Raw genomic sequence first — 144,179 nt, 5'->3', positions numbered from 1 at the left:
AGGTGTTTTCTACAGATAATTTCTGTGTTTCCTTTTCCAAACTCTCCTGCAAACTTCTCATTTCCTTTCCCCATTTTTCTTCTAACTATTTTAAGATTCTATTTAAGATGGAGACTAACTCATATCACCCTTTGAGATTTTATTTGGAGACATTTTGCCCTTAGTGTCCTCAGGATTGAGAGAGCTTGCAGAATACCTGTCTCACGCTCTGAAATCCCTGGGGACAGAAATACCTCGTACCTCTTTTTGTATTCCCAATACCTGCTAGATAGTACAGTGGATAGAGTGCTGGACCTGAAATCAGGAAGACTCTTCTTCCTGAATTCAAATTTCACCTCAGACACTTACTAGACCCTGGCAAATCAGTTAGCATTATTTGCCTTACTTTCCTTTTTTATAAAATGAACTGGAGAAGAAAAAATGGCACACAACTCTAGTATCTTTGCAAAGAGAACTCCAGAAGAAGTCCTGCTTTGATTCTATACTGTTGTATGAAAGTGACCTCATATTTTTGAAGGCCTTCCAGAGCTCTGATAGGTCCTACTCCAAACTGGAAAGCCTTGAAACATAGGTTCAGTGGCCTATATTTTTGTCTGGCTTAGAACTAGTATAGTTAACTGAAAAGAAATTCTTCACCAGAAGATTGGATACCTGATGAAAAATGTTTTTGTCCAAGTTAATTCATGAGAATAGTATGCCAAGACATTTTTTAAAAATACAATTTACATGTGGAGAAGGAGTACCCATAGGGATAAAGTAATATTTGAGATTTTAAAATATAATTTTAAAAAAGCTTCTTTCCCTCTAAAGCCAAATTACCTTAAAGCTAACCTCAGACTAAGAATGAATGCAAATGGGATGAACTCACCCATAAAATAGAGGCTGGCATAATGGATTAGAAAACAAAATTAATCAAATAATTCACAATAATTAATTAGAATGAGCTATTCTTGATAACAGTTTTGGATTAGTGAGAAAAGTACTGAATCATTCCATTAATTTCATTTTCTTCTCAAGTTTGCTCTATACTTATTTTCATTAAACCTAATACTGTATGATATTGCTTGTTTAGCTACTTTAATAATTAGGAGAAGTGGAGATCCCCCTTGGACTTTGAATGACCACAGCTACATATTAAAGGAGTTGGAAGTTGGACAGGCAAGTGTAGGAGCTGTCTAAACATGGCTTTTTCTCTATCTCTTATCTAAATGGAATAATGGAAGTGACAGTATTTAAACACTAGGGTATCATGAACCCTAGAGCTCTTGGTTGTTATTATGGAAATAGTTATTCCCTTGTTTATAGTATAGCCTTCAGTTTTTAAAAATTGAGCTGTTTTACCAAATGCTCACAAAAACTAGAGCAAGTTTACTAAGAATCCTAGTCTCAGGATTAAGAGGAAGAGTTCCAATGAAAGATTAATTCTGAAGGCATTAGTTGGATTGTAGGATCTTATTTTTTGTTTTAAAATATTTTATATTTGTTAGTGGGTCAATAAGTATTTACCAAGTACTTCCTATGATCCAGAAAGGTTTGGACTGTATTAAGTATTGGAGGGTAGAAAAAAGAGGGCAAAAAAGGTTCCTGTTAGTTATAAATCCTAAATAAAGGAAAGGGAAAACAGTCTTAGAAGAGAAGGCATTAGCAGCTAAAACTAAGGTAATGTGAAAGGTCTTCTGCAGAAGGTAATATTTGAGCAGAGTATTGGAGGAAGCCTAGGAAAGAGGAAGAGTTGAGGAGGGTGGGAGGACAGAGTATTCTAGGTACTGATGACAGCCAATATGAAGATACAGAAATAATATAACATGAAAGTTGGCCAGCAGTTACTAGATCATACAATGCATAGAAAGGAGTAAGGAGTAAAGTGCTAGAAGACCAGAAACAAAGAAAGGTTATAAAAAGTTACAAATGTAAGAGGATTTCATATTTTATCATGGAGATAAAAGGAATCCACTGGAAGTCACTGAGCTGAAGGGAGAGAACCAACACTCTTGAAAAATTATTTTGGTGGGTGAATTGAATATGGTTTGGAGTAAAAAGAAAGAATTAATGTAGAGAGACCAGTTGGAAGGTAAGATGGAAAGAGATGAAGGGTTGTTAGAACTAGAGTTGTAACTAGATGAATGTAAAAAAGAGAGGAGATTTTGTGAAGGTAGAAACAGCATCATTTGTCAACAAATTGGATATGTAGGGTGAAAGATAATGAGGAGTTGAGGATACATGAAGATCGTAAGCCTTGCTGACTAGAAAAATACAGTACCCTTGAGAGTATAAGGATGATAGAAGGAGAAGAAGGTTTTTGAGTGAAAAAAATGAATTCTATGCTGAGATCTTGGGTATAAGACAAGAGAGCCCTTTTTGTTCCTCCCAGGGCAAAGGTTTTCTACATTTCCCCAAAGATTTAGGAGAGGAAAATCTAACAACTTGTATTAGCTGTTAGCATGGCAGAATCTATTCTTTCCTTGGAAAGAAGAAACCAAAAATTTCAGCTGAACCACAAGTTTGAATGAACCACTAGACATTTAAGGAAGAGTAGATGTGACAGTTAGGTAGTGTTAGCAGATAGAGTATAGGTCTGGAGTCAGGAAAATCTGAGTTAAATCCTGCCTCAGACACTTATTAACTAAATATCCCTGAGCAAGTTACTGAATTTCTCATTATCTCAGTTTTCTCATCTGTAAAATGAGGATAATAATAGCATCTACCTTACAGAGCTATTATAAATAAAATAAAAGTTATAACATTTAATTTTTAAAATTAGATTTATTTTCACAGTGCTTGGCAGATGGTAAATGCTATATAAAATTTAGATATTATTGTTGTTGTTGTCATTAGACTATGTATGTAACAGCAACATACAATGAAGATATGAGTAGAAAATAATTCAAAACCAGTAAGAAACAGGCCAAAGCAGTAGTGACATCACTAGTATATACTGGCAACCATTTTTAAAGAATTCTGATTGAAGCAATAATCAATCATGATCCCAGAAGAAAATGATGATATATTCACCCTACTTCCTTAGAAAAGTACTGGACTAAAAATGTAGAATGTGATGAACATTTCCAGGCATGGGCAATGTGGGGATTTGTTTTGCTTAAATATGTGTATTTCCTAAAAGATTTTTGTTGTTTTTTTCTTTCTTCCAAGAGGATGAAGGTAGAAAGGAGAGGGAAAAAATGTTTTATAATTGAAAAAAAATTAGTTTAAGAAATAGTTATATATATATATATATATCTGAGGCAATTGGGGTTAACTGACTTGTCCAGGGTGTCACATAGTCACATAGCTGGAAAGTGTTAAGTTGCTAAGTGTCTGAGGCCAGATTTGAACTCAGATCTTCTTGAGTTCAGGGCTGGTGCCCTATCTACCACACCACCTAGCCGCCCCAGAAATAGTTATATCTTAAAAGCTGGATTTGAGAAACTAAAAACATGTTAAACTACTATAATTAAGGCCTAGATGGAATCCTACTAGGTTTAAAGAAATGGGGGGGGGGTAATCTCAGAAAATTGGAGGTTTATATATACCACATCCCTCTAGCAAAATAATATATTTGTTTTCTGGTTTATTTTCTAAAAAAAAAAAAAGAAAGAAAGAAAGAAAAGAAAAAAATGGTCTTTTTTCCATCTTCCTACAAAGTTTGACAATTTGTTATTTTTGCTCTGCTAACCAATTAACTAAGTAAAATATTCCAGAAATAATTTGTATAGCATTTTAAGAAATCAATCTGAACCAAAACATGACTTTTAAATAAGTTGTAAATGAAAGGGGCCAAGTCTTGAAGAAATCAGTTTTTACTACTACCACATACCACAGCCCATCCCCCAAAAAAATCAGATGAAGCCAGCCTGAGAAAATCAAAAGGACATCATTGCTTTTATTCTCATGCTTACTGAACCTTCTGCAAGTGAAGACCTGCCCTTCAACTCCTGCACTGATTGCTTTCCTTAATTAACTAATTTGTGGAGCACTTTGGCCCTGAATATGTGTGCACGCATGTATGTGTCAGCCTGCACATACCAACCTGAGACTCACTTAAACTGACCTTCTCTTTATCCTATTTTTTCCTCCTAACGAAATAACTTAGTTTAAAATAATTTTTGCAGAACCAGAAATCATCTAGAGACTATTCTCAGTGATTTTGTAATGGAGATCCTTATATTTGATAAATTCAAGGAGATCTTGGTAGCTCAAAATGCTAAAAGAAAATTTCTTGATTGTTTAAATAAGTCTTTTCCAAAACTTTTTTTCTTTTCTTACAAGTTCATTAGTTGCCCAGAGAGAGAATCTATACAAATGAATCTTCTAAATTAAAAAAAAAAAAAAAAAAAAAAAGGCAATTGCTTCTTTGGAAAATATGGATAGGGGCAAATGCAGCAGCTAATGTAGAACTGGGAGTCAGGAAGATTTCAGTTCAAATCTTGCCTCCAAAACAAACTGTGTGACAAGTCACTAATCCTGTTTGCCTTAGTTTCTTTATCTGTACATTATGGGTAATAATAGTACCTACCTCCTAGGGCTGCTGTGAAGATGAAATGAGATAATATTTATAAAGTGCTTTGCAAATCTGAAAGTTCTATATAAGTGCTAGCTATAATAAATATTATTCATTATAATTTTGCCTTTGAAGGAAGAATTTCACTTTACCTCCTTCCTCTTAATCATTTCTTCCTTTTAAGAGGAAGGGGAAAAAGAAACTCACTAAGTTTTCAAAAGTTATTCAGGTATTGTAATAGATCAAATTAACTTAGTTCAGTCTTTTCTCAAGGCACAGATTTAAATCCTATGTATATGTACAGATTATAAGGCCATTGGACTGGGTATGGGGTTGTACTAGTAAATATTTAACATCTGACTGTATGGGGGCGGGGGGAAATGTACTATGACATACTTTTTAAGTTGAATCTACTATACAAAGATTTTTTCATCATTTTCTTAAGTCTAGGTAATCAACAAAACAATTAATCAAGCCTTAATTGGTAGTGTTTGTTGATTTCCAAAGCCTAATTGCTCAAACTAAAAATTCAAAAATTGGCAGAATATGAGAAAAATTCAGCACACCACTGACTGGGTACCAAGAGACAACAAAAATTCACATTTATATAGCACTTCAAGGTTTATGTAGCAGCCCTCTAAGTCATATTCAGCATTATTCTAAGGTAGTATTCAGTGTTATTTTAAAGATGAAATAGGTTCATAGTCACACAGTTACTAAGAGTCAGAGGTCAGATTCCAAGTCAGGACTACTAATTCCAAATCCTATGCTCCTTCCACCATATGATACTTCCTATAAAACTCAGTCTGAAAGTTAGGTCTGTGACTAATTAATCATGATCTTAAGCAAATAAGTACTTTCTCTGAACTCCAGCTTCCTCATCTGTAAAACGAACTAGATAAACTTAGTGCAATGAAAAGAATATGATATTTGAAGTAAGAAAATCCAGGTTCAATTCTTCCCTCTAACATTTGCTACCTGAGTGACACTAGACAAGTTATATATGTTCCAGAGACCATTGTCTTAATATATAAAATGACTAAAATTTAAAACAAAAACTAGATAATACTTAAGGTCACTCCTAACTCTCCATCTATGATCCGATGATCTTTCAAGTCCTTTCCAACTCTAAAACTCTGATTTTGCCAATAAACACATTGACAACCTATGAAAAAAAGTTTCTCAGTTAAACAAGTTCTCAAAGAACTATGATTGAAAGCTGTAATTTATTCATCAGTTGAGATAAACCCATGTTGATATAAGGCAAAATTAATTGATCTATGCTAAAAAAAAAAAAAAAGCCATTTCAGGAATAGAACTATTAATAACAATTTAAATACCTGGGCAATAGATCTGAAAAGAAACCTCCTCAGTACACAAAGCCCCACTGGGAAAATACAGAGAAACTGAGATATTAAGAACTGTTTCATGAACACACATGAACAGCATAGACTGCAAACCCACTGAAGCCAGGACATAGAGTTCAGTCTTCAGTTCAATTGTTCCAAGGAAGTGATGGCCTGAAACACTAGACCTTTCAAGACAGAGGGGAAAGGGAAGACTGGAATAGGCAGAAAGATAGTGAAGGGCACTTGCCACCTTGTGACAGCACAAAAACTCCCTGAGACCTGGTAGATATAATCATGGTAAAGGGTCAGTAGTTAACCAGTATTTTTTCTAATAAAAGAAAGCTTTAAAGTGACTCAAATATCAGAATGTGGAAGTCCTGAAAACTGGAAAGGTTTCTGTTGAAGTCTGTCAGGAGATGATATTTGGTTCAGACTTCCTACTTTTCTGCATATTTCAACAAATACTCTTCTTTCAACCATTTTTCCTTTTGCATTTATTCAAAAATGGTATTAATAACTAGGAAGACTGGTTTGTACAGCTTAATCTACAATGAGAAGAGGCTAATTTTTCCAGTTCTGTTGATGGCTTATTAAACTTCTCTGAATTTCAGTTTCCTCATCTATAAGATAAGGATATTAACATTTTATTAATATTTTCAGTTCCCAGTTTATTGCAACATTTAAGGAAAGTTCCAACTAATCCTCAAAATATTATCTAATTAATTGTTTGTTGTTCTGCTGACTCCTGAAAAATAAGGAAAAATAAGTTTTAGTTTCTAAAATTTAGTAGATAGGCATGTGAAATCTGCATATTTCCCCTATTATACCTCTGACACATGACTCTAAACAAAGATTGTAGGTTTGTGCAGATTAGGTTCCATATGGGTAGATTATTTACAAATACTTTCACTTTAATTTATGACCTATCCTCATCCCAAGTTTCCCTCTATAAACATTAGAATTTACCTTGTGACTTAGTTCTCTAAAGAAAAGGTAAATGATATTTAGCTTGTGAAAGTTCTCTAAAGAAAAGATAAAATGATCCTCAAATCCCATGTAAGTACTCAGGTTGACATTATATGAAACACAACACTATTTTTTTTTCCTTTTAATTTTATATTAGTATAATTTCCAGATTACTTCATCTTTATGAGAAATCTCTTTTAACAAAGTAAAATAGTTAAATAAAGCTAATAAAACAATAGCCTCATCTTAAAGTACATATATTTCATATCCACCTTTATTTTTTAAATAAACAAAAAATCTATTTTCTCTCCCCTCTGCTCACCACCCCATTGGGAAAAAAAAGAAAAGAAAAAAATATTTTGTAATAACTAGGCACAATTAAGCAAAAGTAAATTCCACTAATGGTTGTATACAAATAGATATAGATACAGACGCATATATACATATACATGTATGTGTATTTATAGATATTTTGTGCATAATAACACAATGTAAGGTATTTTTGTATATACACTATACCTTTCATTATGAACATTTTATCCATCAATTCTCTGTAACAAATAGCATGTTTCCTCATCAGTCCTCTGGAATCATGAATGACCATGAATTATAGCTTGTATAGCTTTAATAGGTATTTATTACTCCAGTGCTGTCAATGTATAAATTGTTTTATATTCCTAATAAGTGCTAATAAAACTGAGTAAAAGGGAAACAATTAAGTGGGGAAAAATCTTTGCAACAAATTTCTCTGATAAAAGTCTTATTTCCAAGATGCATAAGAAATTAATTTATAAAAAAGAAGCCATTCACCAGTTGACAGACTTAAGAATATGGACAGTTCTCTATGAAAGAAACTCAGGTTATCTATATGTAGCCATGTGGAAAAAAATGTTCCAAATACTACTAACTAGAAGAATACAAATTAAAGAAATTCTGAAATTCTACCTCATACCCATCAAGGTAACAAAGATGACAAAAGAAAAAATGACATTGATATATTGTTGGTAGACCTAAGAATGGGCACAACCACTCCATTTTTTGAAATTATGAATAAGAAGTAAGTAAACAGTATGTGTCCTTTAATCCAGCTATACTACTACTAGACCTATACCTAAAGGTTATCAAAAAAAAAAAAAAAGAGGAAAAGATTCTTTGTGCATAAAAATATTTATATAAACTATTATTGATGTAGCAAAAAAAACTGGAAACTAAAACATGTGCAATAATTTAGAAATAACTAAAAAAGCTATAATATATGAAGGTGATATAGTACTATTGTATTGTAATAAATTAGAAAATAGATTTTTTTTCCCAAAAAGACACAGGAAGGTTTATATAAAGTGAAAGGAAAGTGAGTAGAACCTGAAGGATAATTTATATTATTATTAAAATATTATAAAAAGCACAATTTTAAGGACTTTTGATAAATAAATGAAGAATGAAATAAGCAGAACCAGAGCAATCTATGTCAAATTATTGGGTTTTTAGATCAACAAAAAATGAAAAAGAAAAAGAATTTATACCAGAAGCCATAAATTGTCAATACCACTCTTCCTTCCAGTATCTCAATAGTAATCTCCAGACATAATATTAGCCTGGTTTACAACTGTCTTTCTTCTCACCACAAAAGAGAAAAGCTCTTAGAATTACTAGGGAGTTAAACTCTTTTCCATAGGAAAATGTGTAGTCATCTAGACATGTTACTACTGACTTCAGATTGCGGTTGATCCAAAAGAATGAGGTTGATAGGAAGTCATCTTCCTCTGAACCTCAATGAGGTGAACCTATTCTCTCTTCATTAAATTTGCTTAGAGCACTTTTTTCTTTTTATTTTATGACCCATCACAGCTATTATACTTATTTGACTATATGAACATACTTATCTTACTATATGAACAATTCCCTTTCCCACTCAACATTTCAACTCAGCCCTAATAAAATATGAGCTTTTTGAAAGCAAAGGTTGCACTTTAAAAAAAAAAATTCTTTGTGTAGCACCTTGGACAACACTTTTCATAGATGGATACCTAGAGAGCCTACCCCAAGTTTGATCCACTTTATAACACAGCACCCATCCAGAAATTTGGCTCACAAACCTCTGTTGATATGTTTCCTTTTATCAGGTAACCAAAATCACATTAGTTTAAACAAAAGACATTTAATTAAATAACAGAACAAATAAAGTAGTGATAAAAAATATCCCTCACATATGCATGGAACATATTTTCCTATGGATTATCCCAGACATAATCATAGGAAACTCATACAGCCAAGGAAGATTCATGAAGAACAACATACCAAAAACTTACAAGTTTTAAGGATACAAATAAGGAACACCAGTGAACAGAATTCATTCACATCTCAATCACTACCAGGTTGCCATTATTCTCTGGTATTCTGATATTCTTTGGTTGTTGTCCTTTATACTGAAAAAGAACCAAAATATCATCATCACATTATAGTTGAGTTATAATGTGTCTGACTTTGGCTGATCAAATCAATACAAACTCAGAGTGCTCTGCCAGAGGTAGGATACAAATAATTTATATGAACATTTAGGGTAGCTTCTCTAATTTTGTACATCTTGCATTTTGGGAGGGGGGGCAATTCAATTCTACTTTGCTCATAGAGCACAGCACCTACCCTGATGAGAATATTGGGTGGTCCCATGTCATACAATTGTGTCTCCCATGTCATACAATTGATTCTAAAGTTCTTAAAGAGATAGACTAAGAGTGTCCTTGTGTCACTTTTTTTTTACTATCCTGTGAGTTCTTGCCCTTTGTGAGTTCTCCATAAAATAATTTTTTGGCAAGCTATATTTGGCATTTGAACAATGTGGTCAATGGAGTTGTTCCTCTGCAGAAAAGTTTGAATGCTTGGCTGTTCAGTTCAACAAAGGACCTCAGTGTCTGGTATCTTATCCTGCCAAGTGATCCTCAGAATCCTCCTAAGACAATTCAAATGTCTGATCCAAGTGGTAGAATTCTTGCCAGGGAGAGATGAGAGTATGATTCCTGAAGAATGTACTGATGTAATTAAAGGAATGGTGTCATTACACTATTTTCTGCAGGAATTGAGATCTCTGCTCTACATTGGAAACTACATTGTCCCTTCTGGGTGTTTCTGCTTTTCTCATGGACATCAGTTTTCTTTTTGCTATCATCTTTGGGACTCTTCTTCAGGGCCATCTACTGGAGATCTTATTTGCTCAAGTGCAGCTACTAGAAAGCCACTCCAGCTCTTTACTAATAGCTGAGACTTTGAGCCATCACATTCTGCTAAGGGCAGCCTGGTAAAAGTAAGGCAGAGCACCCCCAGGTTAAAATTAAGTATATTCTTTCACCTATGAGGCTTAATAAAGTCCATTGTCTCATACAACTATCTGACTTAGGGTCAGAATTTTCTTACTATCCCAACTGTATCCCTTATGAGAATCTTCTAACTCTAAAATTCTGGAGCTATCCAAGCCTATATTGTTCTCAAGATCTTTTTCCAGATTGTCATGCAAATGCATCTAAACAAGAGTAAAAGCAGAAGAAAAAGGAAAAGTCATTTTCCTTTGCCCTGCTGATACATATTATACATACCTATTATTCACACACACGTAGGGTTTTTTTCCTCAACCCTAGTTTTATGCTATATTTTGGTCACCAGAAATATTCACTGTTATCTGTCACTTATATTCCCAGTGTCAAGCCCAGTGCTATAGTAGACACCTAAGAAAGGATTGTTACATTATTCAATTGTAATTCAAATAAATCAAATCCTCAAGGGACCTCGGTTAAGAGCATTAAAGTCCTTCTGGCATTTGTGACAATGACTCTAACATTTCTGTAATTCTATAGTTGATGAACCAAGTTCTACTGAATTTGCATGTAAGAACAGCTCCCATTCTTACATCACACTTTACATAGTACTTTCCTTATAAATAACCCTTCAAGGTAGGAGGTACAAGTAGCATTCATTATCTACCTTTTCCACAAAGAAATTGAGGCTAAATAGGGTGAAAAGACTTGCCCAACGTCACATAGCTATTGAGTGGCAGTGCAGGGACTCAAAAACCTTCATCTTTCCAGCATTTTTTCCACCATACCACACTGTGCAGAAATTGTTCTGCGGGGTTTAATTCCTGCAAAGGAATACATAATCCAACCTTCTGCTACAAACACGGCTACAATTTCATTCCTGTGCCAGACAGCAGGGAGTGAAATCAGTTGTCCCCTAGTGTATGAGTCTATATGTCCCAGTTTTCTAACACTACACACTTCTCAGACAATGGACTGAATCTTAACTCTTTCTTACCAAGAAAGCATCATATGAAGCTGACTGAAATTCACTTCACTTTTCAACCCTTTATTTGGAAAGAAATTCACCCCCTCCTCTAAAATCCAAGTTAAAACAAGCAGCAGTTAGCAGCAAGAAGTCAAGCTCAACCATCAAAAACATATTAGCATACAAAATGTTTGGGAGGAGGGAAGGAGAGACCTGTCAATTGCAGGCACTGCTACCTTGCCTTTAAATACTGCTGTTCCCTATCAGAGCAGTATACCTGGTGCCTCTACTTTGAGATAATACATGTTGAGATTGTTGTAACCTTTTATAGTGATTGTGGGGTCTGTGTAGGAAGGAAATGCTGAAACTACACTCACATTAGATTACAAAAAAGGGGAGAGGAAATGAGCCTTTTAGACAGAAATCAAGACAAATTGGGGAAAACAGCTAATTACTGTACACTTTGCAAGAACTGTTAGTTTAAGCAAGGCTCACCATGGTTAAAGGGTGAATTCCAATACAATCCCTACTGTGATGATCTCCAGAAAGCACAGCAGAGCTGAGGAACACAAATAAAAGGAGAAATGTCTTAATTTTTAAAATATAGCACATTTGCCAAAGCTTCCCACAAAGTGATCAGTGAAACAGGCAAATGAACAGTTAAAAAAAGGCTCCACTGAACCACAATCCCCAACTGTTATCCTTAAATGGCTTCTCTTGAAATAAAGGGGGCTCTTCAGTAACCATAGATCTAATTTCTGTTAATTTTATATAACTCTAACGCAGTCATTAATGTTCTTGGAACCCACTGTACATGCTGCCTGTTCCCTCCTCAATGCTCCTCCTCACTCCTACCAGCCCATCTCTTGAAAATTTAATTTTTATCCATAGAATTCCTGCACTAACTAAAGGCTCTTGCAATCAAATCAATAGTTGATGATAGAGTGGTCTGACTCTATCGTGTGAAATGGACCCAGGCTCCTACCCTTGACATTTTCACATCTTTAGTTTGAGTACATGGTCTATTTTCTGATGATCCAAGTAGAGGCCTTCACAAGAACATCAGTCTTTGGAAGTAAAAATACTTGAGTGTTATCCAAAGGTGGTTATTATATATTTATAAGGGCTTCCCTATATGCCTCTTTCTGGAATTATTAAGTGCTCTGAGAAGCTGTTTAGATTATACCAAATACTGCAGGCTAGTCTGAGAAAGGAAGATAGACTACATCAATGCAGGTAAGGAAAATCTCTTAGGCATAGGACCTACTACAAAGAGTCAAACCATATTATTTTTTATTTGAAGGGGGGAAAAAACATTTATCTCCACTCCTCCTTTTTTCCCTTCACTTACTACCATTCCCCCACCCCCTGCTATTCTGATATAATGGAAGATCCCAAATGCTGGATCTGTTTCTCAGTGGGTTTTTTTTTTTTCCTTTCTGAAGAATCTACAGCACAAAGTAACGTCTCTTTGGGGAGAAAGAGGTGCTTGGGATATTGGTATGTCCTTTCCTGCTATTGGTGGGATGGGCTTTGGTGCTTTAATTAGAGTGGGATTGTTATACCAGTCATGGGTTTGTGACAGGGAGCCTTTTATTGAGGTTAGGTATAATGCTTCCCATGGCATTTCACAATGTTCCCCCTATAGGAGCATTTAAAGCACATACACAATTTCAGGCACAAAATGAGACATATATCTATACACATATGTATACATATATATGAATAGATTCTATTATGATTCCACATTTGTCCAGCAGTATGGTCTAAAGGAAACGCCAGACATGTACTTATTGTTTATTATTTTATTTAGACAAAGCTGGTTGATGGAGTAGATAGAGCACTAGACCTGGAGATAAGAAAATACCAGTTCAAATCTAGTCTCAGACACTTAATAGCTTTAATCCTGGGAAAGACACAACCTCTGTTTGCCTCAGTTTCCTCAAATGTAAAACAGGGATGGTAATAACCTCCCAGGGTTGTTGTGAGGATTAAATGAGAAATTTATAAAGAGCTTAGCATAGTGACAGTTGCATATAAAGTGCTATCTGTACATACATACATACACAGATATCTATATCTATATCTATATAAATAGATATAGATATAGATATAGATATATATATCAATTATCCTCCACACCCCCCCAATAGAAGCAGCATGATATAGTGAAAAGAGCTGTGAAGACCCAAACACCTCCAATCAGGAGGATGAGGGCTCAAATCCTGTCTTAAACAGTGAATAACCCAGATAAGCCAGTTTTAGCTTCCTCATCTGTGTCACTGAGATAATTGGCTGGGTGTTCAAAAAGCATTGGCCACTATTAGTCTTCAAAGAAAGGAAATTTACCATTTCTCTCTTCCTTCTGTCCAAAATTTAGGGACTATTGGAGTTCTCCCTCAGACTGGGAATAATAATAGCATCTATTTTACAGAGTAGTTGTGAGGATCAAATGAAACAATGGAAGTAAAGGGCTCAAAACTTTCCATAGTTATATAAAAATAAGCTCATGACTGAGTGCAGATCCAGAAAGAGCAGTGATTATAAGGTAGCTTTTAGGACTAAGATCTAGTTCTTAATCCCAAAGGTAGTAAGAGCAATGATATAAGTGGTATCTAAAAAGCTAGTTCTGTCAAATTATTTTGAACATTATACATGATTAAACACACGCATCTTTAAAATCAGAAGTCACAACTGAACAAACAATGGTTTATATTTTTTTTCCTAATCAAATGCACTGTTAAATCCTAAGGCACCAGCAAAAAGTTTACATTTTAATTTTTTCACTGCCCAGTAAGACAAAACCTTCTACTCTGACTATCCCCGCTAAACAGCACATTAGTTTTTCCACTGCTTTTCACTTGCCAAGTGGTCACAGAACAGTGACATTCTGACATGGTGGAAACATCCACAAGAGCTTAAGATCAAAAGAAATCTCATTTCCAATGGAACAACTGTTGGCACAGCCTTATGGAAAGTGCCATCCATAAACACTTTTCTATTGTGATTGGCCAAAGGGCTCTGCTTTGGCAGCCAGAGTTTCATTCTGTTGAATATTATACTCATAGAATCTCATGGATATTTTTGTGTCATTAAAAACATATTTCCAAAGGTTGGTTTACCCTCACTTGTGATGCACTGAGCATAATCCAGAAAGCAGGGTTTTGTGGTTTATTGAAGGTTTCACAAGTTCTTTCAACTGTTTAATTGTATTGGCTTCTACTTTACATAAAACCATACCTTTCTCATATGTGAGTTTGTCACCTGATAAGAACTTCTCACTTTCCTCCAGTCAACCACATATATTTTATCATCATAGCTATAAATATTCCTGAGGTCTTTAATTTAATCAACATTATATAAATAAACATGGTAAATCTAATTCTTATTGAAAGAAAAAATGGGTAAATACTGCAGTGATATGTTAGACTACAGACAATTTTGAGTTTGATTCTGAACCAAGCAAGATGACTATCTAGTAACATTCTAGAAGTCATTAAAAAAGGAAATGATACATTCACATTTTTATAAAATAATATAAAATAAAATTTTATAAAATCAAATGGTTGTGGATAGGAATTGCAACCCACCTTCCCCAATCAGTGTGCGTCAAAGAAATGTGAAAAGGAGCTACTCATCATCTTCCTTATGAGCATTTCTGTTGTGTTGTCTTCATTTAAAGTGCCTTCTATTTTTCCATCATATTCAATTCAAAAGGAAAGGTGATGCATCAAAAATATTAATAATGAAGCAGGAACAAGAAATAAAAGAAACAATTCTTTTTTCTATGTCCAAACTTGAGTAATGTCTAATTACAGAAGCTGAGTCAAAATAAAGATTTCCCAAGCCACAAAAGAAAACATTTTTTTTTTGTTATTTAAAGGCACTAAGTGCCCAGTCCAGCCAAGAAATATAAATACATTCACTCCCAAAAGGAAAAAATAATTAATATATTTTCAGGACCTATTAAAAGACCATTCACAAAAACTACCAGTGGATATTAACCTATGAAGGAGAGGATTAATTCTAAACTTATCACCTAAAAATACTACTACTAGGCATAAATCCTAAAAGAGATTTTTTTTTCAAAGGAAAATAACCTATATGTACAAAAATATTTACAGCAACTCTTTTCTCAGAGCAAAGAATTGGAAATTGAGAGGATGCCCATTCAATTGGGGAATAGCTGAATAAATTGTGGTATGTGATTATAATGGAATATTATTGTTCTATAAGAAATGATGAACAGAATGCTCTCAGGAAAACCTGGAAAGTTCTCCGGGAGCTCAAGCAAAATGAAATGTACTGTGTACAAAGTAATAACAATGTTGTGGGATGATCAGCTGTGAATGACTTTGCTATTCTCAGCAATACAATGATCTAAGACTACTCTGAAAGACTTATGATGAAAAATGCTATCTATACCCAGAAAAAGAACTGATTGTGTCTCAATACAAATTGAAGCATACATTTTTTACTTTATTTTTCTTAAGGTTTCTTTTTTTTTTCTTTTTCAACATGACTTTTTATGGAAATGGTTTGTATAATTTCACATGTGCCTTCTCAATGTGGGGAGGTGGGGAAGAAAAGGGAAGATAAACTAGAACTCAATGTTTTGGAAATGAATGTAAAAAAATTGTTTTACGTGTAACTGGGAAAATAAAAATATTTAAACATACACACACAAAATCTAAATTTATCTTTCAAATATATGCTACTTCTATTTCTATGTATTTGTTATGTTGTATTTAGGATTAATTCTCAGGACATAGTACAGCTATCCTTTATATTTTATTATCTAGAAGCAAACATTTATTCATTTTTGTTCTTCATGTTCAAAAAGGATCAAAATAACATCATGATGTCAGGGTCAATATTCAATGTTTCCAACTGTGGCTGATCAGACCAACACAAGTTCCAAAGGCTCTTCCATGGATCAGGAACATTTAGTCTATATAACCATTTGGGTGGGAAATGTCTCTAAATTTGTGCATTTCATCTTTCTTTTGAGCTACTACAATTCTGCTTTGTTCCTAGCCCACAAAGAAACAGGCATTCATGGTATCCCAAAAGACTTAGTGTAGTTATGAGGTATTAAAGTTAAAACTCCACTAAGACTTTTGGGACATCTCGTATTAGTAGACTAAGCTCAACTGCACACGTCAGTATAGATTGAGTAGGTTGACATATTCAAAATCAGACACCAAGGGCTCGTCTTGAATTTTCACTATACCAATCCTTTTTGTATTTACTGAATCTCCCACTTTTCCTGGACTAATGACTTTGGATAATGTGTTGAAATTGGATCTTGTTCTATTCTTTCTAACCACTCCTCCCTTACTTCCTTCACCCCAGATAGTGTATAATAAGTCTGTAAGTAGTTAGGTTAAAATAACAATTGTAGGAAGTAAGAATGTAAAGGAGAACATGGAAGTCACTTACAAACTGTCTCATAAATTAAGGGAGTATATAAGTTACTTGCAAACTGTCTCATAAATTAGGGGAGCATAAGAGCCACTGACAACTGTCTCATAAATTAACTGAAGCCACATCCTGAGACTAAATTAGGGAAAGCCAGCTAAGTCCCAATGTACCAGATCTTTAGTGGTTAAGTTCCCTCAAATCTGTAATATTCTGATCAATTCTAGCCTTATATAGTTAAAGAAGCAAGGTATTAAGAAAATGAACTAAACCTAAGATGGTATTGATAACTTTGATATGATGTTGATATGTTAATGAACTAAACTCAAGGTGACTAGATAAAAATTAGCTTGCCTCTCCTTCCTCACAAATTCCTATAAACTGTGTCTCCCAAACTCTTGTCCTGTAAGCTACAGGTCCATGCCTGAGCACTCCCAACTCAGAACTTTGGTTCTGTTCCCCTCTTCCTTCCCCTCCTCTTTTCCATCTATCCAATCCCTTATACCCATGCTGAGTGCTTGTTCTCTTTGTGTGTGTTAAAGTGTGATTCAAGTATTACTCCTAGTTTGTTGCCATTGTGGTCTTTCTCTATGAGTATTCAAAAGATCAGGAATGCTTGCCCCAACCCAATGGAATCCCCTTGTACTTCACTTTGATTAGCTCATAAGCCAGAAGCACCAGGACTGAAATTTATTCTGTCCCATAGGTACAATCATCATAGATGAGTATGGTGTTATAAATTCACTAGTTGAAAACTAGAGTAAAAGGACAACTCGATAGTAGAGTGGATAAAGCACCAACCCTGAAATTAGGAAGACCTGAGTTCAACTCTGACCTCACCCAGCTCTATGATCATGGGCAAGTCACTTAACCCCAATTACCTCCAGAAAAAGAAAGTAAAACAAGAGTAGACAAATGACTTTTGTGCCCCCTTTTGGAAGAGACCTCCTTCACTGTTAAGTCATCAATTAACAATTCAAATAATTTCATGGAAACAGCCTCATTATTATTAGCCCACACTGGTTTACTGATTAAAGATTCTGGATGCTACTTTGTTGCTAAACCTAATTATTACCTCCCTATTAAGGCAATATCTAAGAAATTACAATTATCTGGCATTTACATTGTACTTAAAGATTTCCAAAGCACTTTATATCAAATAAGAACAATGTATTATATTTATATCCATTCATTTATTCACTCATTCATCCATCCTGCAAAAATTAATTAAGCCCCTATCACCACAAAAAGCATTATTCTAAGTGGCAAGAATATAAAGATAAATACAACTCAAATTTTGCATTTAAGGACTTTACAAGCTATAAATAGGATGAGACAAAAACATACAAATAACTGAAGCCACATTCAATTTATCTGCCCAGGCTTTTTTCATATTATTCCCTTTTACACACAACTTATTCAAATCAAACTAAATAAAAAGTCAGCCGTTCAGGGGCAGCTAGATGGTGCAGTGGATAGAGCACCAGCCCTAAAGTCAGGAGGACCTGAGTTCAAATCTGGCCTCAGACACTTACTACTTCCTAGCTTGTGTGACCCTGGGCAAGTCACTTGACCCCAATTGTCTCAGCAAAAATAATAATAATAATAATAATATAATAAAAAAAAAGTCAGCTGTTCTTCTAAACCCTGCATTCTATCTTTGCTCTCCAAGCATTTCCTTCCTCATTTTTTGCTTATGAGTCATAATTTTCCTTCAAAGCTTGCCTTTAGCTTAGCTCAAGATTCTACCCTGGGACCTGCTCATTGATGGAGGAGTGCCTGAGAGGAACAATGATTCTGCTAACTCTTTACTTCTAGCTTATTCTACTTGCTTCACCTCCAAACCAGCTGCCTGGTCACCTGGGATAACTTTACCTTGAGGCCAACTCAATGATTGGTAAGTCCCTGTCTGAAATCATCATAGCTAATGTTCATAAATACCTAGTATGTGGAAGAGAACCTTCCACTCTAAACTAAATGTAAGAGAGAGGTAAAAGAAAAATATACTGAGAAATTTAAGAATGTGCTTTTAGCTGGGGATGGAGAAGGGCTTAAGACAGACTGCAGCTGTAATAGTTGAGTTGCCTAGATAATTGGCCAATGCCAATGAATTCGACATCAAAGGAAAACGAAAATCAATAGATTTGGAGTTGGATGTGAGAGATGAAAAGTCTATTCAGAATATGGACAAAATTAGCAAATCTCACAAAACAAAAGAGGACAGAGACAGAATAAGAAATAAAGAATAGACTGGTTAAGTTGGAATGTCCGCTGTGTAAAGTACTGTAGTATGAAATAAGGCTAGAAAGGCAGGTTGGAACCACATTGTAGAGGACTGTAATGGGCTGAGGCTTGAATTGATGCACTGAGGTCTCTTGGACCATACTCTATTAATATATATGCTTGGAGAAAGAATGGCCCCCCACCCACTCTTTGTGCAAGTCCTGATGTGTTGTATAGGAAATGATGATTTTGGTGGGTCGAGGCAGAGGGGCTGAGAGAGAAGCTGAAAGAGACTGCTGGGTGGGGTCTTGTTGCAGCTGCTCATATTGCTAATCCCCCTTCACCTCATAAAGAATAAAGATTGAAGATTTTCCCTTAACCTGAATTTTTGACTCCGGCTGATTTTAAAATATGCAGTCATCATAACTGAAGATGATAGCAGAATAGATAAAGAATAAGTTCAATGCATTAGGAAGATTAATTGGGCAGCAGTATGAAAACGGATTAAAGATAGAATAGATTGAAGAAAGGAAAAGTGGGAAGCTATCATGATTCCCAAGCAACAAGAGAAGGGGCCTGAACTTGGGTGATTGCAGTGAGAATTTGAAGGAGGAAATGATTTTTGAAATAGAGAATTAAAAGGATTTGGAATTGTTTAGATATAGAGGATGTAAAAGGAAGAGAAGTCAGAACTGACACCAAAGTGATAAGTCTAAGTGACTGAGAGGAATTTTATCCTATCAACAGAAATAAAGGCACAAAATATAGGGGAGAATAAGTCCAATTTGGGACAAATTGAGTTTGAGAAGCAAGGAGAACAGTCAAATCAACTCATAGGTAGTTTACAATCAAGAACTGGGCTCTGCAGCGATATTGGAGTCAGTGATAAAGATTTGTGAATCATCTGTATTGGGGTAATTATTAAACACATAAGAGGTTTGAAATCACCAAGGGGAAAAGGATAGAGGACAAGGAAAAGTGGGTCAACTACCAACCCTTAGAGAAGACCCACATATAAAGATAGGAGACTGGGAAGAGAGAGACAAGAGAAGGGAGACAGTTTAGTGACATGGTGGTGAACGAGATGAGGTGAGATCTTTCAAGACAGTTGTGAAAATTGAGTAAGGCTTCATCTATTTCAGAGTTGGAGTAGGCCTGAAGGACTTTAAGCATCAAGTCAAGGGCATACTTAAGTTCCCTCCCTGCTATCCCCTAAGGGGATACTTAAGTCCCCTTGTTATCCTCCAATGATATCAGTGTCTTTCTGTTTAGGTCAAATATGGGCAACTATGTACTTATTGGTCAAGTTCAATTTCTTAGGTAGTTCCTGAGTTAGAATGTAAGATCCTCAGCCAATAAGGATGAGGGTCAGTGGATATTTGCGTTAGGGATAAAAAGTGTTGACCCTGCCCCCTACGGCATCTCCTCCCTTCGATTGTCTGCTTCATGGGTGGGACGCCCAATTCTCTCGAGATCGTATAATAAACTTTGCTTTGCTTCTAGATATTTCTCCAGCTTTTTTTTATTAAATGCTGTCAGAACCACACAGTGGAAATAGAGAAAAAGGAGAATCTATCATGTCAGATGCCACAGAAAGGTCCAGAAGTCAGTTGAATTCAGGAATAAGGGGATTATTAGTAAGTTTGGAGAAAACTTTGTTATTAGGGTTCAGATTGGGTAATAAGGACATAGAAGCAGGGAATGTAGATTACTAGAAATTTGATAATGAATGGTAGAATAGAGAACCTAAGTTTAGAGTCTAGTGCTTTAGTCTAAAGATGAGGACTCTGAAACCCAGAGTAATGACTTGTTCAAGGTCACATAAGCAGCAAATAGAAGAGCTAGAATTTTAACCCCAGTTCTGAGTCTAATGTCAATTTTTTGTCTTTTGTAGTTAAGTAGATTAATTTTAGGAAGATCATTGATTTACACAGAAAGTGACTCTCTTAGTCACACAATACATATACATTAAAGGCAGACTTTGAATTCAAATATCCTTATTTACATATAGAAGACAACTAGTGAAAAGATACAGGAGTTAGGAGATGAAGACTAATTTATAGAACATAGGAAGGAGTGCAAGCAAGAAGTTTGTGTTATTAGAGGGTGTGATGGCCGCGTTTAGCACCCAGAGAATATTGGAATCAACCGGAGTCAGAATAAGGGGAAATGCTTAATCTTTATTCTTTGTGGAGGTGAAGGGGAAATGGCGATACAAAGTGAGAGCGATTGCAACACAAATCCGGCCAGCAGTGCCTCTGCCTCTCTCACTCCACCCACCAAAACATCTACACAATCTCCTATACAACACACCAAACTTGCACAGAGAGTGGGTGGGGCCATTCTTTCTCCATGCATATATTAATAGAGTATTGTCCAATTGCTAATTAGCCTCAAGTGCTAAAAGGGACTTCAGTGCACGGAGAACTTCAAGAGCTTCAGCCCATTACAGGACTGTATTCTTGGATTCTGGATAGCAAATAGTTAAGTGAAAGTCAAAATGTAGACTGGAAGGCCCACAGAGAAGAAAAGAAGACTATGTTATAAAAGAGAACTGGAAATTCCTATATTTCTTCCAGTCAAGCTAGCTGCATGCAAAGTCTAAGAAAAGAAACAATCACTTTTCATTTTCATGGTTTATAATCTTTCATTCTAGTCCTCCTTCAAGCATTATAGGAAACTGGAAAAAATATCTTCATTGTAGCCAAGACTAAGAAGACATTTGATGCTATGAAGAGAAGATAACTGGTTTAAACTTACACTTCCATACTGATTTTTGAATCACTGTGGGAAGAGAGATTTAGCCTGTACTTCTACTTTGGCTACCAACTCTTTTGATATTCTCTTAATGATCTCTTTTTCTGCAGATAAAATACCCATATTCTAACAGGGAAAAAGCCACCATTTTCTTCACTTTCTAGATAATGCCCTGCTTCTACACTATAGACAACATAGATTTAGGCAGGCAAATAAGCATGTCTGCTTTGGTTTACCAGGTAAATTTTAAAATCAAGCAGAGCAGAAATAGTTTTTAAATGGTATTTATGTTGGATACATTATTTCAGAAAAAAAAAAAAAAAGAATCCATTGGTCCCTGTAGGTGGCAGCTATTAACAACTAAAGTATATAATAGTATTTTATTATTGAAGATACAAAGTATATAAACACACCTCTTCATACACACAGAGAACATATTTCCCACCTGACATTCAAGATCCAAATAGGATATCTGAGATGTTGTCTGAAAAGGACTCAGCCTCAAGAAGAATGAATAGAAACACTGATCCATAAACATTGTTTTTTCATGTGCAACAGAGATAAGTCAGAGATAAGTAAAATGAGGAGTGCTATCTGTGTTAACTGTTTCAGATCACCATCTGTAAAAAGCATACAACAGAATGGAAATTGCTTTTACAAAGTATTCAATAGGATTTAAACATCTCATGATACGCAATGTGGCATGCAATGTGGCACTCAGATGTGCCAGACACTATTAAATGCAGCATGCTCTATGGGAAAATCATGCAAAATATATTTACCAATTGAATTATATTGCTGGACATAAAGAGCTGAATATAGGAATCTGCCCCATTACCTTGGTCTATGAGTATTTTTCCTTGTAACTGTCAGAAATAGGCCATGAAAAATGGGAACAAATAGAATGGCTTTTATTTCCTAGTCAACAATATGCTTTCTAAGCACCCCACAGCTATAGCCTAATCTATACTGTAGTGTGTACCCATTTCTCATTCAATGGGAATTAGATTTACTGTTCTTGATTATACTATTTCAGTTGAATAAAAACCTCAGGAATCCCATTTTAAACAAAGCAAGCACAGGAAAATTACCTAGTAGCTAAAAAGAAATATAAGGGCACACATATGTTACTAAAAATCTCATGATTTAACTTATTTAGGAAACATAAGTAGCTAGAGCTTTGTGTGTGCATGTGTGTATACACGCATGTACATGTGTATGCGTATGTACACACCCAGATATTTATATACAGATACATAAATACATATGCTTAGAGATACATTGATATACTTTAATATTGTGATTAGGAAATGGACTTGTGCTTCCATAGATGTAGAAAGCTCCTGGTGAAGTAGCTTCTACCATTGCTGATCCCTGCAATTTAGTCTTAGTTGCCTCAATCAGAGCACTAAGAGGTTAAATCACATTCCCAGGATCAAATACGAAGCATATGTCATAGGCAGGATCTGAACCCACAGTGTTCCTAGGGTCCAAGTGCAGTTTTCTTTCTACTTTGCCAAGTTGTCGCTCAGTATTCTTGAATACTGAGTAAAGTATACTGCATATGTATGTGTATTATGTGTATATATGTAAATACTTTGTATTAGCATATGTATGTATGTCATATGTATATAAATACTTTTTGCATGCATACATGTATATATTTTGTATAGACACATGTTGTGTAATAATCTGTGTGCATGCATATGTGCATGCATAACACATATGTTCATGTGTATCTATGCACATATCCACATAGATAGAGATAGATATCTCACATAGAAATACTTTGCTGGATCTGAGATTGTGTTAAAATGAGTACTCTTTGTACCCACTGATATACTAATAAATGTTTAACAATGGTGGGGAGGGTGGCAAGGGAAGGAGGATTATAAATATCCCCCACTTTTAAATTTAATCTATATTATTCTTTTTTTTTTTAAATTTAATAGCCTTTTATTTACAGGATATATACATGGGTAACTTTACAGCATTAACAATTGCCAAACCTCTTGTTCCAATTTTTCACCTCTCTTACCCCCACCCCTCCCTAGATGGCAGGATGACCAGTAGATGTTAAATATATTAAAATATAAATTAGATACACAATAAGTATACATGACCAAAACGTTATTTTGCTGTACAAAAAGAATCAGACTCTGAAATATTGTACAATTAGCTTGTGAAGGAAATCAAAATGCAGGTGTGCATAAAATAGGGATTGGGAATTCAATGTAATGGTTTTAGTCATCTCCCAGAGTTCTTTTTCTGGGCATAGCTGGTTCAGTTCATTACTGCTCCATTAGAAATGATTTGGTTGATCTCGTTGCTGAGGATGGCCTGGTCCATCAGAACTGGTCATCATATATTATTGTTGTTGAAGTATATAATGATCTCCTGGTCCTGCATTTCACTCAGCATCAGTTAGTAAGTCTCTCAGGCCTTTCTGAAATTATCCTGTTGGTCATTTCTTACAGAACAGTAATATTCCATAATATTCATATACCACAATTTATTCAGCCATTCTCCAACTGATGGACATCCATTCAGTTTCCAGTTTTAGCCACTACAAAAAGGGCTGCCACAAACATTCGTGCACATACAGGTCCCTTTCCCTTCTTTATAATCTCTTTGGGATATAATCCCAGTAGTAACACTGCTGGATCAAAGGGTATGCACAGTTTGATAACTTTTGAGCATAGTTCCAAACTACTCTCCAAAATGGTTGGATTCGTTCACAACTCCACCAACAATGCATCAATGTCCCAGTTTTCCGCATTCCCTCCAACAATCATCATTATTTTTCCTGTCATCTTAGCCAATCTGACAGGTGTGTAGTGGTATCTTAGAGTTGTCTTAATTTGCATTTCTCTGATTAATAATGACTTGGAGCATCTTTTCATATGACTAGAAATAGTTTCAATTTCTTCATCTGAGAATTGTCTGTTCATATCCTTTGACCATTTTTCAATTGGAGAATGGCTTGTTAATCTATATTATTAACATTTTCTCCATCATTTTCTTAAGTCTAACCAATCAGCAAAACCATTAATCAAATCTTGATTGGTTTGCAAATTTCCAGGGTGTAAATACTAATACTGAAAATTTAATGATCAACTTTTACTAGCCAGTTAAAACTGGTTCCAGCACATCATGCCCCCAGTATTGCAAATCACAAGTTAATACAGTATCTAATCCTGTTAACTCTTATTCTTGTCCTCTTGAAATCTTCCTTTCTAACTAATATTTTGGTGAAAGGGACCAATTTCTAGTTCTGCTGAGATTGTGTAGAAATAATTGCTAGCCATTGGTTATCCCTCACTCTGGCCTTATTATTATTGTTGTTGTTGTTGTTATTTTGCCATGTTTGTCCATTTTTTTCTAATTATATTCTGCTCCTTTACATAAGTCTTGGTTGATACCTTATATGTTCCATATATACTATATATGTGTTTTTTGTATTCTCCATTAGAAAATAAGCATCTTTAGGGCAGGGACTATTTTACTTTCGTCTCTGTAGCACCAGCACTTAGGCCATAACTCAACATAATAAGTACTTAATAAATATTTGTTGATCAGTTATTATCATGCTTGTTGTCTGCTTATACACATACATGCTTATGCACATGAATATACATTTACATATATTATATATTACACAAACATTACTTGAGGAGAAGATACACAGCATCCATCCTGGAAATACAAGATACAAGAGTCATATCCAGAACAAGAAGGATTGTGAGAGGAGTCAAGTTAGGCTTTCAAAGAGGAATTGGACCAGAAATGGAATGTGAGGGTATTAGGATTTCATGAACTATCATCTTACTGAAAGTGTTGGATTTATGCTGCCCTCCTACAGGTTATCCATTCAGATGTGGTAAGATCAAAGGTACAGATATATCTTACCAAGTCAACCCATAAATACTGAGCACCTAGCTATCTATCATTTTATTTGCATATTTATTAACTTGGCCCTTAGTGAATCAAATCAAATTCATTTGTTTCAAGTAGGCTTATAAATTGATCCACTTGACTGTTTAAATATTTTCATGGAGAAAAGTATTAGAATTGAATCCAATTTTAAAATTATCCCATTTTGGCCAATTCCTGGTCAGATTTCTGAGCTCGTCCTCTATCACACCTAGCTTCAAAAAGTGGAGAAATAAGCATTTAGCCAATGTGATTTTTTTAAATTTCTTCTTTATGAAAATATTTTATTTATTTATTCATCCAATAGTCATTAAGCACTTGTTCAGTCTTCTCTGACTCTACATGACTGCATGAAATATTTCTCCATGAAATTTTCTTGGTAAAGATACTGGAATAGTTTGCCATTTTCTTCCTCAGTGTGTCCCCATTTTACAACGGAGGAACTGAGGCAAACAGGGACTAAGTGACTACCCAGTGTCACAGAGATAGTAAGTGTCTCAAGTCAGATTTGAATTGAACTCAACTCGCTGATATCAAGCCTCATGCTCTATACCACTTAATTGACCCTTGAGCATTTATTCCAGGCAAACACTGGGCCAGATATTCTGGATGATAGTAAGATGAATAAAACATGGTCTCTGTCCTCAAAAAATGTATTGTCTAAGAGAAGAAATAAAATGGGAATATAAGTATCTATATTGTGAGTACCCAAAATAAGGAGACAGTTTGGTCCTACAGGAGTTAAATGTTAAGACAGAGCCCTTGTAGTTGAAGCATCAAGAATGAATTCACGAAAGAGAATGGGAAGGACTGAACTGGTGGAGACTAGAAGAAAGATATGTTGATGAAAGGAATGGCATCTAGTAATCCCAGAGGCATAAAAGTGAAGGCTTTTTTTCAGTGATTAGTCACATTAAGGAAGAAGATTAAAATAAATAAATACAAATATATACATATATATTTACATATATTTGTACATATGTACATATACATGTATTTGTATTTATTTATCTGAATATGTAGTTTACTGCTTCTCTAGCAGAATGAAAGTTCTTTGAAGATTTGTATTTATATTTAATAAAAGATATGAAGTTTGGGTTTTATTTGGTGCAGATTTTTATACCCTTATCTGAGTATGTTTCCCTCTGGGATTAACCATGTTTTGTCTTTCTATCCCCAGAGACCTACCATAATACTGGATGCACAATAGGAATTTAATAAAACTAGTTTAATTGAATTATATTGGCAGCAATAGAGAACCATTTTGAACAGGAGAGAGATTAACCTTGTGGTCATGTGTATTGAAAGGAGACACTAGAATTGGGAAATTTATCATCCAAGTTAAAATTGAGGAGATGCCCATCAACTGGGGAAGGGCTGAATAAATTGTGGTATACAATTATGATGGAATACTGAAATGGACAAAAGATTGGCCTCCTCTTCCCTCCCTCAGTCTTAGGTCAAAGGGCCTTGGGCTCACAGAGAAATGTTTGCTCAACTAGATTATAATCTATGTCAAACATCTGCCATTATATTCCAATAATCTATGTCAAACATCTGCCATTGTGTATTCATTCTCCTTACATCCTATAAGCCCCCTATTTTTCCCCCTGTAAGCAGAAAGTTGAGTCACAATTTAACATCAAATGTAACCACAAAGCTGAACAAGAATACTTATAAACCTGTCTCTACTTCTGTTTGGCTGTCCTGAATTTTATTGCCCTGGCCTATTTCATTTGGAGGTCCCACTGAGATAAGCCTTTGGCCCAGTCTGACAGCCAGTCCCTCTCCCTGGAGGGCAAAAGAGGTAACGGATGCTAGGGGGTGGCCACTGAGAGACGTTCCTCGGCCCCAGTATCCAGTAATCTCTTTCTGTGGACCAGGAGACTGAGACCAAATTCGGTTCAGAATTGGCACAAAGAGTCTTAAAAGCCAGTTCTGGTTAATAAGATTTTGAAGGGCCCCTGCAGCTGCCAGGTCATTTTTGCATCTGCCTGTCTGGTCTGGTCAGTACTCCTGTATCTGTAGCAAGTGGCTAAGCTGGACACAGCACCAAACGCCCTTGCTGACCTCCACGGGACACCGCGTGCCGGTCCTGTAAGCACCTTTTGAGGGGCATTTTTCTCATAATATGTGTTCAGTGTTCTGTCTTTGTGTGATTAGTCCTTCTATTCTGTTGGTTGCCGTCTGTGTTCTGGGTGATTTGTCTGTCTGTTCTGTTGGTTGTGGTCCTTGCCCTGTGTGTCCTGTGTGATTGTCTGTTGGTTGAAGACCTCTGTTAAAGATTTAAGATAAAATCACCTGTTTTTAACCTGTTGCACTAATTCATAAGTAAAAGCAACAAGATAAATGGGTCAAAAGACTTTTCCCTGAGAAATCAGGGGATTGTCAAAGTTCTCAAACCCTCCTAGTAGAATTAAAGGAAAAAGGTAACAAGAACCTACCTGATTTAGCTTCAGCAGATAAGACTTCGGTTGGCTGCCATCACGGGGAAGGGATAGAAGGCAGGAGGAGAAAAATTGGAACAAAAGGTTTGGCAATTGTCAATGCTGTAAAATTACCCATGCATATAACCTGTAAATAAAAAGCTATAATTAAAAAAAAAAAAAAAGACTTTGGTTGGGCAGACACCCTTACTAACAACCCTCATGGGACACTGGGAGACGATCTTGACTGTTTCTTTCCGGTGGTACATTGCCACCCTTATCTTGTGTTTGTGCCTTGTTGGTCTATGTTTCATCTTTGTCCTTTCTGCTCTAATGGGTCAAGGAGCCTCTAAGACCTCGACTCCCCTCCAAGAGGTTCTTGCAAATTTTTAACAATTTCATGCCATAGCACAGGGATATGGTTTGAAGGTCAGTTCTGGTCAACTACAGATACTTTGCCATCTGGAATGGCCCACCTTTGCAGTAGGATGACCCCCTGAGGGAACATTCAACTTGTCAGTCGGATGGCGTTAAAACAGATCATCTTTGGGGAACTGGGTCATCCTGATAAAATCCCATATATATTGGCTTGGTTGGAGTTCAGACCCCCTTCTGGCAGAGTCCAGATACAAGTTCTGGACCGTCCTAGTACTGGGGACAAAGAAAACCACTACAAAATCTGAGAATCTGGGTGGTATGGACACCCTAACCCCGCAAAACACTCTGTATCCCATCTTGCCTTCCCCTTCAGAGACCCTAGACCTGGTGGATCCTCTTTCTCTGTCCCCTCTTGATTCCTCTCCTTTGGCTGCTGTTTCTTCTCCCCCCACCCCCATCCCCACCCCTTATGCGCTGGCCGTAGTCTCCTCTTCTGCTTCTGTGTTTTCTGTTATCCCCTCTCCATACTAGGGGAGGCTCCACCTATGGAGTGTTGGAAGCCACGGATTCTATATCCACTCACCCCTCCACTTATTCCACTCTCACACCCTCTGCAGGTCTGTCCCACACCACAATTTTTCCCTTGTGACAGATTCCTCCTAGTGGGGAATGTCCCAGCCCTTTTATGATATATTCTCCACCAGTGATCTGTATAATTGGAAGCAGCAAAACCCTCCTTTCTCTGAGAAGCTGCAATCCCTCATTTCCTTATTGGAAACTGTCTTTTATACCCCCAACCCACTTGGGAAGATTGCCAGCAACTCCTCCGTGTTCTCTTCACAACCGAAGAGAGGGAAAGAATTCTGGGGGAGGTTTGAAAACGGGTCCTCGACCCAGACAACCACCCCACAACAGATTTAGCTTGCGCCTCCTGCCCAAATCCCATCCTGATTGGGCCCCCAACATCAACCAAGGTTAGGAGGCTCTTGACAGGTATTGCCAGCTTCTGTTAAAAGGATTGCGGGCAGCATCTAGGAAATGGACTAACATGTCTAAAGTTCGTGAAATTAGACAGGGCAAGGATGAGTCCCCTGAAGGGTATTCAGAATACCTCATGGAAATCTCCCGAACCTACACCCCTATTGAGCCAGAGGATCCCAACAATCGGCGGGTGATTGTTATAGATTTCATGTCTAATTTGGCTCCTGATATCCATAAGAAAATCCAGAAGTTGGATGGGTTCAAGGGAAAGACACTGGCCAAACTCTTAGAAGTGGCCAAGAAAGTCTTTGACAATAGGAAAGACAGCTCTGATAAACAAACCAAGACTGTCCCAAGATGATGATTATCACGTTGGCTGAAACTCAAGCCCAGACCCCCAGTCCCAGAGGACCCTGAGGAAATGGGAGTTCCAGATTCACCCAGAAGCAAGGGGGTACAACTAGGTTACACCTGAGTTGTGACCAATGTGCAAATTGTTTGCAATATTGGAAGAATGAATGCCCAAACCATCAGCCCTGTAAACAACTACTTTCCCTGGATCCCCTATAAGGAGGCCCTGGCTCCACAATGGCAATGCCTTTAAACCTCCAGGAGCCGCGGGTATTGCTAGATGTCCGGGGGCATCCTGTTTCCTTTCTGGTTGATTCCAGGGCAGCTGCCTCAGTTCTTCAGCCTCATGGATCTTTAAGTTCTCCTTCTATCTAAATTCAGGGAGCCACAGGAAAGTCCCAGATGGTGCCATTCACTACCTCCCAAACCATAAACCTTGGAAATCATGCAGGACTGTCCCTATCCCCTCCTCGGGAGAGACCTCCTGCACAAGCTACATGCTACTATCTCCTTTGAGGGGCCTCTCTCTTCAGTAACCCTGAACCTCCCACAGTTGACAGTGACTTGCCCTTTAGCTGAAGAATCTCACTTACACTTACCCGGTAGGGAAGCATTCTATGCTTCTCGCTGAATTTCAACAATTTCTTCTCTATTCCCCAGACTATTGTGAATTAGGTGGAAGCTCCACTGTGCTTACAGACCCCAGAGTTCGGGGTAGGTAGAAAGGATGAACAGGACTTTCAAGGAATACATTACTAAACTTAAGCTAGAAACTGGCGAGTCCTGGGTGAGCCTCCTTCCCTTTGCCCTACTCCAGGTCCAGTGTACTCCTAATCTATCTACACTCTCTCTCTCCTTTTGAAATTGTTTGGGGCACCTCCTCCCATTGTTCCCTGTGTCAGAGAACAACCCCTCTCAATTTCACTAATAAATCTTGGCTTAAATCCTTACAGGCCCTGTTGGAAGTCCAGAGTGCTCTAAAGGACTTGTGCCGTGCTGCAGCCAAGCCTGCGTCTCCTGTGTCTCCTGTGTCTCCTGAGTCTCTGACAAATCAGGACATCAAACCGGGAGACTGGGTCCTCACCAGGAAGCTGCCCAGAGGATCTTCCCTGGAAACCAGGTGGATGGGACCTTACCAAGTGATACTTAGTAACTCTTAGGCTATGAAAGTAGCAGGACAAAAAGCCTGAATTCACCAGTCGCATATCAAGAAAATGGAAGCCCCAGATATCTGGACATCCACTCACACTGGAAACCTGAAACTGCACCTAATTAAGCAATAATGTTTTTAGTATCTTTTGTCTTGTTACCCCTAGCTTTAGGGAATAAGGTAAGGGTTAACCCTTATCTCCCTACTCGATATAACTGGACATTGACTCGAACCAATGATGGGACAGTAATTGCCTTCAATGCCACATATGGCCAGCCAATCCTATATTTTGATTTATGCTCCTTGCTAGGCCCCGATTGGAATATAGCAAATGATTGGGGGAGCAAGAATACAATGACTTGGTCTGATGATGAAGGGAAATGGAATGCCGACCCAGGGTGTGGAGTTGGGGTGCCAGCACCTGATGAGCATGAGCAGGCCCTCCAGGATCATAGTTTCTATGTATGTCCCTCAGATGGGCCCCCAAAATGTCAGGGAAAAGATCAATTCCATTGCGGAACCTGGGATTGTGAGACCATTGCCAGTTGGCTGGACAGGGAGGGCAAGGATCCAAATATCAATCTGATACGAGTGAGCCCTAAAAATCCAACCTGTAAAGTAGGCTCTTGTAATCCAATGACCCTTCATATCAAAACTTGGACCGCCGACTATTGGCGGACGGGAAAGTCATGGGGACTCCGAGTTTATTCAAAAGGATATGATAATGGGGGCTATTTCACCTTGCAGAAGACCATCCTACTGACTCCCTCCCTTTCCATCAGGCCTAATCCTGTGCTTAAGGACCGCATCCTTGAAAGAAAATGGGCCTCCCCCTCACCTCTACCTGTATCCCATAGCCACAATGAGGTGTCTGGTAACAATGGGTCTAAGAAGAAAGACAATCCACAAGCCATACGCCCTGGCAGCCTAGACTCCTTCCCTTTGCTGGGCACCCTGGATTCTGTCTTTGCTTTCTTAAATCAGACTAGCCCTAACTTAACCTCCTCTTGTTGGCTATGTCTTAGCCCAGCACCACCATTCTTTGTAGGGCTAGGGACCACAGCGGTCTTGGGCAACACCACCAGGTCCATCCGAATGCAAAGTCTATCAGACACATATACAGGCCCCGACCCACGTTGTAGAGGAAACCAACATCAGCCTATCCTGACCCTAGAAGACATAGAAGGTAGTGCTACTTGTCTAGCATCCCCAAATTTTCAGTGGTCCCAATCCCCTTACAAGGAACTGTGTCAGTTTAGGTTGCAGGTTTCTCCTGCTCATCATTCCCCCAATTGGCTTTTTGCCCCCGTTGCCACATGGTTTGCCTGTACCGCAGGATTAACCCCTTGCATCTCGGAGCTCAAGTTCAGTCAGAGTACTGAACTTTGCATCCTGGTACGTGTATTGCCCCAAGTGTTTCTTTATTCTGAAGAGGGAGCCGAGGAACATTTTGAATTGATTCGTTCAAAACGAGCGGTGCCCATATTGATTCCGCTGCTAGTAGCGATAGGCTCAGCGGCAGTGGGAACAACAGCTCTGATTAAGGGGAATGCAGATTTCAACCTCTTGAGCTCTCAGGTAGATACAGATATCAGAACACTGGAAAGTCTCATCACTCATTTAGAAAAATCAGTGGATTCCCTAGCAGAGGTTGTGTTACAGAACCGCCGTGGGTTAGATTTGTTATTCATGAAGCAAGGGGGACTGTGTATGGCACTGGGAGAATCTTGTTGCTTCTACGCAAATAGGTCGGGTGTAATTAGGAAATCACTGGCCTCCTTGCGTAAGCGTTTGGATGACCGGGAGGACAGTCGTAAGACTTCAATGTTCTGGTATACATTACACGATAATAACTGGTTCCCTTGGCTGATCAGCCTCCTTTCAGGGAGCCCATTCTTCTTGATCCTCCTCTTCCTCTTCATAGTTCTCTGCATAAGAAAGTGTTGCATCCCTTGTTTCAGGGTCATATAAGACCTGAAACTTTTCACACTCAAGATGACTTATTCCCTGTTGCCCTCAGATGAGTTACAACTATGAACATAAAAAGGGGGGAGTGAAATGGACAAAAGATTGGCCTCCTCTTCCCTCCCTCAGTCTTAGGTCAAAGGGCCTCGGGCTCACAGAGAAATGTTTGCTCAGCTAGATTAAGGGAAATGTTTTGCCCTTCAGAGTGCTTGCTCAACTATGCTCCGAGTAGTGTTTATTCTATAAGATGCTTGCCTAACAATGTTTGATAACCCTGACCTATTCCAATAATCTATATCAAACATCTGCCATTGTGTATTCTCCTTATATCCTGTAAGTCCCCTATTTTCCCCCCTGTAAGTGGAAAGTCAAGTCACTGTTTAACGTCAAATGTAACCACAAAGCTGAACAAGAATGCTTATAAACTTGTCTCTACTTCTGTTTGGGACAGAACTCTACTGAGAGGTATGTCCTGGCCAGTAATAAACACTTTCCAAAATTACAAACACCTTGGCTGTCCTGAATTTTATTGCCTGGCCTATTTCAATACTATTGTGGTAAGAAATGATGAGCAGGATGTTCTCAGAAAAAACCTGGAAAGACATCCATGAGCTGATCCAAAGTGAAATCTACTGGTGTATAGAGTAATAGCAATGTTGTAAGATGATCAGCTATGGATGACATAACTATTCTCAGCAATACAATGATCTAAGACAACTCTGAAAAACATGATGAAAATACTATACATACATAGGGAATCATCCAGGCGAAAGATAATGGGGGCTTCATCTAGGGTCATAACAATGGAAATGGTTTTCAGAAACACTATATTGGAAAGGTGAATTGAAGTCATAGGATCCAAGTGTTAGTCATAATGAAGGACCCAGTTAGAATGAATACAGAGAATCTTGAATTTAACTAAAGGCATGAGTATATAAGATTAGCATGTGAAAAAGTCATTTGGGGCATCTGCCATCAAAAAGACAAGACTCACTGAATTTTTCTATAATTGTTCTCCCCCCACCAACACCACCCCATCTCACAAGTTCAGCATAAGAGTTAAAACCAAAAGAAAAAAGGAAAAGGAAAAGATTTAAACAAGGAGGGAAATCCCTCTATTCTTTGTCATTCAATACACATTTGTGTAAATTAAGTAGAATCAGATAAAAGGCTAGGTGAAAAGCCAACTGACAGTGCTCAAATCCCTGAAGAACTAGGAAAAAAACAATTAAAAGCAGGACTATGCTTTTAGGATAAAATACAGAAAGACAAGAACAGTATGATGAAGTAGCTGCTTTGCATATAACAAAAGAGAAAGAATTTCAAAGATTGAGATTATTTTAGACTCTCCAAGCATACATTGGTCCACAAGCATGGGAATTCTCTTGAGTTCATTTCCCTTACTTTTCTAGGCAAAATAGGAACCTCCATATCTTTCTATCTAGAAGAAAGGTCTGCTTCCCTGGGGAAACAATATTAGTGTGAAAATATGGTAAGAGGAAGCTAACACAGAAGAGCCATTACTGTTTCTCCCACTAGTGACAATGAAGAGAAAGCAGAGCTGCTCAGCATGAGCAATTTTGTTGTTGTTGTTTTCTTTGCTAAGTAGAATAATCATTGCACTTGAAAAACAATGGAGGAAGCTAATAGAGTTGAAAACCAAAATAACTAGAAAGGGAAGAAAATAATCTTTCTATGAATGATAAATTCATTATCAACTGTCCTAGATGAACTACATCATCAAGTCTTGAAAAACAAATTGGCAGATAAGTTTGCTGGGTCTTTGCAAATAATATCTGAAAGATCATTAAAGAATTTTATTAAAGAAAAGGCATTTACCGTTTGTTTTGCTTCCTAAGGATTATGAGACCTTTCTATCTAACTTGGTAACTAAAACTTTCTAAATGTGTTGTCTCCCCCCTTTAGAATGTGAGCTCCTTCAGAGAAGAGATCATTATTTTCCTATTCTTTTTTCTTTAAGTTCCAAACTCTGATTACATTTTATCTCCATTATTTTTTTGTTTCCTTGTTCCAAATTAGCTTCCATTTCTCAGGTTTCAATTTCATTTTTCTGATTTAAGTTTCATAACTCTGTGGAAATTAATCCCTCATCCAATTCTCACACTTTCACTCATGCTGCCCTCTTCTCCTAAAATACCTATTGAGTCATTCAGTTATGGGTTATATCCAACTTTTCATTACTCTGTATGGGGTTTTGGCATTTCTTTCTCCAGTTTTCTATGGAATCAAATCTTAAGCATCCTTCAAGTCTCAGCCTAAGCCCAACTTCACCAAGAAGTTTTCTTCTCACATTAATCTTCTCTGAACTTCTATTGTATTTATATTCCATATCACACAGTTGAACAGTTAATGCTGTCCAAGTATCTTTATATGCAGGATGTTTCAAAAATTTTAGTGCAGAGTCTACACTGAGCCTATAAACCTTTCTTCATCCCCCTATTGGTCTATTTTTATTACTGTAGTGTTATAATCAAGGCGCATATTAAGCTTATGCTATTCTATAATTCCCACTTCATATACCATAGTATCTAACACATTGTGATTATTCAATAATTGCTTAATGAGAAAGCAAAATATCTACAGGACATGTGAATTTATTTTCCAATCTACAGATACAAAAACAGTTATGAAATTACAGAACGAAATATTTTTACTCATCATAATACAGCTTTCCAACCTGGTGATTAGAAATTTATGATTAATTATCATAAATTATCTAATATCTAAATATAATGAGCATGGAAAGATCCCTAACTCTGAAGTCCAAGGACCTGAAATCAGCTTCTTCTTTTGATACTACCTGTGCGATCTTATATAAATCATTTTATTTTCTAAGGTCTGAGTTTCCTTATCTATAAAATGAATTTTCTATAATCCCTTATAGCTCTAGGCCTAGGATCATGTGATCTTAGCTTAATAATACTTCAAAAGAAGAAATCCTGAACCCAACAAAGTGAACCCAACAATGGCCCAGCAAACTTATCTGCCAATTTGTTTTTCAAGACTTGATGATGTAGTTCATCTAGGACAGTTGATAATGAATTTATCATTGACAGAAAGATTATTTTCTTCGCTTTCTAGTTATTTTGGTTTTCAACTCTATTAGCTTCCTCCATTGTTTTTCAAGTGCAATGATTATTCTCCTTAGCAAAGAAAACAACAACAACAAAATTGCTCATGCTGAGCAGCTCTGCTTTCTCTTCATTGTCACTAGTGGGAGAAACAGTAATGACTCTTCTGTGCTAGCTTCCTCTCACCATATTTTCACACTAATATTGTTTCCCCAGGGAAGAACTGGATGTTGGGAGAGGACCCCAAAAGGTTGGGTGTCATGAGGTGTCTCAAAAGAATTTGAAGGTTTGAAACCATATCCAAAGTCAAGGGGTGAAGTTTATTGTAATTGTAATGCCAATTGAAGTGGGCTAAATTCCAAAAAAATTTATCAAAGGACCCAAGAGAAATGAGATAAATTTATAAGACAAAATTGATCAGAGATTCATATTACTTATTTGCTAATTTTATGGCTTATGAATAGGTTTGAGGGGTGGGCCATTCATGATTGTCTCAGACACTTGCTTATCACTGAGCAATAGATTAACTATGTAACAGTCAGTAATGTTTGTAGGACTATTCTAAGTCCAGAAGACTGAAATCATTAATAGACAGAATATTAGAACTATAGCATTCTAAGGTCAGAGGGCCTCAGGATCACTAATATATCTTCCCTAAAAACTAAGAGAAAAAATATTATTATATATCTAGGCCAGAGGACTTTTACAATCATTGAAAGAGAGATTGCCAGAAAAATAGCACTCTAAGGTTGAGGGAGGGGACCTCGGAGTCACAGATTCCAAAGCCAGAAGACTTTAGACTTACTGACAGATTGTTAGAACAGAAGCACCCTAAGGTCAGTGTGACTTCTCTAGTGCTGTCTCCCCTAGAAGTTATATTCCATCAGCCTGAACATACATGTTTATAATTTCAGTGAATACATGCATGTCATATCTAAAATTATTTTACTTCACTATATTCAGAAGCCCACTTACAGCTCAGTTAAATACAACAGAGAAAGAGTTCAGATTTAAATAGTCCATGAAATGGGGATAATAAGAAAAAATAATGGTCCATTTTAGTTGAGATTTTATTAAAAGATATGATTTTCATTAACCACTTTTTCTATGAACTTTACAAGAGTCTGAATCATTTCTACCCACAATAGAAAAGGTGCAGACTATGTTTAACTGGAATGTTATACCAATATAACAGTATTTTCCCTAAAACAACTCTTTTATACTCAGCTTTCTTTAAATATAATTTACTATAGAGACAATATTGGTACCAAACAGTTAAAGTTAAAGCATATATCTTGCCTTTTTTATTAAGAACTGGTAGGCATCCTAATCACTTTTAGGCAGTTTTGCTTAATTGTTTTGGAATAATATACAATATAGGGACATTGTTTGGATGTTGGGGACAATCTATTGTGCCAAAATAAAGTTGTCAATAGACAAATCATTTATTACTCCCTTTCTACCAGTGTTTATTTATCAAGTATTTCTAAAACTAAATAGTGGGAATGTGTTTTGTTCTTCCTGGCATTACTTACCCTTTTTTTAAGTGTCTTATTTCATTTGGTTTCAAAGCCTCAGTGTATAGAATAGTATTTGCACCCAAGAACTTCCAGATATTGCTTTAATAGGGAGGGATTGAGAAGCATTGAAGGAGGAAGGGGTTATAGAAGTTTCCTAAGTATGGGTTCCAGTCAAGGTCTGAGCAAGGAGAGAAACTTCCTCTTTTCAAAGGTCATTACAAATAAAAGGCACCTGAATGAAATGCAAACTACACTCTTGGGGTTGCTCCTTTCATACAGCATTGATTGTATTCATTGTGATCTGCCCCTGAGACAATTCCTGCTTTGTTGCTCTCATTTGTAACCAAACTTGACATAATTTGAGGACAATTCCAGAAAAGTATGAGAATAGCTTTCTGTAATTTGTAAGCCTCATTAGCATTGAATTTCAAAATGCCACTCTCTTTTGGTGCTTTGGCTGATAAAAAATGCATCATGGTACATTAACACCACCTGTGATCCACATTGGATAGTGGGATATATGCAAACTGGAATTCAGTCAAATATTTATCACACAAAAATATATTAGCTTATTTTTTAACAGAACTGTTAAATGTGAGATCAGGTCAAAGAATATTTAAGGTTTACACTCATTTATTCACTAAAAATATATTTTATTTTTCTTATACCTAATAGATATAGGACACTATCCTAGGGGTCGAAGGAGATTCAGGAGTTAGATAAAACATCCCCTGATCTCATGGAGCTTATGGTATGGATTAGCCTTAACCTAACTTCATTCTATCTAAATATAACTAAAATATTCCTTTTCTCATCTGATATATGGGGAGGAAAACTAGAAGCACAGAAGACAGAAGCAGTAAGAGGAAAGACAGGTAATAGTAAGTACAGAGGGCAGCCCAATGCAGATGTAATTGCAGAAGCAGAGGGAGTTGTCAGTTCCACCAAAGGATCAATCAATCAGTCAAATATTTAGTAAACATTCATGCCAACTACCATGCAAGGTGGTTGGGACACAAGAACAAAAGATGGAATTGAAGTGGTAAAAAATAAATACCAGAACTAATACATTGTTGGTGCAATTGTGAATACATCCAGCCATTCTGGAGAGCAATTTGGAACTATGCTCAAAAAGTTTTCAAACTGTGCATACCCTTTGATCTAACAGTGTTTCTACTGGACTTATATCCCAAAGAGATAAAAGAAGGGAAAGGGACCTGTATGTGCCAAAATGTTTTTGGCAGCCCTCTTTGTAGTGGCTAGAAACTGGAAAATGAAAGGATACCCATCAATTGTAGAATGGTTAGGTAAACTGTGTATATGAATGTTATGGAATATTATTGTTCTGTAAGAAATGACTAACAGGATGAACACAGAGAGGTTTGGAGAGACTTACATGAACTGATGCTGTATGAAATGAGCAGAACCAAGAGATCATTATATTCCTCAACAACGATACTGTATGACAATGTATTCTGATGGAAGTGGATTTCTTCGACAAAGAGAAGATCTAACTCAGTTTCAATTGCTCAAGGATGGATAGAAGCAGCTACACCCAAAGAAAGAACACTGGGAAATGAATGTAAAGTGTTTGCATTTTTGTTTTTCTTCCCAGCTTATTTTTTACCTTCTGAATCCAATTCTTCCTGTGTAACAAGAGAACTGTTCGGTTCTGCACACATATATTGTATCTAGGCTATACGGTGACATATTCAACATGTATAGGACTGCTTGCCATCTGGGGGAATAAGTGAAGGGAGAGAGGGGAAAAGTCGGAACAGAAGTGAGTGCAAGTGATAATGTTGTAAAAAAAAAAAAATTACCTAGGCATGGATTCTGTCAATAAAAAGTTATAATAAAAAAAAAGGTACCAGAAGTAGTAATAATAAATAGATTTGGAAGAGCATAATTGTGAAAGAATATAATAAAAAGAATAATAGAGATTCAGTTTGCATCATAAAGAAATTATGTAATAAGCATCCAATACAGATTATAAAAATTTGCTATTTTATTTACATATATAGCTCATGGGCCCAAGCAAATACAACTAGGCTGTGATGACCACGTTACCACACTGGATACCTTAGAATCAGCCAAAGTCAGGATAAGAAAAAGTCTTTAGTCTTTATTCTTGGTCTTTAGAGGTAGGATTGAATTGGACGGAAGCAGAATCTCCACGATCTTCCTTCTCCCTCATCTATTACCAAAGTGACTCTGGCTCATCTTAATCCACCCCCTAGTCCTAGTCCCTCCTACAATCTCCCTATACACCAATTATTGAGCCAGCACAGGATAGTGGGAAGGGCCATTTCCCAAGCACATGCCCATAGAATATTGTCCAATTGGTAATTAGCTTTAAGTGCTCAAACCGACCTCAGTGCATCAACTCAAGAGTTTCAGCCCTCTACATTTCAGCCCTCTACATCTCCCACTTTCTTTTCTTTTAGAACACAGGTGGTCACGCCATCCCTGACTTCTCAGGAAAAGAGGTGAAAACACCAAAAAGGAGGTGATCACCCCCCCACATACACACACACAGCACACATTAATTTGTGTATTAGTAAAACAGGTGTAAATCTTGTCTGGTCTTATCCCAGATAATTGTACTGCTTGCTTAATGGCCTTTAAATAAACTCTAGCCACAAACACTGGGTAAGGAGTAAGGCTTTGTTCTGGTTGTGTTGAGACGTTCACCCACTCCATCACACTGTCTCCTTGATGAAGGACTGCTGTGGGTGCCTCTTGTATAGCAAAAACTGATATTTCCAAGGGTTTTTGAGCGACTCTTTCAACCACATTGGATAAAACCAGTTCAACTTCTCTCAAAGCCTCTTAAGCTTCTTTTGTAAGCTGGAGTGGTGAGTTTAAAGCACTGTCTCCCCTTAAAATGTCATATAATGGTTGCAATTGATAGGTAGTCAAGCCAAACATTGGATGCATCCATTGGACATCTCCTATCAATTTCTGAATGTCATTTAAGGTGTTTATCTTCTCTGTTCTTAAGGAAAGTTTTTGTAAGCACCTTAGGGTACACTTCATATCCTAAATATTGAAAAGGAGCATGTTTTTGAATTTTTTTCTGGAGCTATGTTCAATTTGTAGTTCCTTAGTGTTTCCATGGTCTTTTGTAGACATGCTTCTAACATTTGTTCCTCAGGTGCACATCCCAATATATCATCCATGTAATATAATAACATAATTTTTGGAAATGATTTTCTTCCTGGAGTAAGAGCAGCAGCAACATACATTTGACACATAATAGGGATGTTTTTCATTCCCTGTGGCAAAACTGTCCATTCATATCTTTTATAAGGCTCAGCTAAGTTAACGCTGGGCACTGAAAAGGCAAATCTTTTCATATCCTCCTTATCCAGAAGGATAGAATAGAAACAATCCTTAATATCTATAACCCAAAGAGGCCATTCTCCAGGCAATTGAGTAGGATATGGAAGCCTAGGCTGAAGAATTCCCATAGTTTCCATCTGTTCATTTACCTTTCTTAAATCATTCAACATCCTCCATTTTCCAGATTTCTTTCTTACAACAAATACTGGGGAATTCCAAGGACTTAGAGAAGGTTGTAAGTGTCCTTGGTCAAGTTGCTCCTGTGCTATATTTAATAAGGCCTGAATTTTTTCACTAGCTAAGGGCCACGGTTCTATTCACACTGGTGTATCAGTTTTCCATTGAATTGGAACAGGTGAGAGTGTTGGCAGGCCTTCAAAAGCAGCCCTGCCTAAAAAACTGAGGTATTCATTTTTAATCCTAATTGTTGTAAAATGTCGCTTCCCCACAGATTGATGGGGATTTTTTTCAACTATAAAAGGAGTAAAAACTCCTGCTTCACCTTCAGAAGTCCATCTCAAAGGAGTAGCACTAACTTCAGCTGCTTTTGATCTTCCTACGCCAGACATATAGGTGTCTGCCTTAATCTTTGGCCAGTGACTGGCACCTCTAATGACTGTATGACCTGCACCTCTGTCTACCAATCCTTCTAATAGTATGCCATTTATATAGATAGTGAGCATAGGTCAGTCAGCTGTCACAGCTGCTGTCCAGTATATTCCTAGATTTTGTTGCTTGGAGTCAGAATCTGGGCAACTATCACCAGATTGCTTATTAGGAGTCTGTTATCAGTAAACCTGATGCTACTACTTCTCCTGGGTGATAAGTCACACATTGTCTACCTGTATTAGTGACTAGGATATTATCTACACATTCCCCAGTTTCCCACAACAGTGTATGGATGGACACTGTTTTATAAGTGCTCTCAGGAGGTGAAATGGTCAAGCCTATTGTGCCCGGAGGCAAAGGATCCATAGGCTGGAGAGGAACAGATTTCACCTCTCCAGGGAATATCTCAGTTGTCCCAGCTACATACAAGTCTATTCTCCCCAACTGTAATCCCTTTCTCCCATCAGGTTGTTTCCTGGCTGGTTGACTGTGTAATCCCCTTCTCCCATCAGATGGCTTCCTGGATGATTGATCATGTCTGGGTACTGGACTTCTAGGCACTCTCTGAGTGTACCATCAGCTGCCATCAAGCCCCAAGTGTTTTTTGCCTGGGGCCCTGGAGCTGGGCCTGTTTCCCTGAATCCCGATGCCCAGTGGAAGCCTCTGTTGCATTTTGGACATGGGGTATTGGGTCTTGTTCTCTCACCCTGTTTTCTCACTCTGTCTCTATATCAACATTGAGCTTTCAGATACCCTACTTTACCACATTGAAAGCATTGACAAGTCTCTCTGGAAGTCCCTTGCCAAAAGGGACCCTGTCTACCCATGTTGGGATCTTGGGGAGTCTGCATCATAGCCTGGCTATAAAAGGTATTTGTGCCCACTGTGGCACAGTGTCTTATGATCTCCTCTAAAGAAGCATCCTTGCATAGTCCTAGTATAATTCTTCTACAAACCTCATTAGCATTTTCCTTAGCATGTTGCCTTATCAAAATGTCTGTTACTGTATTTTCACCATTAGTTTGTATGACAGCAGTCTGCAAACGTCCCACAACATCAGCAAAAGGTTCATTTGGCCCTTGTATTATTTTCGTGAAGGTTTCACCCTTGTCGTTTTTATTGGGGGAAAGAAGCCCATGCTTTAATAGCAGCAGCAGCAATTTGCTCATATGCTGCTAAGGGGTAATTGATCTGTACTGAAATTTCTGCATAGGAACCTACACCTGTTAGTTGGTCACAGGTGATTGGAGGATTAACTCCACTATGACTATTTTGTTGGGTTTGTATCCTACAGAGCTCACTATATTCAGAAAGCTCACTATATTCAGAAAGCCATAACTAGTTTTGTTCAGGTTCTTAAGCATGTCCTTGCTATATATTTCCAGTCTCTAGGGGTTAAGACTTCATAAGCCAAATTCTGTAATAACATCTTAACATAAGCTGATGTAGCCCCATAAAGAGTGCAAGCCTTTTTCAGGTCTTTGAGGATTTCTATATCAAAAGGACTGTATCTTCTACTGTCTTCATCTGAAGAGTTAAACTGTTGAATCACAGGATACATTTCCAGTTTCAAATCTCCTAAATTCTGCCCTTCTTCTGTGGTTTTAAGTACTGCCTTTTGCAATCTAGTCATAGGAGGGGGTGATTTCTGGGGGGGAGGTGCTGGTAGTATCACTGCCCCTCCCACTACTCCTCCCCTCTCGATCCAGAAAAGTGAAGTTGATGGGGGCGTGGCAAGAACCAGTTCCAGTTTAGGCAGGGTTGAAGCTGCTTTGTGAGAGAGAGAATCACCACGCCATTCATTATGCCCTTCATCCTTACTTAACTCCCCATGCCCTCTGGAGATATCACTTTTAATCCCTCCTTTCTCTTCCTCATTTTCATCATACTTCCTCATATGAAGAAGTAAGCTTCCTGCAGATCTCCTTTGGGGTGGGATTGGGGGTGGGGGTGGGGCTGGGTTTGGAGGAGAATCTTTTCCCAATATCTGTCCCATTGCAACTAAAAAAGGTTACTAGTTTAGCCCTTAACAAAGTAAGTTCCCTGTTTGTCTATTAAAATACTCACCTAATTTCCTGGTCACCAGAGACCAATGAAAGTAGAGTCGTTGGCCCCACGCTCTGGCGCCAAATGTGATAACCATGTTAGCACCTTGGATACCTTAGAATCAGCTGGAGTTGGGATAAGCAAAAGTTCTTAGTCTTTATTTTTGGTCTTTAGAGGTAGGATTGAATTGGATGGAAACAGAATCTCTGGGACTTTCCTCCTCCCTGGTCTACCACCAAAGTGACTCTAGCTCATCTTACTCTACCCCCTAGTCCCTCCTACAATTCTCTGTATACACCAATTATCAAGCCAGCACAGGATAGTGGGAAAGGCCATTCCTCAAACACATGCCCATAGAGTATTGTCCAATCGGTAATTTACCTTAAGTGCCTAAACCAACCTCAGTTCATCTACTCAAGAGTTTCAGCCCTCTACACTAGTCAACAATAGCCATATTGAATGACCAATTTGCATTTTGGAGAACACAATTTTTAAAGTCTGGAGGCATTAGAAGTAGAATCTAGGAATAAGGAGAGAAACTAGGAATGAATTTGGGGAGATAAAAGCAAGATCAAAGGAGGATCCAGGTGGAATCTACCTAACAGAAGAGGTCCCAGACCAGTATAAAGATATGCCAATCAAAATCTTAGGGATTGTTGAAACTACCTTTAAATATGCTAACTAGACAGTCTCAGAAATTGCAGTTCTAGACAATGGAAAACCAAATGGGCAGATTAAGAGTTTCAACCCCACTAATTAGGTTTGGGCCTCTCATTCTGTACAAACAGGACAGTCTGGGAGACTAGTTTCCTTTTTATATCCTTATGTATACTTGATTATGGTTGATAATAACAAGATGAGCTCCTTTAGTATTTCCTGATAAGGGAAGAGAATAAACTGGTTTTAGACTTTCCACCAAAATGATCCCTACCCAATGGGAACTGACATTCTGATGGGAAAGATAAACGCATACATAAATACATACAGCCAAAATATAAAGTGCATAAATAGATACATACATTCTGTTTATGTGTATGTACATATATAGGTTCAAGCTGAAATAAAGAACACTGCCAAACTAGCAAAAAAGTAGTCTTTTAACCAAGGCAAAGGAACTATAACACATGTTTTACCACACAACACTAGGTTTTAAGGAGTTTTTGGAGGACAAAGTTAAATGCATTTCAAGATAAGGAATTTCATGTGAGGCTCCAGCCTCTGGAAGCGGGTTCATAAGATGTTTTTACATAATAACCAGAAATCCATAGAGTAGGCTGGAAGAACAAGAGTTCAAGAATTTCAAGGGAATTAATGAAAAAAATGCAAATGAAGGTGACCTAGTTGTACCAGATTTAAAACTATATTATAAAGCAGTGGTCATCAAAACCATTTGGTACTGTCTAAGAACTGGAGTAGTTGATCAGTAGAATAGATTAGATTTACAGAACAAAATAATCAATGACTATAGTAATCTAACGTATGACAAACCCAAAGACCCAAGTTTTGGGGTTAAGAACTCTCTATTTGAGAAAAAGTACTGGGAAAATTGTAAACTAGTATGGCAGAAACTAGGCATTGACCCACACTAACACCATATACTAAGATGAAATGTGTCATGACCTAGACATAAAGATTGATATTATAAACACATTAGAAGAACATAGGATAGTTTACCTCTAAGATCTGTGGAGAAGGATGGAATTTGTGACCAAAGAAAAACTGGAGATCATTATTGAACACCAAATAGATAATTTTGGTTATATTAAATTTAAAAATTTTGTACAAACAAAACTAATGCAGACAAGATTAAAAGGGAAGCAATAAACTGGGAAAATATTTTTACATTCAAGGGTTCTGATAAAAGCCTCATTTCTAAAATATATAGATAATTGATTCAATTTTATAAGAATTCAAGTAATTCTCCTATTGATAAATGGTCAAAGGAGATGAATAGACAATTTTCAAGTGAAATTGAAACCATTTTTAGTCATATGAAAAGGTGCTCGAAATCATTATTGATCAGAGAAATACAAATCAAAACAACTCTGGGATACTACTACACACCTCTCAAATTGCCTAAAGTGACAGGAAAAAATAATGACAAATGTTGGAGGGGATGTGGGAAAACTGAAGCACTGATACATTGTTGGTGGAATTGTGAACGGATCCAACCATTCTGAAGAGCAATTTGGAACTATGCTCAAAAAGTTATCAAAATGTGCATACCTTTTGATCCAGCAGTGTTTCTACTGGGCTTATATCCCAGAGAGATCTTAAAGGAGGGAAGGAGACCCACATGTGCAAAATGTTTGTGGTATCTCTTTGTGTAGTGGCAAGAAACTGGAAACTGAATAAGTTATGGTATTTGAATCTTATAGAATATTATTGTTCTATAAGAAATGATCATCAGGATAATTCAGAGAGGCCTAGAGAGACTTACATGAATTGATGCTAAGTGAAATGAGCAGAGATAGGAGATCATCATATACAGCAACAAGATGATATAATGATCAATTCTGATTGATGTTGTTCTCTTCAACAATGAGATTATTCAAACCAGTTCCAATTGCTCAGTGATGAAGAGAGCCATCTACACCCAGAGAGAGGACTGTGAGAACTGAGTGTGGTTCACAACATAGTATTTTCACTCTTTTTGTAGTTTGTTTGCATTTTATTTTCTTTCTCACTTTTTTCTGGTTTGATTTGATTTTTCTTTTACAGCAAGATAATTGCATAACTGTTTGAACATATTGATTTTTAACATATTTCTACTGTGTTTAACATATATTGAACTACTTGCCATTTAGGGAAGGGGTGGGGTAAGTAGGGAAATCTGAACACAAGGTTTTGCAAGGGTTAATGTTGAAGAATTATCCATGCATATGTTCTCAAAAATAAAAAAGCCTTAATAAAAAAAATTGGTTTTGATAGTTTTCTTTTAACTGATTTCAATCATCCTCAGGCAATTCGCAATCCTGGGATCAAGCAAGTCAGCTGCATTCAATAATATCTGTAATATTATATGTTTATATGCATATAATATATATATATATGTGTATATATATATATATATATATATATATATATATATATATATATATATATATAGTTTGTGTGTATGTGTGTGTAGTACACACAAAACAGTTTAATACAGAGTTATCTTAGAAGGAAAACACTAACATTTGGGAGAACCTGGCAATATTTAATGCAGAAAATATTGCTTGAGTTGCATTTCAAATGAAGGAATGCTTCTGAGATAAAGGTAAGAAGTTTGAACAATCCAGACTGACATTCAAGGATCAAGATATGACCCTCATCTTCAGGTGGGTTAAAGGAGAAAAGCTGGTTCTAGAAAAGAAATGCTCTTGCAAGAAGAAATATTATTCAGATGTTGGTACCTTTGGGGAAAGTCCTATTTGTGCCATTCTATCCATAGCTTGCAAGCCAAACCATCTAGAAATCTAAAATCTTACACTCTTGGCCTTTTTTGATGGTCAGCACATTAGCTAGAAGACAGATTTTTTATTTATAAGACTATTTGAACACACAAAATGAAGTAGAAATTATGTGAAAATAAAAGGCCAAACAAACTGTCTTATATCTCTTTTTTTTTTTTATTTAATAGCCTTTTATTTACAGGATATATACATGTGTAACTTTACAGCATTAACAATTGCCAAACCTCTTGTTCCAATTTTTCACCTCTTACCCCCCCCCCCCCCTAGATGGCAGGATGACTAGTAGATGTTAAATATATTAAAATATAAATTAGATACACAATAAGTATACCTGACCAAAACGTTATTTTGCTGTAGAAAAAGAATCAGACTCTGAAATATTGTACAATTAGCTTGTGAAGGAAATCAAAAATGCAGGTGTGCATAAATATAGGGATTGGGAATTCAATGTAATGGCTTTTACTCATCTCCCAGAGTTATTTTTCTGGGCATAGCTAGTTCAGTTCATTACTGCTCCATTAGAAATGATTTGGTTGATCTCAGTGCTGAGGAGGGCCTGATCCATCAGAACTGGTCATCATATAGTATTGTTGTTGAAGTATATAATGATCTCCTGGTCCTGCTCATTTCACTCAGCATCAGTTCATGTAAGTCTCTCCAGGCCTTTCTGAAATTATCCTGTTGGTCATTTCTTACAGAACAGTAATATTCCATAATTTTCATATACCACAATTTATTCAACCATTCTCCAACTGATGCACATCCATTCAGTTTCCAGTTTTAGCCACTACAAAAGAAGGCTCCACAAACATTCGATGCACATACAGGTCCCTTTCCTTCTTTATAATCTCTTTGGGATATAATCCCAGTAGAAACACTGCTGGATCAAAGGGTATGCAAGTTCGATAACTTTTGAGCATAGTTCCAAACTACTCTCCCAAAATGGTTGGATTCGTTCACAACTCCACCAACAATGCATCAATGTCCCAGTTTTCCGCATCTCCTCCAACAATCATCATTATTTTCCTGTCATCTTAGCCAATCTGACAGGTGTGTAGTGATATCTTAGAGTTGTCTTAATTTGCATTTCTCTGATTAATAATGACTTGGAGCATCTTTTCATATGACTAGAAATAGTTTCAATTTCTTCATCTGAGAATTGTCTGTTCATATCCTTTGACCATTTTCAATTGGAGAATGGCTTGATTTTTATAAATTAGAGTTAATTTCTATATATTTTGGAAATGAGGCCTTTATCAGAACCTTTGACTGTAAAAATATTTTCCCAGTTTATTGCTTCCTTCTAATCTTGTCTGCATTAGTTTGTTTGTACAAAAACTTTTCAGTTTGGTATAATCGATATTTTCTATTTTGTGATCAGTAATGATCTCTAGTTCTGCTTTGGTCATAAAGACCTTCCCTTCCACGGTCTGAGAGGTAAATTATCCTATGTTCCTCTAATTTATTAATAATTTCATTCTTTATGCCTAGGTCATGAACCCATTTTGACCTTATCTTGGTGTACGGCGTTAAGTATGGATCAATGCCTAGTTTCTGCCATATTAGTTTCAATTTTCCCAGCAATTTTTATCAAACAGTAATTTCTTATCCCAAAAGCTGGGATCTTTGGGTTTGTCAAAGACTAGGTTGCTATATTTGTTGACTGTTTTATCCCTTGAACCTAATCTATTCCACTGATCAACTAATCTATTCCTTAGCCAATACCAAATAGTTTTGGTAACTGCTCTATAGTATAGTTTTAGATCTGGTACAGCTAAGCCACCATCATTTGATTTTTTTCATTAATTCCTTGAAATTCTTGACCTTTTGTTTTTCCACATGAACTTTGTTGTTATTTTTCTAGGTCATTAAAATAGTTTTTGGGAGTCTGGTATAGGCTAAATAAATAGATTAGTTTAGATAATATTGTCATCTTTATTATATTTGCTCTGCCCTATCCAAGAGCATTTAATATTTTCCAATTGGTTAGATCAGACTTAATTTGTGTGAAAAGTGGTCTGTAATTTTGCTCATAAAGTTTCTGATTTTCCCTTGGCAGATAGATTCCTAAATATTTTATATTATCAGTAGTTACTTTAAATGGAATTTCTCTTGGTAACTCTGACTGTTGGATTTTTTGGTTATATATAAGAATGCTGATGACTTATGTGGTTTATTTTATAACCAGCAACTTTGCTAAAGTTGTGGATTATTTCTAATAACTTTTAGCAGAATCTTGGGGTTCTCTAAGTATACCATCATGTCATCGGCAAAGAGTGATAATTTGGCTTCCTCGTTGCCTATTCTTATTCCTTTAATCTCTTTCTCAGCTCTTATTGCTATAGCTAGCGTTTCTAATACAATATTAAATAGTAACGGTGATAGTGGGCAACCTTGTTTCACTCCAGATCTTATTGGGAATGGTTGCAGTTTGTCTCCATTACATATGATGCTTACTGATGGTTTTAAATAGATGCTGCTGATTATTTTAAGGAAAAGTCCATTTATTCCTATATTCTCAAGTGTTTTTAATAGGAATGGATGTTGGATTTTATCAAATGCTTTTTCTGCATCTATTGAGATGATCATATGGTTTTTGTTAATTTGGTTATTAACATGGCCAATTATATTGATAGTTTTCCTAATATTGAACCAGCCCTGCATTCCTGGTATAAATTCTACTTGATCATAGTGTATTATCTTGGAGATGATTTTCTGTAGTCTTTTTGCTAATATCTTATTTAAGATTTTAGCATCAATATTCATTAGGGAGATTGGTCTATAATTTTCTTTCTCTGTTTTCAGCCTACCTGGTTTAGGTATCAGTACCATGTCTGTGTCATAGAAGGAATTTGGTAGGATTCCTTCATTCCCTATTTTATCAAATAATTTATATAGCATTGGGGCCAATTGTTCTTTAAATGTTTGGTAAAATTCACATGTAAATCCATCTGGTCCTGGGGATTTTTTCTTAGGGAGTTGTTTAATTGCCTGTTCTATTTCTTTTTCTGAAATGGGACTATTCAACAATTTACTTCTCCTCTGTTAGTGTGGGAAGTCTGTATTTTTGGAAGTAGTCATCCATTTCACTTAGGTTATCAAATTTATTGGCATAAAGTTGAGCAAAATAACTCCTTATTATTTCTCTAATTTCCTCTTCATTGGTGGAAAGTTCTCCCTTTTCATTTTTAAGACTACTAATTTCATTTCCCTCCCTCCTTTTTCTAATCAGATTTACCAAAGGCATATCATTTTTTTATTGGCTTTTTCATAGAACCAACTCTTAGTTTTATTAATTAGTTCAATAGTTTTTTTACTTTCAATATTTTTAATTTCTCCTTTTAATTTTAGAATTTCCAATTTAGTATTTGATTGGGGTTTTAATTTGTTCTTTTTTTGTTTTTTTAGTTGCAAGCCTAATTCATTAATCTTTTCTTTCTCTGTTTTATTCAAGTAAGCCTCTAAGGATAAAAATTCCCTCTTATTACCGCTTTGGCTGCATCCCACAAATTTTGGTATGATGTCTCATCATTGTCATTATCTTGAGTGAAATTATTAATTGTATCTATAATTTGCTGCTTCACCCAATCATTCTTTAAGATGAGATTGTTTAGTTTCCAATTACTTTTTTGTCTATTTCCCCTAACTTTTGTTGAATGTAGTTTTTATTGCATCATGATCTGAAAAGAAAGCATTTACTATTTCTGCTTTCTTGCATTTAATTTTGAGGTCTTTATGTCCTAATATATGGTCAATTTTTGAATAGGTTCCATGAGCTGCTGAGAAGAAAGTATATTCCCTTCTATCTCCATTCAATTTTCTCCAAAGATCCAACATACCTAATTTTTCTAATATTCTATTTACTTCTTTAATTTCTTTCTTATTTGTTTTGTGGTTTGATTTGTCTAATTCTGAGAGTGCAAGGTTGAGATCTCCTACTATTACAGTTTTGTTGTCTATTTCTTCTTGCAACTCTCTTAACTTCTCCGTTAGGAAGTTGAGTGCCATACCACTTGGTGCATATATGTTTAATATTGATATTGCTTCGTTGTTTATGCTACCCTTTAGCAGGATGTAGTTTCCTTCCTTATCTCTTTTAATTAGATCAATTTTGACTTTTGCTTGATCTGAGATAAGGATGGCTTACCCCTGCTTTTTGACTTCACCTGAAGCATAATAGATTTTGCTCCAGCCTTTTATCTTTACTCTATATGTATCCCCTGCTTTAAATGTGTTTCTTGTAAACAACATATTGTAGGGTTCTGACTTTTGATCCAGTCTCTATCTGCCTCCTCTTTATGGGGAGTTCATCCCATTCACATTTACAGTTAGAATTACTAAATCTGTATTTCCTGCCATCCTAATAACCCCAGATTGTGCTTTACTCATTCTTGCCTCCCCCAACCCTCTTTCCCCTTTTAAACTTATGTACCCTCTTGTATCACGATACTTATCCTCTTTATAATCCCTCCCTCCCCTTTGAGTCTTTCCCCTTCCTTCCCTTATTACTCTTTTTCTTTTCCCTTTTCCTCTCCCCGTTTTAATGAGGCAAGAGAATTTTTCTAAAACAAATGTCAATTATTTTTCTTTGAGCCAACTCTGATGAGAGTAAGATTCACACAATGTTCCTCCCCTCTCTAAATTCCTCAGATATGATAAGTTTCCTTAGCCTCTTTGTGGGATGTGGTTTCTTTTTATCCCTCCTTCCCACCTTATTCTGCCATCATCCCTTTTCCATATCTACTTCCCTTTTTTATGTTATATCAGTACAATCAAATTTTACATGTATTCTTTTTGTATATCCACAACAGAAATACAATTCTCAAGAGTTATTTTTAACCTTTTCTGCATCTCTTGAGTTCTATTCTTGGAGATCAAATTTTTTGTTTAATTCTGGTTTTTTCTTCAGAAACAAATGGAATTTATTTGTTTCATTAAACGTCCATGTTCTTCCCTGGAAGAAAATGCTCAGCTTAGCTGGGTAGTTTATTCTTGGCTGCATCCCAAGTTCTTGTGCCTTTCGGAATATCATATTCCAGGCCCTTCTTTCCTTTAATGTAGAGGCAGCCAGATCTTGGGTGATCCTTATTGTGGCACCTCGGTATTTAAATGGTTTTTTTTTTGGCTGCTTGTAAAATTTTTTCCTTAATCTGATAGTTCTGAAATTTTGCCACAATATTCCTTGGGGTTTTATTTTAGGTTTCTTTCAGAAGGTGTTCGATGAATTCTTTCAATGCCTATTTTACCTTCTGATTCTATTACATCTGGCAGTTCTCTTTGATTATTTCTTGTAAAATAGTATCTAGGCTCTTTTGTTCATCATAGTTTTCGGAAAGTCCAATAATCCTCAGATTATCTCTCCTAGATCTATTTTCCAAGTCTGTCGTTTTGCAAGTAGATAATTCATGGTTTTCCAGTTTGTCATTTTTTGTTTTGCTTGACTGATTCTTGCTGTCTCAATGAATCATTAGTTTCAATTTGTTCAGTTCTAATTTTTAAAGAATTATTTTCTTCATTAGCTTTTTTTACTTCTTTCTGTATATGTCCAATTGAGTTTTTGAATGTTTTGTTTTGGTCTGTGGAATTTTTTCCATTTCACTAATTTTTTTAGTGAATTATTTTCTTCCAATTCACAGATCCTACTTTCTAGTGAATTCTTTATTTTTCCAATTCGTATTTCAGGAAGTTGTTGCTCTCTTGTAAGGCTTCTTTCCTTTCCCATTTATCTTCTAACTCTCTTTGAGACTTTTAATGGTCTCTTCTGAGAGCATTATGTAAAGGAGGACAGTCTGATGCATTTTTGCTGTTTGAGGTCTCTTCAGGTTTGCTGACCTGCTCTTTTTCTGCATAGAAGCTGTCGATCGTTCTTTTCATCTTTTTATTCATGTTTTAAAGCCTTTAGGGTATGTCTCCTAGGCAAGGGGGTTACCAGCTTCCTCTGCAGAGCAGGGAAAGATTTAAACAGATTTCCGGCTCCGAGGTATGGGAGTGCTCTGAGTGAGAGTTTTCCCTTCCCCCAACAGGAAGTGGATTCAGCACTGGCTGAGCTATCAAACTGCTTAGTAGGGCTGAGTGGATTAGCGATTGCCCTCGGCTAGAGACTAAGGGGTGAAAGTGTCACTGCCCCAGGCTGGAGCCTCTTGTGGGACTGTGAGTATTAGCAGCTGACCGCAGACCACAGACCGCAGACCGCAGACCGCCACAAACTCTGCCCAGTGTCTCTGCCTGATGCAAATCGGCCCTGGAAAAGCTCTATGGCCCCAAGCCGAGCTCCCCACTGTGCAGATTGGAGGCTAACCCGGGCTGCGTCCTCCTGCTGTGCAGGATCACAACTGCCCCAAGGAAAAGCCCTGTACTGCGGGTTGGGGCTGCGCGCTTGTGCTGAGATCTGTGCCTTCACCCTCGGTTTGAGACTCTCCTCGGAACCTAATTTCTCTCCCCGTCTGCCGATCTCCCCCCTGGCCCCGGAACCAACCTTTTTTGGCGAGACTGCAGATTTTCTTCGGCCGGTGAGTTGTTCTACTTCTTATCTTTACGAATTGTAGCAGTCAAGACTATTTTTGAGACTCGATATAATATTGATAAAGAGGGTAAGAGAAGAGCTTAGAAAATCGCGTGTGTCTTCTCCGCCATCTTGGCTCCGCCCCCCCAAACTGTCTTATATCTCAATAATTTGGATATGTTAAGCAAGAATAACATTGTTTTTTTCCATCCAGATTACCCAAATACTTGCTCCAATTCCTTGCATAACATTATAAATAAAAAATGCAGGCCCCAAGGCATTTTTCATTGCAAATATTTTGATCAGATGTGACTTTTTCTAATATTTTGGTTAATAAGCTATTATGAAACTATATTGTTGAAAAAAGTAGAACTATGACTCTAAAACAACCTGAATTCGTTCATTTTGAAATACCCAAACACATAGATTTTGCAGGTGTTAAATTAATTATAGTAAAGCACTCTAATTGCCCTATGAACCCAACAGCAAACACATTGAAAACTGCAAGGGAATTTTCTTTTAAATCAAGTTAAAAGGATACTTCCATTCATGTCATAATGTCTAACACATACTGTGAGTGGTGCATCACTACAGAGGAGCCTAAATTAGCATCTTTTCCATAAAATGGTGAGAAAATGAAATACTTAGTCCTTAACACATCATTACAATAAATCTTTCCTTAAGTAGAGAACCTGTTAAAATAATCAAATGAGGTAATGAAAAATATGTCAAATAACATCTATATAAATCCTATAGAAACCTTAAAGCACTATGTAAACATTAGCTGTCCTTGTTTTTTCTTGGACTAGTCCAATGCACTGATCTCCCCTCTCTTCTCTCAATTACCATGCTTCTTAAGGAAAAACCTACACTCAAACACTTCTTCATTGCTTTTACATGCATTAGTTTTGTTTCTGTGGATAAATTTTAAGTTTCTTAAAGTGCAGGACAATTTTATCTCTACAAATACCCCTATGATGCTAGATATATTTGGTTGTTGTTCAATCATGTCTGACTCTTTGTGAATCTGTGAACCATACTGTTCATGTAACTTTCTTGGAAAAGATACTAAAATGGTTCGCCATTTCCTTCTCCAGTGGATTAAGATAAACAGAGGTTAACTAATTTGCCCAGGGTCGAACAGTTAATCAAAATCTGAGGGCTTATTTAATTTCAGATCTTCATGACTTCAGACCCAGCATTCTATCCCCAAAGTCACCTAGCTGTCCTAAGACATACAGCAGCCCCTTAATAAGGACTGTCAATTTAAAGCTTACAATAGTCCTCAAGGCTGCCTCAAGCAGCCCTCCCCCTTTAGAGCTCTTCCCCCTTTCTTATACTTTTCCCCTTCTATTTCTGTTTTCCCTTCTATAAACCTATTCTTTCCCTTTTCTGTTTTCTCCTCCCACTTTCCTATAAATGAGAGGAGTTTCTCTATGAAAACAAATATGTCTAATATTCTCTCTGAGCCAAATCTGATGAGAGTAAGATTCACACAATGTTCACCCACCTCCCATCTTTCCCTCAATTATAATAGGTTTTCTTTGCCTCTTTGTGAGATGTAATTTCCCTCATTTTACCACCATTTCCCCCTCTTTCCAGTACTATCTCCTTTCCATTTCTAGTTTCTTTTTTTGTATTATAACAATAAAATAAAATTATACATGCACTCTCTATGTATACCCATATTTATGCTTCTCTTGAGTTCTATATTTGGAGGTCAATTTTTTTTTTTTGTTCAGCTCTGGTCTTTTCATCAGAAATAAATGGAATTCACCTGTTTCATTGAATGTCCATCTTCTTCCCTAAAAGAAAATGTTCAGTTTAGCGGGATAGTTTATTCTTGGCTGCATTTCAAGTTCCTTTGCCTTTCAGAAATATCAGATTCCAAGACCTTTGATCCTTTAAGGTGGAAGCTGCTAGGTCCTGGGTAATCCTTATTATGGCTCCTTGGTATTTGAATTGTTTCTTTCTGATTGCTTGCAATATTTTTCCCTTGGTTCAATAATTGTGAAATTTAGCCATGATATTCAGTGTAGTTTTAATTTTGAGGTTTCTTTCAGGAGGTGTTTGGTGAATTCTTTCAATGGTGATTTTACCTTCTGCTTCTAGGACATCAATGCAGTTCTCTTTGATGATTTCCTGAAAAATTATGTCTAGGCTCTTTTTCTCATCATGGTTTTCAGGAAGTCCAATAATCCTTAGATTGTCTCTTCTAGATTTATTTTCAAGGTCAGTTGTTTTCCCAAGTAAGTAGTTTATATTTTCTTCTATTTTTTTTCATTTTTTAGTTTTGCTTGACTGTTACTTGGTGTCTCATTGAGTCCTTCATTTTTATTATTTCATTTCTGATTTTTAGTGAATTATTTTCTTCATTTTTTAGTTCTTTTTGTATTTGTCCAATTGAATTTTTAAATAAATTGTTTTGTTCTATGGATTTGTTTCCCATTTCACAAATTCTGGTTTTTAAGAAGTTATTTTCTTTCTCCATTTCACAAATTCTGTTTTTCAGGGAGCTGTTTTCTTTTGTCAAATCTATTTTTAAGGAATTATAACTTTATGCCAATAAATTTGATAACCTAAGTGAAATGGATGACTACCTCCAAAAATATAGACTTCCCAGATTAACAGAGGAGGAAGTAAATTGCTTGAATAGTCCCATTTCAGAAAAAGAAATAGAACAGGCAATTAAACAACTCCCTAAGAAAAAATCCCCAGGACCAGATGGATTTACATGTGAATTTTACCAAACATTTAAAGAACAATTGGCCCCAATGCTATATAAATTATTTGATAAAATAGGGAATGAAGGAGTCCTACCAAATTCCTTCTATGACACAGACATGGTACTGATACCTAAACCAGGTAGGCTGAAAACAGAGAAAGAAAATTATAGACCAATCTCCCTAATGAATATTGATGCTAAAATCTTAAATAAGATATTAGCAAAAGACTACAGAAAATCATCTCCAAGATAATACACTATGATCAAGTAGGATTTATACCAGGAATGCAGGGCTGGTTCAATATTAGGAAAACTATCAATATAATTGAGCCATGTTAATAACCAAATTAACAAAAACCATATGATCATCTCAATAGATGCAGAAAAAGCATTTGATAAAATCCAACATCCATTCCTATTAAAAACACTTGAGAGTATAGGAATAAATGGACTTTTCCTTAAAATAATCAGCAGCATCTATTTAAAACCATCAGTAAGCATCATATGTAATGAGACAAACTGCAACCATTCCCAATAAGATCTGGAGTGAAACAAGGTTGCCCACTATCACCGTTACTATTTAATATTGTATTAGAAACCTAGCTATAGCAATAAGAGCTGAGAAAGAGATTAAAGGAATAAGAATAGGCAATGAGGAAGCAAATTATCACTCTTTGCCGATGACATGATGGTATACTTAGAGAACCCCAGAGATTCTGCTAAAAAGTTATTAGAAATAAACCAGCAACTTTGCTAAAGTTGCTGGTTATAAAATAAACCCACATAAGTCATCAGCATTCTTATATATCACTAACAAAATCCAACAGTCAGAGTTACAAAGAGAAATTCCATTTAAAGTAACTACTGATAATATAAAATATTTAGGAATCTATCTGCCAAGGGAAAATCAGAAACTTTATGAGCAAAATTACAGACCACTTTTCACACAAATTAAGTCTGATCTAACCAATTGGAAAAATATTAAATGCTCTTGGATAGGGCGAGCAAATATAATAAAGATGACAATATTACCTAAACTAATCTATTTATTTAGCTATACCAATCAGACTCCCAAAAACTATTTTAATGACCTAGAAAAATAACAACAAAGTTCATATGGAAAACAAAAGGTCAAGAATTTCAAGGGAATTAATGAAAAAAAAATCAAATGATGGTGGCTTAGCTGTACCAGATCTAAAACTATACTATAGAGCAGCAGTTACCAAAACTATTTGGTATTGGCTAAGGAATAGATTAGTTGATCAGTGGAATAGATTAGGTTCAAGGATAAAACAGTCAACAAATATAGCAACCTAGTCTTTGACAAACCCAAAGATCCCAGCTTTTGGGATAAGAACTTACTGTTTGATAAAAATTGCTGGGAAAATTGGAAACTAATATGGCAGAAACTAGGCATTGATCCATACTTAACGCAGTACACCAAGATAAGGTCAAAATGGGATCATGACCTAGGCATAAAAGAATGAAATTATTAATAAATTAGAGGAACATAGGATAGTTTACCTCTCAGACCTGTGGAAGGGAAGGTTTTTATGACCAAAGCAGAACTAGAGATCATTACTGATCACAAAATAGAAAATTTCGATTATACCAAACTGAAAAGTTTTTGTACAAACAAAACTAATGCAGACAAGATTAGAAGGGAAGCAATAAACTGGGAAAATATTTTTACAGTCAAAGGTTCTGATAAAGGCCTCATTTCCAAAATATATGAGAATTAACTCTAATTTATAAAAAATCAAGCCATTCTCCAATTGAAAAATGGTCAAAGGATATGAACAGACAATTCTCAGATGAAGAAATTGAAAATATTTCTAGTCATATGAAAAGATGCTCCAAGTCATTATTAATCAGAGAAATGCAAATTAAGACAACTCTAAGATACACTACACACCTGTCAGATTGGCTAAGATGACAGGAAAAAATAATGATGATTGTTGGAGGGGATGTGGGAAAACTGGGACATTGATTCATTGTTGGTGGAGTTGTGAACGAATCCAACCATTTTGGAGAGTAGTTTGGAACTATGCTCAAAAAGTTATCAAACTGTGCATACCCTTTGATCCAGCAGTGTTACTACTGGGATTATATCCCAAAGAGATTATAAAGAACGGAAAGGGACCTGTATGTGCACGAATGTTTGTGGCAGCCCTTTTTGTAGTGGCTAGAAACTGGAAACTGAATGGATGTCCATCAGTTGGAGAATGGCTGAATAAATTGTGGTATATGAAAATTATGGAATATTACTGTTCTGTAAGAAATGACCAACAGGATGATTTCAGAAAGGCCTGGAGAGACTTACACGAACTGATGCTGAGTGAAATGAGCAGGACCAGGAGATCATTATATACTTCAACAACAATACTAGATGATGACCAGTCCTGATGGATCAGGCCATCCTCAGCAACGAGATCAACCAAATCATTTCTAATGGAGCAGTAATGAACTGAACTAGCTATACCCAGAAAAAGAACTCTGGGAGATGACTAAAAACCACTACATTGAATTCCCAGTCCCTATATTTATGCACACCTGCATCTTTGATTTCCTTCACAAGCTAATTGTACAATAATTCAGAGTCTGATTCTTTTTGTACAGCAAAATAATGTTGTAGTCATGTATACTTATTGTGTATCTAAGTTATATTTTAATATATTTAACATCTACTGGTCATCCTGCCATTAAGGGAGAGGGGTGGGGGTAAGAGGTGAAAAATTGGAACAAGAGGTTTGGCAATTGTTAATGCTGTAAAGTTACCCATGTATATATATCCTGTAAATTAAAAGGCTATTAAATAAAAAAAAAAAAAAAAAAAAAGGAATTATATGCTTTTTCCATTTCACCAAGTCTACTCTCTAATGAATTTTCTTCAGATAATTTCTGTGTTTCTTTTTCCAAACCCTCTTACAAAGTTCTCATTTCCTTTCCCCATTTTTCTTCTAGCTCTCTTTTAAGATCTTTTAAAATTTCTTCTAGGAGAGTCTTGTGTGATGGGGACCAATTTATATCACCCTTTGGGGCTTCATCTGAAGACAATCTGCTTTTAGTCTCCTCAGAGTTTGAAATCTGTTATTCTCTTTCACCATAAAAACTATCTATGGTCAGAATTCTTTTTGCTTTTTTATTCATTTTTTAAAATTGAGATCTGCTTTTATGGCAAGGGAGATTATACAAGTTTCTTCTACAAGCAGCAGCAGCTGCACTGACTCATTTCCATTACTGGGTGGACTTGGCCAGATTTCATGAAATTCTAGCATTTTGGGATTCACTATTTACCTTTTGTGTTTGTACTGAATGTTTTATAATTTCTCTGCTTGCATCCAGGGTAGAATAGTCAACACTGATGTAGATTCCTCCCTATAAATTCTCCAGCATGCAAAGCTCACATCACTCCAGGACTGTACACTGCCTGCACTGGCTTGTATGCTCAGCATGCTTGCGCTTGACCTGCCTCCCCTCTATACCTGATTGAAACAGACCTTTTCTGGAGATCTTCAAAATTATCATCTGCTGGTAATTTGTTACACTCCCAATGTTTGGGAGTTTTGTCAGTCCAGAACTAATTCAGAGGCTGGATTTGCTAATTAGTCTAAGGATTGTGGGAAGAGGTCAGAAAGAAACATGTCCTCTCCACTATCTTGGCTCCACCCTCAAAATGTTAGCTTTAGCAATAAGAGAACAAAAAGAAATTAAAGGAATAAAAGTATGTATTGAAGAAACCAAATTATCACTTCACAGATGGTATGATGGTATACTTATAGAATCCTACAAAATCAACTAAAAAACTACTAGAAATAATTAACAACTTAAGCAAAGTTGCAGAATACAAAATAAATATATATAAATCATCAGCATTTCTATATGTTACCAACAAAGTACAGCAGCAAGATATACAAAGAGAAATTCCATTTAAAAATAACAGTAGAGAATATAAAATATTTGCAAGTCTACCTGCCAAGACAAAATTCAGAAACTATATGAACACAATTACAAAACACTTTCTACAGAAATAAAGTCAGATCTAAACAATTGGAATGTCAAGTGTTCATGGGTAGACCAAGCTAATGTAATAAAAATGACATTTCCACATAAATTAATCTGCTTATTCAGTGCCATACCAATCAAATGCCCAAGAAACTACTATACAAAGATAAGGTCAAAATGGATGCATGATTTAAACATAAAGCCATAAGTAAATTAGAAGAGCAAGAAATGGTCTAACTTTTATATGTATAAGGAAGAGAAAAATTCATTGCCAAATAGAGAGAGATCAGAAATATAAAATGCACAATTTTGATTATTTTAAAATTTAAAAGCTTAGACAAAACCAATGCAACCAAAATTAGAAAGAAATCTGGGAAATAGTCTTTACAGCAAATGTCTCTGAAAAAGGCCTCATTTGTCAAATATATAAAGAATTAAGTCAAATTAATAAAAATGTAAGCTATTCTGCAATTGGTAAATGGTCAAAGCATATGAATAGGCAGTTTTCAGATGAAAAAATCAAAGTAATCCATAGGCATATGAAGAAGTTCTCTAAATCATTGTTGATTAGAGAAATGTAAATTAAAACAACTCTGAGATACTACTTTATACCTATCAGATTGACTAATATGACAAAAAATTGATAAATGTTGGAGAGAATGTGAGAAAAGTGGGACACTAATGCATTTTGGTGGAGTTGTGAACCAATCCAACCATTCTGTAGAATAATTTGAAATTACATCCAAAGAGGGACCAAACTATGCATATCCTTTGATCCACAATACCACTATTAGTTCTGAATCCCAGAGATCATAAAAAGCGGGAAAGGACCTACATGTGCAAAAATATTTATAGTTGCTCTTTTTATGAGCAAAGAATTGGAAATCAAGGGGATGCCATCATTTGGGGAATGGTTGAACAAGTTGTGGTATATGAATATAATGAAATACTATTATATAATAAGAAATGATGGACAAACAGATTTCAGAAAAAATGGAAAGACTTTTATGAATTGATGCAAAGTGAAATGAGCAGAACCAAGAAAAACATCATATACAGTATCAGTAACATTGTATGATGATAAACTATTAATGACTCAGTTCTTCTTAGCAATACTATAATTCAAGCCAAGTACAAAGAACTCGTGAAGAAAAATACCATCGATGTCCAGATAAGGAACCAATGAGCTCTGAATACAGGTCAAGCATATTTTTTCCATTTACTTTATTCTTGTTCATAGTTGTCTTTTTTCCCCTTCAGATCTGTTTCTTCTTTCGCAACTGTGACTAATATGGAAATATGCTTTACATGATAACACATGTATAACCTTTATCAAATTGCTTATCATTTTCAGATGAGGGAGGGGAAGAAGAAAGGGACAAAAATTTGGAACTCAAAATCTTGTTTAAATAAATGCTAAAAATTGTCTTGACATATAATTGGGGAAAAATTACTCTTTAAAAAATGTTTGCAAAATTTCTCCTGTTTTGAAATTCATATTAGCAAATCAGACCACTCTACTCCTTGACTATCCTTGAAATAACGTATCTTTTTTCTTAATTTTAGCATCAAGATCATTATCATCCTTTCAACCTCATCTCCCTTCTTAGCAATTTCAGCATACAGTAAATGTGTGTTGGATCCATCTCCAATAATCTGATAGTTAAATTTTCAGTGGGAGCTTTTATCCTTGGAAATCAGTAAACATTCAAAATCACAGTTTAGGTTATTGTTTTATTGATTTTTCTAGACTTAAAAAACTGATAGGGAAATGCCAATGGTGCAGATTAAACTTAAAAGTGTGCCATGACTACATTTTACCCAGAGAGCTAGTTATTAAACATTTAACAGAATGCCACTACATACATCTCAGTGACTTTTTCACTAGTAATTAAATCCTTAAAATTACTTTCACTTTCATTGCACTTCAGCAATCTTCAAACAAGGCTAAACTCAACTCTCACTAGATTTCACCATTTCTCAATGTTACTATACTTTTCCTGTTAAACTCCTCACTCTTAATATGATTTCTCTCAGTAGTTGCCTCCATTTCCTTTATTCCTGAACCTGTTTTTATCAGGACCTATTTTCTTCACCCTTTATTCTTTTTTAAAATAAATTTTATTGATCTTTTGTTTTTATATAATCTAAATTTTCCCCATATCCTTCCTTTCCCTCAGAGAGAAAATATTTTTAGCAAAGTTTTGTAGAAATAAAGAAAGGAGGGAAGAAAGAGAGAGAAAGAAAGAAAAAGAAAGAAAGAGAGAGAGAAGGAGAGAGAAAGAGAGGAAGGAAAGAAAGAAAGAAGGAAGGAAGGAAGGAAGTCAGCAAAATAAATGAATACATAAAAACAATAACATAAAATATTCCACTTTACACACACACACACACACACACACACACACACACACACACACCCCCCTCAAGGTCACCTGCCTCTCTGTCAAGAAATAAAAGTGAAGAGTGATTTTAAAAAAGTGTTTTCTCATGTCTCTTCTTTGAAAGTTTGTTTTTTGTAACTTTTCTTTCATTCTCTTTTAATAGTATTTTATATGCTCCAATCAAACAGAAAGATAATTTTTAACATTCATTTTCCATAACATTTTGAGTTATCTATTTTCTTCTTCCCAACCTCCCTAAGACACTAAGCGATTCAATGTCTTTATATACATATATATGCATGCAATTATATAAAATATTTTCCATATTAATTGTTATGAAAGAAGAAACAGAACAAAAGGGAAAAAAAGAAAAAAGTGAAAATAATATTTTTATGTTCTAAATAAAGAAAATAGAGAAGCTTGATATCTTCTTAAATTATAATATACAAGACACAAGCATTATCTCATATTAGCCAAACTCAATAATGATTACTCACTTCTGGTCATTTACATGTAAAAACATTTTGCTTGGAAGATTCTAGAAAGCATATTGGGATTGAAGATATTGGGAACATAAGTGGTGTTTCCAACAATGCTGTCAAAGGAAAGGCCTCCAGGGTGGGGAGGAGGTTCAGGTGGAGGAAGATATGAGAAGCAAGCATCTACATAAGAAGTTATCAAAGGGGAAATGTTTCTAAAATTCTTTAGATGTCCTAAGAACATCTAGCTATTGCAAAAACTATAAATGTTTTAAAATTTCATGATAATGTGCCCCCCCCCAGAATTAAATGGATTTGGTTATAATATAGTTCAAATAACTCGTCCCACAATATCCTTTAAGCTCAGGAAAAATATAACAACCTTGTAGTATGGCCCATATATGGCCTGTATTCCAACATTAGTTTTAGAAGGGTGTTCGATTTTATTTTGCTTATGTTATTCTCCCTAACACAAATTCATCCAGTAGTTATTTCTTAGTTTGAACTACCACTTGAGCCATTCCTTAAGGAGTTGAAGGTGTTATCAAGCAGGTCTCCTTATTTCTGAGCCACTGCTTTTTCTACACCATCATGCTGTGCAGAGACAGACATTCAGTAAGCCTATTTGAGTTGCTAATGGTATTTAAAACTGTAGCATTACTGAAGTAACTTAGTAAGTCATTCACTTAAATACCCATTTTCCCCAACATTGAGCATTCAATCATCCCTTCCTATTGCAGAGATAGTATATAGTACACCTTGGTACTTTGCTGAAAGATATATGCATTTTAAAATGCAGTAACTAAGAGAAAGACATCAGATTACTAGTGAATCTGGTAACTTCCAGAGGATCTTCTGCTCTTAAATCTGCATTAGAGCAACCAGATATTTTGTCAAAGAATATATCACTGAAGATATATTGTAGGTAACATTTCTTATATATGCCTTCTTCTTTCTTCTGATACTGACACCACATTAGGGCATATACTCATCACTTCATTTCTGGAATATTGCAGCAGACTTCTGGTTCTCTCCATGATGCAAGGCTCTCTAGTTCATCCTCTATTTAACTAATAAATGATTTTTCCTAAAATAAAGCTTTTTTCCATATCAATTCCTATATAATAACTTCCAATGGCTTCCTATTACTGTCAGGGTCATCCATAATATGTTCTGTTTGGCTTTTAAAGCCCTTCATATCCTGAACCCTTCTTACTTTTCCAGTTTCTTAAACTTTATTCTATTCCATGTATTGACTAGCTTCCTTCTTACTGTGTCCAAAAGAAGGTATTTTCTCTTTATGACTCTAGACATTTTCACTGGCTCTTCCTGTGCCTAGAACTCTCTTATTTTCTCTTTCCAAATTATTCCTGTGTTTTTCTAAGTCTCATCTCAAGGCCTACTTTCTGCCAGAAGTCTTTATGCAAGAGTTCTCATTTTCCTGTTTTGTGCTCATTAAGCTCTTTGAGGGCAGGAATTTCCTTGCCTTTATATTTATATTCTTGGCATAAGACCTGGCATGAAGTAAAGGCTTAATAAATATTTTTGATTTGCTGACTTTATTTCACCTTTTAAAACACTTGTTTTTGCCCTATTAGGAAGTATTTTCCAAGCAAGTATCCTGAATAGCTATCCATAAAATTCACAGACAATTTACAGTAGTTTGTTTTTATTAGTTTGTTTTGAACATCCTCTATAACTCTTTGTAGATAAACAACACAAATTGGAAGAGGAGGTTGGAATAAAAGAGATAAGAAAGAGAAAAGTTGAGACTGAATAAGAGAATTCTTGTTCAGCCAATTCCCCCAAGAAGATCCAATTGTGTTATGACCTATTCTAGCTCCTGTCATTGGCTCAAGATGCTGGTCCATCTCCTATGTGCAAGACAAACTCCTTTTTTCTAGGATGAGCAAAGAACCATGAATGAATATTAACCTTCTTGTCGCACATATAATATGCCTTAGAGTCGATAGATAAACTCGAGAAAATTTAGATTTAAATCAAAAATTCAGGCCATCAACAAACAATTAAATTCTTCTTTTTTGTTTTACCATGAGGTCTATTATGAGTTAATGACTACCTATATGAAAAATCAGTTGTTGCATCCTGGGAAAGTTTTTCAGAATCTAGATAAGGCCAAACAAACAACTCCTTTTCACTATGAGAGATCCAAAGTCAACCACAGAAACTACTTTCTCTTTTTTCACCCTAATGGCCAAATACAATACTTAAAGATCCCAAAATATTTACCTGGGAGGGGAGGTAATAGATTTCATTTTGTTTCCCAACCAATTACAAATAACACATATCAGAGATTGGACCTTAATGAAACAAAGAGGAAAAGCTAGGAAGCCATCTTGGAGCTACTATAACCTTCCTTTCCCATCAGTCACTCTTCTAAAACATACACACACCATTTGATAATTTGCTTCATCTTCTGTCTGCAGCATTTGTGAGACCTCAGTTAGCTATAAATAAAATCCTTCAACAAATCTCATTTTGGTATGTTTTGTATGTGGATCCTTTCCTTTTTCCTTTCTTAGGATGGACACTGATTTACTACAAAATCACTCACTAGGAGGAACATTTACTGCTGAATATAAGAATTTTAAAGGGTAAGAGAACAAGAAATTCTTCTTTTCTTTAAAAAAAAATACAAACTCAGAGAAGTAGTGCAAAATCACCAACAAAATTTGATATTCAGAAAAATAAAGGAAGTGCAATGGGGCAGGTTCTGAACTTGCATCAGGGCACAGACATATGATCACCTAATCACTAGTTGTTTCATCTGCCTAAGGCCAAATGTGTATAAGAGGGAAGATCTGCTAACCAATCTACTCAAACACATAACAGAATTAACAGAGATACTAAAGCTAGTATCCAGAAGATTCTTCAGTTTTCTCTTTTGCTATCTCTTTGTCTCTGCCTCAGCTTTCCATCTCTTCCTGCCTCTTTCTATCCATCTGTTTCTGTCTCTCACTCTCTGTTTTTGTTTGTGTGTCTCTCTGTATCTCTGTTTCTCTCTGTGTGCCTTTTTGTATGTATGTCTCTCTCTCCTTTTTCTGCCTCTCTTCGTCTCTCTGTGTGTCTTGCTTCCTCTATCTTTCTGTTTCTCTCTGTCTCTGTCTTTCTGTTTCTGCCTCTTTCTCTCTCTCTTTCTGTTTCTCAGTCTCTGTCTCTGTCTTTGTCTCTGTCTCTCTCTGTGTGCCTCTTTCTCTCTGTGTCTCTGTGTCTCTGTGTGTCTCTGTGTCTCTGTGTGTCTCTGTGTCTCTGTGTGTCTCTGTCTCTCTGTCTTTCTGTCTCTGTTTCTGTGTCTCTGTGTTTCCTTCCCTCCCTCCCACTTTTCTCTCTCTCTCTCTCTCTCTCTCTCTCTCTCTCTCTCTCTCTCTCTCTCTCTCTCTCCCCTATCCCATAGTACCTACTCAGAGACACAATCCCATGGCTGATCATTTCCCCTCTGGTTTGGCTTATCCCCACTCAGTCAGCATTGTGGCCCCCAGCAATTTGCCATACTAGTGCCAGATACTTGATTTGCTTTAAGTTCACTACAACTCAGAATTCCCAAACTCAAAATTCACCAGACTCCATAGCAAGCATTACAGACATGCACCAAACACATAGCAGGATTCCCATTTTAAAGAAAATTCCTATTAGTCAGGACTGATTACAACACAAATCCTTCTGAAGCCAATTGACTATAGGGGGAAAAAAAAGATGAACTCCTTCTGTCTTATGTGCCCTGCTTTGGCTGAAGTAACTCTGGCCCTGTCAGGTTAGCTCTTTGATAAATTAAACTTAAAAGAAGGAAGAATGAAATCTAATACTGCAAGGTCTTTTGTTCTCTACCTGTCTCTTCCTGTCATAGAAGATTGGTAGCCTTGAAGTATTCACATGTTTGTCAAAATCCTTGTAGTATTGCTTGAGTAATTGCTTTCAAATAAGCTTATGTTGAAAAACACTGGGAGAGGGACAGAATAGAATGCACTGGAGTCTTTACCAGACCATACAGTGAATGTCTGCTAAAATATATGAGAAATATACAGTAACCAAAGACCTAAAATAGGAATGGGGGAAAGTGTGGTACAGGTGAGGGTAGGGATGGGAGAAATCAAATACAATGTACTTAAGAGAAAAGAAGTAGTACAAGGATAGAGAAATAACTATGATTCCCAATTTAAAGCAATAAGTAAACTTTCATTATAAAGTAAGATAAATGTTATAAAGAGAAAAGATGAAAGAAACAAAGGAAAACTTAAAGAACTGCTATATATTTAGAAACTATTAATATTATTAATGAAATGTTAATGACATTCTGAAAATGTTTATTGCTTCACTTATGAAATAAAATAGTTTTTTTTTACTAAAGCAGACAATAAGGCCTTTTAAAACTTAGATTATGCTTTCTTGTTTGTTTTGTCATTGAATTTTCTATCAGATTCATGAATGATATGGACAAAGAAATTGTAATGTTCGGGCTAACTTTCTGGAGGTCCTTCAGACAGGCTTTGGTCTCAGCAGGATAGACAGCATGAGAATGGTCAAGAATAGAGTATAGATTCTTCATTCTGGCCTGGTCTTGATCTTAGTGCAGGAGGCATGAGAGCCACCAGGAGGCTGGTCAAAGATAGAATGTCTCTCTTCCAGTCCTTCTTAGCCCTTATACACCTTATTGTCATTACATCATTACAGCATACTGATTATATGTGAACTTAGAAAACCATTACATCACCATACTAAGTACTAAGTAACTAAGTATATATATATATATATATATATATATATATATATATACTAGAGAACCATTATCTCATTAATCCACTGAGTTAACACCTTGTTGTAAGTATCCTTGTTTCAAGTATACTTCTCCAGAGTTCTAGCTCTCTACAAGAAATGATCACTAAAAGGCCACTATACTGATTATGAATCTCTACATGCTTGGCTGGATTGGTCTCCGAAAGTAGATGTGCTTGAGGATAATCCAAAGAGCAACAGAAAAATGTCTGAGCAAGTTACAATGAAATACAAATAAAGAATAAGCTGGAGGAAACATAATGTAAAGAATGTCACCAGAGAAATATATGACTGGAGGGGGAAAAAAAGATGCACTCTTCAAGTTAGCAAAAAAAGAAGGGATAATTAATGTATAACCCACACACTCCATTAATATCTATAAAAGTCAAGGAAAGCCTCCATTTTCTTGGATGGGGGCCAATGTGGTAGATTCATGGGAGGTCACTTATCATATCACTTATCACCAAGACCAGCTAAGAGAAGTCTAGTCTGTTCCTAATACATGACAGCTGCTCACACGTATGTGGTTCATGGACCACTTTACACATATTATAGCTTTGTTCTTCACAACAACCTTGTAAGATAAGTGCTATTATTGTCATCATTTCCATTTGTAAGATTAGGAAACTGAGGCTCAAAGAAGTTAAATGAATTGTCCAGGCTCAAGGAGATGGGATTCAAACTTAGGTCCTCCTGTACTCAGTCCATAACTTAGGCCACTGTGTCATACTGACTCTAATAAGATATATAATGGCCTTGGGATCAGATAACTTGTCTTGATTCATGTCACCACAAGATTAATATTTGCAAGGTACCTTAAGGATCATATTCATGTTCTCATTTTATAAGTGAGACACATAGAGAGAAACTATTCCATCCAAGGACTCATAGATAGTAAGCCACAAAGCAAGGATTAGAACCCAGATCTTCTGATTCCAAATCTAGTACACTTTCTTGTTCCATTGAAATGCTGCCATTTATTAATTGTGGCTTTCTTGACAAGTCAGTCACTTAAACATTCCCAGTGCCTAATTTCCTCAGGTGTAAAATAGGAGTATTAATGCTTCATCTACCTAACAGGATGGCCAGTAAGGTTAATGGTATCCTGAGTAGAGAACGGCTCAATAGATTGGGGGAGTAGAATAATGGAGGAAGGAAAAAAAATGAAAGGAGAGAGGAAGAAACATACTTGTTGCTGTTAAGTTGTAAATAATTTTTTGTTACCTCATTTGGGGTTTTATTGGCAGAGATACTGGATTGGTTTGCCATTTCCTTTTCCAGTTCATTTGACAGATGAGGAAACTGAGGCAAACAAGTTTAAATGACTTGTCTTGGATCACAGAGCTAGTAAGTGTTTAAGACTGAATTTAAACTCAGGTTTTCATGACTCCAAGTCCATTGCTCTATCCATTGTACCACCTAGTTGCCTCAGATCATAGGTCCTACCAAAATGCATTTATCAAACATTTACTATGGCATAAAAATACAAGAAAAAAATAAATAATCTGTGCCCTCAAGTTTACATTCTAATGGGTAAACTAGACATTAAAAGGGAGCTGAAAAGAGGACTGGGGAGGTATGCTACTGGGGAGGTATGCTGGAGGTGTGGTGGGAAAATCCACAGAATGAAGGATGGAGATTTGGGGCAGAACTCACCAATGGGAGAAGCAGCTGAGACATAATGGTGAAGGCCCAAGAATGAATGATATGGAAGATCAAACATGAGATGTGTAAGACACTTTGAAATCATTAAAGTACTCTAAACCTATAAAGGAGTTTGAGTAGGCAGCAATTGCTCAATTCATTCTAAAATTGAGCCCTTTTCACTGAAGCTTCTGATTGGTGGGACTCTTTGCTCACTAGGAATAAGCAGAGACTTTTGCTGCTGGACCCCCAGGCATTTTCAGTTGATGATTTGTTGATTCTAATATATGTCAATCATTGTTGCTCCTGTTTTGTGTATTTTCATTCATTATTATTCTTAGGTACTTGTGCCTGGGGGTAATTTGGTCACAAGGGGAACAATGTTATAAAGGGAATCAAGGAATGCCATGAAGCCTCCTCTTTTCAGATGCTCTTAAGTTCTTTTTTAAATATGATGTGAGGGTCTGCAAAACTCAGGCTATTTTCCAAGGCTGAGTGAATGCTGATAACAGCTTTATCCAATTTATAAGGCAATAGAAGGAAATAATCAAGTGTGATGGAATTGGATAAATATTCTTGCAATAGAACAATTATATAACATAATATAATTACAGAGCAGCAATCCAGGATCCTGGCAGTACCAGGGCTTTTTCTTTTATAAATCAATAATAATCTAGAATTATGATGCTTGTGGGCCTCAGAAGTAACTAAAAAACTGAACTACTAGAATAAAATCTTATATAAGATATGAATGGGTAGAGTTAGAGCGTGCATATTTATCTATGAGGCAAGAGGCAATCTTGGGATACAGTGTACCCCAAGATGTCTAATCAAACTCTAAATACCCATGATGTCTGCTTCAGCCACCTTCATGGCCATTGGAACAAATTGTTCCAATCTACCCTAGATGATAGGGATGGTAGGATAGGATGAGCTTCTTGGAGGCACAGCTGAGAGTTCAGTGACAGATGGACACCAAAGATGGATGAGCAGCTCTGCAAAGAGTTTGACAAAACCTCTTACCAGAGGTCCTAGTCCTCCCTGAACACTCCATATATAAGTAATCCTTTATAAAAATAATGTAGTCCAGGGATAGAGTCTTGGATTTTAATTCTTTGAGAACAGGAACTATTTTTTTATTCTTTTCTTTTGGAAGGCATATCCTTGGCACATAGGATAGTCTAGCACATAGTAAGCATTTAATAAATGATAGTTGACTTGAAGAAGGCCTAGGTTCAAGTCTTCTGATTCTTCATTCCTGTGACCATGTCATTTAGTTTCCTCTCTTGTCTTCTTTTTATTGTCAATCTTCATTTTCTCATCTGCAATTTGAGAAAAACAAGAATAATAATATGGAATAAAAAGTTTGGAAACCACTGCTGTGGGCAACTTGCTATAATTATAATTTGCATAATAAATGTCAATTTCTGTTGCTAGAGGAAATTCCCTCATTGCAAATTCCTTATATCAATGAAATCACCAGTCCAATCCAAAACATAATGAATAGACACATATTATAACTATATTTGAAGTTTTTTGGCCTAAGTGTTTGAGGCTTATTTGGTTTGTTTGGTTTTTTGGTAGTTTGTGTTGTTCTTGATCACAATTTTACCTGTGCTGTCTTTGGTTCCTGTACATCTATTAAATTGGATGCAGGTGCCAATGAAAGATATAAAAAAATTCATTAATAATTTTAAAGGAATATCTTTTAGAACCTTCTTAAAATATGAACACAAGGGAACAGCTTTGAGTCCCTAGTGAATTGACAGAGTGCATGGGATGTTCTGGGAGACGTAGCACCTAGCAAGTGAGAGCTTGCCAAGCCCTTTCCAGGGCTGCTCATCCACTTTTGGTGTACACCAGTTGCCCAACACTCAACTGTGGTTCCAATCTATGCCATGCATTGCAATCATACTATTTTAAAAAAGAAAAATGTGAGGAAGGAAGGAGGGAAGGAAGGAAGGAAGGAAGGAAGGAAGTGGAAGGGAAGGACATGAATGATAGCATATAAACTACTTGCCCTGAAATTGCTAGAGATTTTTTCCAATACTATGAAACTCAGCCTTTAAGTCCAAGAAGGAATTATGAAAAATTCCTGTCAGGTCATAGCTTTAATGGCATAGATAAGTAAGTAGAATACAAGGCATACTCAGGCTATGGTCACTTCCACCCATTATTTCAGAGTAAGATTAGAGAATATACAACAACAGAAAAGGCTGAAGAGCTGAGAAGTTAGATAATTGAGCAGTCTATAATCACTATACTTCATCTCCTGATCCAGGACTAACCTCTTGACTTGAAATGCTCTACTCCTGAAATATTTCTTTTCTATTCCTTGGATTTTATCACTCTTATAAAACCTTTGTGTCAACTAGACTTCAAAAAATTTGCCTGGATACTGATTCAGACCTTTATTGTCTTCCCTAAACCAGTATTGCCTATCCTTCATTCTAGCTCTTGACCTAATCATCATTAGCATGTTAGCCCTCTGCTTTTGTTAGGTTATGACACTGCCATTAGAAAGAAAACTCCTAAGTACAATGAGATAGAGCTAATATTAATGATAACCAGAATGAGTAAGAAACTTTGCTGGGTTTGTAGATAATTCAAGGAGGAGATGGGAAACTCATGAATAGAAAAAACACACTGTGGTGTATTTGCATCAAAGTCCAAGGAACTCAGCTGATTCAGTACCATGGTCAGTGATCCATCTACTGCCGCACACAATACTAGAGGAATCGTTCATTGAATAGAAACTTAATTTCCTGTCATCCTTTTACTCCTTTTGCTGACCTCATCCCATTCCCTCCCACATATAGTGAAATGCAAAAAATTCCACAATACCTCTGAATCTCCAAGGAACACTCAAATTCCATCTCCTTGGCAGTTTTCCAGGAGTCAAGTCGCCTGAATGAAAGCAGTAAATTATCATCTGTACCATAGATTCCATGGAAGTAAATGAAAATAATATTGGCACAGAGAAATCTCTAGCTGACAGAAGTTTTAAGAAAATCTAGGTGCTAACGCTGGCATGCACATGATCAGACTTGAATTTAGTCTTGCCCCATCAGCTTTGGCTGCATAACTAACCAACCTACTCTCTTCAAATCCTTATCTACTATCCAGAATTGAATCCTTGCAATCTATAAATAATACATTCCCTACAACATACCAAACACACACACACACACACACACACACACACACACACTTTGCAACTTTCTGTTTTTTATCTTAACCCTGATTGTAGTCTTTTCCAACTCATCAACCTGATTGTAATAGCAGTCAGCTATATTACAAGAGCAATTAGAAAAGAAATGGTGATCACTAGGAGCAAACATGGGTTCCTTAACATCACATTATGACAAACTAACCTTGTTTTCTTTATTAGTAGTCTTCTTACTGTTCCTCAAACACAATACTCATCATCTCATTTCATGCTTTTTCACTAGCTATACTTTAGTGGATAGAATACTGGGCTTGGAGTCAGAAAGCCTTAGCTTCTTAAGTTTAAGATCTAGCCTCAGACATGAACCAGCTGTGCTTGGGCACAATGCTTAATTATATTTGGCTCAGATCCTCATCTGCAAAATAAGTTTGAGATAGAAATGGCAAACTCATGTCTTAAAAAAGAAAATTCCAAAAATGGGGTCATGAAGATCTAGACATGACTGAAAAATTACTGAACTACACACATGTGTTAGGCACTGTGCTAAATGCTAGTAATATAAAGAAAGGTAAAGCTCCTCAAAGCTCACAGTCTAATGGAGGGACAATATGAAAACAATGATATACAAATAAGATATATATATAGATAGATATATTACTCTCTAGGTCATCTGTATGTGTGTGTGTATGTATGTATGCACACACACATACACACACACACACACACACACACACACATACAGATGACCTAAAGATAATCTAAGAGGAAAGTACAAAGTGGGATTTGACTTGAGTTTTTAAGGAAATCAGGGATTGGAGTAGGGTATAGGAAATGAGGTGGATATGAAGAAGGAGCACATTCTAGGCCTGGGAGACAACTAATAAAAATTCCTAGAATCTAGAGATGAAGTGTCACGTGCAAAGAATAGCAAGAAGATCAATGTTATTGGATCATGGAGCACATAAAAGGGAGTCAACTCTTAAGAAGACTGGACAGGAAGAGAGCAGGTTGTAAAGGGTCTTAAATAATAAGATTGTTTTTATTTGATCCTGGAGGCAATAGGGAGCCACTAGGGTTTATTAGGCAAATGAGACCTACACTTTAGGAAAATTAGTTTAATAGTGTGCTCTATCTTTCAACCTCAGAATCCAATTTAATCAGCCTAGGTGAACCAGAGAATTATGGAGGGAGTAGACTTATTATTAGCTCCATCTCCTGACATATTCTAAACCATTCTGTTTTTTATTTCTGCATAGGCTATACATATATATATATATATATATATATATATATATATACACACATATATATACATACATACATACATTCAGAGTGGGAAGTGATTCTCTCCCTACTGTGTAAATTAGCATTGGGGAACCCAAGTGTTTCTATAAACCCATGCTCACCACTGGGGTAGAAGAATCAGGCTCATTATGCTTGAACAAAGGTCTAAAATATGGCAGCATACAATAGTCTAACTAAGGCAATTTGGCCCATTAAAAACAGAATACTGAAGTCTTTTTTTCAAGGGTTTCTGCAATGAAGAAGCCATCTGTGAAGCCCTGGATAGTGATTCAAATATTAACCAGACATTCCAGCTGCTGGAAGGAGATAGAGTTTGCTTAGTGATGACAGTGATAAGACTTCTGGCTAAATGCATGCATACACACACATTTGTTCACACTCACATTAAGTGAAACCTTTGCTTACACCCCAAAGCACACCTTTAAACAACTGGCTAAATTTTCAGTTAGCATAAAAGAGAAAAGTGGGTCTCTCACTGTTTACTATAATGACTGTAATATTTTACTTTCCGTATGAGAAAAGAAAAGAAAGATAACAGAATATAGGAAACAAATAATTTGCTTAGTTTCTCTCCAGAAATGACTATGTCCAAATTAGCCAAATAAATCCCAGAATAAATCCAAATTTACATGACACCCAGAAACAGAAGGTCATATTAACCAAAGATTTAACCACATGGTCTGAATGGTATGCCTATATATGTACATTGGTACAAGAGAAGGTTGCTTTCTATTGTTGAGAAGGGAGGAAAAGAAAGGATTGGTAATCTTATGTTTGACTTGCAAATATTTTATTTTTAAAATTTAAAATATTTTTAAAACATCATTGGCCTTTGTGCATTTTACACTTAGGTTTATTTAGGTTAGGGCACAGTGGATAGAGTGCTGAACTTGGAATCATAAAGATGGGAATTCAAATATTGTCTCAGACATTTACTTCTGTGATGATCTAGGATGAGTCATTTAGCCTCTGTTGGCCTCAGTTTTCTTATTTGTAAAATGGTTATATTAAAAGAATCTAACTCCATAAGTTAACATGGGGATCAAATGAGATAACATATGTGAAGCACTTTGCAAACCTTAAAGCACGATAAAAATGCTAGTGAGATAATGATGATGATGATAATGATGATGATGATGATATCAATGATGATAATGTGATACTCTTCAATGCCTGAACAGCTGTTTTCAGCTCTCTGGAGGAACAGACAAATTGTTAGAAGAGAACCTTAGGTTATATATTGGGAAGTTTTGGTCATTCTTTTCACACTATTTCACAGAATCATAGAGTCTTATGGCTGGAAGGAACTCAAGAAAATAATTTCATTTTCTCTCCAAGCCTCACTTTCCCCCTCTATCAAATGAAGAGGTTGTACTAGATGATCCTAAGATGCTTTCCAGCACTCATGTCCTATTATCTAAGATCTCTCATCTAATCTCCTAGTTTTACAGAGGAAGGAAGTCCAGGGATGTTGTGCAACTGGACCAATGTCAGAAAATGAGGGAATAAAGGAGGTGATAGTAAAAATTTGATTTCATATTGACAAAAACAGAGATAGGCCATATAACAACAATAACAACAACAATAAAAAAATAGTTAACATCTATATAGCATGTTTTATTTCCAGGCACTATGTTAAGTGTTTTACAATTTATCTAATTTGATCTTCACAACAATCCTGGGAAGTCAAGTGCTATTATTATCCGTAAAAATTGAAGCTAACAATGTCAGACAATTATTAAGTTTCTGAAACTGGAATTGAAATCACGGTTTTCTGACTCCAGGTCTAGGGCTCTATCCATTTTATTGTTTAGTCATTTTTAGTCATGTCTAGCTCTTTATAATCCCTTTTGGGATTTTCCTTGGAAAGATACTGGAGTAGTTTGCCATTTCCTTCTCCAGCACATTTGACAGATGAGGAACCTGAGGCAAACATGGTTAAGTGATTTGTATAGGGCAGCAGAGCTAGTAAGTGTCTGAGGTCAAATTTGAATTTGTCTTCCTGACTTCAGTCCTGACATGCCATCCATTGTACCAAGTTGCCCTACTCTATCCACTGCAAAATACAAATACAAAAGACATCTAGTAGGTCACACTAAATACTATGGCTTATGAGGTTTCATACTCAGTCACCAAAATTCTCATTCAAAACCACAGTTCTCAACAAAACAGCAAAATTATAAGCTTGGATTTGATGCACAACCCAGCAAATGTTCCTAGTATTATGACTCAATATCTTAAAATCTTTCCTAGAAAACAAAGTTGGCATTCAATCTCAAATGTCTACCACTCATCAGAAACAGAAAAGATTCCATTGGCAATGATCAGTGAAAAAAATGGAGAAATGCTAGTGAGAGCAGTATATGAGCTACTGGTTCGATTGTCCAAACCAGTGTCTGAATGTACCTGAAGTTTCTAAAAAAGAGAATAAAAATACTATCTCACATTTATAAAGAGCTTTAAGGTTTGCAAGGGACAATTAGATGGCGCACTGAATAGAGATCCTGTGCTGCAGTCAGGAAGACCTGAGTTCAAATCTTGTTTTGACACTTCCAGCATATATCATCCTAGGCAAGTCTTAACCCTGTTTCTCTCACTTCACTCATCTATAAAATGAGCTAGAGATGGCAAACCACTTCAGCATCTTTGTCAAGAAAACCCAAATGGGTTATGAAGAGTTGAATATGACTGAAATGACTGAATAACAAGATTTGCAAAATGCTTTACAAATACTATTATCTCATTTTTTATTTTCATAATTACTCTTTGAAGTAGGTGTCATTTTTATCCTCATTTTAAGAATGAGAAAACCAAAGATGAGAAAGAGGTTAAATAAGTTGCCCAATGTCACAGATAAGTAAATATCTGAGGCAGGATTTGAACTCATTACTAAAAACCAGCACTGCATACTTAACTGAATGAAATGTTATCATTATTGTATTAATATAAAATATTAGTCATTGTCAGATAATTTATCCTATTCTCTCTCTCTCTCTCTCTCTCTCTCTCTCTCTCTCTCTCTCTCTTTCTCTCTCTCTCTCTCTCTCTCTCTCTCTTTTTTTTTTTCTTCCTTCTTTTTCCAGGGCAATATTCTCTTATTCCTTAATTTTTTTATATTATCCCATTAAAGTCAATTTATATTGGCACCTTTTCATTATGTGTACTCCTTCTAACTGCACTAATCATGATAGAATTATTAAGAATTACAAGTATCATCTTCTCATGTAGGGAAGCTAAATGTTTAACCTTATTGGGCCCCTAAGGTTTTCTCTTTACTGTTTAACTTTTTATGCTTCTCTTGAGTCTTTTATTTGAAAATCAAATTTTCTATTTGGTTCTGGTTTTTTATGAAGAATGTTAGAAAGTCCCTCTTTCATTGAATGCTCCCTTTTCCCTGAAGAATTAAGTTCAGTTTTCCTAGCTAAGTGATTCTTGACTGTAATCCAAGCTTCTTTGCCTTCCAGAATATCATATTCCAAGCCTTCTTATCCTTTAATGTAAAAGCTGCTAAGTCCTGTGTAATCCTAACTATGGCTCCATGATAAGTAAACTGTTTCTTTCTAGTTGCCTACAGTATTTTCTCATTGACCTAAGACTTCTGGAATTTGGCTAATAGTTCTGAGAGTTTTTGTTTTGAAGTCTCTAAGGATGATCAGTAGACTCTTTCAATTACTATTTTACTCTTTGTTCTAGAATATAAGGACTGTGTAGTGAGTTGGAAACCTCACAGATGACCCACTATGTCATTGATCTGCTGCACAGGGACCATGGGGCCTTAGCTGCTGACCTGTGCCAGGGCTGCACAGTATACACAGTATACTGACTTTCCCAGATACTCCCTGCACTAGGCTTCACTCCCCTTTTATCCAAATGAAAGAGATCTTTCGTGCAATCTTTCTAAGTTGTCTTGAGCTGGGAATGTCTGCCATCCCATCCTCTTGTAGATTCTACCCTCCGTAATTCATTAAGGCAATGTTTAAAGTTGGTTGGAAATTAATTTGGGAAAACTCAGGTATGTCCCTGCAGTTTTCTCTGCCATCTTAGTTGTAACTCATGATAGTCCATTGATATTAGTCATTGTCAAAAAGGCTTCCATTAAAAAGAAAAGTTCCTAAGTGATTATGGGTGCTACCAACTGCAGTAGAAGGAGCAGTATATAGAGTTGAAGCATCTAGCATTGCCACCTAGTGACTGTGTAACTTGGGCACATTATTTAATCTCTCTGGGCCTGTTTTCTCATCTAAAATGAAGTAGTTGTAATAGATAACCTGTAAAGTTCCTTCTGATTCCACATCTATGATCCCAGGAACCTTCCATTGTGAGTGGAGATGAAAAATATTATTTGTCAGATCACTTTCTCACACTCTCTCTGATGCCCCTTATCAGTGGGCACAGAAGGAAAGTGGCAAAAGGGGAAGAACCCAAGATTATTTTTTAATCCTGCCAAAGTCTTGGCAATCCATGAGAGAATTTCTCCCCCTGCCCCAGATGATATGGGTATCATCTACTCTTCAAATTATTATCATAGTTAAGACCCATTCACCTGCCTGGAGATGTCTGTAAGTGCAAACAATTTTTCCAGAGGTTGCTTCCTGCATCACAGATTAGCTACTCTCTTTGTACTGCAAGGTTGCATGGCCTTCAGTTGCCCCAGTTTTCTCTCTGTACTACCCTGACACTTGTCATTAGTGGAGAATTCATCTCCTAAGCTCAACAGTGAGCTGAGCTTTGCTCAGTCTTTTTCAATTGTCTCAGGGGTGAGCTTGAGAAAGCCCCTGTTGAGCTTCATTGGGCCTGCAGAGTTCAGTTGGATCCAGTTTGCTAACAACCTGCCTGACTAGGAGGGCCTGGGAAGAATTTTACTGAGCACTGATGAACTGGTTCCATGGTGGGCTCTGATGAGCAGTGTCAATCAAACTCCTCCCCAGACACTGCCCTGTTAAGCCTGAATAGGCCATGGTCCAGAGAATTAGGTCATGAGACCCTTTAAATCAACTATGGCAGATGTTTCACCAAACTGGCTTCTCTAAAAGAGGAAACTAAGAAAGATCAGTGAAGAACAAATGTAACTTTGAATCAAGAGGATCACCTGTTTACTTCTCAAACAAAAAACCTGGAAAAATTATTGATGCCTAATTTAATTGCCAAGTGACTTAATAATATAGGGCTTCTTAAATTTTTTTCCACTCACAACCCTTTTTCACCTGAGAAATTTTTATGTGATCCCATACATATAAAATATGCTTTTATATAAAATATAGCATATAAATATAGTATATAAAATATACTTTTCAACATTTATTAATAATAAAACATAATTTCATCACCCCCACAGTCAGCTACACAACCCTCTCCTTTTTGAGTTACAAACTACAATTTAAGAAACTTTGATCTAGTGAATAGAATTCCAGACGAAATCATGAAAAAACTGGGTTCAAATTCTGAAACAGACATTTACTCACTGTATGAACCTAGACCAGCTATAAATAGACTTAATCCTAAATATAATTTTAATTTTATCACAGAGTTGCTTTAATAATCATAGAATCCTAGATTTAAAGAAAGAAGATCTTTCAGCTGCTATTTAGCCCAAATTTCTCATTTTATGGATGGAGAGGTATTTTTTTTGTATTTTACATACTTATGATCATACATCAAATTAAAATAATGTATATAAAATTCTTTGCAAACCTTGAAGTACTCAAAATTATTGTGTCTTTAATATAAAACAGATGTATATTACATGTATATTATACATATGTGTGTATAGTATTATAATTTCATGATAAACATAGAATGAACAGAGTTATGATTAAAGTGGGAAAAGAAAACATACAATTCATCTATCAGGAGTCCTTGGGACACTGGGTAAACTCTATTAACCAAACAAGATGATTCTACAAAACGGGGACACTTTTTTGGAGACACTTCCTAAAAAAAGGTACAATATTCAAATATTAATAGATACTTGACCCCTATTCCTTAGCCAACTGCTTCATTTTTACAGGAAAGAGTTTTCAAAGATGCCTATCCCAGCAGTGACTAGCAGCCAATGGAGAGGCAAAATCATCTCAGGCTTGATTTCAGTCTCTAAATCCAGGTAAAAATAACTAGTAAAGATCTACTGGGAGTAACTTGAAAAACTAAAAAATCTCTTCCTTTCTCTCTACCAAAACATATCAACCCTACCACTACCCAAAAATATATGCCTGAAATTTGCACATTAGTCATTAGGATTAAAGCATTGAAGGCTCTCATAAAATGCAAATGTGTTGTCTGAGACAGACAAAATATTTTAAGATTATTATCACGTTCTTTTACATTTCACCTGATTAATGTATTAATTTATCATTAACACTCTTTAAAAAAAAAAAACTGGAATTGATTTCCTCAGTATAGAAAACTTCTGTGATAATTTCCTCCAAATATCAACCATTTGTCTGTAAGTTAGCCTTTTAAGTTATCAGGGACACGGAATAAGAGGATAAATGCTTTGCCCATCCTTATTCACATGGTAAGTTTCCAACTCTAAGTTTTCCTGAATCTAAGATTAGGAATCCCGCTATTCCTAAGCTTCTAACCTATCTAGCATGCCTCCCTTTTATTAATGCCTTAGCACAGATTATTTTCTCATAGTACTACAAAATTTAGAGCTCCATGAGTCAAGGAGCTCAATGATCATCAAGTCTTACTACATAATTTTACAGAAGGAGAAAAAGTCACAGAAAAGGAAAGTAATGTATCCCAGGACATCAATGGTGAGAGGAAGATTAGCTAGAAGCCTCTGAGGGAATAGAATACATTCATTTATGAATGCAATAAGCATTGATTGAGCTTCTATTATATACCAGATATTGTATGGGTGCTAGAGATACAAAGACAAAAAACTGAGAGCTTTCACATTACCAGGGACATATATAATAGGTAAGTTGAGGTGAAGATGAAGGCAAAACTCTGGGTTATGAGCTCCTTTTTATAGCAAGCAAACAGTCATTGGAAAAGAGAATAGGGAGGCATCAAAACCTGGCTTTAAGTACTTTCACTTAGGATTTGTCCAGATTCCCAAAGAGGAGAGCAGAATTGAATTTAAAGGCGTCTGACACACATTGATAAACTGATTAAAAAAAACCATTCAATATAAGGGTATCCTCTCCCCTGACAAAATAGTCAGGAAATCCTAAGGCTATTACTTCTCTTCTTGGGTTTACTATCCTAGGTCTATACCTAGCCAAAGCATTTCCTACTAGTTAGATGGTACAATGAATAAAAGTGACAGACTTGGAGTCAGGAAGATTTTAGTTCAAATCCCCCTCAGGTACTTAGTAGCTGTATCATCCTGGTCAAATCACTTAAGCACTCTCTGCCTCAGTTTCCCCATCAGTAAAATGAAGACACTAATAACACTGCCTCACAGTGAGTATCAAATAAGATAGCATATTTACTATGCTTTGTAGACCTTAATTAAAGAAGTATATAAATGGCAGCTCTTACTGCCAGACTTCCTCACCATACTGGGGTATCGATAGGTCAAGCAATTCTCTAAGAATATCCTGAGTGATAGATCATTCATGACTTTACAGCACCTTGATCACTCCACACAAAGGCAAATAGACCAAAAGTTTAAAAAGGTTTTCAATATATTAATCTTACCAGCTTCTTCTAAAATAATAGAGTGTTACTCTGGAAAGAATGCCAGGTATGAAATAAGTGGATCTCAGTTCAAATCACAGTTCAGCTATCTGAATGACTTTGGTCAATTGATCTCCCTACTCTGGGTCTCTGCTCCTCAACTACAAAGTGACTTCATGGCCTCTAAGGTTCTTCCCAGCATTAAATCTATAACCCTATTTTATAGCTCCATATATTTTAAATCACAGTGATGACAAATTCTGAGCTATTTTAAAATCTATCTAGGGCATAAACAAAAATATTCAGACTTTCAGACTTTTCCTTATTTCCTTTTCTCTCTCCCTCTTTCTTCAAGCCCTTCTGTAGGGTAGTCTTTCACAGAATTAACTCATCTGCCTGTATTTGTTCATTACAGCTGTTGCTATAAAGTTATTATGTAAATGACTCCTCTGTTCAATCTCCATTATGCTTTTCTCTTGTTATTGTGAGAGAGAATTAAGTGCCAGCCCAGTGCAGGAGCTTTCATTAAATTCTTTTTATATTCTTCTCTTTTTTTCCTCTCCCCCTCTATCTGTAACTTTAGAAGCTAATCCTTTCATATTTTAAGGACTTTAAAGAATAAGGAGGAGAAAATGCTGGGGTATTTATTATTATTCCTTTTGGCTAGACTTCAATGTTGAATGTACCTCATTTTCCCTAGATTGTGCATCAATATTTAGTGGCTGGTTCTTTTAAATGTTTTCCAGTGTTAAATAAAAACACCATCATCCTGCTGCTGCTATCAGAGATAAAAGCTTCCCAACCCCCACCAGTCTAAGAACAAGTTTCAACTCAGTCCATAAATAAGCCCCTGCACAGTCCCTTCTTCTACCTCTGCCTCACTGACAAGTCTGTGGGATTAGTGAATTCATGCTTATTAAAGCCTTTGAAATCTGCCCATTTGAAAGGCAAAAACAAACATTGGTAACAGAAGGGGAAAACCCAATTTCGCAGGAGTCACACAAATTCAACTGAGAAATTGCAGGTCTGGAATTTCTGCTGCACGCTAAAAGAAGGAGGATATTGGCTACTCCGGGGACAACTGCAAGGTCATCTTTCCCCCTGCAGACCTAGCAGCCATGTGGGAAGATTTTTGAAACCAACTCAGCAGGCTTTTGAAGAAATGGAAAGGGAAGTGGTACATTGCATTTGTGGTCGGTTTCTGAACCATTGATTTTTATAAAAATGTCACATCCTACTGAATGGCAGCCTCTCCTTCCCTCCAAAAAGGAAAAAAAAAAATGCATCCACATTCCCAGAAAATTTCTTTTGTTAAAACAGAAAGCCTCAGTAAAATCCCCGGAACCCAATTCATTCTTTCATTCTGGGCTCACAATATCCAATGACTCCAATTGCTTGCCACCTTGTATCCCTTTACTTAAGCCTAAAACAAGCAGGGAATTGGTCCCTCTGTGCTGAAAACTCATGGGGAGAGCAGTGGGAAGTGACGGCTCACTATTTGGTTTCAATGCACAGAGGAACTGTGTTAGACTTATTGCTCATGGTAATAAGGTACAGCCTGGGTGAGGTATAACAGACTGCAGGCTTCTACTCAGCAAATGTTTTTCCCAGTGTTTTAGCCTTCTGGTTAAATCCTTACAGAGCAATACCAACTCTGAAGAGATGGTTGAGTTTTCAGTTTTATTGCCTATGCTGAAGTTATATACATTTAATCTAATTTTCTGACATCAAAAACGGATATTTAGGAGGAAAAAAAGCAACACAGGATTTGGAGGGAGACTGGGAAGGCATAGCCTGGCTAATAGAGTACTTCTCCATAGCTGTGCTACACCAGCTGTCATTGCCCACTTGCTACACAGCAGTTCCAAGGATAGAAGGCCATTCAGTCTTAATCCTCTTTCCAGACCAGGAGATAGCTTCAGAAATAGGATTTAGAACCTCTTGGGACCTTGGGGTAATCTAGTACACTCCTCCCACACTCCTCATCCCTCACATCCTATCATCTGTGAAGTTTTGTTGATTCAACTTCCATAATATCTCAATTAATCAACAAACATTTATTAAATGTCCACTTAACTGCAAAGTAGTATGGTGGATAAAATGCTGGGCTTGGAGTTAAGAAGGTATCTTCCTGAATTTAAATCTAGCCTCAAATATTTACTAGGTGTGTGAACCTGGACAAGTCATTCAATCCCCATTTGCCTCACTTTCCTCATCTGTAAAATAAATTGGAGAAGGAAATGGCAAATCACTCCAAAATCCAAAACTGGATACTGGAAAAATACTGGTTTTCTTGGTTGACAAGAAAACCCCAAATGAGGTCAGTTAGACACAATTGAAATGACTAAACAACAATAACAACATATGATAGACACTATTCTAGGTACCAAGGTTACAAAGACAAAAATTAAGTTGTTCTTCATCTTGGGGAGCTTACATTCTATCTGGGGAAACAATATGTACATATAAAAGAACAAACAAAATAAGTCATATACAAAATACATAAAAAAACTAAATACAAGATAATTGGGAAGAGACAACACTAACTTCCCAGGAGAGACATTTCATCAAAGGCTTCATCAACTTTTCCTCCACTCATAATGGCCAGTATTCTAATACAAATTTTTAATAACAAATCTCTTATCTGACTTATTGCAATGGGCTCCTAAATGTTTTCCCACCCTTTCCCCAAACTGACATTTATAAGCCACAAATCTGACCATGTTACTCATCTGATCAAAAAATTTCAGTGCCCCTCTCCTGTTTCAAAGATAAAATATAAGCTTCTCTATTAGACTGTTAGTATCTCACAGTTTCAGTACAGACTAATTTTATGAGATTACTGTATATTACTCTCTTTTATGCACCCTAAGTTTCTTATATGAATTATAGCAAAAAGACCTTAACTATGTGAATTTGAGCCTCAGTCTGTTTCTTCTGCTTTTTATTTCTTTGATCAGAGATAACCAAATAGAGATCCTGTTTCAGAAGTGGAGCCAGTTTCATGAGTTTAAGAAGCCAGATATCTTTGGACTATCACTCAGAACTCATTGACAACATGGGGAGTTTCTTTTTCTTTTAAGTGAAAAAAATTACATTTCAGTTTGCACTTGGTTCATCAGTTCTCTCTCTGAAGGTGAATAACATTTTTCATTTTGAATTCTTCAAATTGTCTTGGATCTTTGTGTTGATCAGAGTAGCTAAGTATCTCAGTTGATCATCACTGTGATATTGCTTGCTGTTACTATATATCATGATTTCCCGGTTCTGCTTACTTTACTCTGCATCAGTTCACATAGATCTTCCTAGGTTTTTCTGAAAACTTACTTCATCATTTGTTATAGCATAATGATATTCCATCATAATCATAAACTACAACTTATTCAAATATTTCCCAGTTGATGAGCATCACCTTAATTTCCAATTCATTTTTATCACAAAAAGAGTTGCTTTAAATATTTTTGAACATATAGGCCCTTTTTCTCTTTCTTTGATCTCTTTGGAATATAGACCTAGTATTGGTATGGCTGGTTCAATGGGTATGCAAATATCCATTGGGCATAGCTCCAAATTGTTCTTCAGAATGGTTGAACCAGTTCACAACTCCAACAATAATGCATCAGCGTCTCTATTTTACTATATCCTCTCCAAAAATTGTCATTTTCCTTTTCTCTTAAGTTAGCCAATCTGATAGGTATGGAGTTTTATCTTAGTTTATTTTAATTTGCTTTTCTCTAGTTAATAGTGATTTAACCATCAGTATTTCTATATGTCACCAACCAAGTCCAGCAGTAAGAGATATTTCATTTAAAATAACTGTTGATAATATAAAATATTTGAGAGTCTACCTGCAAAGGCAAAGTCAGGAACTATATGAACACAATTACAAAACATTTTCCACACAAATAAAGTCACATCTAATCAACTGGAAAAATGTCAAGTGCTCATGGATAGGCTGAGAAAATATAATCAAAATGACAATACTACCTAAATTAATCTACTTATTCAGTGCCATACCAATCAAACTCCCAAGAAATTATTTCACAGAGCTCGAGAAAATAACAAAGTTAATCTGGAAGAACAAAAGATCAAGGATTTTAAGAGAATTAATGAAAAAAATGCAAATGAAGGTGGCCTAGCTGTACCAGACCTAAAACTATATTATAAAGCAGCAGTCATCAAAATCATTTGGTAATGGCTAAGAAATAGAATAGTTGATCATTGAAATAGATTAGCTTTACAAAACACAGCAGTCAATGACTTTAGTCATTTAGTGTTTGATAAACCCAAAGACCCCAGCTTCTGGAATAAGAACTCACTATTTGACAAAAATTGCTGGAAAATTTGGAAATTAGTATGGCAGAAACTAGAGATGGACCCATACCTAACACCCTATAACAAGATAAGATCAAAATGGGTTCGTTTTTTAGACAGAAAGAGTGACATAAGCAAATTAGAAAAACAAAGGATAGCTCTCAGACCTGTGGAGAAGGAAGGAAATTGTGGCCAAAGAAGAATTGGAGTATATCATGGCATGCAAAATGGATAATTTTGATTACATTAAGTTAAAAAAGGTTTTGTTCAAACAAAACAAATGTAGACAAGATTAGAAAGGAAGCAATAAACTTGGGAGGAAAATTACATTTAAAGGTTCTGACAAAAGGTCTAATTTCTAAAATATACAGAGAATTGACTCAAACTTATAAGAATTCAAGCCATTCTCCACATGATAAATGGTCAAAGGATATGAACAGACAATTTTCAGATGAAGAATTAAGTCATTTCTAATCATATGAAAAGGTTCTCTAAATCACTGTTGATCAGAGAAATGCAAATTAAAGCAATTCTGAGGCACCACAACACATCTCTCAGATTGTCTCAGACTGACAGGAAAAGATAATGATGAATGTTGGAGGGGATATGGGAAAATGGAACACTAATACAATGTTGGTGGATTAGTGAATTTATTCAACCATTCTGGAGAGCAATTTGGAACTATGCCCCAAGAGCTATCAAACTGTGTATACCATTTGAATCCAGCACTGTCTCTACTGAGCCTGTATCCAAAACAGATAATAAAAGAGGGAAAGGGATCTACATATGCAAAAATGTTTGTGGGAAAAAACTGGAAACTAAGTGGAAGCCCATCAGTTGGAGAATGGCTGAATAATTTATAGTATGTGAATGTTACAGAATATTATTGTTCTATAAGAAACAATCAGCAAGATGATTTCAGAAAGGCCTGGAGAGACTTACATGAATTGATGTTAAGGGAAGTGAGTAGAACCAAGAGATTATTCATTGTACATGGCAACAGCAAGACTATACAATGATCAATTTTGATGGACATGACTTTTCAATAATGGGATGATTCAGGATAGTTTCAATGGTCTTGTGATGAAGAGAGGGGACTGACTGTGGATCACAGCAGAGTATTTTCACTATTTTTGTTTTTGTTTGCTTGCATTTTGTTTTCTTTCTCATTTTTTTCCCTTTTTGATCTGATTTTTCTTGTGCAGCATGATAATTATGGAAATATGTATAGAAGAATTGCATGTGTTTAACATATTGGATTACTTACCATCTAGAAAAGGTGTAAGGGAAAGTGAGGGGAAAAATTTTGAAACAACATTTAGCAAGGGTGAATGTCGAAAATTATCTATGCATAGATTTTGAAAATAAAAAGCTTTAACAATAAAAATAGTGATTCAAAACATTTTAATATGACTACACATAAGTTTGACTTCTTTATCTGAAAACTGACTCTGATCACTTATCAGTTGAGGAATGGTTCTTATTTTTTTATCATTTTTTTTTCTTAAATTTGAGTCAGTTGCTTATTTTTAAGAAATAAGACCTTTCTCAAAGAAACCATTTATAAAATTTTGATATTCAATTGTCTATAGCACTTTTTGGCACAGTGTAATTTTCCTGATTATCTCTTTTCATTAACTTTATTTTTTTACTTTTGCTTTGCCTGTGATCATGACTGCTACCTCTCCCTTTTTTAATCTCAGATGGAAGCATAATCGATTCTTCTCTACCCACTTGTTTTAATTTTGTGTGTTTTGGTATGTGTGTCTTTCTATTTCACACATTTTTTCTTGTTGAACATCGTGTTCAATTCTGGTTTCTAATTTAGTCTGCTATCCACTTCTGTTTTATGGGTAAATTCTTCCATTCACATTCACAGTATATTTCTCTTTATCTGTTTATGGGAGTTTCTCTATTTGTGAGGATTTCACCAGAAAGTGTTTGGTTTTTAATCGTTTTAAGTCTTGCCTTCCTAACAGAGTATAATATTTGTTGTAAATTGTAAGATGCTAATTGCTTAAGTCTTGATAAGAAATACTTATAACCCTTTTTGTAGAGTATTTCTTTGTGTAGAGAAAGTAAATTGCTACTTTATCCCTGATTCATATTATATTTTGAGTACCTTTTTACTCTACCTTTTCAAAACTAAATGTGACAAATTTTAGCTTTAAATAATTTTTCCTAGGGTGCAATATGAGGGCATAATGAGTCAAAGAGTGTGAAAAAATAAGCCTGTGCATAGCTGTCATAAGTAGCATATATCTTCAGCATTTCCTCAACCATTATTCCAAAGACTTTGTGCTTCTTCCATGTAGCTCCTACTTTTCCAGACTGTTTTGGGTCTTCATGACCCTGTCTTTTGGTAGAGAACTATGTTCTTTACAAAAACTATATTTTTAATCTATGAGCCTTTTCTAGGTTGTCCTTCACACCCACTCATTTTAAAAATGACAATAACAACAAAACCTTGCATTTGTCCTCTATCTCTTTACATTGTTTCCCTGTCCCAGTTTTCATACTCACTATCCAAATATATAAATAATATAGTGTAATGGAAATCATGATGGAATTTGAGTCAAAAGATCTGGGTTTCAATTATATTTAATTCAGCAAGCATTTGTTAAGTACTGCTCCATAAAAGGCACTGAGATGATACTAAAGATATAAAACCAAAAACATCCCTGCCCTCAGGAAATTTACATATAACTCTTCTTTGTTTTCTTGCTATTTGTAGGATCTTGAGTAAGACACTGAACCCTTGTGAGTCATGATTTCTTCATCTTGGATTGGTTGATCTGTAAGGTCCTTTTTAGCTCTAATATTCTATGATTCTAGCCTACCAATCTCTGCCAATATGCTGATGGGAAACTCCACCTTCTTTCCCCTCCCAATATTCTGTAGAATACAGTGGAAAGCCTTACTCTCAATCAAAAACACTTCTTTAAATTAGCCTCCAGAAAAGGACCCAAAGTCTCCAAGTTCTTAAGCCATAGAACATTTTCAAAGGAACTTCATGTGTTTAAAGTAAAAGTTATCTCTGGTGAGTTTCTCTAAATAATATAAAAACCTAAAGAAAAATAAAATATTTTTCCCCAAACATCACATGAGTAGAATATGAGAAGCTTCAGAAGTTCATGAAAAATGACAAGTATTTTGAAATTAAAATTCAGTTTGAAGTGCAAGGAGACAGTGGAGGTTAAGGAAATAGTGTGGCAATGGGAAATATTATTAAAGAGGGTTTTTTTTTTTAAGGAATTAATATTTTTAAGTTTAAAACGTCATTTCTTTTATTTTGATTGAATTTTAAAGCCTCTTCTGAGAAGTATAGGGGATAATTGAAAGATTACTGTTGGACAAGTAGTCAGAAGACATGGATTCTAGCTGTTCAATCATGTCCAACTGTTCATGATTTTGTGAACCATAGAATATTACTATTATTCATGGAGGTTTCTAGGCAAAGATATTATTTTCTTCTCCAGTGGATTTAGGCAGAGATTAAATGACTTGACTAAGGTCACACAGCTAGTAAGTATCTGAGGCCACATTTGAACTCAGATCTTCCTGACTACAGGCTCAACTCTATCCACTGAGCCATTTAACTGCTTTGAATAATATGGGGGTAGTTGAAAAAGTACTATTGAACCAAGAATCAAAAGACATGGATTCTAGACTCAGAGTAATTAAATTGCTCTAGAATCTTGAGCACAATTCTTTGTTCATATCTTTTTAAATCAGTGGATTCATTAAGTTGGTTAATAAGTATATGCTAAGTCCTACATACACTCTTTGAACCTTGCTTTCTTGATCTGTAAAATAAGATCCCCAGATCATTTAATTTCCGAGGGTTTGTCCTGCTGTCTCATTCTGTTAGTCCTAAGCCAGTCTTCTGGATGATTTAGAAATTGTTTGGAGTTGTGGATAAAGGACTGGACCTGAAGGTAGAAAGCTCTGAGTTTGAATTCACTTACATGATACCTATGACAAAAGGCTATGGCAAAGCTCAAATGAAATGATATGTATTAAGGTGATCTGGGAACTTTAAAGGTACCTTAGTATTCATCTAGACAAAAGATAAGCAAACTACAGCCTGGATTTGGCCTGCAAGTCATAGTTTGCCAAGCTCTGATATAATCCAAACCCCTCATTTTACAGAGAACAAAAATGAGATTAAATGAATTAGCCAAAGGTCACTTTGACAGTAAAAAGTCAAGCTGAACTTTAAGCCCAGGTTCTCTCATTCCAGATTCAACATATTTTCCATTGTATAATATGATATCCCATCTATTTCTGGTCCATTTTTCTCCCAGTTTGGTGAAGATAAGGCCACCATTTTTGGAAGAAAAAAAAGAGTTTTGTGATGTGTCATCTGAAAGTTCCTGAGGTTGTGAGCTGAAATTTCTTGAGGCCTCCTCTGTTCCTGATGTAGCTGCTGCCAGGGCCTGCTTTGTTGATTCAGCAGAGCCGGCCTGGAGGTGTTTGCTCTTCACTTCAGACATACCTCAGCCTCTGGAGGTCCTGTGTTTCCTGAGGTCATCTAATGTTGTTTTAAGAGAAAAACTATTTTATCCCTTTATTTTGGGCATTCTTTGTTCATTTTATGGTGATGTTCTGTTGGTTTGGGGAGGATATTTGGAGAGCCTGGAAATTTTTGACCTACTCTATCATCTTCCCAGAATGCCTCTATTATTCAAAGATTCTTTCAAAACTCTATTTGAGTTCCACCTTTTATAAGGAGTCTATCCAGATTCCTCTAGTTCCTAGTGTTCTATCCTAAACATTTGTTCATATTTCATATTTAATTTTTCTGTATTTTACATGTTGTTTCCTTCCCAAAAAATGTATTGTGACTCCTTGAGAGCAGAGACCATTTTGTTTTTGTCCTCATATTCCCAGAACCTGACACAATGTCTGAAACCTATAGTCATTTAATAAATGTTAGCACATAAGAAACTTAACTGAAAGGAATTTAAAAGATTTCTTCCCTCTTATTTCACCAAATACATAAACCAAGACTAGGGCAAAAAGCTTTGCTTTTAGATGAAATCTCTCATTTGCGTGTAATCACCTCATAATTTAACTCTGTCCAAGAAAACTCACAATGGAATAGAATTATAGAGTTGCTAAGTAACATTAGAGAATATTCAGTCTATTTTATAGATGAACTAACCATAGCTCAGATAAATAAAAATTATTTACTTAGTCATGTGACTAGATGGTAAGAACTGTAATTATTTCATCCCTATTTTACATATGTAGAAACCAAGGCTTAGGTGCCTTCCTAGCCATCCACTTCCTAGCCATGTCCAAGGTCATCCACCTAATTAGGTGTCAAAGGTGAGGTCTGAACTTGTCTTCCTGATTCCAAGTCCAACAATTTGTCCACTGTATCTCATTGCCTAACTCCATAGCATGTGCTATATTTATAGCAAATCTCTTCTGAGTGAGCAACACGAGATGGTGATTTTAATCTGTAAATCCTTTCCCTTGGCTGGGTCTTTGGATACTTTGGAGATCTCCTCTTTTTGTGCTCCCTCACAGCAGCTAAGATCTACATCTCTGAAATTTCTTCCATACCTGCTGACCCATTACTGCTAAGATCAGCCCTCAAAAGTCTCTTGCTGTTATGGTACTGTGGGCCGTTATCTTTCAAAACCACCTTCGGTGTCAGTAATAAATCCTTCACTTACTGAAGAGGTAAATCAAAGCTTTGGACATCACTAGCAAAAATGGCTTTTCATTATTTCTGCCTATTATAACCACAAGTGTTCAGACAGCACTGTACGGAGCTGCTGGGAAACAGTAAACAATAACATAACATCTTTACTGCCTGATAACGAGAAGCAACTTACCTTCATCAAAATAAATCTCAGCAGATTTCAACACCCTTAGAAAACAGTTGGAGGGGATAAAAAGGAGAAAGAGACCTGAGGTAAAATGATATTTTATTTATATCCTCTATTTATACCCTTCTTACCTCAAATAGGTGTCTATACCCCAAATACAGACTGAACCTGCAGCTACTACAGCTAAGGGGCTAGCTTAACTGCTTAGCAAGAATTTATCTTTATATAAATTGGAGAAATTTGAAACATAAACACTGATTGAGACTTGTAAAAATTCCCTCCTAGCTTTAATCCGTCTGAGACCATCTGAAAGGACACAGTACTGAGTTTTTCAAGAGATTAAAAAAAAAAGGCTTCTTATAGTCTGAGAAGAATGTTTCTCTCTTCAAGAAAAATACAGGACAGAATTTTCAGTATAATTCAGCACCTTCCTGTCAAGTCACCCTCCATGCTGGAAGCCCATCTTCTAAGACTCAGCAGCAGTCCAGAGCTTTGTCAAAGCATAATAAAAATACCATCTCACTTCTATGTAGTATTTCATTTTTACCAAAATGCTGTCACACACATCATCTCATTTGATGTTCTAACAAAGTTGTGAGATAGAAAATTGAGTATGAATCACAGATTTTCATGGCTAGCAAGAATTTTTGCCTAATACCCTCATTTTACAGATGCAAGAACTGAGGTACAAGTATTATTACCTATCACTCTTCCCTAAGTAAGGAAATTGAGAAATAGGCAAATCATGATTTGGATAACAACAGAATAATGCCTCTTGGCTTATTTAACTCAGTATTTATTTATTTCATATCAATTGCTCTTTCCATTAAAAATGTTCATAACTGATACTTACATTACACTTTAAAAAGTTTGCCAGCACTTTATGGATATTAATTTATTTAAGCCATATAGATATGCATTTTATAAGTGAGGCGACTGAGACTTAGCAAAGTTAAGTTCAAGATGTTAAGAGGTTTGCTCGAGGCTACCCAGCTACTAGGAAGACTCGGAAGCAAGATTTGAACCCACTTCTTCTGATTTCATATCCAGTACTCTTTACAATGCCAGGTTGTATTTGTGACCTTAGATAATGTCCTCTCTTAATGAATTTTCTTCCATTCATATTCCATCAAATGTTTTTTACAAATAATATCTCATTTGATCCTCACAACAACCTGAGAGGTAGGTGCCATTATAATCTTCATTTTTTACAATTAAGGAAACTGAGGCAGTCATCAGTTAAGTGACTTGTGCATGTCATACAGCTGGTGTCTTGAGCCAAATTTTAATTCTTATCTTTCTGACTCATAGTTCAATGTTCTACCCACTGTGCCATCTAGCTGCCAATATAATGGGGCTAAGAATGATTCTACTCCCACCAGAATTAATGTATAATAAAAGTCCCACAGCCCTCTATTGTGTCATGGAATGGAAGAAGTATAGATCTAGAACTGGGAGCAACTTTGGAGGTCATCTCCTACAACCATCTCATTTTATAGATGAGGAAACTGAAGCCCTGAAGAGTAAAATGACGTTCCTAAATCCATACAAGTAGTTTGTCAGAACTAGGATTTAAATCTCAGTCATTTTAATGAACTCTTCCAATGAAGTCCAATGGACTCTTCCAATTTCACTCTGTTACCTTTTTCTCATTGAACCTACATTTGTATTTATTTTACTTCTCTACTAGCCATTCTGTCCACTTTATTCTACCTCACAGAAGAGTGTGAAGAAAGGACTAACCTTCTAAATGTATTAGTTTGCATGAGCAGGACATCAAATCAAATGGAATGTCACCCTACCTCAACCACAACAAGAGGAGAACATATTGCTGTTTCTATAGACACAGTAGAAAAATAGACACAGTCTATAGACACAGAGAAAAATATTCTCAGATGAAGAAATTGAAATTATTTTTAGTCATATGAAAAGATGCTCCAAGTCATTATTAATCATAGAAATGCAAATTAAGACAACTCTAAGATACCACTACACACCTGTCAAATTGGCTAAGATGACAGGAAAAAATAATGATGATTGTTGGAGGGGATGCGGGAAAACTGGGACATTGATGCATTGTTGGTGGAGTTGTGAACGAATCCAACCATTCTGGAGAGCAATTTGGAACTATGCTCAAAAAGTTATCAAACTGTGCATACCCTTTGATCCAGCAGTGTTACTACTGGGCTTATATCCCCAAAGAGATCATAAAGAAGGGAAAGGGACCTGTATGTGCACGAATGTTTGTGGCAGCCCTTTTTGTAGTGGCTAAAAACTGGAAACTGAGTGGATGCCCATCAGTTGGAGAATGGCTGAATAAATTGTGGTATATGAATATTATGGAATATTATTGTTCTATAAGAAATGACCAATAGGATGATTTCAGAAAGGCCTGGAGAGACTTACATGAACTGATGCTGAGTGAAATGAGCAGGACCAGGAGATCATTATACACAGCAACAACAGTACTATATGATGACCAGTTCTGATGGACCTGGCCATCCTCAACAATGAGATCAACCAAATCATTTCCAATGGAGCAATAATGAACTGAACTAGCTACACCCAGAAAAAGAACTCTGGGAGATGAATAAAAACCATTACATTGAATTCCCAATCCCTATATTTTTGCCCACCTGCATTTTTGATTTCCTTCACAAGCTAATTGTACAATATTTCAGAGTCTGATTCTTTTTGTACAGCAAAATAATGGTTTGGTCATGTATACTTATTGTGTATCTAATTTATATTTTAATATATTTAACATCTACTGGTCATCCTGCCATCTGGGGGAGGGGGGGAGGGGTAAGAGGTGAAAAATTGGAACAAGAGGTTTGGCAATTTTTAATGCTGTAAAGTTACCCATACATATAACTTGTAAATAAAAGGCTATTAAATTTAAAAAAAGAATGTTAATAAAGTTAGAGGAAAATGTGAAAATTTATTAAAGAATCAATGGTTTAAAAAAAAAGAAAAATATGTCTAAAACTGTGAGAAAATCTATTTACATACTTGCACAAAGGGTTCTGTTTCAATAGGAGTTGACCCTTATCTCCTTCCCTCTTCTTCTCTCACTCTTTCTTCATTTTCTTTCTTCTTCCCCTGCTTTCATCCTCTTCCTCTTCACTCTCTCTTCCATTTTTCTTTCTTTCCTTTGCTCTCTTTCTCCAGAATTTCAGTCCATTATTACAGTACAAACAGTTCTTTTTTTCCTACTCAACTAGATACAAATAGTCATTTAGCAAATACCCATTCAAATAATCTTCTAAAAATATTATTTGGCCATCATACTTCTAATCTGGTATGTGTTTAATTTCATTTTCACATACATTTAAAATTCATGGTATACATCAAGCACTTATTTCATTTGGATTTGAATTAATATAAGTCATTTGGAAGTCCAGCTTAAATTTTAAAAGTCATATCATACCTAAGGGAACCATAGTTATTCTGTTCCTACTTTAACAATATACTAGATAGACTAGATGCTGGAGTGACTTCAATTTCAAGAATTGTGTTGTACAAAGAAGCAAAATTAAGTAGACAGAAATATTTGCAACATTAATGCAAAATGGAAACTACTCTGTGATTACATTTTTAGAATACTGTCTCAAAAATACTTTCTGTTTCAATTATACTGACAGCTGCAATTAAAAGAACACTTTGATACTTGCACTGCATAATGGACAGGTTGGATTTTCATTGTTTTTTTGGGGGGGGTGGGGAATGAAAAGTTCAATCCAAAAGTAAGAGAGCAGTCAATAGTAATGCTCATCATATGCTGTTATTAGAGAGAGTTACTAGACCTGGATGCAGACAACATGTCTCATCTAAGCTCTGCCACTAACTTAAAATATCAACTTGGGTGAATCATTGGGCATCTACAAATATGTTTTCTAAGTTAGAAAATGAAAGAGTTGGGTTTGAAGATTACTAAGTTTCAGTTCTAGCTCTGACATCCAGTCATTCTATGATTCTTTACATGCATCCCTGATCTTCCTATCCCAAACCATCCTGAACAGCTTGTAAAGAAAAATGCCAGATTTTTCTTCATAATTATATGACTTCCTACACCTTCTACCAAAGGCTTTGTTAAGAGAACCAGGACTCTTTTCTCTTAAGGATCTTTCTCTCAGCAGCGACCAATATAGCACTTAGTAGGATAAAACCCAAGAAATAAATACACAATTTTGATAGAAGAGAGAAAGAGAGGCAGGGGATTGGAAGGAGAAACAAGACAGACATATAGAGACAAAGTAACAGTCAACTTTATGGACTAGCAATAGAAATTCCTAACCCAATATACACAAAATTGCTACTATACCAGGACAAAGAATAGTATTTGTAAAGCATTTTATTGATGATAGAGTACTTTGCATATGTTGTTTTATCTGAAGTACATAACTCTGTGAAGTGGTTGCTATTATTTATCCCCATTTTATAGATTTAAAAAAATGAGGCTGGCAGAGGTTGTGATTTATCTAAAACACAAAGATAAGTGTCTTTAGATAGGATATGAACACAAATCTTCCTTACTCTAAGTCCAACACACTATCCACTGTGTATTTTGTGTAATTTTTAACCTTTAATCTGAAAACTTAAAAAAACTAGGTCTCCCTAGCCCAGACTAGAAATACAGAGTTTGAGTATTTGGCCCCAGATGGTAGAATTAAGAGCAGTAGTGGATGTCATTGGGAACCATTTAGCTTTAATATAAACCAAAACAAAATATAACAATTGTCCATTTCTCCAATTATTATTATACAAGAGTGAATGGATAACTAATAGAGATAGTGGATTCTCTGTTACTAAAAGTCTTCCAGTAGAGTTCAGAAAACCCCTTTTTGGAGATATTGGAGAAGAAATACTTGTTCATTATGTATGTATTAGAGTAGAGAGCCTCTGAATTCACCTTCCAAATCTGTGATTCTGTGAAAGTTTGACCATCATTCATTGAGCAGCCTACTTTATGCAACACATCCTGCTAGGTGCTAAGTATACAGAGATGAAAAATGGCACTGCCTCTGCCTTTAAAGAAACTTAAAATCCAAGAGGAAGGATATGACATGTATATAAACAAGCATGATGCATAGTAGAAACTTATGGGTAAAAAAGATATGCTAAGAGCTCTGGAAAAATGGAGGGGCAGAGCATTTTTAACTAAGGGAATCTGGGAAGAATTTACAAAAGCTTCACTTTATCTGGAGTTTGAAGGAATGGAAGTATCTCAATAAGTAAATGGGGCAATATGTTCCAAATATATAGCATGCTCTGGGGCAACTATTACAACTCCTACTTGCAGTGACAAATCAAGTCTCTGAATTGTAGCTGCAGTGTCCTTAGTTTTCTAAAAGTTTGGGGCAGATTATAGCTTACAAGGTACCAACAGTGTGTTTTCCTTTCATGGTTATCAGTTAATATAATATAATATAATAATATATATGATAATATAATTTAATCAACCTGACTTACTTAGCTTTTAGGAAAAAAGCATTTGCTAAGTCAGAAGAATTTTTTTTTTATTATTAACTCTTCTGACTTAGCAAATGCTTTTTTTCCTAAAAGCTAATTAAGTCAGGTTGATTATATTATATTTGAATATATATATTTGAAGCCAAGGCCAAAGTCAAGGCACTGTATACTTCCTCTATAATCAGGGAAAAATAAGTACTCCAATTCAGCTAAAGCCCAAAGTTTACAAAAAGAAATAGCAGAATCAAGTTGGAAAGTTAATTCAAAGCTAAACCATGAAAGACCAGTACCAGAGTAATTAACAAGACTAGCATCTCTGGTGTGAGGGTTTGCCAAGCCATTTTCAAGGCTGCTTATTCACCTTTTGTGCCCAACCTAAGACCCAGCTCTAACCTGGGGCTCTTAGAAGCTATAGCATATATAGTAACCACACTTCAGTTATACCATCTTGGCAGATAGGCTAAACCATATTGAAAGTAACCAATAGGCTTCAAACTTGTCGGTAAATTAGGAGGATGCTTACCCTAAGCATGTGAAATCTTCCCAACATAGAATAGGTATATATTCTGCTGAAGCAGTTGCTGTGAAATGCTTAGAGCTTAGTCAAACATTGAAGATACCAGGATTCTGCATCTAGGACTATGGCTAGTCATCTTAACTTTTGTCATAGCATTGAACTTTAATGACTAGGGAAGAAAGAATGAGCCTGATAGTTTTGTGCAATTCTTCCTCACTTAAATCCAATTCATGTGCAAATCAAGAAAACAATCATAATATCATTGGTGTTCCTCAAAAATTAATGACAAAGAGCAACAAAAAATAACTTTTATTTTTTTCCTATAGTAAGAAGGGATTTTGAGTAAAGGGATGTTTTGGTTTGATATGATTTTTTTTTCATGTGTAAGAGATGGATTACAGAATTAGAGTTGGTCACAGAGAAACCAGTATTAAAATAGTGCCAGTAAGAGGTTATCATAATCTAAACCACAATTTTGCCATATTTTATTTTATTAATTTTTTAACATTTTTATTTTAAGTTTAGAGTTCAAAATTCTATCCTTCCTTCTACCCCTCCTTCCACACTTCCTGAGACATAATTTTTATCTATTATACCATATGCATTTATGTAAGACATTTTTTGTTACTTTTTGGTTATTTATTTACAAGATTCAAAGGAAAAAAAGAAAGGAAGTGAAAAATAGCATGCTTCAGTCTTTATTTAATCAATATCAATTCTTTCTTTAGAGGTGGATAGTATTGTTTTACCATTAGTTCTTTGGGTTTGTCTTAGATTATTGTATTACTGAGAATAGCTGAGTCATTCATAATTCTTCATCAAATATTGGTGCTACACTGTACATGTTCTTGTTCTGTTCACTTCACTATGCATCAGTTCATGTAAATATTTCCAAGTTTTTCTGAAATCATCCTTCTTGTCATTTCTTATAACACAATAGTATATCATTACAATCATATTCCACACTTTATTCAACCATTCCTCAGTTGATTAACATCCATTTCATTTCCAGTGCTTAGCAACCACAAAAAGAGCTGCTATAAATATTTTTGTACAAAGAGGGCCTTTTCCCCTTTTTTTGGATGTCTTTGGGATATAGATATAGCAAGAGTATTGTAGAACCAGAAAGTACGTAGAGTTTTATTGTCCTTTGATCATAATTCCAAATTGTTCTCAGAATAGTTAGATCATTTCACAACCCCACCAAAAGTGAATTGGTGTCCCAGTTTTCCTACATTCCCTTCAACAACCAACATTTTCCTTTTTTGTTATATTAGTCACTATGATAGGTGTGAGATGGTACTTCATAGTTGTTTAATTTTTCATTTCTCTGATCAATGGTGAGTTAGGGATTTTTTTTTCATTTTGAAAACTGCCTATTTATAGCCTTTGATCTTTTCTCAATTGGGAAATGATTTGTATTTTTTTTATAAATTTGACTTAGTTCTCTATATATATTTCAGAAACGAGACCTTTTATCAGTAATGTTGTTGCAAAAATTTTCCCAATTTTCTCTTTTCCTTATAATTAAATTTTATATAATCAAAATTATCTATTTCATATTTTGTAATGCTTTCTGTATCTTCTTTGGTCTTAAATTCTTCCTTCAGTCCTCCCTCACTATAATCAAATTTAATTGTATGCCATGGCATGACTTTCCTGATGTCATGGTCCTCTTCAAGAATGTACAAATCTGATGAATTCTATGCTCTCTTAATTTGCTTATGTTATCACACTTTATGCATAAATCAGATATCATTTTGACTTAATCTTGGTGTAAAATGTTGGTCTATACCTAGTTTCTACCATATTGTTTTATATTTTTTCCCAGGAATTTTTGTCAGTTAATGAGTTTTTGTTCCAAAAGCTTGGATCTTTGGGTTTATCATACAATAGATTATTGTGATGTAATTTGTACTTAATATATTCCACTGATACAACATTCTATTTCTTAGCCAATACCAGATTACGTTGAATATTGCTACCTTATAATAGGTTGAGATTTCATATAGCTAGACCACTTTCTCTCACTTTCATCACTTCAAGATGTATTTTGCTATTATTTTTTCTAGTTCTATAAAATAATTTTGACAGTTTAATTGCTAGAACATTGGATAAATAAATTAATTTAGGTAAAATTCCCATTTTTTTATTTTTTATTGTCCTGTCTAGGCCTACCCATGAGCAATTAATACTTCTCTAATTTTCTAATTTAATAATATTTTCCAATTGTTTAAATATGACTTTATTTGTGTGAAAAGTGTTTAATAGTTGTGTTCATATAATTCCTGGATTGGTAATGATAGGAAGATTTCCAAGTATTTTATGTAGTCAACAATTATTTTAGCATTTTGGCTTCTTTCTGTTCTTGCTGCTGAAGTTTGTGGGTAATATATAGAAATGCTGATGACTTATGTGGTTTCTTCAACTTTGATAAAGTTGTTAATAATTTCAAATAGTTTTTTATCACTATCATGATATCCTCCTCACAAATGTTTTATTTCTGATCACCACTTTCCCCAATATACTCTCCTTTTCAACATTTCCTCTCCATTCTATTATCCCTGTCTCTTCTTACTTCTTTTATAGGGTAAGATAGGTTCATACATCCAATTGAATGTATGTGTTATTCCCACTTTGAGCCAATTTTGATGAGAATAAGATTCAAGCTTTGCCTGTCACCTCCCTCCCATTTTCTTTTCCATTATATTAGCTATTTTATGTGAGATAATTTAACCCATTCAATCTCCCCCTTATTTTTCTTGTGTAATTTGCTTTCTCATCCCTTTATTTTATGTTACCTTATAGTCACTACATATAGTTCTTTTAATTGCTCTTACAGTAATAAAATTGTTTAAAAAACATAAACAATTTAACTTTACTGAATTTCTTGATTTTTCTTTCTTATTTTTTAAAACTATTTTTATGTTCTTCTTAAGTCATATTGGAGTTCAATTTTTTTATTAAAATCTGGTCTTTTAATTAGAAATGCTTGAAAGTTCTCTACTTCTTCTTCTTCTTCTTCTTCTTCTTCTTCTGCTGCTGCTGCTGCTGCTGCTGCTGCTGCTGCTACTACTCTTGGACCTAGCCACACACACACACACACACACACACACACACACACACACATACACACTGCAGTGAGATACACCTTTCCTCTCCTACTGAACTAGGAAGCTGTTTCCCTTCTCCTAGATCAATTCTGAGACAGTTTTCTAATTGTTGGAGAGCAACATGGGAGGGCTTCAGAGGATTTCTTCCTCGGTCTGCCATCTTGGCATCAGAAGTCTCTTGGATATAAATTGAACTGACCAAATTTTTCATTCCCATCACTCATTTTTCACTTTTTTCTTTATCTCACTACTTCTAATATCCAATAAGTTGTCAAATGTGGTCTGTTCAATTTCAATACCACTTCTTTATTTATACTGTCACACTGGAACTGTCTCATCATCAGCAATTATAGCAAAATGTAGTTGAATGTGATATGACAAACTGTGAAAGATGGGTCTTATCTTCATTACTTGGAGACAAAGACAAAAAGAAGCCTTTCCTGGTCTATTCATAAGAAGAGTACATTTTAGGTTGCAATAGCCTTCCTTAGCTGCTGAATAAGCAAACATTTCTGTTGGCTTTAACTCCAAGGTCTTTTGAAGAAGATCCAGAAATATAATGAGGTATTGCAGTATATCAGTTTCAGACATTGGCATAAGAGATATTTGAAGTTGTAAGAATTTTAATAGCTTCCAAAGATTCTTACTCTTCAGGCCCATAACTCGGTTGCATGCAGAACCAACCAAAAGAGTGAAAGTTTCAGCAATTAATTGTTTCTCTCTACTCAAAGAGTCACCATCCTGGTTCTAGAGCTAATTATAAGGATGGGAAAGAATAAACATTTATGTGGTACCTGTTATGTGCCAGGCACTATGCTGAGGACTTTACAGATATTATCTCATTTGGTTCTCATACTACTAGGAGAGAGGCAATATTATCATATCTGTTTTACTGTAGAGGAAACTGAGACAATTATGAGGTTACATGACTTGCCTAAGGTCACACAGCTACCAAGTGTAATGAGGCCATATTTGAACCCAAGTCTTCCTAACTGCAGAGCATTCTATACATTGCACTATCTAGTTGCCTCATAACTTCCCTCCTGAACTATTGCAATAGCCGCCTATTTAATCTCCCTGCCTCAAATCTTTCCCCCTTCAGTCCATCTACTCTGCTGTCAAAGTGATAATCCTTATATTATGTCTTTCTGTCCCATCACACAGACACATACAAAAACACAGACACAAACACACCTCGAATGTTCCCTATTTTCTCTTAGATCAAGTATAACCTATTCTCGAATGGTTCTCTATTTTCTTTCAGATAAAGTATAACCTGTTCTGTCATTTAAAGCTTTCTATAAATTAGCCAGTCTTCTTATATAACATTCCCTTCTATGCACTCCATGATTTTCCCTGCCATTCATCTTCCATAACCATGGCTTTGCATTCCTATTTACCACTTTCCCAGCTCCAGCCCTCACAATGCCTGGAGTTTTTTCTCCTCACTTTCATCTTTTGAAATTCCTGGTTTCCTTCAAAACATAACTTGTGTTACCTTTTTCTGACCCTCTTGCCTAGCTATTACTTTCCTACCTACCTCCCCAAATAATGTCGCATTCATTTATATATACATATATATATGCATATATATACATTCATACATGTTTTCTATCACCATCCCCATTAAAATGCAAGTTTCTTGAGGATAGGGATTTTTTTCATGTTTTTCTTGCATTTCTAGAACCTAGACTAGCACCTGGCACATAGTAGGTACTTTGATAATACTTCTTTTTCTGTTGATTGACTGAAAGAGGAGAGTTTTAAGATAGACTTCCATGTTTCTTGAGACTAGAAAACTGCATTTTGTTCATGTGATTCCTCAGTCAGACTCTATCTAACAAGTCTGCCACAGCTGCTGGATTTTTGCATTAATTTAAAGTATAAAAGATCATTCCTTTACTTGTTACCCATTCAGTAGGTTTAACACCCCTTTTTCCTACTCAGAGAGTTAGGATACAATTCATCTTAAAGCAAATGGGAATATATGTTCCCTTTAATAGTTGCTACTGCAAAGGAGTATTTTAAACACTTTTATAGTGAATTATCACATTATATGGTGGAGTCAAATTGATATGTGAAGTTCCCAGGATAGTGAGCAATTAATACAGAATGTACCACAAATCACTAAAACCAAGTGAAGATGGAACGCACACAGAGAAATGTACTTGTACAGTAGGCAGGTTAGGAAAATATATGGACTCATCCATAATAAACCAACAGATCATAGTTTTATACAGTAGAATGTATTTATAATACAGATGTCAGGAATAGAACAAATGTCTAAGATCTTGGTAAACCATGATATATCAACCTTCTGCTGAATATAGCTCAGATGGTTGGGAGACATGGTTTGACCCATGGCATAGTATAATCCATGATATAATTGTGATGTGATGAATCTTAAGATTCAGGATAGGTTTTTCTGTACTCAGAAAAAAAAAGTATGCTTCTATTGTGATAGCTCTTAAGGTTTGGCTCCACTGTTTCTTGGATTTTTAATTAATGTTTCTTTATTTTGATCAATCTGTGATGCTAAGACTATTGTTATTCTTCCTATCAATGAAGGTTGCAACTCTCCACACCTTCTCATATTATATGATTCTTATCCAACTCCTCTAAATGCTTAAGAGATGCTACTGACCCAAAGCATAATATCTCAGTGGAATCAGCATACCACTTAGGCTGGCTATAAATGCCAGCCTAAGGATTTCTCTAATTGTCTTCTCCTTATTCAGATAGCAATTCAATAAGCATTAAGAAGCATGGTAACATTTGGGTTATAAATACAGGTTAAACAAAGCTATATCTATATATAAATAATGATTTAACTGTTTTTTATTATTTAATTTAACAAATATTTATTTAGCACTTTTTATGTATCAGGTGCAATGCTACTGATAGGGGTTACAAAAACAAAAGTGAAGTGGTCTTAGGATCATACATTTAGAGTTGAAAGGAATTTAAGAGATCCTGTAGTCCAATGCCCTTTTTACAGATGACTACACTAAGGCCAAGAGGAATGATTTGCTCAAGATACTATAAGTAACAAATAGACCCAGAATTTTACCTCTGGCTTTCTGATTCTGAATCCAATGCTCTTTACACTATACTCTCTCCATTTTTTCATTCCTGCCTTCAATGAGCTTATATTGTATTTGTATTTTATTAATGTGTGGTTATTCATCACTCATTTATTACTCTAATTCACTGCAATAGTAATTCAATAAAAGATGTGATCCAAATTGGGGGAGGAGAAGAGGCATTGGAAGTGGACTAGAAAGTGTTGACTCAATTGCCAGGTCCACACCTTATGACCTATGTGACCTTGGACAAGAAACTTCAAACATTGGGTTTTAGTTTCCCAATTTATCAAAGGAAGGGATTGTATTAGATAATATGAGGTCCCTTCCATTTCTAAATTTATAATTCTATGTTAATGCCCTACAAAATAATCTACTTATTCAAAAATCACTAGTGGACCATTTTCCATTTATATCAGATTTATGTTTACACCTTAGAAGAATCTGGTTAAATATGGAAACCTATTGATAAATGTAACAGATCATCAGGGAATATGCTCCTCTAAGGGAGAAGGAATAAAAATTGTTGCCAATTCTTATTCTGACAAAATAATATAGGACAATTGTATCATGAAGTAGTTAGAGTTTCCATATGAAATTTTAAAACTATTAAGCACATAGTATTTCTATAGCTATAAAAGAAACACTTATAAAGTACCAAATGCTTCAAAGATAATTTTGAAAAAGGTTCTAAAAAATATTTTGGTGCAGAGCTTTAATAAACTGCTTATATTTTCAAATTTTTCTTTATTAAGAAAAATCACCAACCTTTCAAAATGTCAATATTTTATTCTTACCAAGAGTATCATGAATATAATACATGTAGGACATTCTTTCTTTTTGAGCCTTCTGTAACAATCTTCTCAATAATAACATCTGTCTCATACAAATGCCATTTTAAACATGAATGAGGACACTCAAAGAATTTGTGATTCTATCAACATGAGTAACTGTCAGTGAGGAAAACTCCTTCCACAAATGCAGAGTGCAATTAGACTAAAACTTAGCAGATGGATAAATGGGATGGAAAAACATACTTACTATATACAAAGGTGGGGGGATGAGGCGGGGCAGGGTGAAAAATGATAGGAAGAATCCTCTTTCTGAATTCAAATCTGGCTTCAGACACATATCAGCTCTGTGACCCTAGACAAGTTACTTAATCCTATTTGCCTCAGTTTCCTAATCTGTAAAATAAGCTAGAAAAGGAAATGACAAACTACTCCAGTATCTAAGAACACAATATGACTGAACAACAAAAATGCACCAGAGAGTATGTTAAGAATTACAAATACAAATAGAATGTCACTGAAACACTAAATACAAAGAGAATGTCACTGCTTTCAAGCAGTTCATATTCTAATAGGGAGAGAGAACACATATAGGAGATTTGGGTTGCAGGGTATCTATACCCTCTGAATTTCCTAGGAAACAGTTACAGAGCACGTAGCAATGCTCATGGGTGTGCAAGGCACAAGTATAGGGAAGATGATAAGGCCGGGTGGTCTTGATCTTATTGGAGGGATTCTCTGCTCATTAAAATAGTGTAAGCAGCCATGTCTGCCCCACAAGCAGTGACCTGGAAGGGCCTAGGCATAAGAACACTGGAAAGGAAAGAAATTAGAATCTCAGAAAAAAATGGGTGACAGCCTAGGCAACCTAGCTTGATCAGAACTGAGAGTGGAGGGTAAGCAGAGCTAGCTAAGAAAAACTTGCATGTGAGTATGTATTGGGAAGCTGGTGGGAAAAAAGAGGGTCTCTTAGTCTTTCTTACAAGACCATGCCTTTACTCTAACCTAACTCCTCTTCCTTCTATGTAGATCCTTCTCTTGACCCTTGACTAAAACTTTACCTGTTATCTCCCATTCTACTAATTAATTGGCATCTACCTGCCTATAATAACAGATATATTAAATCAAACAGATGTGCCTGCAAGAGACTGCCTAGTTCTCTTCCTCATCTCAGATTCAATTTGTTGTAGGGAATTCATTCATACTGAACTCTGAGGGGATGCTAGTCATGTGATCAGTGATCCCCCTTCCTCATCTCTTATCTCAAGATCATCTCATCCAAGACCTGGATTTCACTGATGAAAAAATGATGCATGAGTTGTAACTCCTGGAGAGCCAGGTCACAGATCAAAGGATCACAGATTGACAGCTGGAAAGGAACACTCTCTCATTTTATAGAGGAGGAAACAGAAGTCTGGAAAAGGTTAAATTTAACCAAGGTTATACAGTTAGTAAGTAGAAGAATAAAAATTAAAACTCTATTCTTGGAACTCCATATATACTCATTCATGCACACATGTATATACACATACATACATATATATTCAATTGTATATATCTTTAAAATTATCCTATTTCCAATGTATGCTCATGTACTTTTCCCTTCTTCCTACTTTCTCATTCACCTCCAAGACTAAAGTTAAATAAGTTAAAATGAATCTAAGAAAGATCTGATGCTTTTGACCAAATTGGCCAAATTAGTTTGCTTCAGTATAAATCTCCAAACCTACAATGGATTAGCACAGGGTCTCACAAATATAGGAGCATCACAAAGTCAGTCAGCATTAGAACCTAGTCCTCCTCACTTTTGATTCTATTTCTCAGGCTTAGACACTTAAATGCAAATCAAGAGTCAGATAATGTTCAGCCTTAGTGATGTTAACACCTTTTAATGTTCACTCAGCCATCCCTATGATAGTGACTCATATTTGTAAAAGCCAAATTATTGACCAAACATGCACAATCCTTTTTTAAAATATATTTATTTATTTTTAATATACATTGCTTTGTGAATTAGGTTAGGAGAGAAAAATCAGGAAAAAAGAGAAAAAAAACATGGGAAAGAAAAAAAAGTAAAGATAGCATGTGTTGATTTACATTTAGTCTTCACAGTTCTTTTTCTGGATGCAGATGGCATTTTCTATCCAAAGTCTATTGGGATTGCTTTGGATCACTGAACCACTGGGAATAATCAAGTCTTTCATAATTGATCATCATACATTGCTTTTTGTGAATAATGTATTCCTGGGTCTACTTCTTTCACTCAGCATCAGTTCATGTAAATCTTTCCAGGCCTTTCTAAAATCAGTTGTTCATCATTTTTATAGAACAATAATATTCCATTACCTTCATAAGCCACAAGTTCAGCCATTCCCCAATTAATGGGCCTCTACTCATTTTCCAATTCTTCACTACCACAAAAAAAGCTGCCACATTTGGGGGCATGTAGATCCTTTTCCCTCCTTTATTATTTCTTTGGGATAGAATGCCAATATTGGCACTGCTGAATCAAAAGATAGGCTAGTTTGACAGTCCTTTGCACATAGTTCCAAATTGCTCTCCAGAATGGTTGAGTCATTTCACAACCCCACCAACACGGCATTGGTGTCCCAGTTTTTTCACATCCCTTCCAACATTTATCATTATCTTTTCCTGTCATCTTAGCCAATCTTTGAGGTATGAGGGGGTACCTCAGAGTTGTTTTAATTTGCATTTCTCTAATCAATGGTGCTTTAGAACATTTTTCATAAGACTAACTATAGAAGGCTTTAATTTTATCATCTGAAAATTATCTGTTCATATCCTTTGACCATTTATCAATGTGGGGGTGGCTTATATTATTACAAATTTGATACATTTCTTTATATATTTTAGAAATGAGCCCTTTATCAGAAATATCGAGGGTAAATTTTTTTCCCAGTTTTGTACTTCCCTTTTAATCTTGTTTCTGTTTAATCTTGGTTTTGTTTGTGCAAAAACTTTTTAATTTAATGTGATCAAAGTTGTGCCTTCTATCTTTTCTTTGGTGATAAATTCCTACTTTCTCCAAAGATCTTATAAGTAAATTATCCTTTGCTTTCCTAATCTGCCTGTGATATCACCCGTTTATGCTGAAATCATGTACCCATTTTGACTTTATTTTGGTATGAGTTGTGAGATGTATGTCTTTGCTGAGTTTCTGACATATTATTTTCCAATGTTCCCAGAAATCTTTGTCAAATAGTGAATTCTTGTCCCAGAAGCTAGTTTGGGGATTTATCGAATACTAGATTATGTTAGCCTTGATTACTGTGTCATATATATCTGATTATATTCCACTGATCCACCATCCTATTTCTTAACCAGTACCAAATGGTTTTGATGACTTCTGCTTTATAATATAGTTTCAGGTCTGGTATTGCTAAGCACCATCCTTTGTATTTTTTTCCATTAATCCCTTTGATATTTGTGACCTTTTATTCTTCCAGATGAATTTTGTTATCTTTTTTAGTTCTATAAAATAATTTTTTGGCAGTTTGATTGGCACTAAACAAGTAGATCAATTTAGGCAGAACTGTCATTTTTATTATTATATTGGCTCAGCCTATCCATGAGCAACTGATATTTTTCCAGTTTTGTAGATCTGACTTTATTTGTGTGAGGTGTTTTATAATTGTGTTCATATAATTCCTGGTTTTGTCTTGGCAGGTAGATACCCAAATATTTTTATTTTGTCTACAGTTATTTTAAATGGAATTTCTCTATCTCTTACTGTTTGGCTTTGTCAGTAACATACAGAAATGCTAATGATTTGTGTGGGTTAGTTTTATATCCTACAACTTTGCTAAAACTGTGAATTGTTTATAATAGGTTTTTGGACAATTTTCTAGGGTTCTCTAAGTATATCATCATATCTGCAAAAAGTGATATTTTTATTTCTTCATTGCCTATTCTAATTCTTTTAATTTCTTTTTTTCCTTATTGCTAAAGCCAACATTTCTAGTACATTCTGAATAATAGTGGTGATAATGGGCATCCTTGCTTCACCCCTGACCTTAATGGGAATGCATCTAGCTTCTCTCCATTACAAATAATGCTTGCTTTTGGTTTTACATAGATACTGCTTGATATTTTAAGGAAAGCTCCCCTTTCCTCTATCTCTTTAGTGGATAGATAGAGATTTATGTATCTCTATCTATCCCTCTGTTCTTTGGTGTTTTGCTTTATTTTGCCAAGGAAATTGGTTAAGTGACTTGCCCAGGGTCACATAGCATTAAGTATCTGAGATCACAGCTGAACTCGGGGCTCCTGACTTCAAGGCTGATGCTCTATCCACTGTACCTCCTAGCTGCCCCTGCTCTTTAGTGCTTTTAATAGGAATTGGGACTGGATTTTTGTCAAAAGCTTTTTCTTCATCTATTGAGATTATCATATCATTCTGTTGGTTTTGTTATTGATATGGTCAATTATGGTAATAGTTTTCCTGATACTGAACCAGCTCTGCATTCCTCATGTAAATCTCACTTGGTCATAAAGTATTATCCTGCTGATAAATTGCTCTAATCTCTTTGCTAATATTGTATTTAAATTTTTTGCATCAACATTCTTTTAAGGGAAATTGGTCTGTAACTTTCTCTATTTTGGCTCTTCTTGATTTAGGTATCAATTTGTTTCTTAGAAGGAATTTGGCAGAACCCCTTCTCTATTTTTCCAGATAGTTAATAGAGTATTGAAATTAATTGTTTTTTTAAATGTTTGATGGATTTCACTTGTAAATCCATCTAGCTCTGGAGATATTTTTCTTAGAGAGTTCATTAATGGCTTCTTCAATTTTTTTTTTCTAAAACAGGTATATTTAAATTGTTTATTTCTTCTGTTAATCTGGGCAATTTATATTTTTGTAAATATTCATCCATTTTTGCTTAGGTTTGCTTAGATTTTGGGGTCATACAATTGGGCATAATAGTTCCTAAATATTGTTTTGATGTCTTTCTCATTAGTGATAAGTTCATCCTTTTCATTTTTTAATGCTGATGATTTGGTTTTTTTCTTTCCTTTTTCTGATCATGTGAATTTAATTCAATATATATATACAATTAACATGCAGCACAAGAAAAATCAGATCAAAAAGGAAAAAAAGTGAGAAAGAAAACAAAATGCAAGCAAACAACAAAAAGAGTGTGATCCACACTCAGTTCCCACGGTCTTCTCTCTGAATGTAGATGGTTTTCTTTGTCACAAGATAATTGGAACTAGCCTCAATCATCTCATTGTTCTTTTTTAAGCAATTGCCTTCTTTTTCCAGCCTGTTGATTCTCCCTTGCATACTTCTCATTTATTTTCTCATTTTTCTCCTACCTGTCTTATTTGCCTCATGAACATTTCCAAAAAAGCTTCATTGGGCTTGAGACCAATTCTTATCACTCTTTGAGATTTCCTCTGTGGATTTTTGTCCTCATCTGAGTTGGTATTTTGGTCTTTTCCATCACTATAGTAGCTTTTTATAATCAGGGTGCTTTTCTGTTTCTTGCTCATTTTCTTAACTTTTCTTTTGGCATTTCTTCTTCTTTTTTTTTTTTTTTTTTAACTTTTATGGTCCAGTTCTGCTCCTGGGATAAAGGGGGCACTTTCCCAAGCTTCCTATGCAGCTCTGAATCTTGGCTTTGAGTGCAGGGCCCCTTGTGTATGTAGGGGGGAGCTTTATCAGCTCTTTCCAGAAAACAGCCTAATTTCCCAGAATTTGCTTTCTGAACTGGGACTGAGGACTATCCTACTGGTTTGCTCTGCTATTGAGACAGGACCAAGGATCTCAGTTGCTGATCTGCTGTGATGAAGATCCTCTCACTGACTTTTCCAAAGTCTATTCGAGTTAGGCTGAACACCCCTTTCACCTCAGTAAGGCTGACCTTTCTTAAAGTTTTTCCAATCTATCTTGAGCTGGAGAGTGGTTTCATTCCATCAGACTCTATACAGAGGCTGTGGTTTTCAGGGAGAACTGGGAGAACTCGAACAGCTTCCTGGCTTCACTCTGCCATCTTGGCTTCACCCCCCAGAAGTCTTCAAAATACATAATCCTTGTGAATTGTTCAAAAAAAACACCATTTTGATAAATTTGTGTAGAAGAAAAATTTTAAAAGGATCAATCAGCTAATAAGCATTTTTAAGTACCTACTATGTGCCAGATACTGTGAAAAGTGCTAAGGATACATTTTTTAAAAGGCAAAAGGCAATCCCTTCAAAGAGGTCATTATAAGGATTATTAATGTTGATTTTTTCCTCATAATATCATTATAACTAATAATTGTTTACATTTCTTGATTTGACCAATTCATTTTTGCAAGTCACACATAAGATCTTTTCAGCATATCCTATATATATTCTTTCTCCAGGTCTACATGAAGTTATAGGAAATTTGGTAAATATAAAGCTGATCTAAATTGTACAATGAAAAATTCCACTTTGAGACATGGGTTTTCATGTCAGAGAGAGACAAGAGATACAGATGTGGGGGGGGGGCAAGGGTATAAGACACACACACACACACACACACAGAATTTTTTTTCCATTATAAGAGACTGAGAAACTGAGGACTAACCAACTTAAAAGATTGTGATTAGTCAACAGTAGAGCATCAGTTAAAATAAAAATGACTGCTTTTCTTCAACTACTTATCTGAGTGTTGTGCCCTATTACTGAGAAGTGGGTGTGCTAGCTGAGCAGCAAAGGAAGTATTCCTTACACTGCATTCACCTCAAAGTGAGGCATGAATTATCTTGACAAAATATAGCTCCACATCAGTGATAATAGCTGGCCTATTCAAGTTGGCGTCAACAGGAAGGAGCTTTTTATCTTGTCTCTGTTTTTATTCAGTGTAACAGCACAGTGGGAACCTGTAGGGTTAATTATAATGATGAATAAATGATTCACATTCACATAACCTAGAGCTATTTCTCACATAGAATTCCTGCTCCACTCTATGCCAAAATGGTCATCTATCAGCACTTATATTAAGGAAAGATGTAACTAAGGTGGTGAAGCTGGGACTTTGCTCCAGAATGCCAAAATGATTTGCAATCTTTTAGTCAGTTTCTCTTATCCCACCCCCCCCCCACCCCTACCCAATTCTTCTCTTCAATATAATCTCCCTAATAATACTTGTGATTCTATCCCTACATCCCATCAATCCCACTTCAAGTGGTTTTGGACCTGTTTGCCACAGGCATGATTTCTCATACTTGCTCCAGGCACAAAAATTCTTCAGGCTCTAACAAATTTAGAAAGTAGTAAAATAATTAATTTGCCAAAATGGATTGACTCCCTATTATATTGATGCATAGCACTGTTCTAGATATTATGCTCTATAGAAAGATATATAATAAGTTCTTTGATCCCCAAGCACACATAATTGATCTGGGAAAAGAAACTATACATACAATCTATTAGAAAATAATGTGTGTGAAAGATGTTGTCACAATTAATATTGCAAAATGTCTATGCATAGGTCTATATGAAAGCTTCTTCCACAATGCCTCCAAGACTTAAGAGATATGCCCTAAGAAGCTTTCTAAGACACAGAGATGTTAAATAACTTGTTCAGGATCACATAGAATCACAGAATTTGAGTTGGAAGGGACCCATGTAGTCCAAAATACAGTTCAAAATAAATCGCCACTATATAATATCCAAAAAATAGTAAACTATCCTCTGGTAGAAGATCTTAAAATGGAGATGATTCAATACCTCTAAAAACAATCTGTTTCCATTTTAGCCAGCTCTAATTATTGGAGAGTTTTTCCTGACATTGAGCCTGAATTTACTTCTTGGCAGCTCCAACATATTGTGTAAACCAGTTGTAGAAGATAATGTAGGAGAACATAAACAAGAATTACCCTGGCTGCAAAGGTATGGGTGGTTTGCCATCTGAGCATGAGAGAAGGAATACCCATGTCAATGAGATTCTGGATTCATTGAAATATTCATTCTTTCAACAGGTATTTGTAAATGTTTATTTTGTGATTGATACTATGCTAGGCACAGGAAATTCAAAGAAAAAAAATCAGTTCCTGCCCTCAAGAAGCTTGCATTTTATTAAGAGGAAACAACATAAAATGCAAACAGGTAAATACATAATTTAAAGTATTTACCAATTGCAGAGCAATTTTCTGACAAAAATATTTCAAGAAAAATCATTATTTTTCTTGACAGAAAACAAAAGAAATTCAACATCAAAGAGGATAAGTTACTGTTCAAATGCAAATGCAAAACATATAGAATGGCCAGGACCAGAAACTAGGATTTTTTTTTTTTTAATTCTAAGTCACTTGGGAATCTTTCCAATATACCACTCTACCTCTACATTAATAACCTATAGTCATTCACCTGTATTTCGTCATCAGTTTATATGCACTAAGCAACCAGGTTTCTAGAGCAAACTAGCATAATGCTAGAGGAGGAAGAGGAAAGGCAATAGATCAGGAACCTAAGAATGGAATCATAAGATTATAGCAGTAGTGAGTGCTGTTGTAAGTTCCTTGAGGACAGGGACTGTCTTTTGCCTCTTACTGTGTCCCCAACACTTGGCACAGTGCCTGGAACATAGTAGGAGTTTAATAAATGTTTATTGAGTTGAATTGGAGAGATTTTGACTTGCCCAAAATCACACAGGTAGCATAGTCATAACTTGAACTCAGGTCCTTATTCCATGCTGATTCCCAATAAGTTGTGTAGAAATTCATATTCTTCCTTTCTAGACTCTGAATGCACATTTACTATCAAGAATTCATGATGTATATGCTGAGGGATGAGGAGATTGAAGCATAATCATTTTTATGGACTTCAAGATAGTAAAAAAGCTCAGAGCAGTCAAACATCAGGGTAAAAAAAGAGATGCCAGCAGGAGCCACTGGGACATAAGCTTTTACGTATTTTGAAATTGGCAAATAAGCTTCTTTTTTTTCTTAACAATTTCTTCAAAAGTCTCCTGAAAGCCTGAATGTCATCCCTACTGGGCATGTTAAAAATTGATCACTTCTCCCAATTAAGCTGTTCAAATGCAGACGCTAAAGCTGTCTCGTGCAGCCAGGCGACGGCTCATCTGCTGGCTGTCAAGTCCACTGACCAAATGAAGAAAAACATTTCCTTTTGGAATAATCTTAAAAAACAAATCACAGATTGACTAAAGGTAGCACCTTAAAAAAAAAGCAAAAGAGGGCTCTTCCTCTCCTTCTGTATGATTTCTTGCCAAAAATGAAACCTTTGTCAGAATGCTTAAGAAATACAGTGACAGGTGCTATAAATAAGTCCTTATGGCTTTCAGTGATTTTTTTCCTTACTTTGTATCTTCAGAACTTTTTATTTAACAAAGGACATTACTATTCGAAAAGATCTAAGCCAAAGTACTAAATGCATATATGAGAGTAACCGTGCAAGTAAAGAAAGCTGGTTTTTCTCTGGAACCCTATTATACCACTGGGTTGTCCCTTTTCCCCACAGGTCTATTATAATTCATTCAATGAATATTAATTGCTACACATAGGTGAATAAGGATAGGGATAGGAATAGAAATTAGACCCATAATTTCATTTGGTATAGGATGCTCTTCATGAGGAGTTTCACATACTAATTCAGGTTAGTACCTTCTCTGCAACTTATAGGCCTAAAGAAAGGCCACATAGCCACTGTGTCAGAATCAGGATATGAAAGCAAGGTGGAAGAGGCAAGGGAAGGAAAATGGCAAGCAATGACACAGTTAGCAGGTAGAAATAGCCAGCAGAAAAATAAATAAAAGAGCAATAATGATACATTTTAAAATACATAGAGGGGAACAGAGGGAATTTCAGAAGAAATATCAACAAGGAAGGCAAAATTGACAGTATCATGTTAAATTTAACATATACTTTAAAATGTGCATAATAGAAATACAGTTTTCTTTTTTCTGTTCTTTGAGCATTGAAATGTTCAAATTACATTGACCCACACTTAACACCGTACACCAAAATAAGGTCAAAATGGGTTCATGACCTAGGCATAAAGAATGAGATTATAAATAAATTGGAAGAACATAGGATAGTTTACCTCTCAGATCTGTGGAAAAGGAAGGAATTTATGATCAAAGAAGAACTAGAGATCACTATTGACTACAAAATAGAAAATTTTGATTATATCAAATTAAAAAGTTTTTGTACAAACAAAACTAATGCAGAAATGTTCAAGTTTGCTAAGTTCATAATAAAAAATAACAGATTTTTTTTAATGGCGGCAAGTCTCGCTATACTCCAATGGGAAGGTAGAGAAAGACCACAGTAGAGAGATATGAGAAAGTATAGACAGGCATGGAGGGAGCCAACAACAAAAATTTTCACTTCATTTTTGGGAACCGAATCATAAGGAATTAGAATAGAAAGCAAGAGTTTTCATGATCTAAGATCACAAAAGAACCAATTAAGGGAGGAGTCCCACCTTCCTTGAACCTGTAATGACTGAATAAGACATTGATTTGATGTCCACCTTCCATTACTTGTCATTCTAAATACTCCTAGAGTAATGATTAACATGGCGAAAATGGGATTTGGCTTAAGAGTACATTGGAAGATGCCCTCCTCCAAGGATACACTTTTCCTGTACAACTATCCCAAGGACCTCCCCTTCAGGTCCTATTATCATGGCACCCCTTTCCTAGGATCCAACTTTCCCTACCCAAATGCCCTCTTAATTCGATTAATTAACCTTGTAGTCAAACGGTTCCCAGTGCCACAGGCCCCAGCTCATTCATGGAATTTACACTAGGGTACAACTAACTCCACTGACATTTGTCTCTTGATGTCTGCTTGATGTTAATAATCAGAGAATTATCAGACAGAAGTATCCTTGAAGTCAGACAGCAAGGTGGCACAGAGCATCAGATCTGGAATCAGGAATATTCATCTTCACGAATTCAAATCTACTCTCAGATAATTACTAGTAGTGTGACCTTAAGAAAGTCACCTAACTCTGCCTCAGTTTCCTCTCTGTAAAATGAGCTGGAGAAGGAAATGGCTAACCACTTTAGTATCTTTGCCAGGAAAACCCCAAATGGGTTCACGAAGAGTAGGATACAACTAAAATGACAGAAAAAAATTCTGTGGTTGCATTTGTCAAGGAATCCCATATAATTTTAAGATCTATGATGATGAGTCCTAGTTTTGTTCTATCATTATAGATTTTGGGAGGACTAATGAGCAAATAATAAACACAGAAGGATCTTATATTTTCTTTTCTTTTCTTTGCTGAGTCAATTGGGTTAAGTGACTTGTCCAGGGTCACACAGCTAGGAAGTGTTAAGTATCTGAGGCAGCCAGATTTGAACACAGGTCTTCCTGACTTCAGGGCTGGTTTTCTATCCACTGTACCATCTAGCTGCCCCAAGATCTTATATTTTCTATACCTTACAACTACTTTGTGTTACCACAAAGATGTGGTCAGCTACAGATGAGATTTTGGGGAAAGGCTACCCATTCTCTTTGTGAATTTTCATCAAAGACAATCTCAATATGTATATAATTCATTCTGAAGCCTATAATATGAAAATAACATAAGATGAAAAAAATAGGCATCTGGGTCAATAATTATTGTTGTCCTTTTTCCATCACCCTTTTTGGGTATGAATACTGTATCATCAGTCATTCTCCCCCCTGCCAAACCTTTTGAACTCTTCCTTTTCCTGAGGTATCTTTTAAAACAAACCCAAAGTACTTCCAATAGTCTGCCTTCTCCATAATGAATTTCCAAAATGTGCACTTGAGCTAGGCCAACCCTTCCTTCTTTTGAAACATCATTTTCTTTCTTTCTAAAATCTTTTTATTTTTTATGAATGGCTTTTCTCCATTCCTCATTTGCCTCAAATAAACAAAAAACTCTTCAACCAAAATGTAATGGACCAATGTATTACCAAAAAAACAAAAAAAAAAACAAAAAAACAAAAACCAAAGTTTACTCTCCCTACAAGTAAGTTTATAGCAAAAGTAAAATTCATACTCTCAATGGAGTTATCGGTACTAGCTAACACTTTCTTGCCCTCCTCCCCAAACATCCTACCTTTATAAGCCAACTGGCCTGCCTTCCGAACTCTACAATCAGAATATAAACAAGGAGAGTCTTCTTCATAGTAAAAAAACAAAGAGTTCTAGGGTCCAAAGATATAGGACCAACAATGAATATCTCTAGTGATTAGGAATTAGTGTGAAACTCAGGATTGGCCTTCTCCCAGCCCAGAAGCATGAGTCTGATGGTAGATGAATCAGCCCCAATGTATTTCTCCCAGAGCTTTTGATCTCTCAACTCCTTATTTTTTTATTTTTAGCTCTTGTTGATAATAATTGCAAAACAAAGATGCTATGTGCAAAAAGGATAAGGAAGCTTATGTGGGACTTGGAACCATGAACCTGAAATATACAAAGGTTTAACTCAAATTTGTCTTGATGTGGAATGAGTTTGTTTCTCTGTGCTTCAATATTTCAGGTACTTGGTAAAGGAAGACAAGTCTTGTCTTCTGTGTCTCTAAAACAACTGAAATTACTAGTCTGTTAAGCTGGAGACTGAAAGAAGAATTTGAAGAGATCAGTTCAATCCATTCAGGTTTCTAGAGGTGGCGTTCACTGATGAAAGCTATCCCTAGTCTGAATGGCTAGATTCCTGTCTGAGAATATAGTGTGAAATCTTACCATACTCCCATAGTAACTTCTAAAGAAGGAAAGAGAAAGTACCCTCTCAGCACTATAATAAAAAGAAATCAACAGAAACTCTGCATATTTCAGTGCCTTATTGTACACCATCTCTCTAATTGGCACAGGTAAGAAAAAAGATATTCTCATAGAAGAAAAAGAAGAATTAGATTTGAAAGAAGAATCTGTATCTTTTATCAGCCAGATGGAAAGCTACATCTTTTAAGCTACAAATTATAATAAAAGAAGAAACAATGGGGACTTAACTCAGGATAGCTTTTGTTTAAAGATCTGTCCTGGAAAAGTCCATTTCATCATATCATAATCAATACTTTTATCACTATCAAAGTGCTTCCAGGCCACTTCTGATACCTAAGAGTGGAAAAGAATCATCTTGTACTTATTTTATATGAACCTGAGTATGTACATGTTGTCTCACCTCCTTTCCCAAAAGTTCACTAGATTTGAAGTTCCCTGAGGACAAAGATTGTTATTATTTATCTTTTTACTCCCAGTACCCAGTGCATAGTAGATGCTTAATAAATAAATGCTTGTTTGATCTAATGCAACAAAGTTACTTTAATTTAACTAATATAATAGCATCCTAGTACTGGTAGGGACTTTCTATAGAGGCCGTCATTGAAGAGGGATTAAAAAAACTCTCTTCTCTGATTCAGCAAAGTACTACAGTGAACTCCGTTTACATTATAACAATTTACCTACTAACAATTTACACCCTTTTTTTTCAAAGCCATTAAATTTTCTAATCTACTGAATTCCTGAAATTAATGCTTCATTTCCTGGTGTTTACAGTCATTTCTCAAAAATGTTTGGCAAGTAGCCCCATAATTTGTTGTAAAATTAGTCCTGAAGGAAAGGCAAAGTTTCTCAGACATGCTGCTAATGAGCACTTAGCAACTTATTTAGAGATGTCTAGTTCATCCATAGCAATCTCACAAACAAAACTCCTTATTCTAGTCTTTGGAAAGTGCTTAGCACCTTCAGAGATGTCTTGTAGATCCAGCTAATTAGGTCAGGTTAATTCTGAAGAGAGAGCTGTCATAATCTAACCCCTGAGAACTTGAGCAGGTATTGCTGAATGCTTACAATGTGGTGAATTTTTAATTAATAATAATTAGTTTATGAAATATTTGTAATAAGATTATGATTTTGCTTACTATGTTTATGATTAGTATTTTTAAAGGTTTACTTGATTTGGGCTCCTTGAAGGAAGGCTTATTTTACTTTTGTCTTATATCCCAAACAAGCATAATACCTAGCTCATGGCAGATGCTTCAATCGCTGTTGAGTGATTTATACTTTCTTGTTATTTGCATTATTTGTTCCCAATATGCAGAGAAGCATATTGAGGTTGAGTTTACTATAAGCATTTCCAATGTAAGGTTTGCATAAGTCTTTCAATAGCTTATGAAATTTCCTGGATTTTTTTAAGCATACAAGCATTTTTTTTTTGGCTTTCCTTAGCTTTGGGGAGGGGAGAGAAAGAAGATAGTAAGAGTAACTAGAAGTCATCAGTCTTGGTTTGCCAAGCAATCACAGGGAAATTGTTGCCTTATCCCTTTTGCCCTTAACTCTCTTGACAGATAAAAGATGTACCAAGATGCCAGCAATAAGAGATGTCATCAAGGCAGTTGCTACATGTATGGCAAGACAGGCAGAAAGAGAATGCTGTTGGAAAAAAGATCCAGACAAATGGAAGTCACTCCAAACAAACCCAAGATTTCATGGGCTTAACTATTAAGCATTATTTGTTCTTAACTGAGAAAATATGGACTATATACTTCTCCAAATTCCTACCAATCCTGAAAGTCTATGTACTTTCTATGACTAGAACTATGATAGAAGTTCCTATCAATTTCCTTTGGCTTCCCACTCCACATTATCAGGAACCCACGCCAGTCATCTTGATCTTTGTCTTATCCTTGATTACCTGGTTACTCTAGCGGAGAAAGCATTGACCTTATCAGAGGGCAAGAATTTGAATGCTATTTCTGGTTGCTTTTCTTATTCCTTTTGAAACTGAAAAAAAAAGTATAATGTCAAAAAAATATGTCTATGATATAAACTTGCATTGGTTAGGGGGGAATATTACATAGCTATTACATGTTCCAAGTATCTTTCCTTTTCTACTCTTGCTAATGTTTCAGACTTCAAGGGGAAAACCAGCAATCAAGAAGTTTAGATTTTGGGTCATGAGACCAAGGTCTTTCTCAATATGCCATTCGAGGCTCTTTATATAGGTCTATAAAATGAATTATTGACATCTGTAGATAAAAATTTAGTATTTTGTGTTGCTTTGAGATCCCAAGATTTGAAGTATGAATTAGGGAAGCAAAAAAGACTAGAGAGAAAGGGAGAATAAAAATGGAAAAGAATAAAGAGGTGGTTGATCTTCAAAACAATGGAGGGAGTCTGAAAGTTACATGTGTTTTCATGCCTATATGAAGACTGGGCATTGAGGTGGTACAATGGATAGATAGAAAGGCCAGGTAGAATATTCTCCTAAATTCAAATCTGGCCTCAGAAATTTAGGAGCAATGCAATCTTGGGTAAATCACTTAACCCTGTTTGCCTTATTTCCTCATCTGTAAAATGAGCTAGAAAAGGAAATGGCAAACCACTGTAGTATCTTTGCCAAGGAACCTTCCCCCCCCCCCAGAAAAAAGGGTCACAAATCATTGACCACAACTGAAAATAACTGAACAAGTTAAGAACTCACTATGTTCTAGGCATACAAAGAAAGGCAAAAAACAGTCCCTGCTAACACTCCAACTGGGGAGCTTCCAATGCAAACAACTGTAGTATGTACATAAAAGATATATACAATGTCTTATAGAAGGGACTAGGATTGGGGAAGGGAGAAAGGTCTTCTGCAGAAGGTAGGATTTGGGCTAAAGCTTGAATGAAGCCAAGAAATAAAAGTTACAAAGGCATGGGAGAAGAGCCCATGAAAAGGCACAAAGAACTAATATTTCATAAACACACTTCGTATTTGTAATCTAGCCTATTCCTGGGACACAAGAATTACTCAGTAAAAAAAGTTTATCTCTCTCTGTTCCTGACTAATAATGTCATTTTGAGCAAGTTTATTAATTTCTTAGGCCTTTATAATAAGTGTTTTTCAAATCACAAGAGCATTGATGGTGAGGAAAGAAGGAACAAGAACAACCAGGATCCCTGTCCCTTCTGAAATAAGGGTGAAATCAGTCCCTAAAGGGAACGAAATACATTGGATGTGGGATTTGATTTTGGTAAACTTCGGGACACAGAGGAAAGAAAAAAGGACATTGGTAATCCAGTGAGAAGGATTTCCTTAAATCTCTTATCATTTGAAGATCTCATGTTGATGCTGTTGGATAGTTCTTCAAAAGAGAATAATTTTTTTTATGTGAAGCAGAGCCAGATGTTGTATAGGAGTGAAAAGATCTCTAGCAGATGTGTCTGATTGGTTTTCCATTCTGATATCAGAGGAAGGAAGGTACCAATTTATCAGGAACTGGAAGTCTCCAGAAAAAGACACCTTGAGTGAAAGGTTACAAAGAAGTGGAGGAAGATGTACCAGGCAGAAGAAAAAGGTTGGGTCTAGACCAGAGACAGCCCAGAAAACCAGAAACCATTTGCTTGTTTTTCTGGTCTACCATTGTTTGTATGGTGTATTTTTTCTGAAAGGTTCATGATTCACTATGAATCTAAATCATACTTATGAGATAGCTACAGGGAAATACTGCCCCCTTTCACACTAAGGAGGGGAGAATTCCATACCTGCTTGCTCAAGGATGTTATTAGACACAAATCTCAAGGTTCAGGTTTTTCAACCTTCCATCCAGAATTCCACCCTCGAACAAAATCATCAAATAAAGTGGGTCAGAATAATTAGCTGGCTTACCCTTTAACTTACCTCCCCAAAATCAAAAGCAGCTCAGGGCATGGGCAGATGCTTCACCTCACTCTATAGGATTGCTTCACAACATTAACCTTAATCATATGCTACCCGGCAAGTAAGCTTCAGAGAAAACTCTAGGGGAGTCAGTTTATTTGGAATTTAACCAGATGTATTTCAGTCTCGATGAGACATCTTGAAACACAACATAAAATTTTATATAGGTTATTTGATTCTCACACCTCATAAATCAAATGCAGGGGAAACTCATCACCCCAACCCCTCCTGGTGAAGCAGTGGTAAGAGAGGGCAAGGAGATTTTCAGGACATTTGATGTGCGAACCCCACAGTTATCACCCTACAAGGTGAAGTTCAGAACCATATGAATCGAGGACTGGCCAGCACAAGGGATTTGTCTGTTCATCACCTTTGCACTCCCAGGCTTGAAGCCTGATTGAGCCAAAAGTATAAATGGCACAGCTGGGCCTCTTCTGGTCCCATTGGTCCGAGTCTTAAGATGTTCACAGAATTCCAATAGACTTCAAGTCAGAAGTTCACAAGGCTTCCAGCTCTGGGACTTCACAAACAGGTTAGGTGGAAGCATACAGCAACATAGCACAGGCATTTCTGCACAGCCCACCCAACAAGCTGCCTAAGCTCGATATCACCATTAAATTTCTGTGAAGAATATTTTTAAAAGTTGTGTATAGCAAAAACAGTTGACCCTTCCCGAAATCTCCCACATTATTAAAATGGCTCCTTCACTCCCACCAAATCCACCTGGGGATCCTCCTCCTCTATCAAATCCTTGCTCCGCGCAATCATTTATGCCCATCTCCTCCTTGGTACCCCTCCTTCTCCTTTGCAGCATCATATCAGAAAATGGCATTCATACAGATCTTTAAGATTTATAAGTACTTTACATAGACAGGATATCCCAAAAGTCTTAGTGCCATTCAAAGTTCTAATTCTGAGGGGGTAAAGGGAAGGAGGGGAAAAGTTGGAACATAAGGTTTTGCAAAGATCAGTGCTGAAAAATTACCCCTGCATATATCTTGTAAATAAAAAGCTATAATAAAAAAACAATACTTTGTTTTAACTGTAACTTAAAATTCAAATTTTTAATTGTAACTTAAAAAGTTAAAAGATTTAAACTTTAATAGTTTGAAATCACATAAAGACTTTTGGGAGACCCTATTATTACCACAGTTGAACATTAAAAACAAACCTTTCAGGCAAGGTATTACAGTTATTATTAGCCTTGTTTTACTATTACTACTAGCTAACATTTATTAAACTTTTACTATGTGCCAGATACTGTGCTAAGGAGTTTATAATTATCTCTATATCTCTATAATAATTCATAATTACAATTCTAATAGCTAGGGCTATTGTTAATAGCTAATAATATTATAGGTATTATTAGTCTTGTTTTTCTACTACTAACAATAATTAACTTTATATAGGACTTGTGTGTCAGATACTTTACAATTAATATTTTTGTATTTGTATAATAATTTATAAGTAGTATAATAACTAATAAAGGTATTATTAACCTTATTTTCCTGCTACCATCATCATTGCTACTTCTATTATTATCACCATACTACTACTAGCTAACATTTATAAAGCACTTTTTATGTGCTAAACACTTTACAATTAATATTTCTGTATCTGTATAATAATTTATAATATAATTATTATAATAATTAATAGATGGTAATAATAACAATAAAGGTATTATTAGCCTCATTTTATTGCTACTATCATACTACTTCTTCTATTACTACCACTACTACTACTACTAGCAGTAGTATTTATATTTATAAAGTACTTGTTATGTGCCAGAAACTGTGCTTAGCACTTTACTGTTAATATCTCAGTATTTATATAATAATTTGCAATTATATTAGTAGCTATTAATAATAGCTAATAATACAGGTATTATTAGCCTTATTTTACTACTGTGGCAACTACCACCGAGTCCTTTATATAGAGTTCTTACTGGGTGTCAAAAAACAAATACTTTATAATTATTATTTCATTTGATCCTCACAACAACCCTGAGGAGGGGAGGACATGGGAGAAAATATTATTATGGCCATTTTACACCAAAAGAAACTGAGGCCAACAGAAGTAAAGTGAGCTGTCCAGGATCACACAGTAAATATCTGAGGTCACAGTTGAACTCAAGTCTTCCTGACTGCACTCTGTCCACCATACCACCCAGTTGCTTGATGTTAAAAATGTTCAGAGTGACTTGCCTGCCCAGGGTCACACAGATAACAAGTGTGAGGGCATAGTACATAGTCCTGGTCTTGGAGTCAGAAAAGCTTGACTTTGTTTCACGTCTTAGATACCACCTGTATGACTCTATTCAGGTCACTTAGCTTCTCTATTCTTTTCCTTTTCTGTAAAAGTGGAGTGAGAATAAGAACTACTTTATAGAATTGTTGTATGGATCAAGTGAGATGATATGGGAAATGCTCTCTCCAAAACTTACAATATGTATCTATTATTTTCCTGATTCTAAATCATATTTTTTTTAAAAAGTAATAATATGACAACACATCTGAGAGTTTGGCCAGATATTCTCTAAGGTCTTTAAAGACTTTCAGCTCTAAATTTGTGATATTATTTTTAGAATATGGGTAATAATAAAAAATTTTATAAGTATAATAATGTAAATAGCACTTTAAGTACACTGTCCCATCAGATGATAATGCCTTTTCTGACAACCCCCTCTCATTCTGATCAAGCCAGATCTTGTCATCTTTTTTTTTTTCTTTAAGATGTGCTAAGGTATTGCCTTATACACATTCTCAAATAGTCTGTGCGTGTTTTGTCTCCCCAACTAGAGTCTCATATGCTGGACGATGAATTCCTGTCTTTCCTGGCTCATAATGTTATAATGGATGCTATAAGTAGCAATCTTGTAGAAATAGTTTGAGTTAAAATAATAGACTCACAGAATAGAGAAGTGGTAAATGACTTATCCATGGTCACACAGCTAGTCAGTGATTTCAGGATCTGAACTTTTTTTTAATAAAGCTTCTTATTTTCAAAATCTAGGCACAGATAATTTTCAACATTCACCCTTGTTAAACCTTATGTTCCAAATTTTTTCCCTCCCTTCCCCTTACTCACTTCCCTAGCAAGTAACCCAATATATGTTAAACATGTACAATTCTTCTGTACATATTTCCACAATTATCATGCTGCACACATACACAAAAAATCAGATCAAAAAGGGGAAAAGTGAGAAAGAAAAAAGCAATCAAACAACAACAAAAAAGTGAAAATGTTATGTTGCGATCCACACTCAGTCCCCACAGTCCTACAGTACAGATGGCTCTTCTCATCAACAATCTATTGGAAATGGCCAGAATCACCTCACTGTTGAAGAGAGCCACATCCATCAGAACTGATCATCTTATAATCTTGTTGTGTACCGTGTTCTCTTGGTTCTACTCACTTCACTCAGCATCAGTTCACATAAGCCTCTCCAGGCCTTTCTGAAATCATCTTGCTGATTGTTTCTTATAGAACAATAATATTCCATAACATTCATATACCACAATTTATTCAGCCATTCTCCTTCTGATGGACTGGATGATGGACATCCAAGTTCTTGTCACTACAAAAAGGCTGCCAAAAAACATTTTTGCACATGTGGGTCCCTTTCTCTTTTTTATAGTCTCTTTGGGATACAGACTTAGTAGAGATACTGCTGGATCAAAGGGTATGCAATTTGATACCCTTTGAGCATATGAATTCAGGTTCTTTTAACTCTAAATCCCATTTGTTTTTCCACTGCACCATGTTGAACTTCAGGATCTTAAATAATAATAATAATCACTAACATTTAAATAACCTACTATGTGCCACCTTATTGCCCCAATAAGATACTTATTAAGGTGTATATAATGATGATATATGCTATTGGCATTTATATTGTACTTTATTTTTTTTAATAGCCTTTTATTTACAAGTTATATGTATGGGTAATTGTACAGCATTGGCAATTGCCAAACCTTTTGTTCTAATTTTTCCCCTTCTTCCCCCCACCCCCTTCCCTAGATGGCAGGATGACCAGTAGATGTTAAATATATTAAAGTATAAATTAGGTACACATATATTGTACTTTAAAGGTTATAGAGTGTTTTCTTTACAACAACCCAGTGAGGTAGGCAGGGCAGTATTATATTAAAGGCAAGAAAATTAGGACTCAGAGAAGTTATAATTTGCCCAGATATCCTAGGGTCAGCAAATGGTAGAGCCCAGACTGGAAATTAATTCTTTGTTTTCCTTTTAATTAATTCACTTAATATCTATTGAATGCTTGCTATATAGTCATTAAAAACAAAACACATTGTGAACATAAAATCAAATGAGAAAAATATATCAGAAGTGCTTTGTGACCCTTTAAAGCACTAATATAAATAGTAGTTTTTATTTTTACTACCACTATCATTGTTATTGGCAGTAGACAAGCCACTTAACGTATTTGCCTCCGTTTCCTCATCTATAAAATGGAAATAATAATATTACCTATCTCCCAGATTTGTTGTGAAGAACAAATGAAATTATAGATAGATAGATCGATAGATCGATAGATAGATAGATACAAAGCCCTTAGCACATAATAGGCAATTAATAAATGTCTCTTCTCTTCCCTTCCCCTTACAATTATTGCTATAAGTTCTAAAATTGTGTTTCAGAGTAGGTGGTCATCTGCATTGATGGACAGAATTTTCCTGACCCGGAACTCCCCAAATTGATGAACTGTTTAAGACATAAAAATAACATAAAATGAAATAAGTATTGTCAGTAATAGACACTCAAATAATGTTTTGCTCCACCACTGGCTAAAACTTCTATAATGGCCATGGGCCAAATGCCTTTACCTGTTAAATTTTCTACTATTGCTGGTATGCCAGTGGACAAACTCACTCCCAGTTTGCAGGAAATATAACATAACTTGTAATCCATAGCACATGCCCAGGAAAAATTAGAAGCTTGTAGGAAGAGGACACATTTGCAAAGGACTCATGCATCTGGACCCATTTATTAAGTTTGCAGAAAGGACAGTGTCTGCCAAGAAGCCTGTCACTATGACCCTGTTAGAACCTGCGCTGAAGATGGGATGAGGGGTGGGGTGGATGATAAGGGGTTGGAGGGAGGGGATGGGCTGCTGATGTTGATTCACAGAGATTCAGTGAAATGTACTGGGGGTTTATGTTCGCAAAGTGTTTTACTTTTAAAGCCTGTATTCTTTCATCTTGTCACAGGCTATAACTTTCCGATTGAACTCTGTTGCTATGTCTGGTCAGGGTGTATGTTTGTTCGTTCATGTCAATCATTTCTTTTTTGTATCCTTCACTGGCTGCAGCTCAGAGGGTGCCAGGTGGTTCTTACTCTCAACTCTATTGATGTGGGTTATTTTTATTATATTATTTTTCTCTCATGCTTCATAACCTATCAAGGTCTCAAATCTTCAGTGAACAGAAGGTAATCCAAGAAGCAAAACTGAGCTGGTACATTTGAGAGAATTTTGATGGAAAGTGATTTGAGAGAGTTTAATGTGGCACATTGCAGTGTGCTCTGCAGTCCTTACTCATTTTCGGGGTGATGGTAATATTTCATGTTCAGTAACACCTTTCATGTAAAGGCATTCAAATACTTCCTCAGCATTAATTCATTAATCTTCACTAAATGAACAAAGCCATGCCACAACACCCTTTCCTCTCTTGTCTCCATTTTCCCTTCCGATGACAATTTGCAAGGTTCTTTTGCTATCTGGAGAATACATATCCAGTAACCTCAATACTCCATATTGAATATATCTGAGAACCTGAAAAGAAAGAGGGAGGGGAAAAAAGTGACTGATCAGTCTTCATAGATATCACAAAGTCTATGTAATGATGCATTTTAATTGTAGCCAAGACCATGAGAAAGTGTTGGACTTGGAGTCTCAAAGATCGAGACTCAACTCTTGCCTCAGACACTTATTAGTTCTGTGACTGTGAACTAGCCATTTGCCTTGTCTGTACCTAATTAAAATGAGGGGGATGAATTAGATGACTTCTAAGTTTCCTTCTGGCTCTAATTCCCTGACCCTAGGTACTCTTTTTTTTAGACACAATCCTACATACTCAATTAACTAATTTCCCTATTCAATAGGCATGTGCTAAAGATTTAAGATACAAAGAATAGAATCTGTATGAGATCAGAAATAGCAAATTATAGGTGAGAACTGAGACAACAAGGGACAGGAATACTGTTAGCAGAAAAAAGTAGCTTCTGGCACATAGGTACTTAATAAAATGCCACTCGGCTGATTGACAGCTAAAGAGTAAGAGAGAGCATAGACCAAAAAACAATAAAAAGAGGACTTGAGAATTCAAAAAGTGCCACAATCTGGAATCATTTAATATATGGGGATGTTTACCATAGTCCCTTAGGATGTATTTATGAGACATAATACAAGTGACATCATAATGAAGATCTGAAGTTGTCAAAAAGAAACAAATAAAGGATGTTCAACATACTCTGCTTAAGAAGGAAGAGAAGGGTATCATAATCATACATTTTAGAGAGTTTTATTCAAAGTGGTCAAAATAAAAATAGATTTAATGCTTTAAATAGGAGAGCTGTAGCTTTGTGGAAAAGGCACTTAAAGAAAACTTTCATTCTCCAGAAGTGATGGGGAAATGAGATGTTTTTTTGACCAATATTCAGCTGCAAAGGACTAAGGCATTGGCAGATTACAGAACGGAAATACCCAATCTTAGTTTTAAGCCTCCCTTCCCCTTCTTGGCCCTTGTGAAGGGTAGACAGGAGCTGTCTTGGCACATTCCCTGAAGTGACTCCAGAAGGTACATCCCTTGTTTAAGTAACATAAATGTGATGCCATGCTGTAGTAAAAATACATCCGTTCCAGCAGGCAGCAACAGCATCACAAAAGGCTTGTTACTGCCTGAAGAGATTTTTGTTAGGTTGATGGAGTTGAAGGGAAAGGAGAGCATCTTACTGAACTTACTGTTTGAAAATATGAAATTTTTCAAAATATGAAAATCTCTTGATGTTCCAGAAATATTTATCAAGCACTATCGTAGTACCTATCAGAAAAAATAGCCAATACATTTGAGCTTCCAGAAAACAAACAGGATTTGCCAGTAATATCACACTAGTTATATTTGCTTCTTCTTCCTTCTACATATAACTCAAGAATTTTCATTTTAAAGTCAGCCTAACCATGCCATAAAACTGTGATAACATTATCAATTAACATATTCCATTTCTTTGGGGGAAGAAAATGTACCCCACCTCAGTTGTTTCATATATGCTAAGCAGTACAAATGGACCCATATCAATGTTACTTAACCTTGAGATGATTTTTGAAGGTCACTAAAGTGTATTTGAGGAATAAAGGATGGAAAATTTCAGTGATTATTTCCATTTAGGGAGGAAAAAAGGGAAAAATTGCATCTTTTCCAGTTTTTTCCTCAGTCCAAAGTTTGCCTTGTCACTGTCCTCCCACTGATACCTTCTGACTTACTTCAAGTCTCAGCTAAAGTCCCATCTTGTGAAAAAGCCTTTTCTAAGGCTCTCCATCTTACTGCCTTGGCTCTAAGACTACGCCCAATTTATCCTATATATTTTTTATTTGTACATTATTGTTTACATATCCCCACCATTAGATTTTAAGCTCACTAAATCATTTTGCTTGTTCGTTTTTGTTTTTTGCCTTTCTTTGTAACTCCAGTGTTTAGTACTGTGTCTCACATAGTAGGTACTTAATAAATATTCATTTACTACTAATTGACTGCCTGTTGAGCTATTGATCCCAAGGGCCATGTATCAAAAAGCTAGAGCTTTGGGATGAGATGAGGTGGGGATGATATTTGCAAGGGAGAAGAGCCCCAAAGGCAGTCACTCCAGGATTTCTTCACACTCTGACCAATCCAGGGAAATGACCACATCTGGCTTTAGCCCCAGCACATTGCTCTGATCCTCAGCTGGCTTTCAAGATTGGAACGCACTTCTGTTCAAAGTAACAGCCCCAGGCAGATTCACAGCAGCCCAGCCAAGCATAGTCTACTCCTCGAAAAAAAAAATCAGCCCACTGCCACAGTTTTTTGGGGGGTTATATGTTTTTTTAAGAACTGCTTTGATCCCCTGCTGTTTTTCAGACCCAGAGAAAGTTTTGCCAGGCTACAGTGTAACTTTAAAGAAAAGCGAATTTGGCTTTCACATCCCAATAGAGACTAACCAAGAAAATAAACTAGAAATACCGGGAGGACAACTTGCTAGGGTCAAGATGGAGAACTTGCTCTCCAAAGCCCCCAGTAACTTTCTATCTCCTCAACTAATATTTAGGCTTATATTTACATACCAAGGTAACTGGGAAACCTGTTATTTGCAGGTCTTTTTTAAAGCTTTTTTTACAGTATGTTATTTTGGTGTGCATTTCCAGTGTCCTCTGACTGTAAGAAATATAATACTTTGGAAATAATGAAAAGTAAGCCAGTTCCAAAATCTTTCCTTGCTAATTTTACCCCCAAAATGAATACAAGGGATTGATGCTGAGAGTAGAGGAAGAAAGGGAGCTGATGTTCCAATAATTCCCATCTTCAATACACTTAATCAATGAAACAATATAGGCTGATAAGAATCTAACAGCTGCAAAGTTACTCAAATGAATCTAATGAGTTCACTAATGTGAAATGCTGGGAGCCTTTTATTATTTCTCCTGACATCATAAGAATACAGGAAGAGCACATGGGAGGCACTTAGACTAGAGAGGCAGCATGGTGAAAGTGAATAGAACATGGGACTTGGTCTTGGAATTAGGAGAACACAACTTTGAATTCTGCCTCAAAGACTTACTAGCTGTGGAGCAGTCAATTTCTGTGCTTCAATTTATTCCTTTCTAAAATGGAGCAGAAGAAGGTAGAGTCAATGACTTCTAACGTCTCTTCCAGTTTTAAATCTCTGGTCTTATGATTCTCTCTTGGATCTTGAAGGTCATGGCAGCTCTGACTCAGGATGGATAGAATGCTGTGGCAGGCAAGAAGACCTGAGTTCAGATCCAACTCAGACATTTGCTAGTTATGGATGTGACTCTGAACAAGTCTCCTACCTTTGATTGCCTCAGCTTACTCACTGTAAAATAGGGATAATAATAGCACCTACTTCTGAAAGTTTTGTGAGGATTAAATGAGATAATATCTATAAAGTGTTAGCACAGTGCCTATTATATAGTAAGCACTTCATAAATGCTAGTTATTATTATTATATTATTCTAATTTTTCATCTGTGATTCTACAACAGTGAATACAATGCATTGATCATTTACATTTTCTTGTATTTTATCATATGTTTGATAGTTTGTACATTATGCAACTTGTAATAAAGCATTAGATTTGATTAAAATATGAGGTAAGATTATGAAAATTGGAGAGGTGTAAGAATGTTTTTGCAGAAAGCAGAAATCCCACCACATAAATAAATGTTTTCCCTTCTCAATTCTGTATACTAACTTCCCTTTTAAGGGACAGATTAAAGAGCAAATTAAAAACTCATCTTTTACAGAAAGGCTCTCTCAAGCCCTTCCTAATTCTAATAATCATTTCCTATTTATCCTTCATATACCTTACTTTGTAGATTTTTCTCTATGTTTTGATTCCCCATCATGATGAAGTTCCTTGAGGACAGGGATTGTATATTGCCTCATTTTGTATCGCCAGCATTTGAAACAAGTGCCTAGCCTATGGTAGACTCAGAGTAATAAATGTTTGTGGATTAATTGATTAATTGATGGCATACTACTTTTTATTCTTACAGAATGTCCTCCATAAATACATAATATTTTCATATCGATTAAACTACATAAGATACTTGTAATTATTTCATAATTAGAGTTTAATAATTTTATAAAATATAGGTAAAATAAGTTTTATAATTATAACCACACAATATATTCTTTATTTGGAGGAGGCAAAAGTTATCATCATAATTATTGTAAACACAATTTAAAAATCTAAAAGAATATTATGATTAATAGATTACATTATCCTGGGGATTCACAAAAGATTTTTTGTTGTCATTGAAAGGAGTTGTCAGGGTAAAAAACATAAGGGATCACTGGCTTATTCTTTATACTTTCTTCTACCACCTTTCCTTTCAGAGGAGTAGGGAAAAGATATAAATCACTCAAGAATTTTCATTAATCCTGCAACAAACAAGGATTTAGAGTTTTGGTGACAATTCATCATCATCCTCAACTTACTCCTTTGGAACTAATCACATGCCACCAGCATTACTTTGGGGAATTAGAGAGAGGAAAACGTAGCAGCGAACTTGTGCCACATTCTTTCTCCATAATTAAATAGAGACTTGAGAGACACAGTAAAGACAAACTCAGCTAATCCAGGACCGGTATAGTCAGGACTGATTGTATACATAGGCAGAAAGGGTTGAGCTGAATTTGGGAGATAGAAGGTCCTTTCCTCCAAATAATCCCCTTTTCTCTTACTCTGAATAATTGTGACAAAGGGTCATTTGGGCTTAATCTCTTTAGGACTAATTTTTCTCTTTTGTAAAATGGGAATGAAAATACCTATAAAAACTTATCTCCTTTTAGTGAGGACCAAGGGAGATCACATAAATTAAAATACTTGACAGACTCCAAAGAGCTATATGTCTACTATTATTAATTTCCCCATCATTAATGGCTACTTATGAGAAATGAAAATACATAAGGAATAGAAAAGGAGCTAGGTGGTACAGAGGATAGAGTGCCAGATCTGAAGTTCTGAAGTCCTGAGTTCAAATTCAGGCTCAGACACTTCAGACAAGTCACTTAACTCTTAGTTTCCTCATCTGTAAAATAGCCTAGAGAAAGAAATAGAAAACCATTCTAGTAAAACCCCAAAAGGGGGTAACAAAGAGTCAGACACAATTGAATAACAATGACCAGGAACAGAAGACAGGTTTTGAAGTCAGAAGGATATAGATTCAAGTGCTGGCTATGAAACTTCCTAAGAGCTAGCATTTATATATTATTTTAATTGCAAAAGATTTTTACTATATTAACTCATTTGATCCTCATAACAACCCTAGGAGGCAAGTATATTTTGTTCTCTTCCTTTTACAGATAAGTAAACTAAGACTAAGGGAGATTAAATGATTTACACTGTGTCACATGCTTAGTAGGTTTCTGAGAGGATTTAAATTCAGGTCCTGCTGAGTCCAAGTCCAACATGAAGCAGTGTATCACTTTAGCTGCCTCAAATTAATTGATGATCCCAGACAATTGACTTGTTTTCTCAGTGCTCCAGGTAATTCTCAAAGTCTGAAAATTATATACAATTTCCAGATATCATTTTCCTCATCTACAAAATGGGGGGAGGCTTGGATTTGATAACCCCTCCTCTCAGATCCTTTCTAGCGCCAAATCTGTGATTTTATGATCTGTCCACCAAAAAAAATACCACTATTGCAAAGTCATTATTTCAGGTTAATTCTACCATTTTCAGATATCTCTTCTTGAAATGAAGATAACCCAGGAGAGTATAAAAGATAATGCTATAATCAACACAATATCAGTGTGAATTAGTTTGTTGTATCTCTTTTCTCTGGGATGCAAGGTTGGATTAGACTAGTAAGGAAATAGGAATTTCTATAAAATGGATTAGGAGGCATAATTGTGAATTCTATTGGAAAAACAGGAGAAACCACAAAAAGTAATGGGCTGGAGATGGAGGGGAGGGGGGAGAACACAGGAAAAGTTAATGAGAATAGTAAAAATGACTTGAGTTATATCCTAATTGTGTTCAGAACTGTATCTCCCCAGTCACTACCTACCTTACCTTACCCCATAGTACATTCCACCACCCCAACAATTTTGCCTCTCATTCATAATAGTAAGTGATATTGTGTTGTTCAGAAAGAGCTCTAGGCCCCTGACCTCTAAGAAAAATGAAAGATTTTATTGGGGGGGGGGGGAAACAATTAGCAAAGGAGACAATAATCTCATAAAGTTATTACAATTTTGCATTAATTTAATGAAAGTCCTCCAAGTTTAAGTGCATTAAATGTGTAAAACACTGCAGCAAATAAGTTTTTAAGGCCCCCAGAAATATTTTCTTCAGCTTTCCTTTTTCCAGAAAACAGATAGCAAAATCAATCTAATCAGCATTCCTTTTCCCTTACCTACAATTCAATTTTACTCATCATGGGTGAGTGGCTAATTATAAGTGTAGTGTAAATAAAATTCAGTTACTATTACCTTATTTACTCTTCTCTCCCAATAGGTGGGCTGAGATCAGCATTCAAATATAAGTGTTAGACAACTGGTCAGGGATACAACCACACTTTCTATACTCTGAGGTCAGAAACCTTTGATGAGCCCAACAAATAATTAAGACTGTAAAATTGTCCACAGAATATAAGATCTTCCAAGGCTTTTTTTTTGTTTTGTCTTTAAAACCCCAGTGCCTAGCACAGTATTTAACACTTAATGAGACCTGGTAAATGCTTGGTGAATTACAGTAAGCAATCTTTCCTTCAAATAATCAATCTAAATTCCCATAGTTTCATAGCCTACCTTTAATAATTTTATCATTTTAGCCAGTGTTTCTGATGAAGATCTCATGATTCAAATAATTAGAAAACCAAGTCCAATTTATAAGAATACAAATTATTCCCCAATTTATGTATGGTCAGAGGATATAAACAGGGAGTTTTCAGATGAAAAAACTAAAGCCATCTGTAGTAATATGAGATGTTCTAAATCACTATTGATTAGAGAAATATAAATTAAAACAATTCTGAAGTACCACCTTCCCACCTTATCAGATTAACTAATTTGACAGAAATGGAAAATAACAAATGTTGGAAAGAATGTGGGAAAATTGGAATACTAATGCCTTTAGTAGAGTAGTGAACTGATCCAACCATTCTGGAAAGCAATTTGGAACTATACTCAAAGAGCTATAAAACTTCATGTTTCTTAATCCAGCAATACCACTACAAGGTCTTTATTTCAAGGAGATTATAAAAATGGAAAAGGACCCACATGTGCAAAAAAATGTTTATAGAAGTGGTGTTTGTGATGGCAAAGAACTGAAAATTAAGGAGATACCATCAAGTGGAGAACAACTGAACAAATTGTGGTATATGAATATAATGAAACAGTATTGTTCTCATAGAATGATGAGTGGTTTGATGTCAGAAAAACTTGGAAAGACATATAAACTGATGCTGAGTGAATGTTCTTTGTAGCAGAATCAAGAGAATATCACACACAATAACAGCAAAATTGTGCAGATGATCAACTTTGATGGACTTTGTTTTTCTCAGTAGTATAATTCCAAAAGACAATTATTAAAGATTCATAATGGGAAATGCTATCCATGTTCAGAGAATCTGAATGAAGATTGAAGTAGATTATTTTCACTTATTTTGCATTTTTTCCTTGTGCTTTTTCTCTTTTGTTCTGATTCTTCTTTTACAACATGACTAATATGGAAATATGTTTAATATGACTGTGCATGTATAACATATATTAGATGGACTGATATCTTGAGAGGAATGGAGAGAGAAGGGAGGGAGAGAGAAAAAAATGGAAATCAAAATACTACAAAAGTAAATGTCAAAAACTAATACATTTTTAAAGGAAATTAAAAGTGTAAAAAAAATAATTATACCGTTTTAGTCCCTCAAAATATACACAGAGGCAACCCCAAAACTCCCCTCTCAAGCAAAAGATAGATGCTTATCTGCAATTGTTATTCCTAACAACCGAACTATCCTCTACTCAGCTATTAAACTGATCTTTTCTGATCTGGTCATGTCACCTCCCTACTCTAAAGCCTCCAATAGCTCACTACTACCTCAAGAATCAAATACAAAAATCCTCTCTTAGGCTTTTAAAATCTTGCATAACCTGGCTCCTCCCAACATTTCTGGTCTTCTTACATCTTTTTTTTTTTTCCCCTGAAGCAGCCGGGGTTAAGTGACTTACTCAGGATCACACAGCCAGGAAGTGTTAAGTGTCTGAGGGCAAATTTGAACTCAGGTCCTGACTTCAGGGCTGGTGCTCTAACTGCACCACCTAACTTCCCTGGTCTTCTTACATCTTATTCCTTTCCAGAGACACCTATGGTTCAGCAACATTGGCCTCCCTGTTTTTCATCTCACACAACACTCCACAGTCTACCTCTGGCCATTTTCACTCTCTATTCCCCCAAGCCTGGAATTTTTTCCCTCTCTTTCTGACTCCTAACTTCTCTGGTTTCCTTAGAGCTTCACTGAAAGTCCTTCCTTCTATAAAAAGTCTTTCCCATACCTCCTTAATCTTTTTTTTAATAGCTTTTTATTTACAAGTTATATGCATGGGTAATTTTACAGCATGGACAATTGCCAAACCTTTTGTTCCAATTTTTCCCCTCCTTCCCCCATCCCCTCCCCTAGATGGCAGGATGACCAATACATGTTCAATATGTTAAAGTATAAATTAAATACAATATAAGTATACATGTCCAAACCGTTATTTTGCTGTACAAAAAGAATCGGACTCTGAAATATTGTACAATTAGCCTGTGAAGGAAATCAAAAGTGCAGGCGGACAAAAATAGAGGGATTGGGAATTCTATGCAGTGGTTCATAGTTATCTCCCAGAGTTCTTTCACTGGGTGTAGCTGGTTCAGTTCATTATTGCTCCATTAGAACTGATTTGGTTCATCTCATTGCTGAGAATGGCCAGGTCCATCAGAATTGATCAACATATAGTGTTGTTGAAGTATATAATGATCTCCTGGTCCTGCTCATTTCACTCAGCATCAGTTCCACACTTCCTTCATCTTAACAACTTTCTTCTGAGATAACTTCCAATGTATTTTACACACACATACACACACACATAGACACAAATAAAGAGCACTTTGTCCATGATCACTAATTAATTTGAATCAGCTTGGTGATACATTGGTTTATGTTGGATTTAGAATCTGCAGAACTTATGTTCAAATATATTCCTACACACAGAGAGATAGGTATATAGAAAGATAAAGATATAGACATATATGCGTGTGAATGCACACACATATGGTTGTTTACATGTTGTCTTCAATTCAATTATAAGCTCCTTAGCAGAAGGGACTGTTGTTGTCTTTGTTTAGCTCTTAGACTAACGCCAACCATCTAGTAGGCACTTAAAATTCTCATTTCCCTGACTTAAGCAGTTCATATCAGAATTCAGACTCCCTTCAGCTAGCTACTCAGACATAAACCAATAGGACATCTATACCCAAGGTTCTTGATGATTCCTGGAAATCTGAAACAAGCCATGTGTTGTTTTTTTCTTTTTTCCCCCAATCTCAAATGGACTAATTCAGACACACATACATAAAATCACAAAAGCAAGTCAACAGAAGGAGAAGGATAATTTTCTGGTTTCACTAGTATGAGCTCGTGGCTGTGAAATTGCAGAATTCATGTAATAATTCCTTTTTCAGCAAGGTGAAAAGAAAAAGGAAACCCAGATGATAAGCATTGAAGCTATCTCAAATGTGAGTTTTATAGACTTAGGCTAACTCCTTCCAACAGCGACCCCACTGATGTGAACGTTTTGTACCCACCTGTGGCTGCCCTCTGTGGGTCACAAAGGGCACGACGGGGTTCCTTCATCTCTCCATGAAGACAGCTGGCTCCATGGATGGCCCTGGTAGGCAGGGTTTTTAAGGAGAAAAGGCAGGTTTGTTTATTTCCCCGAAGCCTGACTTCATCCCAGAAGCCTCTAGGCATTTCCCTCTCATCAGCTGTGATGAGTTCACACTGCTGACACAGTGATTTCAAGTTATTATTATAGCTTCTCCACTTCAATAGGATCGATCCCTGCGGCCTAAAAGTGAGGGTGGCTCTTCTCCTTACCCAAGCTGTCACTTTTGATCTTGCTAAGTGAATCCCATCTTTCTCTGGACCCTACAGGCTTAATGAAAGATATGCAAAAAGGACAGATCAAAATAGAAGGCTAATCGCTGCTCTGGCCAACTCTTGCAGATACTTCTCCGGCCTTCCTTCTTTGGCCTCCCCCCAAGAAAATGTCTGGCTCAAACAAGAAGCCGGAGAGATCTTCTGGGTGACAGACCTCCCATATGGTAGCTTGTTTCTCAACACTATGTCACTATACTAAGCTGTCTAATTTAGAAATCAATGCCGTATACAGCACACTGACAGAGGGAATTTTTTTTCTGTGAAGTGTTTGGGGAATTAAGCATACTGTACAATTCACAGGATTGTTAATGAGAGCTGTATGCTTAATTCCCCATGCACTGAGCAGGACTCAGGAGTGTTCTTTTATAGCTCAGCCAAAACATAAATGCAAATAATTCAATATGAATAGAACTGCCCTGAATTAATAACACTTAAAAGAGCCTATTCACAACTATTCCAATTCCTGACCATATTTGTCAATATCTATGTCTCTGTTTGTTGCCTCCTTCTAGCAATGCATGCATACATACAAATAGAAACACACAACACATACACACAAAACCTCTGGGAAAAAAGGCTTATTTAAGTGGCTGAGTTTTTATGTCGCTCGAATGTCTCACTTCATTTATGTGCCATGTCTAATTCTTTCCCTTCTAAAACTAACTTCTAAAACTCTTGAATCTCCTAAAAATTCAGTATGTCAGAACTACCCAGTTGTTCCAAAGATCTCAAATTTCATTTCAGCTAGATATTTGCTGCTAATGATGATAATTAATTGATTAAAAATGCCAACAAGCCAACAAAAACAGAGAGTCTGGGTGATGACTGGAGTTAGATACCAAAGGGAGGCATTTTCCCCCTGGAATTCCCGTTCTCCCTCTAAATTAACTGCTCAACAATGAGTGTCTGCTCAACATGTGCTCCAAATGGTTTCTGTTAGATTGAACAGGAAGGACAAAGTACATGTCGGTTATTAGAGACACGCACACAATGGAGTGCTGATCTGGATTTCAGAGAAATAAAGACTAGAACGAAGAATCACAGTGAAGAAATGACTGGATCGAATTGGAGTTCCTAGTCTCTCCTCATTATGTTTCCAGGACCTAGACCTCTAAAGAAAGGCAGATCCTCAATACTTTGAGGAGCTGTGGTGTGGAATCATGAGCCAGGTTAAGGGAAAGGAGGAGCTGAATTCTACCTCTCCCCCTCCCAAAATTGTCTACTCATGAGCTAACTAGCCCCAGGGAAAAAGCAGAATGATTTGGGAATTGTTTCTTGGTGCTTATCCAGACTTAAACTAGCACTTCAAACATTCCACAAAACACAGTTTACGTGATGTTCCCAGGAACATTAAAAACTGGTAGAGTAACAACAGACTGGCTGGGGCATGGGATGGGGGAGGAACACTGTAGATTCCAGCTTTTATTTCAATTTTTTATTCCAGTGTTTGAAGGGCTATTGCCTTAAAAATACATTGATCTGTCTGCCAATTAGCATGTCAATCTGACCTTACCTCCTCCAAATGACAGAAGTTTGGGTGGGATGGAAAGGAGTTATTTTGTTTGATCAATGTTCTACTAAGTAATAGTTCGGTCTAATAAGAGAAGTTTAGGACAGAGTAATACACTGATACAAATAGTAATTCTGGAATGAGAGGAACTGGATTCAAATCTTACCTCTGATGATTATTAACTAAGTGACTTGATACAATTCATTTTCCCCTTCCTTGGCTTCATTGGGTAGAGGCAAATGGTGGCTCAATGGATAGAATGCTGAGCCTGTGGAAGACTTAAATTCCAATCCAGCCTCAAACACTTCCTAACTGTGTAACCCTGATCAAATCACTTAACCCTGTTTGCCTCAGTTTCCTTATCTGTCAAATGAGCTGGAGAAGGAAATAGCAAAATATTCTGGTATCTTTGCCAAGAAAATCCCATGGACAAGTATGGTATGATGAGTCAGACATTACTGAATGAAAATTCTACCACAAAATAGGGATGTTGAACTAAATGGCCTCTGAAATATTTTTTAGATGTAGTTATATAACTTCCTTTTTCTATGTCCCCTAAACCCCTCCAATGTTCTATCAGGCCCCAAAGTCATTTTCCTTCCCATTTTAATGCTTTGCTAATATTATTTGTTCTTAATTCTCTTCATTTCTATTCCCTTGCCTCATTTCTCCTTTTTATTTTTTTCTTGCCCTTTCTTGAGCAAAGAAACTCAATTGGCTTCTTATCATTTCTTAGTCTTTCAGTACAGATGTCCAGGACCCTACTCCTCCTCCAATCCCCCCCCAAAAAAAATTTAATTAATTCAGATTTTCTCTAGGCTTCCATACATTTACAATTAGTAATCCATGGGGGAGGAATTCACAAAATTTCAATTTCAATCCAAATACTGCTCTGAAATTAATGTTAGACTAGAAAAAAAAAATTCTGAGAATTTAGTTTAGTCTCCTGAACCTGTATTTGAAAATGCAATTACACATCATTTTTCTTTGAAATCACCTAAAATATCCTAGTGAGAAATAATTCATCTTAGGTGATTGTATTCTCTTGAGTAACAAACCCAGTGCTGACAATGTAAATATTATTAACAAAAAATCAGCAGATGGTTTAGGTCTCAGTGTGACTCTGCAACCACTGTCTCAGCTTCATCCTTAGTATCCAGAAATCCCTGAAATGATGGGATCACAAATGAGAGCATTCGGCCAGGTCATGAGCCACAAGCATCCACACTGCCAGCAATGGGAAGACAGCAGTAGCTACAGATCTCTCAGCTTCTCAATCTACAATAATTCACAGAATACCTGCCACCCACCTGTCTCACAGATTTGTCATGTGCTGAATCTTAATGAGCTCAGATGGAGGAACCTTACTTTTTAAAACTCCCATAAAAAGAACAAGGTGCTATTATTAAAGACTGCAACTACTTTTATTTCTGAAGGAACACAAATGTATGTTATCACTGAATTTCAATTTTATTTCTACATGCTACTTTGAGTTTTCTTCTTTTTTTTTTTTTATTTTGCAAAGGTCACTATAAGAGTCATAAAATATGCCATTCCTAAAATACAGCATCTGCAGGCGTAAATAACTTTGCTCCAAATGTAAGCAACAGGAGGATTTTGTTGTTGTTTGAGCCAGTTTCAGGTGGTGCTATTGATACTGTCTTCCCAGGTCTCTTAAAGTATACTTTTGCTTTTTCCTTTATGACTCAGGAAGCTAGTGGTAATCAGGTTTCCATTATCTTTGCATGGAAATTGTCTGCAAGCGTTTGGAGGAAGGGCTGGTCTGGAGATTTTATCTGAAGAAGGAGCTCCTAGTGAGGAACCTTCTTTACCAATACAAATCGATATATTCTTAATTTGTGCACTTAGACAGTTGGCTGGAGAAATTGAGAGATAACTAGCCCATGTCATGGGTTGCTAGCTGCTCCAGTGGATAGAGTGCTAGGTCTATAATAAGGAAAATCTGAGTTCAATCTGATCTCACACACTTATTAGCTGTGTAAACCTGGGCAAATCATTTAACTTTGCTTCAGTTTCTTCATCTGTAAAATGAATTGGAAAAGGAAATGGCCAACCACTCCAGTATCTTTGCCAAGAAAACCCCAAATGGGGTCATAGAGAGTGGGGAATGATGGAACAATTAGCATGTGTCAGGAAAAACCTGGACACAGATCTTCCTTACTCCAATGGGATACTGTTCACTATGCAACATGATTTCTCAGAGGTAACTTTCTACTTGGGAGGAAGGAGGGGGTCAAATGATTTCTGTCCTGGGGGCAAATTCACACATCCTTGAAGATTCCTAAGCAATGCAACAATCGTTTACTTAGCACATATTGTGTGCTGAGCACTGTCCTAGGCTGGGTGGGATATGCAATTTAGATAAAATTCAATCAATGGCTCAATAGATAAAACATCATCCTCAGATTTAAGATGATCTAAATTCAAGTCTAGCTTCAGAGATTAGCTTAGTGACCCTAGACTTCACTTAACCTCTGTTTATCTCAGTTTATTCATCTATAAAATGGGGATCATAACAGCAACTATCTCCCAGGACTAATGTAAAGATCAAAAAAGATAATTTTGTAAATTTAAAAAGTACTGTATAAAATCTAATTATTATACATATACATATATTCATGTACAATATGTTATATGCATATACAAATATATAAACATACATGTATTTTCACACATTATTCTTATTATAAATTACATAGCTGCATGTATAAATACATGTGTACAGGTGTGCATGGTGAACACATATGTGCTACACATATATCTACTATTTTTTATTCAGGTTTTTCTCCTACACTCTGGGGAGGAGGATTTTTTAAAAAAGAATCTTGGTTTGATTTATGTTTAGGGCTTCCCCAAAAGGAATTAAGAAGGTTCTTTCTATAAAAGTATTCATTATACAAAGTACTAGATATCAGCATAAAACAAATATTTCATTTACCATAAAAGAAATGCTTAGAACACAAAAGACTCATAAGTATTTTTCAATAATACTTAAAAACCTGAAACATTTGTACAGGGTTGGTGAAAAGGTATTTATTTCACTGTCACCTTGGAGCTGTAGTATCTAAGCAATTCAATGTATAGATAGTTTGGACCGTTGCTATAGCACTTGCATGACCAATGCCTTCTGATTGGTCCTTTGGTCCCTGTGATGGGGAAGCTTTGGCAGAGATGATTGACAACCAAGCCAGGAAGATCTACTAATTCAATAGACTTTTTAAAAAGAGGAAAATGTGACTTTATGATCCTTCAGTCACAGAACCCTCTCAGTGATAGTGACTTCCACCTCTGAGAAGTTGTTCTATAAATTACCTTCTTCTGGACAACTGAATGTAGAACCCCCTTAACCTATTAAAGTCTTGGCTTTCACTTCATGAAAAACTATGTTCCTCCCATCTTTCCAAATCCCAAAATAATCCCCATATAGATTTTGATACTCAAAATCTTTCCAACTTAACCTTAGTTGCCTCTTTCTTCTGACTCCTTCCAAAGCCTTCCTTCATAGAGGGTTAACAAATCTTTTAGTACCTCCTCGGCCTAGCCTTCACTGCACAGAAAACCATGAAATAACCCCCCTCAAATGCACCTTGGGGGATGCCCCTCTTTAGCTTCCTTTTGTGTGTTGTCATCCTTCATTAGGTTGTAAGCTCCTTAAGGGCAAGGACTATCTTTTTTTTCTTAGCTCAATGTCTGACACATGCTTAATAAATGTTTATTGAATTTAAATTATTGGAGTCATGAGGTAATTGATAAGCCAAGAAATGTCAGTCTTTGAGAACTACAATTTGGTGACCTGAGTCTAGGAAAAAAAAACATAAAGCTGGAGAAACAGACAGAAACAGGAAAATCGATCACAGATTCACCTAGGCAAGCAAATGATCTTGCTGGCATGTGCATGTAGTCACCATAGTTGCACAGGAGAAGGAGGGGAGAGAAATTTCCTCCCCTTCTCACTAGACATCCAAGGGAAAACTGGCAGAGTACCCAGTGACACATTCAAAAAAAATGAGAGAGAGAGAGAGAGAGAGAGAGAGAGAGAGAGAGAGAGAGAGAGAGAGAGAGGCAGAAACTTTGGCTTCTTTTTGTAAAATCTATGGAATATGTAGCTCTTCCTGGCTTAGGTGCGGATCATCTTTGATAAAGCTTGCTTTTTCCCATATTAGGAGACAAGGGATCAACTAGGAGTCATTGGTCATACATATTCTTTAGAGACCAGAGCATACATGGCTCCCCAGAAGGGTCAGGGTAGAGGCCTAATTCCATGACACATTTTTTACAAATATAATTATAAAAATAACAATATTACTTCTTCCTAATATTATATAACCATCTTGAGGGCAGGAACTGTTTGTTTTTTTTTCCTCTGTATCCTCAGAACCTAGAACTATGTCTGACACATAGTAGGAACTTAAGTTTGTTTGTTGAAGAAATGAATAGAACTGTTGAATAAATTCTCAAGCTATGATTGTAATAGCCTTGGTAGCCATACTCTATTACCAATTGTGAATACCACTTATTAAAAAGTCACCTTGTACTGAAGAGTAATGTATCACATAGAAAGATATGCAGTATTGTATAGAGGATGGCTAAAGACATGAACATAATGGAAAATTACTGAACTGCAAGAAACAAATGAATATGAATAATTCAGAGAAGCAATATAAGATTTGTATAAACTGATGCAGAATGAAGTAATTGAAATCAGGAAAACAATATATATGAATGCCTACAAAATGTAAATAGAAAAGAAATTAAAAAAAAAACTGAACACCATATAATTATAGTGACAAACTCTGATACCAAACAAATGAGAAAATGTGTTTTCCTCTCTTCTTTGCAGACAAAGAGACTATGGGTTTGGTCCAATGCATAAAATGCCAGACAATGTCAGTTTTTCTGAACTCTCTTTTTTATTTTTTGTTATAATGTATGGAAGTATGGCCCATTAGGTGAGAGAAAAAGGAGGAATATTTTCAGAAAGGAAGATGGCATAAAAAGAAAAAGATATCATACTTTTTCCAAAATCAAGAATAGACATATGTATGCACCATTGGCTGTGAAGATACTGAAGGTCCATTTTTCATATGTATCATCCAAGAAAATCTACTTAAGTATCTATTGATACCAGACAAAGGTAGACATCTTCCTTATCCAATAGGAGCTTATAATCAAAGATAACTATCTGATGAAAGCACATGTAGTAAATAAAAGCAAATAAGTAAGAAATAAATTAATCATGTCACAAGATTATCTACAGATCACACAAGAAATATCTAATTTTATTAGCCTATGGAGAGACTCAGAAGAAGAAGATTAGCCACAAAGTAATGATGTTTTTTTTCCAAACACCACAAGCTCATGAAGACCCTCTCTTAAACCATGGAGAGATGGAATCCAAGTAGGTTAAAGAATTGTCCTCATAGATGAAATTATCAGTAATTAAGGAAAATACTATGTGTGGGAGCTGAGAAAAGGTAAAGGATATATTGGAGGAGTTGTAAAGAAAACAATCTCTATGCAAAGATGAAACAAAAAATATCTATTTCCTTTTATTCTCCCCAG

The 144,179-nt window shown here is 35.9% G+C and overlaps 1 protein-coding gene and 1 long non-coding RNA gene across 2 annotated transcripts; one reads left to right on the top strand and one right to left on the bottom strand.

Moving 5' to 3' along the window:
* The first annotated feature begins 18,240 nt into the window (after positions 1–18,240).
* On the top strand, positions 18,241–33,181 carry LOC105750496 (endogenous retrovirus group S71 member 1 Env polyprotein). Its single transcript, XM_031937583.1, has 2 exons — positions 18,241–18,406; positions 30,512–33,181. The coding sequence occupies exon 2, from the start codon at positions 30,841–30,843 to the stop codon at positions 32,677–32,679; it is 1,839 nt and encodes a 612-aa protein (XP_031793443.1). The 5' UTR covers positions 18,241–18,406; positions 30,512–30,840; the 3' UTR covers positions 32,680–33,181.
* A 37,014-nt stretch (positions 33,182–70,195) lies between these two features.
* Positions 70,196–136,867, bottom strand: LOC105750497. The gene is made up of 3 exons (XR_001121074.2): positions 136,732–136,867; positions 72,115–72,177; positions 70,196–70,592 (listed from the first exon to the last, which is right to left on the bottom strand). It is a non-coding gene; the product is annotated as an uncharacterized LOC105750497 (long non-coding RNA).
* Between the last annotated feature and the right edge of the window lie 7,312 nt (positions 136,868–144,179).

This window comes from Sarcophilus harrisii, chromosome 4, assembly GCF_902635505.1.
Source record: "Sarcophilus harrisii chromosome 4, mSarHar1.11, whole genome shotgun sequence".
NCBI classification, from domain to species: domain Eukaryota; kingdom Metazoa; phylum Chordata; class Mammalia; order Dasyuromorphia; family Dasyuridae; genus Sarcophilus; species Sarcophilus harrisii.
This window is presented reverse-complemented; position numbering and strand designations above follow the sequence as displayed.

Coding starts and splice junctions, on each gene's coding strand:
- LOC105750496 (XM_031937583.1), top strand. CDS start 30,841: ATGTTTTTAGTATCTTTTGTCTTGTTACCCCTAGCTTTAGGGAATAAG.